This window comes from Cuculus canorus, chromosome 25, assembly GCF_017976375.1.
Source record: "Cuculus canorus isolate bCucCan1 chromosome 25, bCucCan1.pri, whole genome shotgun sequence".
In the NCBI taxonomy this organism is placed as follows: domain Eukaryota; kingdom Metazoa; phylum Chordata; class Aves; order Cuculiformes; family Cuculidae; genus Cuculus; species Cuculus canorus.
This window is the reverse complement of record NC_071425.1, coordinates 836,592-950,794: the sequence shown is the minus strand read 5'-3', so window position 1 is coordinate 950,794 and position 114,203 is coordinate 836,592. Positions and strand designations below refer to the sequence as shown.

The 114,203-nt window shown below is 48.6% G+C and overlaps 9 protein-coding genes and 2 long non-coding RNA genes across 27 annotated transcripts; 2 read left to right on the top strand and 9 right to left on the bottom strand.

Annotated features, from left to right (window-relative positions):
• Positions 1-11,969: 11,969 nt before the first annotated feature.
• Positions 11,970-13,630, bottom strand: HOXB1 (homeobox B1). Its single transcript, XM_054088503.1, has 2 exons — positions 13,027-13,630; positions 11,970-12,295 (listed from the first exon to the last, which is right to left on the bottom strand). The coding sequence occupies exons 1-2, from the start codon at positions 13,628-13,630 to the stop codon at positions 11,970-11,972; spliced, it is 930 nt and encodes a 309-aa protein (XP_053944478.1).
• Positions 13,631-22,308: 8,678 nt separating this feature from the next.
• Positions 22,309-25,580, bottom strand: HOXB2 (homeobox B2). Its single transcript, XM_009571140.2, has 2 exons — positions 24,866-25,580; positions 22,309-23,750 (listed from the first exon to the last, which is right to left on the bottom strand). Exons 1-2 carry the CDS (start codon positions 25,248-25,250, stop codon positions 23,119-23,121), a joined length of 1,017 nt encoding a protein of 338 aa, XP_009569435.2. The 5' UTR covers positions 25,251-25,580; the 3' UTR covers positions 22,309-23,118.
• Positions 25,581-28,644: 3,064 nt separating this feature from the next.
• HOXB3 (homeobox B3) lies at positions 28,645-54,733 on the bottom strand. 13 transcript variants are annotated; one of them, XM_054088202.1, is made up of 5 exons: positions 54,139-54,733; positions 52,739-52,986; positions 38,338-38,397; positions 32,258-32,811; positions 28,647-31,213 (listed from the first exon to the last, which is right to left on the bottom strand). In XM_054088202.1, exons 4-5 carry the CDS (start codon positions 32,691-32,693, stop codon positions 30,447-30,449), a joined length of 1,203 nt encoding a protein of 400 aa, XP_053944177.1. In that variant the 5' UTR covers positions 32,694-32,811; positions 38,338-38,397; positions 52,739-52,986; positions 54,139-54,733; the 3' UTR covers positions 28,647-30,446. The 13 variants fall into 13 exon arrangements, with proteins under 13 accessions (XP_053944181.1, XP_053944177.1, XP_053944173.1 ...); XM_054088198.1 differs by having other exon boundaries at positions 52,739-54,733; XM_054088203.1 differs by lacking the exons at positions 52,739-52,986; positions 54,139-54,733 and adding an exon at positions 49,019-49,037.
• Positions 54,734-54,888: 155 nt separating this feature from the next.
• Positions 54,889-69,348, bottom strand: HOXB4 (homeobox B4). Of its 2 annotated transcripts, none has more exons than XM_009571111.2 (3): positions 69,178-69,348; positions 56,715-57,141; positions 54,889-55,944 (listed from the first exon to the last, which is right to left on the bottom strand). In XM_009571111.2, the coding sequence occupies exons 2-3, from the start codon at positions 57,133-57,135 to the stop codon at positions 55,628-55,630; spliced, it is 738 nt and encodes a 245-aa protein (XP_009569406.1). In that variant the 5' UTR covers positions 57,136-57,141; positions 69,178-69,348; the 3' UTR covers positions 54,889-55,627. The 2 variants fall into 2 exon arrangements, with proteins under 2 accessions (XP_009569406.1, XP_009569405.2); XM_009571110.2 differs by lacking the exon at positions 69,178-69,348 and adding an exon at positions 57,247-58,384.
• A 913-nt stretch (positions 69,349-70,261) lies between these two features.
• Positions 70,262-85,123, bottom strand: HOXB5 (homeobox B5). The gene is made up of 3 exons (XM_009571112.2): positions 84,985-85,123; positions 72,536-73,828; positions 70,262-71,631 (listed from the first exon to the last, which is right to left on the bottom strand). The coding sequence occupies exons 2-3, from the start codon at positions 73,083-73,085 to the stop codon at positions 71,384-71,386; spliced, it is 798 nt and encodes a 265-aa protein (XP_009569407.1). The 5' UTR covers positions 73,086-73,828; positions 84,985-85,123; the 3' UTR covers positions 70,262-71,383.
• Positions 75,432-85,113, bottom strand: HOXB6 (homeobox B6). Of its 2 annotated transcripts, XM_054088209.1 has the most exons (3): positions 84,985-85,113; positions 77,664-77,830; positions 75,432-76,349 (listed from the first exon to the last, which is right to left on the bottom strand). In XM_054088209.1, exons 1-3 carry the CDS (start codon positions 84,996-84,998, stop codon positions 76,090-76,092), a joined length of 441 nt encoding a protein of 146 aa, XP_053944184.1. In that variant the 5' UTR covers positions 84,999-85,113; the 3' UTR covers positions 75,432-76,089. The 2 variants fall into 2 exon arrangements, with proteins under 2 accessions (XP_053944184.1, XP_009569408.1); XM_009571113.2 differs by lacking the exon at positions 84,985-85,113 and having other exon boundaries at positions 75,439-76,349; positions 77,664-78,085.
• Positions 78,245-87,771, top strand: LOC128854505 (uncharacterized). The gene is made up of 3 exons (XR_008453561.1): positions 78,245-80,269; positions 84,210-84,494; positions 87,643-87,771. It is a non-coding gene; the product is annotated as an uncharacterized LOC128854505 (long non-coding RNA).
• On the bottom strand, positions 87,479-92,942 carry HOXB7 (homeobox B7). Of its 2 annotated transcripts, none has more exons than XM_054088210.1 (4): positions 92,840-92,942; positions 92,489-92,649; positions 91,176-91,976; positions 87,479-88,420 (listed from the first exon to the last, which is right to left on the bottom strand). In XM_054088210.1, the coding sequence occupies exons 3-4, from the start codon at positions 91,573-91,575 to the stop codon at positions 88,167-88,169; spliced, it is 654 nt and encodes a 217-aa protein (XP_053944185.1). In that variant the 5' UTR covers positions 91,576-91,976; positions 92,489-92,649; positions 92,840-92,942; the 3' UTR covers positions 87,479-88,166. The 2 variants fall into 2 exon arrangements, with proteins under 2 accessions (XP_053944185.1, XP_053944186.1); XM_054088211.1 differs by having other exon boundaries at positions 91,176-91,973.
• A 79-nt stretch (positions 92,943-93,021) lies between these two features.
• Positions 93,022-96,696, bottom strand: HOXB8 (homeobox B8). 2 transcript variants are annotated; one of them, XM_009571116.2, is made up of 2 exons: positions 95,075-96,696; positions 93,022-94,313 (listed from the first exon to the last, which is right to left on the bottom strand). In XM_009571116.2, exons 1-2 carry the CDS (start codon positions 95,493-95,495, stop codon positions 94,006-94,008), a joined length of 729 nt encoding a protein of 242 aa, XP_009569411.1. In that variant the 5' UTR covers positions 95,496-96,696; the 3' UTR covers positions 93,022-94,005. The 2 variants fall into 2 exon arrangements, with proteins under 2 accessions (XP_009569411.1, XP_009569412.1); XM_009571117.2 differs by having other exon boundaries at positions 93,023-94,310; positions 95,075-96,695.
• Positions 94,093-98,116, top strand: LOC128854506 (uncharacterized). Its single transcript, XR_008453562.1, has 3 exons — positions 94,093-94,227; positions 96,721-96,830; positions 97,278-98,116. It is a non-coding gene; the product is annotated as an uncharacterized LOC128854506 (long non-coding RNA).
• A 4,589-nt stretch (positions 98,117-102,705) lies between these two features.
• On the bottom strand, positions 102,706-109,337 carry HOXB9 (homeobox B9). Its single transcript, XM_009571118.2, has 2 exons — positions 107,829-109,337; positions 102,706-104,464 (listed from the first exon to the last, which is right to left on the bottom strand). Exons 1-2 carry the CDS (start codon positions 108,334-108,336, stop codon positions 104,229-104,231), a joined length of 744 nt encoding a protein of 247 aa, XP_009569413.1. The 5' UTR covers positions 108,337-109,337; the 3' UTR covers positions 102,706-104,228.
• Positions 109,338-114,203: the final 4,866 nt, after the last annotated feature.

Genomic DNA, 114,203 nt, shown 5'->3' with positions numbered 1-114,203 from the left:
ACAGAAAGTTAAAGGGCAAGGGTGATAATGCACTGATGGCCAAAGGTGGCTGGGGGAACGTAGCCATTACTCAGCACTGGTTCGTTTGACCTGGCAGGAGAACATCTGATATCTAAACAGTCCCACTCATCCTGAAGCACTCAGAGACCTCTACACTAAATATTTGATGCCCTTGTTTGATAATGTTTATTTTGCTTTCTCCCCACCTGCGTGACGCTAATATGCTCTGAGTGGGGAAAACATGGGGTAGCACATACCAGAGATAAACCGCTAATGCATGATCTTTCTTAAACAGAGATTTATGAGACAGACTAGAAAGCTGACTGGGCAAAAGGTAGGGAATTTACTATAGGGACCAGCTCTGTGTTGGTCTAAATGCTATTGGCAGCATGTGATCTCCTAGATCTGCCCATTCTAAGAAACTCATGCAAATCATGACACACTCAGTTGACTCATGATTTAGCACCAGGATTTTGATACCTCATCTAGGTATCAGTTTCTCCACTTCTGCAAGGTTGGGACGGTAAGGGGAAAAGGTGAATTTCAGTCAGTCAGTCTCATTTCCCTGTGTCTGGGATAGTTCTATACCATCTTACCAACTCACTAGCAGTTAAAACAGTTGTGATACAGTCATGGTTCCTGAGTAGTCCTCTGAAGACTCTGCTCTTTCCTTCTGTGAGTTTGTAGTTGACCAGGTGATGCTAACTTACACCAAGGATCAGAGCATCTCAGTCTCCAAGGGGGCACCACTCCCTAGGTTGAAGCCGTCTTTATCTAAGCTGGTTGCCTAGAAACTCTTTGGCCAGCAGAGATGTGGTCAATGCAGTCAGTGAAATCCAGAGGGTGATGCACCTGAAAGAGATGGATGGTGCCCGAGGCTCCACTCTCTCTCCACACTACAGCACCAGTGATCAGAAAGGGAAGCCAGCCCAGACACAGGGGATGTTGTTGTGAACACCCACACTTAATAAAGTGAGTCCTGCCCTTGCTGTCTGAGGCTGCTAGAGACAACAGCTAGTGGGTTTGCCACTGGGTTTGTGAGTTGATTAGTTCTCAATTCAAGATGCCCTTATGGACCAGTTCCCAGAGGCTCTTTCACCCTGACAGCTCAAGGACAAGTTTAGAACAGTTTGAAAAAAGGCCTCCGGTCTCCTAAGGTTCTCCAAAATGCCACAAGGCCTGCTCAACATCTAAAGGAGAGGCACAGCATTCTCTTTTGTGTTATTTACAAACCAAGGCCCTCCCTTGCAGTTTTTAATATCAAGGCATTTTCCATGCATAAGGAGAAAACACTGTGTGAGCTGGATTCCTTCTCTACCTCATTTGAAAACATACTTGGCCATTTTTAGCTGTCATTTACCTGTTTTGACAGGAAGTCTTGGTCTCTGAGCCAATGAGTTTCCTTTCCAGATAGAAAGAACTATGATCTTCTAAGAACTAACATTGTCTAGTGGTTACATCAGAGAATGAGAAATCTTGGATTTTTTTTCCAGTTTTGCCTAAGTGCAGAAAAAAGAAAGCCACATTTGTGCCTTTTGCCTCAAATTCTTCTTTGGTCCCAGGTACAGTAAACCCCCTTTTGCACAGTTGCCCTGTTTCCTGTTTCACATTCTCAGATGTAGGTTTAAAAACTCTTTATTAAAAGAAAGAGCTGGCTGTCGCTTTATAACAAAAAGCAAATAACAGAGGTGATCCCGGTGATGTTTCTAATGCTCTTGATCTGAGATAAACCGTTTTTTATCTGCTGAGTTATTAGTAGCCCACCTTTACTTGTGAAAGTTCAGGTGAAATTGGGATAAAAGCTGGAAAGGATTCGAACTATAAGTATGTTTAAAATGTTATCTGTTCTTTCTCAAACATGTCTTTCCAGCTCAGGTATTTACATGCTGATAACCTTTTGGTCCCAACGGTGCTAGAGACTTCGTGGCTTGTATTTCAAAACTGATAAGAAATTGTGCCTCCAAGAAACATTATGAAAAACAATCCTCCTTTTCCCCGAGATCCTCAGGTTATTGTGCTACTTAAACACTGAATTTCTGGAAATTATTTGTTGTAGGAATTCTTTACCCCAAAGAACCGAGAAGGAGATACAAGTGTGAGGGCTGATGGAGAAGAGGAGACATCACTGCTTTGGTTATTCAGAGATTTGGCCTTTGTTCTCCCTTTGATCTGCCATTCTCATTGACTCCTTCCTATCAGCAGATCAAGGAGAATTTTTATCTTGCTGGGAGCCTTTGCGTGTGTGTAGTTATTTTTCATTAAAATCCTTCTGCAGTAACATCAGGAGAAGTTTTGCAACCAGCTCTGCCTGTTTTGTCTTGTAGGAACTGAACAGACCTCCATGTTTTTGATGTTTTAAATAAGCTAGTGAGTAAATGTCCTTGGAATGCAGCTCCCACCCCCCTTTTATTCAGAAATGTGGCCATACCATAGAAGAAGATTTAGCCAAAAAGTAGAAATTCAGCAATGTTGGACACATCTGAGAGCAGGAAAGCAGGGGAAGCTCATGCTGCTGCTGGACTTTCACCAAGCCAGTAGATACTGAGAATAAATTTGTTCTGATGTTTATGTAAAAAGAGCTCAGCAAATCTAAGGCCAAGCAGAAGCCTGAGTTTGCTGTAAAAAAATAAACAAACAAGCAAAACTCATTGCAGATGATATTGTCCAGCACAGACTGGAGCTCAAGTGAGTTACTGGCACTGGATTCCCATTCCTTGAGGTCAAGAAGGGAAGGCAACTTGGCAGGGTGAAACTTCCCCTGCCATTCCCCTCCTTATGGTTAAACACAGAGGCACATTCTCCCAGATGCTCCCTGGCACCTTGAACAGGCTCTCTAGTTAGTGACAACGAGAAACTCTGGGAAGATATGCAGCTCTGAATTCACCAGCAGTTTTGGCTTGATGCTGTTAACCTCTGATCACTGCATTAAGGTTTTATGTTCAAGTAGCTGGGACAAGGCCAATTTTATGAACTGAATTTTAAACTTGTGCAAAAGTCTTCAGAAAGAAGACAATTCAGCCTGTTAAGCTGTTGAAAACAGTGCTGTTTCTGGCCTGAAATGCTCTGATCTTGCAGGGAAAGAGACCAAAATAGTGAGATGCTTTGCATGTATCAAATCCATTCACTTAGTGACATGTATCCTCTTCCTGTGCTTCCCTGAGTGTTTCTGCTCACTGTAAGGTGATGACCACCAAAGTCAGTTAATACTGTGTGCTGCATCTGGAGTACAATCCAGCCCAGCAGGGTGCTGAGGCCTTGGCACAGAGACAGTTAAGCAAGCCAGATGAGGTTCCAGTCATACCTTTCATAGCCAAGACTGTGCAATTGATTTATGTCCAGTGCTGCTGATGATAGAAAAGTACAGGCTGGTTAAAACAGGGCTCTCAGTGTGTTTCACGTATGACTGGACAAAGCTTAACACAGCAGGTCAGAGACATTGCAAAAATTCAGGTCATTAATAGATACTTTTATTTGCATCTTGTTGCAAGGCTGCAGAGGCCATCATCTTATGGAGCTTGGCACTCGTCTGGCCCTCCAGGAGTGCTCAGAGCGCCCTTCCCTCAGACAAAGCTCACTCCCAGCAACAGCTGGACATCAATTCAACTGCCCTGCGCTCAGAAACAGCTTATGGGCTTGGTTCAAGACACCTGAGAAATGTCTTTGCCCTCCCAGACACAGGAGTAACAGCACAGGGCAAAAGCCACTTCAACTGTGGCATCTGGGATATCTGGCTGCAAGGTGCATGAAGCAGAAAGCATCTCCCCTTCACAGCAGAGTGAGAGCTTCACCCTCCTGGGAAATAGCGTGCACAGTACAGAATCCTATCTCAGCCTTTCCCTGCCTTCTTCCCCGTATTATCTTGAGAGAAAATAAAGATTTTGTGTTGGGATTGTATTATTTGTGGTTGGGGGGCAGCGGGGCGGGGGGGGAGGTGTGACGGAGCAGCAGAAATAATATTAAACACACAAAGAATGCCTGCTGATGTTCATGGCACTATCAATTTCCTCTCCCGTGTGGAGGAGAGGCAGGGTACGGGTCAAGGGAAAAAAGATTTACTTTTCCTTGATATGCACAGCCTTGGCAACACAGTTGTGAATGCACTGAATTCGTAATAAGCCATTCAAAAAAAGCTCCCCTGCAAGACTTCATAACTTTGCAGGCAGCCCCCATAATCAAGTCTTACAGCATAGCTCGCTACTTCATAAATTTGAAATAAATCATAAAAGGGGCATATTAAAATAATTTGTATCAGTAGGGACTGATTTAAAGCCCAGCTCCTCATCCATCACTGAGATGCTTTCATTTGCTAGTGTACTCCTCCAAACTACAGGAAAAGCTTCACCAAATCCATTAATAAAGAGAAGAGAAGCCTTCACAGAGCAAATGGACAGAGGGAAAGTGGAGAATGATTCTCAGAAACTTCTTTTTCTTTACAAGACTCCCTCCAAATATAATTGTGGTAGAGAAACGCTGCCACAACTTTTTTGATCTTTTATTGGAGAATAATTTAGGACAATTCCTAAGGCACGAAAATAACATTTCTTTGCTGTTCAGCTCAGAGGAGATAAAACCGAAAAGGGGAAAGAGATTGAGGAGAGAATTCTGGGAGGTAATAAACCTGTTTGACTGGGAGGAGTCCAGTGAGGAAAGGGTTTATCCTTTGGTAACTGCTAGAGACATGGGTAGCAGTGATGCAGGGGCAACTTCCACTTCCTTGAATCGTTTCGGTTGAGCCGCAGCAGCGATTTGCGGTGAGCGGGGAAGAGCCCGCACCTGCGGGGGGAACAGGGGGAGCGGGGGGAGCCGGGGCCGCCCCGGGCCCAAGAAAAGCCCGGCTTCCCCGGCTCCTCCGCCGGGATTCCCGCAAGCTGCGGCCCGGCCGACAGCGGCTCTGCCCCGTCCTCCTGGGGAGCCCCATCTTTAGAAGCATCGCTCCAAATACATTGTGTTTGCCCCCAAACCATGTTGTTTGCCCACGCGGGAGGGGTTTATCTCCAAAGGCATCGGCTTTGAAATACGAGAGCCCTCAAACTCCCGGCTGCCAGGAGCAGCTCTATTTTCACTCCTCTGCCAATCGGAGTTTAAATGTGAACTATCTCCAATCCTTCCGTCGGAAACACAATTAAAGTGTCATTAAGAAAGCGTTTTTCTCCTATCCTTTTCTGTATACGCTGCACTCGTGCCCATCTCACACGGCAGTGGAAGTAAAAGGGACCCAAGCCGAGGGCGGGGTTTCACCTCCTGCTCCTTTTCATCCCAGAAATGCCAATATTTTCAGGTGTGTCATGTTCGGAGTAACTCACACAGATAAATATTTTGTAGTAGGAACTAAAAAAAAAAAAAAAAATCCTTCCTCCGAGCCGTATCGATAGTATAGATGGAGGGAAAAATATTCTCACCTAAGTTACGGAAATTCTGTGGGAAAAGCTTTTTGTTGGTGGTTTTCATCTTTTAGCTTGACAAGGACAACTTAAACTCTTAATAAAAGTTAAAGACACGCTGGTTTTAAACGAGAAATGGTTTGTTTTGCCGCTTTTCCAGTGCCAGCTCTCTATCTGGAATAAGCAGTCCTTTGGTTTGGTTTTGCTAACATCGTTTCCCTGCTCTCTTCCCACGTGTAGCTCCGTGCTTTGCTGTCTCCAGCGAAAAGACAGGGAAGACGTGGACCAAAAAACTAAAAAAAAACCACAGGAGACTCCAAGCACCCCTGCTGAGCCGGGAAAGGTAAGGAAAATTATTCGGGCAGTGTTGATGAACGAAAGAAGCTAAATGAAGACAGAGCGAGGTAAAATCTCCACAGGGGAATATTCGCACAGAACTCACTCCTGAGGGAAAGACCAGGAGTTTCTCCACACTCCTCTTTTGTATTTCCTGTGCCCAAAGCGTTTGTGGTTTGCTACACCCCCCCCCCCCTCCCCCAGGTTCTTTAGGGACCATGCTAACCTGCCGAATTTTATAGCCGTTGACTAACCCGTGAAATCTCATCGGATTAGCGTTATGGCCACTAAACGGGAGCTCACCCTCCTCGTGCCTGATTTTAAGAGCTGCCTTAGGCACGATCGTTCGGCAATGCTGTGCGAAAGCGCTGTAGACTCACAATACGAACCGCAAGTGCCCCTGGTTCTCAGGGGTACTCTGCCAAGGTGTTACAAGGGTGCAAATGTTCCAGGCTGTAGATCCTCCAACAGCGGTTATTTCTTCTAGCTCTGGGGACAAACCCTACCCTCCCCGAGATCCATCAGCTCTCAGGTTGGAGCTCCCACCCAAGGCTCTGATCTCAAACCCTCTGGAAACTCCTACGGGCTTTTAGCCAAGCCCCAGACAGACGGCAAGTCCACAAAATAAAGCTCTTCCTGCCTTTACCAGAGACCCAGCTCCCAGGACAGGGGCAAATTCGGCACGCAACGTATCGCTGAGACACCCTAGGTCTCAGGGACCATTCCCAATTCCCTCAGACACCTCCCAGGTTTGGCCAGGGAGCTGCCCTGTGTATCAACCCAGCTCTTATTTCCTTTGGATTTGCCTTGTGGTTCTGTCTTCTCTCTTTTTATTGAGAACACATACGGGTTTTACAATAATCCCCTTTGCAGTATTTCTGTTCTGCATCTAATTTTGGTTTGCTCTTCTGCTGGAAGACTTTCAGAGAAGTCTTTATCGTTGCTGATGCAGATTTCAGTTTGCTGTTACCTACAGCCATCTCCCCTGGCATGGCTTTAGATAGAAATAAATTAGCCTTAATTATGCTCATTTTAGGTTTTAATCCTTTGTTGTTGGATATACTTTTGCATATTAAAATATAGATTTCGATAGTATCTGATATTATAATACACATGTGTGCATTTTATGCTTTATATAAATACATGTACGTGTATATATATATATATATATATACACACATTTTTCTGGTTGCACTGAGCTTGCAGGGTTGCTCCTTGTCACACAGCCCCCCGGGCAGAGTAAACCTCCATGAACTATCCACCCTCCCGGAAGGGCTGACCTGCACTCTCCCCACTGAAAAGCAGCTCCTGCCTTTCTTGGTGTGTCCTCCCTGGCCCAGAGCTTTTTCTTTTTTAACCCCAAATAATTTTTCAAAGCAGCCTCCTGGCCTGGAGTGCTGAGTGCTGGCCTTGCTGAGGGCTGGCTGGGATGTAGAGACCCGGGTTTGACCCCACCTCTGGTCCTCAGGCCAAGCTGGGCCCATCTTTGGGTGAATTTATTTCAGGCTGAACTCTGTGTGAACCGGGGCCCGAGGGGAAGGGAACCCGACAGAGCAAGGCTGACGGAGGCAAGTTCTGAGCAAACCCATCAGCCTGAGTAAATATTGAACAAGTCCATGTGAAGGTTGGGGTTGAAATGGAGCTGTCAGACCAGTGTAAACTGAAAGGATAGGTGAGGCCTCTGAAAAGCAAGGAAACATTTTGTACACTCACTTCTGCAATTGTTCCTCCCACCCAAGCCCTTTGCCCCAGACCTGATTTCACCTGCCTGAGAGGCTAAAACAACCCTGGGGCTGATCGATGCTGAAATATCTGTGTTGGTGGAAGTGAATGGCTGAGGGGCAGAGGGGTGAGCGAGGGGACAGCACCAAGAGGTGGCCCTTTCAGTGTAAGCAGGAGGCATTACAGCTGGAATCGGGCATGACACAGCAGATTGGAGGTCTCTCATCTTAAATCCAGGTGATCTATGAGCAGCAATCCTGGAAAATAAATATACTGTAAATTTGGTACAAATACAAGTGAAATACACTATCTATAAATACATGTAATCCAAATAAACACATATATGACCAGGTCCAAGAGCCCAGACTGACTGTGCTGAGGATGGGAAAGGGCCACTGGGTATGCAAGCTCTCCTGCCTGGTCTGGGTCTGAGGGCAGCTGCACTCACCCAGCGCTTCCCATGGCTGCAGGTCTTTTGCCCACCCCTCCAGGGATTTGAGTGACACCCAGAAATATGTTCATATCAAAATGTTGAGAAAAGATAGCAGGCATGAAAATCCCTCCTGATTTACCTGATTTGGGGCGCATCGACTCCCTTGGGAATGTTAGTGTGTAAGCAGGTGCGTGGGCACCTTGCTGCCTTGGAGCCATTGACAGATGAAACTCTGAGATCTGACTCATTCACTGTGTGATGAAAACATTTTGCTCTCATCCCACCCTGGTTTTGCCAGGAGCTGGGGAAGGGGTGGTCTCTGACTAATTTTTCTGTGTGAAACGAGTTTGGAGAAACCCAGGAGGCTTCCTGCCCTCTTCTTCTCCACTTCAAGGCATCAAAGGGCTTTAGGGGCTGGCAATAGCCCAACCTGGCCACAGTGTGGTCACTCGGGGGAAGGTTTTGTCCCCAGACTGAGACCCCCAGGAATATTTCACACCTTCAGAGCGATGAGGCTCTGGGAGCAGAGTTAATAGCAGCCAGCAAGGTGGAGTTGAAAGTAAGGAAGTCTTTGGGGTAGTATTATTATTATTATTTTTCAATAGAATGTGCTCTTCCAAGATCAAAAGGGCTTCATGTTGTGAGAACAAATGCTTTGAGGAAAGGAGAAACATTTCACACCAAGGGGTAAGGAACAGATGGCCCTGGAGGAGCAGCCATGCCAGGCCAGAGCGCCGGGTGCTCTCCTGGGGTCTCTGCTCTGGGAGCAGAACCAGAGACCAGGGACTCTGGGCATCCCTTCCCCGACCCCTACTCCCGCAGAGGGACGGCGGCTCCAGCACGGTGACTGCCATTAATAATTTACATGGTTCCATTTCTCTAACTGGGAATTTCCCCTTCCTTTGGGATATTAAAAGAATAAATCTCCATTAAGATGTGGCTTTGTGTGTGAGAGTACAGGGAGACTTGGCTAATTTTCCTGCTCATGAAAAATGCAATTCCAGGAACCCACAGACAGACACATAGGGAGTTATGGGAATATATCAGGTTACAAATAGCCCTGTCGTTGTGTATCTTTTATATAAAACAAAGGAGTATGTGTAGACCTCGTATTTGTCATAAAATCCTACTGTGATGGGGTGAAGTCGCGTATGCCTCTTGCTCTGCACCCTGTGCCAATGCAGTGTGGAAGGAGCACACGTCCACGTCCCGTATGGACTCATAGGTGCCTGTGTGGGTACTGAAGGGCCCATGCCTGCTCCTTCTCGGGGTGTGGGGCGGACATGAGTGTCCCTCACCACCTCACAGGAGCATCCGTGACCGGCCGCTGGTGTCCTGGCGTGGCCTTTCCAGAGGCTCTTGCTGCGCAGCAGTGGGTTTCGGGCTCTTGAGACAAAAGGGAGCGTGAGAAACTTGGAGGGAGAGCAGGGTGAGAAGAGATTAGCTGTGTGCGGTGGTCGTTGTTAGAGAAACACGACTTGGCAGCGAGGGGGCAACGGGAATGGGGCGGGGTGAGCCCCTTACATATGTAAGGACGCATCGGCACCCTCTCTGGACTCTTCCGGAGGCTCCCTTTGAGTTTTAAATGGGAGCGGGAGCCTTTGTTGTGCCCGACACACTGACACATCGGTGCCCTCCTGTTTGTCCCGGCCTTTCCTCTCTTCCCAGTTCTGAGGGCGCTGCCTGGCTCAAGCGAGGGGGGCTGGCGGCCCGGAGACAGAACCGGAGGTGAATCCTACCCGTGGAAACCCACGGGCTTTCTGAAATACAACGCCCTGTTGCGATGAGATAGCTTAAATCACACAGATCCTTCGATGGTGTTGGTTCAACGAACAGGTTAGCCAAGCTGACTCACACCCAACAGGTTATGAAGTCGATCTGGCTACCTGGGCTTTCTTTTCCCTCTCCTGATGTTTTGCAGGCTGCTGATGTAAAGAAATCCTCGTTTTACCTCTTCCTCTTCTTTTTAGCCTTCCCCCCCCCTCTTTTTTTTTTCTTTTTTTTTTTTTTTTCTCCTTGTCTCTGAGCCAATTGGATACTCTAAACTCTTTTCTTCCGAGTAAGAGAGGGGCATTAGAAGCGGGAAGGTGGTACCGAGGGGGCAGAAGGATGCTCTGCCGCCCAGGCGCGCCGGGCCGTGTACCGGCCTCGGCCGCAGCTGCAGCAGCTCCTATGCTCATCCCTCACCCCAAGCCCTCCTCACCCAAAAGGTTTGCAGATCTGACGAAGCTAGAACAATAGTTTCTTCTGGCAGCCCCTATGTTTACTTGTTTAGAAACCCCAGAGGCGTTCCGAGGTAAAAAGGTCAGAGCTGCACCCGGGCCGCTGCCTCCCCCTCCCCGCCCGCCCCGGGGCGGCTCTGCCGGTACCGGCCCGTGGGCTCCGACCCCAGGAACTGCTGCCTGATACTGATGCTGTGTATCCCGCCTGGTACCGATCCTGTAGGGAACAGCCTTCGGGGATCGCCTTGGGAAGCGGAAGGGAGGAAACCGAATTGATGCTTCGTTTTGGTTTTGAGTCGGATCAGCCTCACAGAACTGTTCCGTACAAACGCGAAACCCGCTGTCCCCCCATCCCGGACCCCGGGTCCGTTCCCGTTAAGGTTGCTGCTTCAGTGATGCGGGATTCTCTTCCATGCCGGGGTGGTCATGCTGAGGACGACGATGATTTTCTGTTCTCATCAGGCCCCGTCGCGCTATACAATAATTCCACTCGGGGAATAATTCTACCCTGTCCTCTCCGAGCCAGCCCGATCCTGCCGGTGCCGAGGGGGTGTCGTAGGGTACCAGCCCGCAGGAAGCAGGACCGGGCGGTTTTCTGGGAGCTTTGGCAGCAGCTGGAGACCTTTTCCTTCCTCCTCCTCCCTCCGAGCCCAGGCTCCCCCCGCCCCGTGTCGCGCATTTCCCTGGATGCCAGAGATTTCCATTTGGCTCAAAGTCGAGAGGACTTACATGTGGAAAAAGTAAACTTTATTAGATTGAGGTAGTTTTAATTTCAAGATACAGAGCACGGGGAAGGGAGTGGAGGGGAAACAGGAGATTCCGATTAAGAAACTGCTAGTTTTTCTTGATGACGTTTTTCCCTTTAAAACAATCTTTAACAAAAGCTGCCGTGGTTTTCAGTCCGTCCTACCCTAAAGCTCCTCGTGGGGAAGGGAAACAATTTAGCCATGGTTAAATAACGTTTTTATGGGACTCCGATAAGCCTGAGAGGGTGGGGATATAAGGAACCGTGCTACTTCACTCCAAGACCTCAGGCTATCGAGACGTACAATAAATAGCAGCCAGTGCATCAGTGGCGGGGGTAGCCAAGCCCCGCGGCCCCCCCAGCCTTGTTCCTATCCACATTCACACCTCCTGCGACAGTGACCAAAGCACCCTGAGGTCAACCTTCTCTTAGTTCTCCGACAGCACAACCCTTCCTCCCCCAGGATTAGTCACAGCCACAGTCGCAGAGCGTGTAGAAAACCCTGTAAAAAAGCAGTAATAGTGCAAAATGGGAACAGAGGAGTTACTTCTTCTGCTTGGTATTGGCTTCGGTCTTTGTAGAGGCCTCGAGCATCTTGGGCACCTCAGATTTCATTCGAAGATATACATACAGTAAATAAAAAAGAAGCAAGCAAAAATACCCAAATTTTTTTTTTACAATCTCGCGGGGAGGAAAAATACATCAAACGAAGGATTCTTGCAGGCAAAAGCCATTGTGCACATTTTAAAAACGGGAGAAAACTAATTTCGTTTTAAAGTTCCTGTAGTTGAAAGTGCAGTTCCTATAGGGAAGGGAGAAGGGAGAGGGAGAGACTTCCCTGAGACCAACGCCTACTGCTAAGGGTGTACGAGGACACGGCTGCTCCTTTGGAGTCCGGTGTTGTACAGAGGGTCTATAAATTAAGAGAGAAAAATGCGGGTGGGAGGGTTGGTGTCGCACGTGTGGAGGCGGCCGGAGAGGGAAGAGGGCCTTGCTCCCGCGCCCGTGCGGGGCCGGGGCTGTGCGAGGGAGATGCGTGTTCGTGCGAGAGGGGCTGCAGGGGCTGCAGGGACCAGCTGCCCCTCGAGGAAAGCCCCGGGTCCATCTCTGTGCCCCGACCAGGCCGCCTCTCAGGAGGACCCCGAGCTGGGAGAGGCCTCAGGTGAGGTGCAGTTGGACTGATCCGAGGCTTCACTCGCTTCCTTGGCAGACCTGGAGGCAGCAGCCGGGGCGAGACCTTCCTTTTCCCTCTTCTTCTGCTTCATTCGCCTGTTCTGGAACCAGATCTTGACCTGGGTTTCGTTGAGCTCCAGGGTGGCAGCGATCTCCACCCGCCGGGCCCGGGTGAGGTACTTGTTGAAGTGAAACTCCTTCTCCAGCTCCGTCAGCTGCTTGGTAGTGAAGTTAGTGCGGATGGGGTTGGGCTGGCCCAGCAGTCCGTACTCCGACACTTTGGCTGTTGATAAGCAAACACCAACAGGGCAGGAGCAGACAGAGCAATTTCCTCTCTGGAACTGGGGGCTCTTCCCGCTCCCCTCTTCTCCTGGACATTTCTCCCCCACCTCCCTCTCCACCTCAACCGCTCTCCTCCACCACCCGGAGTTTCATGCTCCCTCCTGGGTTCTCAGCTATCCCTGGCTTCCCATCCCAGGGGTACAACCTGGATGGACAGACCTCTCCGGACCCTGCAGAGCTGCCCCCCTCCCTTTCAACTCTCCCCCGGATCCCTGCAAACTGCCATGATCCTTGAATGTGAGTGGGAAGGAGTGGAGGGGGAGGGCGAGGGTGATCGTGTGGGGAGAAGGGAAGGTTGTGGTTCAAGGAAGATTGTGGAGAAGGAAGTTGAACATTAGGGGAGATGGAAGCCACGACTTTGGAAGAAGCAGGAAGCCCGGAGGGTTTCCTATTCTGAGCTGGGCTGAAATCGCACTGGGCCTGCGTGAAACTGAGCTCAGAGACTCTTCCATCAGTCTGGAAATCTCTATTTCCTTAGCGATGAGGTGGTGTTTAAAACCAAAAACTCAAAGCAAAGCCAACCCGTGCTCCCCTGGAAGATGAGCCCGGTTACCTTGGGTGCAGACCCCGGGAAAGAAGCAACTTTTCCTTGCCGGACTGAGGTCTGCCCCTCTCTCCCTCCTCTCGAGGGTGGGAACCGTCCTGGCCCAGCTCCGCGCTCCCCAAACTCACCTGTCTTGGGCGGGTTCCTCTTCACCCTCATCCAGTCGAAGGTCTGCGCGGTGCCGGCGCCGGGGCACGGCTCGGAGGGGCAGGCAGGGTCTTTGTCCTCATTTGGAGAAGGCGAGAGGTTACCATAAACGCCGGGCAAGTAGCTGGGCTGATCCTGCCCGTAAAGGTGCTGCTGCGGGTACTGCCCAGCCGCCCCGGCCCCGCAGAAGCTTTCTGCCAGGGAGCCGAGGTTGGATCCCGCGCTGGAGGAGTACCCGGCCGCCTGGAAGTACACCCCATCCGCGTCCTGCTGGCCGAGGTAGAGCTGGTGGTGCTCGTAGCCGGGGCTGCAGGTCTGGGCCGGGTACCCGGCGGCTGGGGCAGCGCCCGCGAAGGGGATGGGGCGCCCGGAGGAGGGCGGGTGGAAGCCGGGGCTCTGCTGGGGCAGCGGGGCGGCCGCGCTGCCTCCCACGCCGAAGCGCCCGTCCCCGTTAAAACTGTCACTGGCGGGGCTACCTGAGCAGGAGGGGAAGGAAGGGGAGCTCTGCTCTAAATGGTGGTAGGCGCCCGTCCCACGGTTACAAATTGCATACTCTAAGAAGGAGTTCATCCTAGTATTGTCCATCTGCCACTGATGGAGGAGGGTCAGCCTGTTTTGGGGGGGATTCCGCCTGCCCTACAACCTTTAGATAGTATGTCAAAGCTGTAAAACTTCCTTCCATGCATCGCTGGCCCTCGAACCCCGCAGCCTTCGGCGGGGCCGGGGGGAGCAGGGGGGGCGGCCACGTGGTCCACCCCCAGCCCAATGGGCGAGGGGCTCCTGAAGTTTGTCCCATCTCCCAGCTCATCCATCACAGCCCTGGCATTTGCATGACAAAGAGGTTTCAATCAAACCCTGCCCATCAATCTGATAACAACACGAATACGTCAAAATCTTTCCTCAAAGACTTTAAAAGAGAGGAGGGAGGCGGGGTGCGGGGAGGGGAGGTGGAGGGGGGGGAAGAGGGGTTGGAGGAAGAATTAGAATTATCCAAGGCTGTTTTAAGTGCTAAAAAGGCCCCCAAGTTATGCCAATTTCAACAGAACTTGCCCCAACTTAAAAAGGAGCTTTTTCCCACGTTAGGTCCATGTGAGAAAAAAAGAAAGACAGAGGGAAAAGAGATAGGGAGATCTGACTCCTCTTCCCCCCAGCACAAAAGGATGCTCTTCTCTTCATTTCGAACATTTCCCTAGAAAGTGGCGTGAACGTTTGGCGTTTTCTGGGCTGAGGAGTCAATAAAACTCCAAAGAAAGATACGCTCCATGTGTTTCAGTTTTTCCACACTGGCTTTGTGTCTAGGACCAGGGTGGGTAAAAGCGATGTAATCAAATCAATATTCTAATGAGGCAACGAAATAAAGTTAGGAAGACAGAATGTCTTTTGTTGGAGAAATACCATGCCCAGCTTAGCTGTTAGAGGAATGGAACACAAAATGATCCATGTGTCTGTCTGTGTAGCTCCATCCATGCCCTCACCCATGCACCTATACATTCATTGCTGAAAACAGGAGATGGTTTACAAGCTTTAACCAATGCTGGAACTCAAAGCTCTGCTTTTCCATGGCAAACCCGGTTTGATCTTTCCCCGAATCCGTTGTCAGACTGGAGTTTTCCCTGGCAGAGTCCAGCTGATGAGTAGGTGGAAAGGCTCTGACTTCAGGCCGGCCACTCCACTACTCAGAGAATGGAAACATAGGTAGGCAACATTTATTTACTTGTTAGCAGAGGGAAGACAAGAGCACCCAACAATATGACGCCCACAGTCATTTGTTACTTGTCAGGATATTTACTGGTTATTCAGCCTCTAAGAAGAACCAGGAGGGCTCTTTTCTTTTTTTTTTTCTTTCCTCCAGGCCAAAAGTTCACTTTGAAAGACATAAACACGTCCTTTGGTTGGTGGGTTTGGCTGATGCAACACGTTAGGGTAACATTTGTTAAGAAACTACAACACAGGCAGCCACAGCATCCACCTTCCTCCCTTCTTTAACCCCCCTAGAGAAAACGTGTGGCTTAGCCCATGACAACTCTCGTCCTTCAGCGAAAAGAATAAGGAGAAAACAATTTCCAGAGCTGCGTTCCTATTTATTCATCTATTTTGCTGACTTTGCTGATGCTGAGATATTCAAGAAGAAAATATTTTACGTTACAAATATTCTCCGAAACTCGCTAGCTCTTTTTTTTTTGCATAAAACAACAGAAAGTGATTAGAAAGATTCAAAGCAACTCTCTTGTCATTCCCCTTGCAAGAGAAATAAGCTTCTAATTTGATTCCAGGAGTGCTTTTTATATTATGTTGCACTCGCGTTTAAATGGAATGTATTATATTTAAGCGATGCTTACAATAGATGATTTATGGTTGTAAAATGAAAAAAGAAAAGGATAGATGTTTATTTCGTCTTTGAATCAATTCTTTCGTATTGTCTGATAATTTTCCACCACGGTCTCACTCCGCTGTTGCATTAAGGGGATGGTTTATGTCATTAAAACCCAGCTGTCTCCTGGAGTTTCGGAATTAGCTCCGAGAGCTCTCGCTGCTGCGTAGTCTGGAGGGAAATGTTTTGCTTACGACTCCTTTTCGCGAAGGCTGAACCAAAGTTCAGACCTGAGGAGCTCTGAGGTGAAGCAGTTTCCTTGGCAGATGGAAAAGTCGGATAGGACGGGCTCACCCGTTTAGCCATGAAGTGCAGCGAATATCCCAACCAGAGCGGAGCCGCTTCAACCCCGGCTTTAGGGAAAGTGAAGATACAGATGAGCTGGGCTGTGAAAGTGAAGGTAGAGCCGAGGAGGGGATGTGCGAAGCTGAATCGCTTTGGCAAAGGTCGGGTTTGCCCCTTTATTGAGGTAGCTGGTGGATCATGGAAGATCGGGTGTTGGAGGCAAACGGGGCCGCTGCCCCCGGCTCCTCTCCGCCCCCGGGCGCTGCGGGGCCGCTCGCCACTCGCCATCTGCTCCTCCCTGGGCCCGCTCAGGCCCCTCACCTCCTACCCCTCACCTCTTACCTGCCGTGGCAGCCCAGGCAGCAAAAGAGTGGGCAGATTTCGGGGTGCGGCATGAGGGAAGGTGCTGGGATCCCCCTGCCCGGGGCCAGCACCCCGAGGCTCCCCTGGGCCCCCCTTCCCGGAGGAGCCACGCTGACGGCTCCAGGCAGGACGAGCTGCGCCTCAGCCCACGTTGCCCTCTGGCTCCGCTTACTCCTCCAAACTGTTTGGCTTGTGGCAACTGCGCGGTATTTTCGTAAGCCACAGAGCCAGCACGTACAGACACACTGGGAATCATCTACAAATTGCTTTCCCGAATTTCCTGCTTAGCCTCTTGCCCCGGATCCGTTGTCAACTCGTTGCTGTTACTATTATTGGTTTTAACTGTCCTTGTGGAGAAGGTGTGAGACCCAGTTTCGGTGCAGACCTTCGTAACCTGCGGGAGAAAGAGGTATCAGATTTTTGTTAACAAACAATGACAGGGTGAGCCTAACTCTCTCCCTTGCACATTTATTTATTTAAAACATCCTTTACGGGGAGTTGAGGGAGGGAGAATGGTCAAGGCCATCAAAGAAGAGGTCTAAATAGAGATTCTCAGATTATCAGAACTCTGTCCTCCCTCTCTCCTCCTCCCCCGAATATAGTTCATTAGCCTTTTATTGTATTTATTGCTTGTTTTTCATTCACGTATTGAGGAACACAGTAATTATTCCTACCCCCTACACAATACAACACATCGTTTGCAGTTGCTGCTGTCTTTAACTCAACAGGATTCAAACAAAATATCTGGAGATGGATGAAGATGGAGGGGGAGTGGGGAAATTTTAGCTCTTTGATTCCTGGAAAAAGAAACTGCCGCCCACGAGCGGGGTCGAATGGTCCATGGGAGGCGGAGGGGATCACTTCCTTGGTGGTGCAGATCCCTCGTGCAGAGCTCCGCACGGAGATGCTTTCCCCCTGCCTCCAGCTGATGCGGGCCGAAGCACTTCAGGAGGGACCGCCCCTGACCCCCAGGCATCAAGTGATGAGCAGATCAGAAACGAGGAGACCATCAGCAGGATAGCCTCGTTGTTTCGGGGAGCTCTTGGTGGCGGGGGACCTCTCATGCCCACCAAAGCCATACCGTGCCTTTGGCCCCTCCATCCGTCTCGGAGAGAGGGACTTGGTGGGACGAATTCCAGGACTCGCTGTCCCGGGTGGAAACGCACCCAAACCCCCTCGCTCCTGGATTAGCGAGATGTGGGGTTTATTCCCTGGGGAAAACCTCGCCTTTTGTTCCAACTCGATGAAGACACCTTGTTAAAATAAACCTTTTCTTGAGAGTAGTTTCTTCTTTTAGGGGCACAAAGCTGCTCCACGGACCTCGGGGCTGCAGCAGCCCGGGGAGGAGAGCAAGGGAACACCTCGCCTTTCCCTAGGAGCTGGGTTGTTTGCTTTGAAACAACTCCTGGCATGGGGATAGGGCCCTTCCAAGGCGGCTTGTGGGAAGAAATCTTCACTCGAGACAGACCGGCGAGGTTTCTGTGCGGGCGACACAGAAGGAATGAAGCATTTCTAAAGGCTCGAGAGCTCTCAGAGCCTTCAGATGCTTCGTTTTGGAGTTAAATATAACTCTCTGCGGAGAAAGTTTGTGTCGTGCGTAAGAAATGTCACTCCTGGCTCCGCGCGGGTTGATTTATAAGCGGCTCTGCTGGCGCAGGGGGTGCGTGCTTGGCTGCGGACTTCGTTATCGCCAAAAAGAACTTGTCCCTAGAAGTTGTCAGATAAATTTATAGCCCCGACGTGTGCCTTGGTTAGAGCATAGCCTGCTAAGCTATATTTGGGGGTAAAAACTAAAGAGGGGAAGATAAAATAGTATATGGAAAAATGCCTCAGAGTTTGGTGATACGAGAAGAAGCTACTATTGCAAAAAGTGGAATATTTTGATTTAAGCTAAAGTATTTTCGATATCATTGGGAGTCCAACTAAGTGCAGAAGGAATCCTTTTAATGAGTTACAAGCACAAGGCTATCTCCGAGCTGAAGACTAAATACGAGACAATTAAGATAAGATGTAATGACCGTTATCTGCCTCTTCGGAGCAGGGTGGGTGCGGCGGCTAGACCGGCCGATCAGTGTCCTCTCCGCCCAGGACGGGTCGGGTGGGACTTGGGACCAGGACCAGCTCCAGCACCGTGTCCTGCGGCTCCCTGTACCGGAATGGCCCACAGGCGGCTAGCATCTCCCGGAGGGAGGGATGGAGCCAGGGGGAGGGACGGGTTTAAAGTTCTCAGTCTCCTGTCCAACACTTTGTGAGGAAGATCTTGTGCGGAAGATGCTTCTTTTGGTATTTTTTCCTCTTCAGAGTGGAGCAAACCCCTCAAATCCCACTTTAGCCTGTGCCGAAAGATCACATTCCTCCGCCGATGGCTCTGGGGAACCTGTGCTGTTCCCTTGTGAATTACAACGGCTGTTTCTATGTGGTCTCCAGGGCAGAGGTGTGTCCGTAAGCTGGGTCGTGTCACTGACGAGGCTCGTTTAAGCCTTTCTACGGGGTGAGAGGGGAGGGGGAAGGGCTGTACCTGCTACTCCTGTGCTCTTGTTAGTAGCGGACAGACCCTGTGGGCTCTTCAGCCCCGCTCCCAGCGGTCCCTGTCTTCCCCCAGGACAGCTCGGCCGCCCCGAGGGACCCTCGCCAGGGCTCGGGCAGCTCCAGGAGGGCCGAGACTGAACCCGAGGGGTCCCAAAGTCTTCAGGTCTCATTCAGATCCAGCACTTGGCAGGCCCGACGGGCCTCCGCCTAAACCTGCCCTTTAAGTGCATTAATTTATTAACGTCTTCATCAATGTTGCTAATATAAGCATTATTAACAACCAGCGTTAGCTTAAACCGTATTCCACCGGGACTGAGGACTAGATTCCCCTAGACGAACTGCAGCGACTCTTTACTTAGTCTCTCCGCACCCTGCACTCTGTGTTTTCCCCTTCGATGTATATAAAGAGGGAAAAAATAAGCGTCAAGGCTGAGATAGATGCTGGAGGTGCCAGGATGGCGAGCAGAAGGTTCCCTCTGCCAGTTCCTTCCTTCGGTATTCCTCAAGCTCCAGCCGTTGAGGACTGGGATGCGTTGCAGTGCTGGGAAAGGATGCCACAGCTCAGCCGAGAAAGCGGTCACTGGAGAGATATTCCCGGAAAACCGAAGCCTGGCACCGGCAGCTCAGTACGAAGGTCGAGGTGATTCCCCAGGAGTTAACTCTTCCCATCTCGCACCAAAGACTCAACTCCTGCCTCGCTGTCTCTCCCGCGTTTCCTTCACAGCAGGCTTCCTCCCTGGAGCCTTCCCATGGCCCTGATGGGTTGGTTCAATATCTTCAGGCCTTCGAGTAGCTCTTTAGCAAACACATCCCCAGACTAGATCAGCACAAGATAAATATTACTTTAGCATCCCTACAACACGTGCAAGCCTATCTCATTTGCATATTTCTAGGTTAATAATCGTGAGGCAATTGCAGTGTTTTGACAACGATCAAGAGCTGAATACGCTTAATATGCTTAATATATGCCCTCCAGTTGCACAGAACAGAAGGGCAGGGTTGCAAATATACGTTCCTCATTTGTTTGACATTTTGAAGAAGGTAAAGAATGGCTGAACTAATGGCGAAATCTTACAGTCATTCAATAATTTAGATTTTATTGAATATTCTCCTTCTTTCCTCCGACATTTCAGTCTTGCTAATTAGGACAAATAAGAAGGGCCCTGCTGTTAGCAAGGATAATAACTGGCGAGGTTCCATTTATTAAGTCACTTTCCGTGGGTGTAGAATTGATCTGTGGCTGTGACTGGCATGCTTTCTAGACCTGCAGCAACTTTGAGGAGTCATTGTGATGTGCAGAAGGGCCCTCGTTAGAGATCCGTATTGATAAGGTGTCGAGGGGGGGGGTCGTGGAAATTCCTTCACCGCCCCCTTCCAGCCCCGAACGAGGGGGGAACCTGCAGAGGCCGGTGTCCCTCTTGTCCCCTCCCCTCCGCCTCTCCCTTCCCCTCCTCTCTTCCCCATGGAAAGGACGGGTGTGCTTGTGGAAATCCGCTGCGAGACCGATTTGCGGAAATGCATCCATGTGCACGTATTTTCAAGTTGTATAAGAAACTGCTTCCTTATTCAAATGGGATGGACAGATCCATGATCCAGAGCAGCAAGGAGCGGCCCCGGGAACCGGGCAGGGCTGAGAGACCCCGAGCAGGGCTGAGCATCCCTGGGGGGACCGGGCAGGGCTGAGCATCCCTGGGGGGACCGGGCAGGGCTGAGCATCCCTGAGGGACCGGACAGGACTGAGAGACCCCAGTGCAAGACTGAGCGGCCCTAGGCTGCCCATCGGCACTCGGGGTTCTTGGCGTGGGCCAGCCCGACCATCCTATTCCCTGCTCCTGCCGTCCCCCAACAAGCCTGTATTCAGCATTGCGAGGGGGGAGGAGGCGAGAGGAGAAATCTGTAAAGCACTGGAACAAATGGCGCTTTGATAGACAACGTCTGGCAGTGCCAACGCTGCCGCTGAGTGCGTTCCAGAAGCTGGAGATATTAAATAAACTTAAAGATAATGAATAGCCTTCTGTGGTACTTGGGCTGTGCCTGGGCTTTCTTTCCCCCCGCGTAGCTCTGGGACTTCCAGAGCGGAGAGGAGTCGGTGAGAGAGGGCAGAGCGATGGGGGAGGGATGTGATGACTCCCAGGCCAGGATGGGAAGGCGACTCGTTTGCAGGCGGTGCAAGCCATGCACTAAGCGCCTCCTTTTATTTATGAGAAGGTGTTAAGTAATGTTCTCTTCCATAATTGCAAGCTACTTCGATTTTCAGTATAAACCTACTCCTTTCCGAAGCGAGATGCCAGCAGTTTTGAAATGACTGCTCGTTTGGTAGTGAAGGAGGCTGGTAATATTATTAGGAATAAAAAGGTAGCCGTAAAATCACACACCCCCCCCCCTTTGTTGCAGCAGGAAGAGATAATCCAGATCTTCCAACAGCAATCTCGAAAACATCTGACGAGGGTTTTCTTTATTTCGTTTTATCTCTTTTTACATCCCGAAGTAGAAAGCGAGCCTGGGTCTGATGCTCTTAATTAGAAATAAAATACCAGACGATCACGCGGCGGTTTCCCGGGCCCCGCACTTTCTCTGGAGACTCCAGAGGGAATTTCACACCGTTCAGGCAAGCACCAGGCTCCCGTCACACCCGGCAGAGGCTCCGATTTCCCGGGCGGGGACAAGGGAAACCCGGGGGAGCCCCCATAGGCCGGGACCCCGAGGCAGCCCGGGCTGCGCCTTCCTCTCTCCAAACCCTGGAGAACAAGGCTGGTGGCAACGCCGCTCGCAGGGCTGCTCCGCTCCTCTCCGCGGCTCCCTGCGCCATTCTAAAGCCACCTCCGAGGGTCCGTGTGTCCCCCCTCCCCGAGCTCGCCTTTCCACTTTACTTTCGCACAAACCGCGCTTGAACGCCTCCCAAATTTCTCCCCGTGTCTGAGGAAACACCCGTGACTTAGCAAAGACGTAACATAATTTATTTTGGGTGTCACCGCGATTGATTCCTGAGCTGACCCCTTTCCATTCACCAGCCTCCCCACCCCCGCCGCCTCCCCCTCCTTCCCTGAGATATGAGTTTTGGATTTAAAATCACACGTTGCGGAGAAGCTTTCCGAAAGGGATCCGCCAGCCGGGACCGAGCAGCGCAAAGCGCCCTGGAAGATCCCTGATTTACGAAGGAGATTCCGGATTAATGGAGGAGATCCCACATTTGCGAAAGAGATTCCATATTTATAAGGCCGAGGGAGTTCTGGTTTGTGCTGCTGAAAAAAAGAGGAGAGGAAAAAAGAAAGCCCTCTTTCAGGCTCATCTTTCTCCCTTCTGTAGGATTTATTTGTTGGCGACAATGCCAGCACGCACCAACCTCCCTGGATGGATTTTTTTTGCACTTACTCAAAATCCTCCCTTTCTCCTTTTTTTTTTTTTTTTTTGTTTGTTTCCATTCCGGGACGTTTCAAATACCAATAATCGCGACATGGCACGTTTGTGTTTGCTGCTGCAAGAGATGAGAGGCGGAAGAGGAGGGGGCTGAAGGCCGGGCTGGGGAGAGGGGGTCGCTGCGGGGAAGGGGCCGTGGAATGTGCGGGGGCTCCGCGCAGCGGCCCCAGCGCCGCCTTTGTGTCGCTTCCCATCCCTTTATTCAGATATTTCCTTGGGGGGGGGGGTTTAGTTGCAAAAAAAAAAAAAGGCAAATGTTAAAATTATAAATAAGTTTTCCGCTTTGATTTAGTACAAAATAAAATAAATGAAACCCAAACTGAAAGAAAATGCAGGCAGAACTGAATAGAGCAGAGATTTCTGACTCGCGAAGCCTCTGGAATTGTTAGTTGGGAGCAAATCCCTTTGTCTCCTCTCTCAATGCGCAAGAGGAGATTATTAGGACATCATTTCTGCAAAGCAGGACAGAAGAAGGCGAATGATTCAGGGGGAAAATAGGACGTTCTCGAGCGAAATATGCTGCAACACACGTTTCTTGGTTTTATAAAGACATTTATTTACTCTATGAAAATAATGTACAATAAATAATTTGCCATTTACTATTAAAGGATTTGAATAAATAATCTACATCTAAAACGTAAAAAGAGGAAGGAAAATTCCTCTGATTTTTAATTTATTTTATTTTATTAAGAAATCTAAAAGTCTCGTTCTGATTCCTGAGAAAGTCCTTGGAAGGATTTACAAAGGTTTTCTCTTGGGGATGACATCTCTGCTGTGTATAAGAACCACCGGCTGCTTTCTTCAAAATAAATTAGGGAGGGAAATAAAACTATCCTTAAATACCTGCATTTAAGCAAAACTCGGGCCGATCTTTCATGTGAGCCTTCTAGAATAAATATTGGAAGGGGGAATTCTGGTCCCGCAGTGTGAGGAGCTTTAAAAGAAATGGGAGGAGGGCGCTTGAGTGGGAGATGGTTCGTTGTGGGTTTATTTCGGGGGTGCTCCCTCCTATTGCAGGGAGCTGGCAGTGGCTCGGAATGGGGCTGGTGAGCCTGGAAGGGGCAGAAACGGCGAAGGAAGGGGGGCTGGAGGGGGAAAGAAGGGGTCGCTACTGGAAATTTAAATGTTGCAAATCTATCGTACAAAGTGCGCTTGTAAAAAAGTCCAGGTCTTCCTCGGAGAAGTGGACGGGGCTCTCCAAGCCCTGGAGAGCGGGGGAAAGCCCCTCCGCCAGCTGCAGGCAGGACTCGGCCGAGAAGATGCTCAGCTCGGGCAACAAAGGCGAATCCTGGCCCCCGGGGTAGGCAGGGGCCGGAGGGGCGGCGGGGCCGGGTTCCCCCCCGGGTCCCCGTTCCCCCTCAGCCGCCAGCCGGCTCCCGGGCTCCTCATTCCCTGTTTTTTTCCTTTGGAAAGAGGCGCCGGGCGCCGGAGCCGGGCCGAGAGCTGGGCTCTCCTCTGCCTCCTCCGCTGGGTCGCTGCCCTCATCCAGGCTCGGGTAGGCGAGGTCACCGTCGGGGGGTTCTTTGTGCTGCGTTTGCCTCTTGTGCTTCATCCGGCGGTTCTGGAACCAGACCTTCACTTGCCGCTCGGTGAGGTCGAGCAGAGCCGCGATCTCCACCCGCCGGGGCCTGCAGAGGTATTTGTTGAAGTGAAATTCCTTCTCCAGCTCCAGCAGCTGCGTGTTGGTGTACGCTGTCCGGAGCCTCCTGGAGCCGCTGCTGTCTGCCAGCCCCTGGATGTCTTAAACACATGGAAAACCGCACGTTGCAAAGAGGGAGAGAGGGCAAGCGCGGGGTGCGGATCCATCCCCTCCCTGTTGCGGGCAGGACAGAGCCGAGCCCCGCACGAACGAGCACGAGGTGGGGGGGAGCCGCTAAGGGAGAAAATAAATGTTTAATTAAATTTTTCCCACTATGGAAGACGGGTGGAAATCACTCTCCTGTCCCCTTGCCCCAAGGAGGAGAAAGGATTATGCTCCCTGGCCTCTTCCTTTAGAGACCTTCCTTTTCCACCACAGTCGAGAACAACGGGAATTTCGACCCTTTCCTTCCTTGTTTTGTTAGGTTTTTTCCTCCCCTTTTGCCAGTAATTTGGGGATGGGCGCTGCGGGGCTTGAATTTAATTATTCCTGTATTATCTTCGGGGTCCGCCTTGCTCCTGCCTTTATCCATTAAAATACTGAAACAGTGAATCGTCCCGCGGGAAGTAGGGTTCCTGCCAGGGCTGCTGATCTCCCCAGCCCAGGGGCGCCTCGGGGCGAGGCTGATGCTTTATTGGGGGAATTTGGGGTGTATTTATTTCATTTTGCCATGGGGAGCCTGCTCTCCCCACCGTGCTGGGTGCCGGGAGTCCATCTCTCTTTCCACCTCCCCATCCTGCTGGGGAGCAGCCTCCGAGTTACCCACCCTTCTCCCCCTTCCCCCCGCCCTCCCAGCTCTTCTTTCATGTGTTTTATTTTCCCCTGTAAGCTGTAAAAAAACCTCCAAAATATATAAAAATCAGGGAGAGAAAGTCAAGGGAATGGAGCTGGGCTGAGCTGCCAGGTCCCCCCGCTGGAGCTAATAAAGAGCCCGGCTCCCTCGGCCCCCTCTGCCTCTTCGATGTCTCAGAAGTTACAGCAATTTGCTCTTTTCTTTGCGGGAGGAGGAGGCAGGGGACAAACCCTCCTCTCCCCCAGCTGCGTGCAGAGCTGCGGTGGATTTTATTGCGTGAACAGAGCATTGGGGGAGGTGGGGGCAAAGCCTGGTTGGGGGGGTAGGGTAGGGCTTCTCTGGGGCGGGGGTGGGGGGGTTGTTTGTTATTCGGATCCTCTCCGATTTCAGCAAACACCCCGTCACCCCCCTCGTTATACGAACCTGCAGGAGATCCTGCGGCAGGGACCGGCATCGAGGAAGATGATGGGGGGGAAGAAGAGGATGTAGCCTGGGTAGATTTCTTGGACGATTTCTTCTCCTTCATCCAGGGGAATTCCGCTGCCAAGGGGCCGGGCTGTGCCGGAGGCTGGGGCTGGAGCTGGAGCAGGCCATGAGATGCTCTTTTTTGGCTCCTTGGTCTTGCTTGGCTGCTGGAACAAGGATTCAGGCTGAGGACGGTTTGCTCAAAAGGAGGAGGAATTAATGTCGAGTCCTTGATTGATGAAGTTTGAAATGTCTCCAGGACAGCGGGAAGAGACGTCAGGCACTCTGCGAGCGAAGGCTGGCTATTTATAAACCCTATCTCCCTCTCAAATTCAAAATTCATGGCTTTTCCAGGGCCCAGGGTTTAAAAAGCGGGAGGGGGGAGAGGGAGGAGGAGGGGAAGGGGGAAAGAAATCTGAGGGCCTCAGTTTTTATGGCAATGATGATGATGGTTCTCGGGCTTTTTATAATTGTTATATTGCTGATAATACAGGCGTATGGGGACCTTGCTCTATTAAACTCGAGACTGGGGCGAAATTGCAGCCAATTCCTGGTCACGTGGGCAGCCCCGGCCAATGGCAGGCGGGGCCTGGTGGCAAACAGAAAGCATTATTTTCTTTAATTGATTAAAAAAAAAAAAGGGCGAGAGTAGATCCCCAGAAAAGCAGACACTCACACCCGTCCTGCCGCCATCCCTCCTTGGCCGGGGCTGCCGCGCTGAGGGCAGGGGCTACCTGCCGTGCCTGCCTTGCCCTCTCTGCCTTTCCTGCCTGCTCTGCCTGCCCTGCTTTCCCTCCCTTCCCTGCCTGCCATGCCCTTTCTGCCTTCCCTGCCTGCCCTGCCTGCCCTGCTTTCCCTGCCCTCCCTGCCTGTCCTGCCTTCTCTTCTTGTCCTGCCTTCTCTTCTTTCCCTGCCTGCCCTTCTTGCCCTTCTTTCCCTGCCTGCCTCCCCTGTGTGCCTTGCCTTCCCTTCCCTTTCCCTTCCTGCCCTGCCTGCCCTTCTTTCTCTTCTTTCCCTGCCTGTCCTGCCTGTGCCCGGAGGCTCCAACGCGCTCCCAGGTCTCCCCAGAGGAGAACCCACCAGGCGTGGGAAAGGGGGCTTTCCCCCCCGAGGTGCCCGCCTGCAGCCGGGCCCGGGGTGTTTGCCTGTCCTATCAAAATCGCAGGGCTTGGGAAGCTCAGGCCGGCAGGAGGGTCTTGTCCGGAGGTTTTACGTTTGAGTCTGGATGTGATCACTTAGGAAATCAAGTGAGCTTTCAAGCCAAGACGGCCTGATTTACCCTGTTACATTACTTTTAAAGCAACAGTGCAATCTTTCTGCTTCTAAAGCCGGTCTTAATGCACCCTTCACACTTTCCTCGAAGGCCAAACATGTTTTAAGGCCACGGATATCTCTGAAATCACATTTCGTCCTTCCCGGCCCTTTCTCTCCTTTCCCCCCCCCAGCCTATAAACAGCTCCACTTCCAGAGTTTACAAAATAAATAAATAAAATGAAAAGTCATTTCCCAGGAAGATGCCCCACCCATACCCTTTTAATGTGCCCGGGTTCACACAAACCGAAAAGAAGAGAGAAACGATCAATCTTTTTCTGGAAAGACTTTTGACAGGTCGGCCTGTCTCAGCGAAGATATCTGACTTTTGGTAAAGAGTTACTTAAGCCAAGAATGATTTTAAAAGTTTGATCCAAGGGCCTGGATTCGGGAAGAAAGTAAAAATTTCGAGTGGAGAAAAAACAAAACTAAACTGCCGGCTGCAGAGTGGGAACGGGGCCCGTTTGGAGTTTGTTTGTTTAAGCTCCATTTCTCCCATTTTGCAGCAGAAGGACCGGGCTGCATTCAGGCAGGGAGAAGCCTGGAAACTTTTGTCAGCTCAAGCATCCGTGTGGGTGGTGAGGGGTCCCAAGGAACAGAATAAATCTACAGCTGCAGCCGAAGAGCGATTTAGCGAAGGAGTGAAGAAAATAGATTAAAAAAATTACAGGGAAAAAAAAAAAAAGCTCGATTGAAGGGAGAACTTCCCTAAATAGTTCGTTTCTGTGAATGCGCTTATCGAAATTGTCTTAAATCCACCCAGTCTCGGCCGATCACGACTGATGTACAAATGAGTAGTTGAGTTGATGATTTCTTGCTTGTTTGGTTTACAGCGGAGTTTTGGGGGTGTCGGGCTTTGTCTTGAGGCTGTCTGTTCCTTACAGCTGCTGGAGGGATGGAGCCGTTCACTGGGGGGCTGGGATACAGCGAAAGAGTTTGGGATGCGAAAGGAAATTCTTCCCAGCAGCTCCCAACAGTCCTGGGTGCTTTCACTGACACTGAAGTTACAACGGGGGGAGGAAAAAAAGAAAAAAAAAAAAAAAAGAAGAATGAAAAAAGAACCTCTTGGGGAAAGAGGGATTTTTCCCACGCACCAGGCGGAGGCACAAGGAAAGAAATCTCCCCGCTCCAGGGGAGAAGCATCTCTTTGTGCCAATAAATGCACAGCGTTAGGGAACGATTGAGAAATTCGATAACTGTAAGACAAACCCGGGCCTGCCTCTTTGATGGAGTCAAACCGTGGATATGAGGAGCTATAGAAGAAAGGGAGAGGAGCCACGCTCCGAGCCTCGGAATTGCCTTCTCCTTCCCGATTTTAGCCAAATCTTGGGAATCCCTGACACAAACCCCAGCAACATGGCGACCGGGATGCGAAGCTGGGAAAAATGTATGCGGGGGGGGGGAGACCCCCTGGCAGAGCCCAAGCCAAGCCAGGCTCTTGTTTTTCGAGCCGACCCCAGCCTGCACGCTTTTATGCTTTTCAGTTCCAGCATCCCCGAACGGCAGCCCGCTCTCTGCACGGATGGGCATCGCCCGGCCCCATCCAGGGAGAAAAACAAGCCCTGTCTCTGCTGCACCGTTATTTATTGTTGCGCGAAGGTTATAATTATTAACCTGGAACTTCATTTATTATGAGACATCAAGAATGGAAAGAAGCACAAGACCATTTCTCATGTAAGCCTTTCTCCTCTCGGCCTGTGTCTTCCAGGCTCCTGTGGGTGTCCGTGGCTGAGCAGGGATGTTCCTGGCTGAGAACACCTGGGTGTGTAAACCCGGACACACGCACACACCCCTTGTTCCTGCTACCCAGCTCTTGTTTTCGGTGCTTTTTCTCCCTTTTCTCTGGCCAGAAATCGAAATCCCCTCTCCTGTCCCCTTTCCATCACCCACCGGCGTCCTCCGAGCCTGGCAGGCAGTTCACCTCCTTTCCTGAACCTTTTTATCGTTTTATCAAGACTTTAAACCCTGGCTGCTTGACGTTTTCTTAGGGGTTTGGAGCATAAAAGGTGAATTATTAACGATGTTATCCCATTTGCTTTTGCTGCTGGTGTTCTCCCTTCTGCTACCGCTCACAACGTAACGTTTGGCCGCGGTTTTTTTCCCCTTTTAATAAATACTAAATAACGATTTAAGATGCGTGTGTGGGTCCGAGGGGGTGCAGGGGTTTGCACACGTGTGTGTGAGGGGTGTGCACATGTGTGTGTAGGCATGTGTGCCTGTATTGGGGTGCACATATCCGTGTACTCTAATAATAATTACAGTAAGGAATTTAATTTCTCTTCGGGTTTAAGGTCCCTGCATGGAAACTCTGGACCCTTTTTCTTTTTTCTTTTTTTTTTTTTTTCTGGTGATTAATCTTTTTCCTTTGTTTTCATACCATGCCCAATGGCAGCTCGGCTCCGGCGCCACGTGACGCCTTTGTGGCCGCGGGCGCGGGCCGGGACCGCGCAAAGGCCGCGCAGGGGCCGCGCAGGGGGTGGCGGGACCGCTTCGCGCCCGAACCCCCGCGGTTTCACCCCAAACTGAGCGCGCAGACGGGAACCCCGCTGCCTGGACTCATCGAGGGGTCCCTTCCCTGCCTCCCTTCCGTCGTTTTCATCCACTAATTATCTATTTTTGGCTCTAAATCCGACTGATCGGACAAGATAAAATTGATAACAGAAAGTTTATTCAAGAATTGTTCAACAGACAACTCTTAAGCGAGGAAATAAAATAACTACTGTAAGAACAAAGAAATCTCCCCAAAGAGGAGGAGTGTGGTGAGAGGGAGGGATTCGCTATAGTTCTAATTCAGGACTATACAATTACTGTCTGGTTCTGCTCTCATGCCTCCAGTAGAACTAATTACATTATTCATAAGTACGAAGGTAACATAAAACTACTGGTCTTCCTAAATTACAATAACTAAAATAAGCTTGTTGTACAATGACAAGGAAACACAATGTCCTTTATAACAAGTAAATACTAAAAAAGTACATTTTGATTCTTTTTTTTCCTCATATAAATACATAATATTGGGGATAAATAATACAAAAAAAAAGGAAAATATTTTAAACTGGCTATAACCAATAAATATATATGAATGTTCACCAGAACACACACCTATTGAAGGGCGTCTCGACTGAGTTGGACGAACACCCTTCAAAGTTGTTTTTATACCCATTATATGTAAACTCTAAGTGCAACAAAGATGTCCAGACAAGAAAGCATTAGCAAATACTAGAGATCCATTCACTTCTGCTTCGATTGAAGGACATTCCATTTGTTCAAATATACCCTGTTTTCACGTAAGGTCAAGAGAAGAAGAGGAAAGAAGCGTAGGACTTCTAAGTCTTAAGATTGCTTTTCTGTTAACAAACCCTAAGAAAAATACTCCCAAAACAAAAAAACCTGGCATCATCGAATGGAGACTCACGTCATCAGAGGCGAAAGTGGGAAAATATTCAGACCTGTCAACTCTTTCTTCCTCTCTTTGGGCTGTTGTTGTTCGGGGGGGGCAGCTTAAGTATTTGAAAATCTCAGTTCCCAAACCTTTTGCGATTCTTAGACCTCTCTTCTTATAATTTTTTAAATTATTATTTTTGAAAAGGGAGGTGGGGCCGGAGAGGAAGAATGTGAATCCACCGTGTTGGCAGGTTTGTATATTTGCAGTTTATGTGGGAACTGGTGGGAAGTTCCTTGTCAAAAAAGGCTGCCCTTCCTCTGCAGGCTGAAAGAAAAGCACGAGGTTCCTCTTGAGAAGGGCTTGGAGAGGAGGGTAGTTTCCTTGCGAATCTCTTTCGATTGCATATGCACACACGGGTGCGTGGTTACATAGATGCAGAAACACCAACTGCAAGACTTGGCTGGCTGACTATTCTCGGTTCCAGTGTCCAAGATTTATTTGTGATGATCCATACTTGGCTTATAAAGGAAGGATGATGCTGATAAAAATCTACCAGATTCTCACAAAACTACCCCAAACCCATTTCAGAAGCATTTGTGTTGAAACACTCTTCAGAGAGAGAGCTGCTCTTGGCAGTAAATACTGAAGTGGTTGGAAATTGTGCCCAGTAAAACCCAGAAATAATGAGAGCCAGCACAGCAGCCTGGTAGAAATTGCCCTGTCAAAGAAAAAAAGAAAACAGCTCAACACAAATGTTCCTGAAGGAAATCCTGCCCTTTTCCCCTCTCCCATGCCCCATGGTGAGGTCCCATCTGCTTCACTTGAGCCTGTCCCTGCTTCCTATCACAGGTGGGTCAGCTTGGGCGCCTCTTGGATTCTGCCCTGAGAAGAAGCGTGGTGCGTGGTAAGGTCTGTGTAGGTGGGGTGGGTCTCGCATGGTCCATGGTGCTGGCTCGGGGGCATCTGCGGAGGCCCATTGTAGTCCATGTTGGCAGCCTGGTGATGTGGCAGATGGTTGAGGCCATAAAGGGATGGGCCAGAGGTGGGCATAGAATCCACATAGTTACCTCCAACATAGACGGGGCTTCCCTGCATACTGGGAGTCCCATAGGCTACCCCGTTCCCTTGTAAGACGTGGGGGTCATACTCAGGGGCCGTGTTGGCGTATTTCTGTTGGGAGGGGCAGCCTTTGATGGGATTTTGGTAGTTAGTTGACATGGCATAGGCGTTTTGGTGGGGCTTATTGAAAGAAGGCGGTGAGGGGGCATCATAGTTACTGCTCATGGTGTGCAAGGCATTCATAAATCCAGCAGAGGATTGCATGGGCTGGGGTGGGCTGCCAGTTGGGGAAGGCCCTCCAGAGGAGGACCCCATGCCTTTTGACTTCTGATCTTTCTTATACTTCATCCTCCTGTTCTGGAACCAGATCTTGATCTGCCTCTCGCTGAGGTTCAGCAGGTTGGCCATCTCCACACGCCGGGGCCTGCACAGGTAGCGGTTGAAGTGGAATTCCTTCTCCAGCTCCACCAGCTGAGCGCTGGTGTAGGCTGTGCGGGCTCTCTTGGAGGCCGAGGAGCCTGGAGGGCTTTTCTCGCCACTGCAGGTTTCTGCTGTCCATGAAATGAAATAAAAGATAATTACTTACATGCAGAAATTGAATGCATCGTTTCTTAATAAATCCTGGAACAGGCACAAGAGTTCGACCCCCCTCTTTCCCTCACCCCTTTACATTAGCCTGCACTCCATAATCATGTCATTTATTAAGAGTTCTGTTCTCCAAAGCTGCCCCTGGTTTATGAAAATTTGATCATGTCATGTAGGAAAGGATTCCAGGGCCATTTATTCAGGAGTCGATTATTTCCAACAGATAATTTTGAGAAAATAATATTTGGCAGGGGGACAGTCACTGCAAAGCCAATTAACACTAACACAGCTCGGTGTTGGGAGGTAGTTTGCTTGCCGAGGTACGATTGCACACACAAACGCATGCCTCGTGTGTCCTGTATTTGTTTAACACAAATACTTTCATTTACACTGCTAAACACTGAATCACATTTGTGCCTTCCTTTTTGTGAGATAAATGTGTATTTAACAAATAAATTATATTAACATAAAGTGAAGGGTGTACAGCAAAGTTTGTATGAATATATTTGTCAGAACAGTAATATTTCTGCACTGATTTTTTTTCTTGATCACATTAGTAATGCGCATGTACACATGCAAAGCATCCTTGTGTTCATGCATATGCTCTATATATGCACACATATACTCAGAGAGGACCGTATTTACTGCTGTGCCTGGAGGCAGGGAGGTGGAAAGATAACGAGCACTCTGCTTTAGCATTGCGAGGTTGAGCAGTGGGTGTACATTTTTGTGTATCTGCATCCCCACAGTCAGATGTCGGCTGTGTACAACCACCTGGTTATGTTTCCCTGTGGTGCTCCGGATACATTTAAAATAAACCAAGTGTGCCCAGTCAGTGCTGCAGAATGGGCCAAGGCTCACGCAGCCTGGACGGGGCATGTGGCTCACAGTCTTGGGATCTTGCCCAGCACCGGGATCCTCACTGGATCCACTCCCCACCCTCCAAAAAAGACCACTCTGGCCGGTGGCCATTTAGGAAAGCGGAGAGTTACAAAAGCAGAGCCGGGTACCTGTGCTAGGGGAGCTGTTTTTCTGTTTGGAGTTTTGCCTTGATTCTTTCATCCAGGGGAAAATCTGCTTGGTGAGACTGGTGTTTGCACTGAGGTTGGCTTTGCTGGGGGCACTTTTACCGCTCCCCGACTGGTTATTGCTGTTGCTACTGGTGCTGTTGGTGGCAGGGTTTGGGGGCGGCGAAACAGGGGGAGGCGGATGGTGCTCCTGCGGCAAACTTGGACGCATGCAGCTCCCGTTCAGGTCTTTACTTTTTGTGTGTGGGGTTGTGTTGCCAAGAGACTGGAGGGAGCAGGCGGACCGCTGGTAGTCGTTCTCCACATGAGAGGCTGGTTGGAAGGGCTGCTGGGGACCCTCGTAGCCGAACCCATTGGCACTCCCATAGGAGTAACCCCCAAAGAGCGTGGAGCTGTCGTAGTACGTTGTCTTCTGCATCTCTGGGACTCCTCAAAATGATTTTTCTGGCTACCAGGGTCTTGACACCCCTATGGCAGAACATTGGCACCCCAAGGCCACGTGACAGGCCGTTTCCAGCTGTCTGTTGGAAGCTGACCTGAAAGGTTAGGAGAAAACACACAATAATAGTACCCAGCCTATGAATCCATCTTGGGGCCTGAAAGGCCCATGACATGAATAGGGTCCCGCAGAACAGGGCGAACAGATGCTTTGAGCAGATTTTGTCCTGCGTGCAGCCAAAGGAGGCTCAACAAATGTTACAGTGCAAAAGTGCTGAGCAGATTTTGGGGGGTAGTTTTCCTCGTTAGTTGGTTGTTTGCACCTTTTTTTTCCTTGGAAGATAGCACCCAGGTTGTGTAACTACATTGCGCTCTGCAAGTACACGTGGTATCATTTGCACACGTCTATTTACTTCTATATTTATCTGTGTACATATATACACCCGCACACGCATGCGCCTCCACATAAATGTGTGTGTATTTGTAGATATGGGCATCATGTCCACGTATTCATGTCCAGATAACACACACATTAATGTAAATATTAGAACACAGAGTGGATAATTGCTAGCTACAAGTATGAAAGGAATGAAAGCTTGCTTTCTTACCCCTGACCTATTCAAAACAGGCATTCACACGCATAAACACCAACGAGACCTTATACCATCGGAAATTAAATGTATGCTAAGTTTACTGTAGGGCATCTGCCCAGTATATTTGGTTTTAAACTGAAAATAACAACCAGTTAATATCCAGGTAACGGTGTCCTGACACAGTTGGCTGCGTTTGCTGTTTGCACAGGGAGTCACAATGTCTTTGGAATTCAGTGCAAATATTTTAAGCAGATTTAAGCAGGGGCATGGATTCAAGAATGTGCTTCCTTTGGCCTGTTTGTTAGTTTCTTGCTTTGGCAGCACAGGTTGTATTTAGAAAACACTCCCTTTCCTTGCTGCACTGCTTTGTACTCTGGTCCTGTATCTAAAACTGCCATTGGCAAGATGGGATCCCGAAACCAGTTTAATTGCTGTTGGTTTTTTTTTCTTGGAAAACAAATGCGTCACCAGGCCATTTGCTCTTAACTTTCTACCCCTTTGATTTTTCATCGTTCCTCCCTCTCTCAATCCAACCTCAAAAAGTCTGAAAACCTAGCCCAAAGCTTCAAACTACAGAACGAATCATTCCTTTTTTTTTACTTCCTCTGTCTGGCCTTTTAATTTTCCTTTATCTCTTTCTTTCCATTTCTTTTCTCAAAGCATAAACTTTCTCTACTATAAAGACAGAGTGAAAATACCCTTAGAAATATGAAAACTATCTCGACCTGAAAACACTGTGATGTGTGAGGATCAATCAGGCAGCACACGTATTTTAAAAGGCAGAGACTTCTCCCTGCAGCTCAGAGTTTGCAAGGAGCCACTGTGTATTTTGTTTGGAAATTGATATCCATTGTATATTTAATTGTATCTCTTGTATATTTAATTTTATCTGGGCTCTTTCATTCTCTAAAATAAAATAAAATAAACTCTGTGGAGATAAAGTCTAATGCGATATTTCTAAGTACCGAGGTTTAACAGAAGCCACAGCTCGACAATAAATAACATCTTTTTTCCCCGTCTCTGACTGCTGTGTTCTTATGTCATGTCATTCGAAACCACCGTACGCTCTTAACACAGCCTCAGCCAACGAGCCCGCGAAGGGACTGCTTTGCTTTTTTACACTGATTAAATCCTTTATGCATTCCCAAATCTGTACGGTATCTTCCACGGAGATATATTATTGTCTGCAGAGAGGATGATATCCTTGCTGGGAGTGATCCTCATTTGCTTGCCTCGCCATGATAAATATGTCTTATTAAAAAGTCCACTCCGCTACCCAAGCCGAGAAGCTGTGAATTAATTAACAAACAGCAGCGCCGTTATTATGAATAGGTTTGCTGAAAATATCTGCGAGGGCAGAGGTGGGAATTTCTCCAAGGCCTTCCTGTCTGGCATAGGTTTCTTAAAAAAAAAAAAACAATTCACAAACCAAACCCAACCAGAACCGAGGGCAGAGGCTCAGCTCAAAATAACAGCGACGATTTTTTTTTTTCGTTGTTTAAATGTCCATAAAATAAATTTACAACCCCCTTCGCCCAGAAGCTCGCTCGCTTGTGGCTTCCACAGCAGATTTGCTTTGTACCTCATCTCTCAGCGCCTCACAAATGCCGCTCATTTATCTTCGCCGGGGACGGCCGCAATCCTAATTATTTACTCCAAGGAATTGTTGGGTTTTTTTTTTTAAAGAATCTCAGGCAGAATAATAAATATTCGATTATCTCCCGTTCCAATTAAACCCGGGCGGGATCCGCGCGGGGTGGTTCATCACGCTCCAAGTTTCACTTTGCGAGCGGTAACATTTAACCACCAACTCTTTGCTGCAACTTTTGAGTGCGAGGATTTAGAGACATTTGGAGGAAACAAAAAAAAAAATCCAAAACAGAATGTGGGGAGGGGGCAAGAGGACAGGGGCTACGGGGAGGGGGCTGCTCGGGCAAAATCAGGCGGCCGAGGGAAAAAGATAAAAGCAACGGAAGGCAGAGGTGTCCTCCTGCAAAGCCATCCCCTCCATGTTGGAAATCCTAAATTCACAACCTGTGTTATGAAGAAGAGCAGCGCCTTTCCCCTCCCCCTGCCCCCCAGGTACATTTTCCACAACCGGCGAAAACGGGGAGAGCCCCGCTTTTAATTTAAATTATTATTAATAATAAATATTCTAAACGTGCCCTTAACAATAGGTCGGCTGCTCGGAAAGAGCTCAAATCCCAGCGACTGCCTTGCGGTGGATACGCCTGGAAAATAGAGACACATTCCTAAAATTTCCCTCTTCCCTCCCCCCACAACCGAGCTTCACCCCAACCAGAACTCCCCAGTTGTAAAGCACGGGAGGGGGGGAGAAAGGGCCCTGGATGAGGGCTGCAAAAGAGTCTCTGCGTGGAAGGAAGCTTAAAGCTTGTGAACTCTTCTTGAACCGAGATTGGAGTCATATGGTCATAAATCATTGGGACATATACTCCGCCATTCACAAAGTGATAGCCTATTTGAGTCCGGCTTACCTTAGTCTCTGACGAGCAAAGCACAGGCAGACATAATATATTTTCACATCCAGCATCCACGCAATCAATAAGCAAGGAATGACCCCCCTTCCTTTAAAAACGTTAAAGGAATATACGAAAGAGAGGAAAAAAATCCAGCATATGCTTGTGTATATGTATAAAAAACCAGCCAAAACAGAGGGGGAGGGGGCTGAGCCAGTGGAGCTTTCGGTTACGGCCGCTCAAATTGTCTCTCTGTCTCCGTTTGGGAAGAGAAAAAAAAATCAAGATGCTTTCCAGCTTCCAAGATGTGCAGAAAAGCTGAGGGCTTTGAATGGACAAACCCTGAGGTTGTGGTTGCCCTATAGACTGGTACGCGCTGCTCACTGATAACAATGGCCTCTGCTTTAGCACGGCAAAGGGGAAGAAGGGAAAGGAGAAGGGAAAAAAAAAAGAAAGAAAGAAAAGCTGAACACAACAACCACACCACCACCACCACCCCCCCCCCTTTTAACTATGCAATGCTTGGCTGGGATTAAAATAATAACGAAAAGAATCCAGGCTACGGGGGGTGGGCGAGGGGGGATAAAGCGGAGGGGGTATTTAAAAATAAAGATTTGGTCGGGATTGCCGGGCGAAGCCACCGAACAGCGTCACTAGTGAAAAATTATGCTAATTGCAGACGTGGTGGACAGAGGCCTAGGCGGAAAGATAGCAAAGCTTGCCTTTGATTCACGTGTTTAACAATTAGGTGTCAATTTATGCTAATAAACCGTTTCAACATAGTCATAGTGTGTATGTCCCCCCCTCCCTCTCAGCGGCGGCGACCGCGGCGCTTTCAACAGCCGGTGCCTCCCTCCCCCGGCCCTGCGGCCGCCGCGGGCTCCCGGCAGAGCCCCCCCCCGCGGGACCCCCCGTTTCTGGGGACGGGGGGGGGGACGGGAGCCGCCGGCCCCCGTGTTTGCCAGGGGAAAAGAGCGGAGGAGTGGCGGGGTTGGGGGGATCTCTTGTGTTGATGCAACTGCGCAGCCCCGCGTAACTTCGGCGTTAAAGTTTATGCGTCCCAGAGTCTGGGGGGCTCCTCTGGGCGGGGAGGCGGTGTGCGGTCTGCGGGAGGGGGTTCAGGGCGCAAAGCACCCCCAGGGGAGGCCGAGGCAGCGCGGGACTGAACAATAAATCTGATTATTATTGCTATTATTAATAACGCAGTTATTGCTATGCAAGGCGCTGCTGCTGTCGCCACGGGAGATTTATGCCTCTCCGCGCTCCCACACGGCTGCCGAAGGCAGAAACTCGCCAAGATGCGTGTTGGGGAAAGTCTGTGACGAGGAGGGGCTGAAGAGTGGGAGGAAGGAATTGAGGTGTCTGCACTTTTTTTTTTTTTCCTTTTTTTTTTAAGTGCTACTTTTGTTTCGCATCGCAATTATCTCCCCTCCTTTAATTCTGGCGCTCGCTCTTCTGGGTTAAAGTGCTGACGGGGGGGAATTTGCGTTGAGCAAAGCAAGAAAAAGAGGGAGTACAAAGGCTCTGGGACTTCGCTGGGAAGGTACGAGCCGTGCGAGAGTTGGCAGAGCCCTTTTTGTGTGTGTGCGGGCAGCTTCGGGCTGGTAACTCTGGCAAGAAAAGGAAGGGTATCCAAGTCACCATTTGACTTTTGAGAGGACTTACTCTGGGTTGGACAGCCAAGGTTTTCTAGGTGATGGATAAACTCTTATCCCAAGGACTCGGTGTTTCCAGCTATTGTTCTGGCTGCAGCGCTCAGGTCCCAGACGTGAGGGTTTCGACCAGGGGACATCACTATTGCCATTTCTTTTTTTGTTGTTTTTTATCCCCCATCTGACTTTTTATGAACTACTCTGCCATAAATCTTCTGCTACGGGATAGTTCCTATTTTTGGAGCCCCGGCGTTGAAATCCCAGGGAAGGAAAGAGGAAAAACTGTCGTGGAGTACATTTCAAAGACTTCTCTGTAGGTGAAATACTCTCTAGGTTTCTGAACATGACTGGTTTGGAGTACCTAGGCAATAGAAACACCTCGAATTCTGCAAGGAACTCCTCTGAAGTGCTAAATTTTGTTTTAACCTTAACTGGCAGGCGAAAAAAATCCCTATTAAGAAGCTCGTTGCACGCTTATATACAGAGCTCCTGTAAGTAGATTTTTTTAGGCTCCCTGTGATGTTGCCGTCTTTGCTCTGGTTGCAGCTTATTTTTCTTGAAAATGTAACTACCTCGCACTCGTCATGAAATCAGCATCAAATGTTGCAGTCTGGCTGGGTTCCCCTTCAAAGGCAGGACAGGAAATATCTTCCATTTAAAACATTCCCTCAAAGTTACGGCCATAAATCACAAAGTTTAAAGACAAGGCAGTAGCAAAATGAAAATACTGAGCTGAAATCCAGGGCAGCCGTGCTTGTTCTGGGGTTGGAGGAGGGGAGGGAGAAAGAGAAAAGTCGCGTTGGGTGACTTTAGAGGAGGAATGGCTTCCAAGCCGGAGTCAGAGGGAGACAGGGGAGACACAGACAGACAGGGGACCAGGTAAGATACCCAGCAAAACTCACCAGTTCTCGGGTGGATGATCCAGCAAACACGAGGCAGCGGCGGACTTTGAGAAAGGAGAACTGGGGAGGGGGGAAAGGGGAAAAAAAAAGTATGAAACTTCGGTCAGAAAAGCTTGGACAAGGGGATTCATCACAGAGAGAAACCTTTGGGTGGAAATGGTGAGGAGATGGGCTCTAATGAACAAAAGCCCTCGCATTTCCTCTGAGATTCTCTTCCATCCAAGCAACTACAGTATTTCTAGGGATCGCACTGGGTCTCCGTCCATTGGGAACCCAATATTCTCATCGCGGGGGGTGAGGACACCAGGTTAATTTCGGTAAATCTGATACAACCTCTGGCTCCCCGGCGCTTCCTTCCACCTCACCCCGTGGAAACCCCCCGGCAAGGGAAACCCTTGGCCCATTCTGGAGTTCGTGATGGAAATGGTTTGGCGTCAACCATGGGCTATTCGTCCACGGCTGGTGGAGAACTCTGAACGTAATTTAAGTATATACATATTCGGAAGGGTTTGGGTTAATTTCTGGTAGTAATTTCAGAATTAAACGCGTTTAAGACACTAAATATATGCAGTTAATTAGCTCGGGGTTCAACAATGGGATAACAGTAGGGAAAATAGGAGGCCGTTTTCCTGAACGGCAAGAAAGCCTTAAGGATACGGAATGTTTTTTCGTATTTCTCCAATGTGGTCGGCCACGAAGGAGGGAGAGGACAGAGATGCTTTATAGTGTTCGAGGACACCATTTACACAGCAGTGATTTGGTATCAGAATTAACGGTATCGAGCCGTAAACATTTTTAAAGTCACGCCGAAATTTATCACCACAGCTTTGGCACGAAGGGCTCGGAAGGGAGAAAGAAGAGGAGAAAGAAAAAGCAATCTCATTTAAAAATATTTTCGTTGTGGGAAACATTCAATCGCTTTAATAATCCTGTTTCCGTTCTGTATGTTGATGTTATTAATCTCAAATAAAAATGTTCCCCTCGCACCCCTACTCTGCTTGTGACAACATCTCCGAGTCCATAAATCACCCGCGGATGCTTCCTGACCTTCTCCAGTCGGCGGCCTATGGCTGGATTTTTTATTAGTATTATTATTACATGCCCGCACGCTTTAATACACACTTTTGGCAATATTCCACTTACATCACAGCCTTGCCCGCTTAACTGGGGCTTTTCAGTTCCCTCTGTAGAGCACACACAGAGATTTGTAGAGAGGAGGGGAAAAAAATAGAAGAAGAAAATACACCCACCCCACCCCCTACCCCGCTTTCTGCGCCGTGAGCTCAGCAAACGCGGGCTGAGCCTCGGCAAGTTCCTCCCACGCAGAGCCCGGGGAGGAAGAGGAGAAGTGGGCAGCCCGAGAGGAGGTGGAGAAAAGAGGGAAAATTTATTTGGAGTGGATGTGGGAGGGAGGAGGGGAAAAAAGAGAAACAAACAAACAACCGAAAAGAAGCTGGCATAAATAACGGCTCCAGCAAGGGGGGGGGTGTCTTTGTTTTTCTTTGTTTCTCATTTATTCCCTCGCAGTACGGACAGAACTGAGCGAGTCATTCTCCCCCACACCCCTTCCCTTGGGTGTTCTTTGTTTTGATTTGCCTTTTTTTTTTGCTCTATTTTGGGTTATCATTTTTTGCGTGTCCTGCCCGGCCTCTGCTCGCCATGCACCCCCCGGAGCGGGGGGGGAGCCCCGCAGCACCTATAGCGCAGCCCTCCCGCGGGCTGCTCACCCACAGCCACCCGGCCCAGTTTCTGTCTAAAGAGAAGGAGTTTGCCTTGACTCCACGGAGAGCCCGAGGGAGGGTAGCACTCGGAGGAGGAGGGGAGAGTTATGGAGGGTCCAGGACCTCCTGAAACGCCAAACAGAAGCCAGCTCGGATAAGAAATCAAAATGAAACTGAGTGAGCAGTGGGTTTGCCTTGACGGATTAGACCTTTTTCTTCCCCTGACCTTTGCTTAGAAGAGCAATAACTCACCAGGTTAATGATCAATCAGCGGAAGTGCTTTGGAATTGCCTCCAAAAATACGAAACACAAATAACAACCGGGCGGGCACAGAACTCCCAGAGTCCTGGCGGGGCTGGGCGCTCCCGACCCCCTCACCACCCGCTCCCCCGGGTCCGCCCGCCTCCAAAAGCATCTCCTGGCCCCAGAGGTGGGGGTGAGGTGCGGCTAGGAGGGACGGGGAGGGCATGTGGGGGTGCGCGGGGTGAGAGCAGACGGCATTTGCGATATCAGCGGGCTACAAAGAGCTATTTTGGGAGCAGCCACCAGAGACGGGCTGGGAATCACCATCTCTACTTTTTTTCTCACACACATCCCCCCCCCCCGCCCCAAATGCCAAAATAATAGCTTGAATTATGCGCTCACGTGACTGGGACACGTCAACCTTTTGCCCATTTTATACAGAATCGGTAAATGTCCGGATCCCCGCTCCAGTCTCACTAATTCCCCCCATCAGCAAATTCCCCAAACTTGGTGGGCAGTCGGGCAGGAGATACCCCTCGCTCCCTCCCTCCCGCCGCAGTTGGGGCTGCCCTGGCCTTTGCGGAGCTCGGGGTTGGTTTTTTTTCTTCTTTTTTTTTTTTCCTTGTTAGTTTTCCTTTCATTTTTTATATTTTAACCTGAAGGCGGAAGAGGCGAACAAACACCAACGAGGAAAGCGACCGCAGCAGCCACCGCTCCCAAAGCCTCAGCGTCCAGACAGGTGGCAAAGACGATGGAAACGAAGGCAAAAAAATAACGGGTTTGGGGAGTAGGAAAAAAAAAAGAGAGGGGGGTCCCTGCTTGCCCGCCGACGGGGCAGCGCCCAGAGGCCCTGGGGACGGGGTCTTCACCCCCCGGAGCCGCCACCCGGCACGGCACAGGCTCGTCTGCTTCCTACGCTCACGTCCAGGCTCCCCATTTCTTCCCATTTTAACCCCAATCCTCCTCCTTCTCACAAGGAAAAAAAACCAAAAACACAAAAACAAAATCAGAAAAGAGAGAGAGGGAAGGAGAAAATGAAGATTCAAAGCTTTTCTCCCACTGCCCTTCTACTCCCGGGAGGACCAGGCACCCACGCTACCGCCGTGGCCGTTTCTGTGACAAAAGGAAGGAATTCAGTTATTTTTTGCAATGATACTCGCCTGAATCCAGGACCCGGCCGGCGCTGAAGAACGAGCTGGGCATGGGGGAGAAGGGACCTGGGAGGAGAAATCAGTTCCATTTTACCTGCTTCCTTCTGATCATTTATGAAAACTAACAATTCCTGAGGATGGAGTCTCAGGAAAGGGACAAGCAAGTGGTCCGTGGCATGATACTTCTCTGTTTTGGGATGTTTACACCGAATATTTCTCGTCTGTAGGGACCCGCACGGCTCCCAGCGAGCCCCGCACCCTCCCCGAGCCCGGGCACCCAGCACCGCGGCCTCGCTAAAAGGCGCTCTCGCCGCAAGGATGTGCGGTCCTCACTCTCATCACCATATCAAAGGGCTCCCACCCATCCCATCTCTTAGTTAATTTTTAATTAGGCGGGAAAGCTTTGTGAACGGTAAAGTTTAACGCAGCAGAAGGCTTGGAGATGGAAGCGGGGATTTTAAATCCTATTTTTAAGAGGGAGGCGAGCAAAGAGATGCTCGCTCTCGCCGAGACAGCAACACGCGTGTTTTTCAGAACGATGCCATTCCTACACCCATCACAGCCCTGGGAAGAGGGAATAACCTGCCTAGGGAGATAACTCGAAGTAACCCAGCTGTTGAGAGCTAGTCCACCCCAAAAAGCCTTATCTCAGTGCCCCTGGATTTACCCGTTGCTGTTGCGCCACAAAGAGGAGCTGAGCTCTCAGATCCTCCCTCCACAGCAGAGATCACATCCCTCACGCTGGAAATAAACTCGATTTTCAGGGAGGACGGGAGAAACGAAAACTAGAAGGGTAGGAAAAAATCTTCCTGCCCTGAAGTTTCCTGTCCCAAAAAAAAAGAGCAGAAGCGGGAGCACCACCAACGTATAGATCTGTAGGGTTACATGGCAGAAAGTGTCCATTAATATCAATTTACTTCAATGAAAACTTTGGTGCTTCATGAAGTTGATGATTTATGATAAAATCAATTAAATTACGGCCACTTAGGCCCTGCGCTTTCTTCTCAGATTTCATTCGCCAACAGATCAAGCGCTTGGTAAAAAATTTCGAGTTTAGCTGGAGGCGAGTAAAGATAATTCTGAAGCTGAGGAAATTTAATGCAAAGCAATTTTCAGCAAAAAAAAAAAAAGAGGCGGTTGTGTATCCGAGCTCCTGCTCTCTGCCAATATCCTAGTTCGCCCCGGGAAATATTAGACACTGAGTCAAAACTTTTCCACTTTCGTAATGTATGAGGACATTTTTAGAACTGGCAGCTTGTCCTGGGGACTGAGTTATTTTCTCCCTCCGAGAGAAAGGAACCCAAGGAGAACAGAGACGACAAATATATATATATTTAGAAAAACTTTCCAGGTTTAATTCGATTTCTTGGTGGTTTTCTTTTCCTCCCTACAAAGGATTTTCCTGTCTCGCTCTTAAAATACACATCGGGCGTTCACGGGGGAGGGGTCGGATGGATTTTTTTTTTGAGCCAGAAATTAATAACACAAATCCGTAGAAAATAACACAACCGATATTCCCACGCTAAGTCTCGCCCTCCCGGCCATTTCCCTTGCAATCTCAGAAACTGCGATTGAGAGAAATGACCCATTTTCTAGGACTTCCCTTCTGCAAACCCAAACAAATCTTGAACCTTTTAAAAAGTCTGATATTTCCAGGCTCGAACTCCCCCGACTGGCAACGCTCTTTATGCCAAATGTAGAAGAGTTTCAGCCTTACCCATTTCGGTCAGATGCATTGGCCGGCTAAAAGGAAAAGCAGCTCAGCTAACCAGATGTTTGTTGGTCACATCTGGCCACTACACGCAGACCTGGGGAGGGAAAACCCTCTCTGGACAGACACAGAGCTTGGGAAATCTTTCTTTTTTTCAGAAGCTCTCGTAATTAGGGTCTGCTTCACGTAAACAAAAAACTTTGTAGGGCCATAAATCACCATCACATACATTCTTCAGTTTAACACCCCGCTTTTCGAATGGGCTTTTGTAGTTCCTTTTTCAAACGAGAGAGAGGTGCTAAACCTTTAACAAATGTGTCCCAGACAAACTTTGGGGATAAACACGCCCTTGGAAAGAAACGGTTTAGCGGCCGGTCTTGGTTATGGACCCTGCGACATCGGTTTTGCTCATCTTCAGCTTCCCCGATCCTGCTCCCTCTTATTTTGTTATCAGGAAAAAGCCAGCTACAGTTCGCGGTGAGCCGGGGAGAAGCCTGTCAGAGCTTTCGGAGCAATTAATTACATCTCCCAACTCCCAGCGCCAGAGCTGAGAAGACAGGAAAGGCAGAGCTGCATCACTCTTTTATTTATTTAACTTCTTACCTGTGATACCGTCCAACCCGGGACTGCAAGAAGAAGGAGCGAAGCCGGATCGGGGCGGTGCGAATTCTCAACTGGAGCAGGCAAATTAAGGAGGAGAAACTACTCTATTGCAACCCGGTGGATCTTGCTGACGGCTTTCGCGGACGGTTCGGATCTTTTTTTTTCCCCCCCTCAAAGATGCTTTGATTTTTTTGGATTCGCTCGATTCACACGGAAAGGACTTCACATGGAGAAAAAGAGGAACTCTTCCAAAACAGCTTTAAGTATTGCAGGGATGCGGCCCCCTTTGCAGAGAGATATCGTGGGGAGGGGGTGAGGTGGGGGTGTTGGGGGGCGCACACGTTCCCCTTTAAAAAAAAAAAAAGCGCCCCTCAAGTCCTCCCCCTCTCCTGAATCCTTGGTTTCTCTCTGGAAAGCTGTTTCTCTTTATAAAGACTTAAAAATGTTGCAAGACGGTTCTAATACTGAGTGACAAGGGGTGCTGGAGAGAAGGGAACCAAATGGATTCTGGTTTTTAGAGCCAGTAGGAATTGGCCAGCCTTCAGTGTCAGGATTCAAAATCGATTCCATATGTCTGGGGAAAGGGGAAAAAACTAAGAAACGAAAGAATGAAGGAAAGAGAGAGAGAGAACGGGGTGGGGGGGTAAAAGTTATGCAAAATCCACCGGGTTTGTTACTTTCTTTCGCCCCCCCCAACTTCTCAGTAGCCTTGGGTAAATACCCTGTCAGAAAATCCTGCCCTTTTTCAGGGAACATTTTGGACTCTGGCTTTTGCAGCACAGGACGGGAGCGATACCGGTAGCAACAACCCAGATCCTGGAGGTTATTTTTAGACTCGGCTTTGCCGGAGCTGACCTCAGTGCGGGGAGAGGAAACAGGGATCTGGATGCTGGCGAAAGGGCGAAGCGTGCCTTGGCGCGGCGACGGCTCCCAAAAACCGGGAGGGAAAGGGGAAAGGAGGGAACAACCCCTCCCCACCGAAACAAACGCCCTCCAACACCCACACCGAGCTGGGCAGGGGGAGCGGCCGGAGCGCCGGATCCCGAGCAGGTGATGGGTTGGTTCGCAGGCGGTGGGACCGGGGATCGGGGCGGGTGGCCGGTCCCTCTCCGCACTTCCCCCCCCGCCCCAGAGCCTGCGGATTGCCATTCCCTATTGATTTTACCGGGATATCCTCGGAGAGAATTTGACCTGAAGTTTTTCAGGCTTCTCTCCTGACCTCTAGATACCGCTGCCAATAAAGCACTGATATATTTCGCTTTGAGTCGGACATCAAAAGGAGACGAAGCAGCAACGAGTGGGGATTTCTCCTTAACCCCTCCCCTCGTATCTGCTCTAAAAAAAAAAAAAAATAAAGGAGTCAAATCTCCACCACCGCCTCTGATTTATAGCCTTCCTTTTCAACCGGGATGGTTATGCGCAGGGAAGTGTTGAAATGTGGGGTTTGCCTTTTATTTCTTTCGTCTCCCCCCTCTCCACGAGTAAAAAAAAAAAAAGGAGAAAACTTCAAAGAAAACCGTCACTGTTTCCAAACTTTTGCCTGTTTAACTAGAAAGGGACCGAGCTCTTCCCTTTTGTCCATCCTGCCTGTGACTCTTGTTCGCCTCTCCTTTTAACTATGAAAATGAAGCAGCAACCCCAGCCCTGGGTCCTCCTCTCGCTCCCCGGATTTGGGGTGATGCTGGCTTCGCTCCGGGTCTCAGGAGAGGTGCCAGGGGGTTCTGTCGGGAACGGGGCACGGCAACCGCTGCCAGAATACCCTTCTAGGGGGAGAAAAAAATGGGGGAGAAGCCGTTGCCACGTCCTGCCCGCCCTGCCGCCGCGTAGCTCCGCGCCTAAGCCACGGGTTTCCGCGTTCTCCTCCTTTATGGCTCCGCTCCCTGCTCTCTGCTCCGCGCAGCTCTCGCCCTCCGAGGTGCTTTGATCTTAAACAACTACTGCCTGCAATAAATTATGAATTAAGGTGCTGTTGACTCATATTTACAACGTTAATAGCTTCCTCTTTGGGAAAAGATTGGGACTGTCTGGCCAAGAGGGGAAGGGAGAGAGATTTCTTTGAGTATGAGCTGGGATAAACACAGATTCTCGGCTCAGGAACTTCTGACGAGATGATGGGCAAGGAGAAAGGTTTTTTGGCACAGAAATTAATGAAATACGACTTGCTCGAGCTACCTGAAATAGTTTGTTCTCTCGTCCCGCCTCTTGAATACGCGTTCTGCCGTTTGTAACGCTAAGGCATAATGGCTGGTTTCTCGAAAAAAAAAACACTTTCAGAGAGTTCTTAAAGAAATACAGCTTAAACCTGGTAAGGAACTATTATTTTTAACGCTTGTGGGAGAGCAGCGAAGCTGTTGGGCGGCTGAGCTGGGAGAGGCGGTGGGGAGCTGCGCGGGGGCTGCGCGGAGGATGCGCGCGGCAAAGGCTTCTGCTCCGGACTTCCCTGCCCAGCTCTGGCCGAAAAGAAGCCCTTTCTCTGGGTCACCGCTAACAGCAGAGGGGAGAAACTTGGATTTTGGTGAGGATGGAGCTGATACGGGTTGGGGGAGCAGAGCCCTGAGGATCTGAGGCAGGAACAGACACCGAGGCAGTGCTCCACCGGTAACGGTGCCTTCCCTGCCCGGATTTGCACCACCAAAGCCCCTCTCTGTCCCGACCCCCACGCACAGCCCCCGGACAGGGACACAGCAGGACTGGGAGTCCTTGCCTTCCCCCGCCCGGCCCGGCTCCCAGCCTGGGTCTGGTGTCCCCTCTTCGTTCTGGAGTCCCCTCCAAGGTTTGAGGCTCTTCTCATGAGTATTGGGGTCCTTCCTCTGTTAAGGGGTGCCTTTCTGGATCTGGGTCTTCTAATGGAAGTGTGAAGTTGTTATCCTGGAGCCGAGCCTCTATTCTGACTCTAAAGCTCTTAATCAGGGTCTGGGGGTCCTATCCAGGGTCACATTCCGTGCCCGGAGCCCCTCCTCAGGCTCGGGCTCCCCTCCCTGGCCGCGAAGGCTGTGTCCTGGGGTGGGGGCAGTGTCCCCAGCACCAAGGCTCGACCGGGGCGACCCGGCAGCCCTCGGACACCCCGTCTCCTCCTGACATCTGATTATTAAAGGACGACACTCTCACAAAGGCGTCTGGATCGGAGATAAATAAAGCCCTGGTATTGATTTAAAGGGGACTGCCGCCCGGGGCGGGGACTGCGGGCTGGGTCTCCCGCACCCGACCCCGCAGCCGCCCCCCACCGAGTGCCGATTTCTCACGTTCAGCATCCGAAGCCAACAGGAAAAAAAAAAAAAAAACCAGAAAAAAAACCCCACAGTACAACAAAACAAAACACCACAGAATAAAATAAAGGGTGGGGAGAAAAGGAAGAGAGAGTCTGCATCCGTTTGAAGCCGACAACTTAAATTAATACGGGGCTTGACAGAGAATGATGCTGTATTTCTGGCACAGTCACCGTCCCTGGATCTCCCTTAATATTTAATGAAAGTCGCTGAGTTGCTCTAATTTTGCTACATAAAGGTTTACACTGGCAGACGGGGTTAAATATCCCCGCTTGGGCGGTGTGAGGCTTGGCTGGCGAGCAGAAGGGAGGAAAGGAAAGGAAAGAGGGGAAAAGCGGTGAATTTTCATCCGAGAATCCGGTGTGAACATTTAATCTTTGCTCCTGTTGTCAGTTTTATTGACTCCTCGCATGTTGGAGCTTGTAAAATATTTAAAAACGCGATCTTCCACTTCCTCCTGTCCTTTCAACACTCCCGGTTAGGACCAATTTGGTCCAGTTTGGAGCCGGGAGGGGAGGGCAGTGCCTGACTCCTCACCTCCAGCTTTCCGCGGAGGATGCGCTCCCTGCGCTGCCATTTAAGCAGGTAGCGGTGCCCCCGTTTGGGACACACGTCTCTTCCCCCAGTCTTCATCTCCTTCGCCCTCTCTCAGCGGCTAGAAAGAGATTTCCCTGTTCCAACTCAGCTATATTTTCCATAGGGACCACCAAAAAAGGAACAGCCGCCGGCCAGGTTCTGCTATATATTAAGCCTAATTTCAGAGCTGTTTCTCCTCGGAGCTCTGCTTTTTCAGAGGTAAATAACAGGCCCGGGTTCCTAAATAGAAAGACATTCCTTAGAGCACCTTCTCCAACTTTCATCACTACATGGTTATCCTCTCTCTCTCCATCCAACCCAGCGAGACCAGGGCGCTAGGAAGTCACGCAAAGTTATCCTCCTGCTAGAGAAGCACAAACGATTGACCGGCGATGGGTTTATTCCCCTTTCTGTGGCTGTCAGTGGTGACGGGGACAACCGGCCTCTGCCGGGGTCCCTGGGCAGCTCCCCAATTCCCGCAGATCCCCATTGTTCTGGATTTGATGGGCAAACCCCCCTTCCTGCCTGGGACCAGAGCCGAGCCTCTCTCAGAGGCAGCGACCTACCAGCCTTCCTGCCTCAATCTCTTTATCTTCTTTTCTTTCTTTTTTTTTTTTTTTTTTTTCATTATAAGTCCGATTTCTGTATCTGGTTTAAAATCGAGCATCTCCAGACATTGCCTTCCTTCCCTAAAGCAACCTGTCCTGTTCTCCAGCGAGCAGTCCTGCCCGTGGATGGGGAGAGGGAGCTGGGGACAAAATGAGTTATTGGTGAGAAAGGGATGCTGCAACGCAGGACTCCGAGCTGTAATTTTTGTATTAAGGTCGTGCTCTTTCCCTAGGTTTATACGCCAGTGAGGCGTTCCCGGTTTACCAAATTTATACAAATCTCTCCTTAATTGGTAATCACAGATGCTGTAATTTAAGACCCCCAGCTACAGAGCTTTCATATTAGCTGCTGATCTATTACTGTAAATCGTCTGAAATAATCAACTCCAGGGAGTGGGGTAGAGAGAGATCCTCGCTCTAAAATATCATCGCTTGCACATCATTTTCACTCTCGGAATGATTTATCTTGGACACCGCTATAAACAACACAACTCTCTCACAAACACACACACAATGGCAGCCGCGCTGCTGCTGACATGTTTATTGTAATAAATCAAGAAAGGGGGGAAGAAAAAAAAAGGAGGTTGCGAGGAGAGAGAGGGAGAGGGGGAGAGAGGAATATTCCTAAAAATATCAATGAAATGCCTCGATGGGTATAAACACACACAGCACCACGAGAAGAGGAATGGGAGGAAATGAAGACGGCTATTTGTCACATTTTACGACAATAACATTAATAACAAACAATAAATTTACATGGACATATAGACACGCTAGGAATTGGGAAGCCCCTGCTACTTACAATAATCCAGCCCTCGGCGTGGCTTCGTGGTTCCTGAGAATTGTTTTATTGCAGACTCCTCTCCTCCTCTCCCCCTCTTTCTCTCTCTCCCTCTCGCTCTTTCTCTCTTTTTTTTTTTTTCCCCAGCTAAGGCTTGTTTTTTAAAGGACAGTTGAATTTCACGTCAGACACAAGGAGACCATGTCTGCGATTTTCCTGACGAATACATATCTATTCTGCAACCTCTGCATTAATTATTTAATGAATCACGTGATGGGGAAGGGGGAAGGGGGTCTCTCCGTTCCATACTCAAAGGACCACTGTGACCTTCCACCGGAACAGGATTTTTTTAAAGAAGTTTCGAACTGCACGAAGCTTTCCCAGGCGGGCAGGACACCCCTCCCCGGGGATGCTCGCCCGGCTGTCTGGCATGGCTGTGCCAGTCTGGGATGGGGACGTGCAGGGGGTACCCACTTCCAACCCCTTTCTCCACGGAAGTGCACGATTTTGGGTGTATTTTCCCATTCTCTCTCCTGCCTGGAGCGGAGAACGTTCAAACCTTTTCCTAAATCTTCCCCGGAGGATGGCTTTGCTGGACCTTGGTTCAGCTAAACCACATCGTGTTTTTTTGCTGCTTCTTTTTTCCTTTTCCCCTTTCCTTTTTTTTTTTCTTTTTCCTTTTTCCTCTCCACACTGAGATTTTCATTACAACCTCCTACTGAATAGCACAACTGTTTTAGAGTCCAACCTAGCTGATATTTATATTCCATGTTTCAAAGAGCTCAGCCCTCCCTTCGCCAAAGTTCCAGGCCTTTTCTCCCCGCTGCTGTTATTGTTTGGCAAGCATTTATCGCGTTAAAAAAAAAAAATCAAATTTGGGCTCTGAGGAGCTGCCAAGTACAGGGATCCCGAAAAAAAAAAAAAAAAGCCTTGGCAACAAAGGGAGGCGCCGGGAAAGGCCGGGAGCAGCCGCCGAGCAGCAGCCAGGCGCGCTGCCCTGGCACAGCGGTGCCCGCACCCTGCCCAGGGCACGGGGGAGAAACTGTCACCCGGGAAATACTGTCACCCGGGAAAACCCAGCCAGGGGAATCTGAACGCCTCAGAGTGGTGCCCCAACGCTCATGGGTCTCCCCGAGCCCTGGCAGAGCTTCACCCCAGCCCTCAGCACCCTTGACCCCCCATCTCGGCTACACTGAGACTGAAATCCACCCCCTTCCACGGGCAAAGCCTGGAGGGAGCTCGTATTAAACGTAAAAATCAAATGTAAAAATCCTAAAAACGAGTTTTTTTCCTTTTAATCTGAACCCACCGGGCTGACGGCAGGGGGAGAGTTTGCCCTCCGCCCCCCCCGGCCAGGAAGGAGCGAGCGGGGAAGCTTCATTTTCAAAAGCCCTCGATTATTTCTGAATCGATTTTATCGAGTGAGAGCCGTTGTGGGGAGAGAGGCGTTTGGTCAAGAGGTGGGAGGAAGAAGCGGGGGGAAAGAAGGTGAATAAAAGGGGCCTCCGTGGCTGGGGGGGGGGGGCACGAGGGAGAAAACTTCGGGTGGGGGCTTTTATGGCAACTTAGGTCAATTCAGAAGCCGCAACTTTCGCTTCACACAACCACTTCTTTCTTTTTGTCATAAACCGAAGTGTCCCTGGGAATGGAGCTGGGTAAATAAATATAAAAAAAAAAGGGGGGGGGGAGGATCAGAGCTATTCCAGGCAGCAAACGGGCAGATACTCCCCTCCTTCACCTCCGCTGGTGTTTTTGGGTTTGTTTCATGCAAAAAGAAACACCGATGTCGGGTTTTTTTTTGTTTTAAAGCCCCCAGTTCAAAGGGTCGGAAACGCGGCCGTAAACAGCGGCTTCGCCTCCGAGGTGCCGTGATCAAAGCCGTTTTCTTTCTAAAGATAAAATGAACGTTTATATAGTGAGAAAGCGAGATTGATTTACGGATTTAAACACGCCGTTCTTATTGCGGATCATAAATCTGTCACCGGGGCTGAGAAACTCCCAACCCGCTCGCCCAGCTGAGCCGCCTTTAAAGCGACCCAGCGCTACATGGGGGCGGCACGACTCCCCCCCTCGGGCCCTAGACCGGGCAGACACCCCCCTCCTGATGTCCATGCATTTATAGGCATATATATATTTATTTTTCTTTCCTCTGTGCCCTTTTCTCTAGTAACTACACCTCAGAGGGGTTGTTCCACGCGATTTTTCTCACTCAATAACCCTATTTTTGACCAATTTGGGGACCAAAAGGAAACAAAGGGGTTCAGCATCCCGGCCGGGACGGGTGCCTGGCGGTCCCGGGATGGGGATCCCGGCTCGGGGGTCCCGAGGAGAGGTCACCCTCTGCCCGCTGGGATCCCCCGCGCCCCTCCGCGCCTCTCCGCGCAGCTCCGCGCCGGCAGCTGGGCACAGAGAGGCTTTTGAGAGAGCCGTGGGCAGGGGCGAAGTGGGAGGAGGTGCGGGGGGAGAGTGGGAGGGGGGAGAGGATGGAGAGGGTCTCTCGGAAACAAAGGAATTTCTGAAAATAAGAGGCGAGATGAGATGCCGGACTAGGGAAGCGGCGGGCCGTGGGCTTTGTCCTTCGGGCCAGGGTTGCGGTCGTTTTCCCCTGAATTATTTTTGTAAAGCAAAGAGCAAACAGCCTGCTCTGCAAACCAAACGGCTGCCGAGACTCCTCTCTTCTCTCTTTCTTTCTTACAAAGCAGCCAACAAACAAGCAAACACCAAAGGGCAAAGAGTGAGCCGGGCCCGGACTCAGAATGATTAAACCTAAAGAAGGCAGAAAAAACTCCATTCCTAAGCCCCTTCTCCACTCCTTTCTTCCCTCACCTTTCTCTCTCTGAGCCGGTTCCCCGTTTCCATGGCCCGAGACCGCGGTGAGGGCCGCGGGCCCCGCACACGCGGAGTTTTGCTGAGCTGCGGACCAGGCTGTTGCCCAGCACAATGTCCAGCCCTGGAGAGGTCAAGGGGTTTGCGAGGTCAGTCCCGGCCGCAATACACAGCTAATCGCCTAGAAAATGTGTCCCCTGCGTGAACTCTACCCCCCGATCCAGGCTTGCCAGCCGCTGGTTGACTCCCCAGTTTTGATTCTTTTCCTTCCCCACCGCATCCCCGCACGCTCCCGAGACGGGGCAGGAACCCCGGGAGCACCCGCACAGCCGGACAAGCAGCATCCTGGGACAAAGGCATCCTCAGGACACCCATTTCTCTGAGACACCCGCGTCCCGGGACACCCGCACCGCCAGGACACCCGCGTCCCGCAATATCCTCACCCTGGGACACCCGCACCCCCGCGCTCTGTCTCCTTTGGGCACTGCCAAGCGCTCCCCAAACCGGGCAGGGAGACCTTTTTGCTCGGAAACAAACAAACAAACAAACAAATAATTAAACGGAAAAGAAAGATTTTTCAGAAGGCCCCGGGGAGGGTAACCTCCCATCCCCCCGAGGCTCCTCGCACCAAAGCTCCGCAGGGCCAAGCTCCAAACACTCACAACCCCACACCGAGGAGGAATAAAACCCCTCTCGCGAGTCATCCGTCCGCAAACTTTCTCTGCCCTCTCCCCTCGCTCACATCGGTCCAAATGAAACGAGAAAACAGAAGGAAAACCTCGCACAGAATTCACGTGTTGTTTTTCTTTCTGCCTATTTTTTTTAGCTCCTTTTTCCCTTTGCTTTCCCCAGCTTTATCGTAAAAGGAGGCAATAAAACGATCAGAAATGCATGCCAAGAGAGCAGCTCTGTTACCTGGTTCGCTCCCACATCCTTTTTCCAACGCCCCAGAGACGGCCCTCATGGTTTGGGTGGTTTCTTCCAAAGTGAGAGGTCTGGGGGGAGGGGGTGGCTTGGGGGGAGTTTTGGTTTTGTTTCTCTCCCCCAAAAATAAAGCTTTCACCTTTACGATCCAGATTTTATTATTAATATTATTATTTCCCCTGCAGATTCCTGAAGGACTCCGGGTGCTTTTTTCCCAACAGACGGTCTGCGGAGATTTGCTGTTGAATAACAATGGGAAAAGGATAAGTATTTAAAGAAAAGAAGTGATTAATGATTTTCTGTATAATTCTCGCATTTTTCTTGGCTTCTGTCTGCTTATAATGGCTGTGAACTTTTAGGTCCTATAGAAATCTTCTTTTCTGCCCCTTCTATTCTATTCATACTTTCCAGCTTTGATTTGCCTCTATAGACCCCACATTCCTGGAAGCATATGTTTTGGGTTTTTTTAAAGAACGATTTTTTTGCCATTCTTAGAAGCACTATCTTGAAACTCACACCCTTTTTACAACCCCAGCAGATCAAAGAGAGAAACAGTAAAATAAAATGCAACAACAACAACAAAACACCCCAACCTCAGGCACTGCAATAAAATACAGCCCTTGCCACCCTCACTGGGGGGAAAAAAAAGAGAAACTTTAAAGGTTTCCAGTTGCTCCCTCTAAAAATGCGATAGTTAACCAAAAATACAGCCATAAATCCATTTTTTCCCTACACCAGAGCGTGTAACAGATCTGTACCATGTGACGACATTAATATAATTTTAAAGTATTAAAATGGCAATCGCAAGCAAACTCCACGGGCCTTTGTTTGAGCGGGGAGACTTTGGGGGACACTTTATTTGCAAGGTGGCCGTGCGGTGACTTCCTCCAAGCGAAGCAATAGCACATCCACACACTCTGCCTTTAAATATTTCAAGCCCTGCCTTTGTTTGTGAGCATTTCGGCCCTGCTGGGGGGTCTCGGAGAATTCCGTGCACATTGAACAAATAAGCAAAAGCTACATTTTTTTTCCTTTTAGAGGCAAGTATAAGAAAATGATTATTTTCTTCAGCTGGTGCGGAGGCTTCCTCCCCCCGCCGATCCCTTGCTAACAATAATCCTTTTTTTTATATATATATTTGTGACTTAGAACTGGAATGTTATTTCGTCCTGAACAGTATTTTTCGATAGTTTCTATGAGAAAGAAAATGAAAATTAATACAAGAGCTGCGGCTCACAAAAGAAGCCATTTGTCTTCTTGATTATCTATTTGCTTGTCAGGCTATGAGCTATCGCAGGAGTCAGCTCCTTTGTAATATAAAAATACACAGAAAACCTGCAAACACCGAGAAACATCTGTGCAAAAATTAGACTCATTAATGCATTAACTACCTTGGAGAAGGAGATTTGCTCTTATTTTTAAATCGAGAAGTCTCTCTAGAGAAATACAACGCTGCGTCCATTCCTCACAGCAAAGCGAAGCGCTAATGACTACCTCTGTTTTGTCTGAGACCGGTTTGGGAAGAGCATATTAATATATGCTTAGAACAAATAAATCATAATATGTAAGGCTTAGCAGTACTTAAGGCTGATGCACCCTATAGTCAAACATCTTTTGTTTTCATTAGGGACTTGAGGCTGTGCCATTGACAACAGAAATCCCTGAAAAAAAAAGAAACGAGCTGTTTAATTACTTTCTTTAAAATAGATTTTTTTTTTCCTCACCAAAACAAAAAGACAGAATCCCTTCCCTTAAAAAAAAAAAAAAAAACCAAACAAACACAACAACCACACCGTGTCAGATTCACAATGAAAAAATTTATTTCCAATTGCGGTTTTTTTTTCGCTTTTGTTCCTTTTCTTGGCTATTTACAGGTAATCCTGGACACCACGAAGGACAAAGGGAGGGGATGGAGGCGGCCGGGGAGTCGGGGGGAGCCTCGCCAAACCCCTGCCTCACCCCCTGCTCACTTCTCCCTCCGTAATTCACATTTTCAGTACAAAACTAGGCCAGACAGAGGGAAAGGAGTTTCTCCCCCGACCCTCACCCTGGGCTGCGTAGGTGGATCCAGATGCCTCTTTTACACCCCCGTTTCTAACCTACCCCCTCGCTTTCCCCTCTCCCCTCCCACCCCCCTTTCCCAGACTCACAATTAACCTGCTGGACTCAAAAAGAAATGGCAGGAGGGGTCCTACATCCCTCTCCATCTCTTGTTTTCTTTGTCCACCACCCACTTGACCTAATTTTCCTTGTTTTTCCAGGGGGTCCCCCTACCCCCACGCACGACCAGCGCCGTGTCTGAGCCCCACCCCGCTCCGTGCCCGGCGCGGATTTGGGTTGGGTTTGTTGGGTTTTATTCATCTATCGCGGGACTGAGCTGGAACCGCCGCGTCTTTGGGACAGAAACTTTCCGTTTGTGACTGGTAGACGAGAAAAGAAAAAGAGGAGGAAAAAAAAAATAAAAGGGGGGAGAGGGGGGCCGTGAGGGGAGAAAATCCAGTTCGTCTTGAAGAAACGGAGCCTCATTTATTAAAGTGAGCGCTGGTTGTCGAGGTAATAGCAGACATAAGGTCCATCCTTTGTACGGGAGAGTAAACATGACAAATGGGGCAGAGCTTGGCGTGATTAAAGATGAAACAAGGATCCATCTTAGCCAAATCTGAAAACTACTATCTACAGCCTCCTTTTAATGGAAGAGAGGCACAACAGCACAGCCTTGCTTTGTTGCAGCTGAGCCTCCCTCTGTTCCCCCATAAATAAAGAGCACCCCTCCTTTCCTCGCTTCCTGGAGCAGTGAAACAAAAAAACTCATCATGTGTTCCTTCCACACACACCACTTCACACCCACAAACACGCACACTCCATCCATCCAAGGAATAGTTATAGGCTGGTGGCTGGTCCATGGGATCGGTTTTGAGATCCTCCTTGTGGGATCTGCAGGCTGGCAGAGGAGCTGGAAGAGTTAGACCTGATCTTGGTATTGGGCAACTTGTGATCTTTTTTCCATTTCATCCTCCTGTTCTGGAACCAGATTTTGATCTGGCGCTCGGAAAGGCAGAGGGAGTGGGCGATCTCGACCCTGCGCCTCCGGGTGAGATAGCGGTTATAGTGAAATTCCTTCTCCAGCTCCAGGACTTGCTGCCTGGTGTAGGCTGTGCGGGAGCGTTTCGGTTCCCCTCCTGAGTAATTGGGGTTTACTGAGCAAACACAAAGGAGGAAAAAGAAAAAGGGGGAGGAAAAAAAAAGAGGAGAAGAAAAAAAAGAGCAGAAGAATTACTGAGCTGTTCCTTTAATGGGTCCTTTCCCCCAAAAAAAAAGCATCACACATTCTTTAGGTGGGGGGTTACACTCAAAAAAAAAAAATACACCGCAAACCTTCTAAAAATACACACAGAATCTCCAAATCTCCACCTCCATCCTCACCGCTTGACGTGTATTCCTGTCTAAACGTTTTTATAACGTCCCCCAGACACATTTTCCATGCCCTCTGCGCGTGTATTTCCACATTTATACACACACCTCTGCCTGAACATGACTCTATTATCCCCAAATCTTTAAAGTTACCCCCTACACACATGCAAGCAGGCAAGCACAGGCACTCCTTCTTATTAAATATCTCGCTAAAAAAAAAAAAAAAAAAAAAGGGGGGGGAGGGTGTGGAAATAGTAAAAGTTTACTCAACCCGCCACTTAAATACAAATTACAAAAACATAAAACTTAACTTATGAAGATTCAACAGCCATAAAAAAAGTAGCCTGCAAGAAATTGGAGGAGGATGGTAACAGAGACTTCAAAGGCACATGGCCAAGCAGAGCAATAAAAATTTATGGAGGATGTAATTATACCGCTCTGCAAACAGGCGATCGTAAATCTCCACGAATGGTTATTTTACAACTGGTGCAATAAGATTTCTACAAGACTTTGAGGTGCTACTTAGTATAAAGCAAAGCCACTTTAGTTCACTTACCCGTGCTTACATGGACTTTTTTCATCCAGGGGTAAACTACCGGCTCTTTGCAAGAGGAACTGGAAGGGCTTTGGTTGACAGAGTTTTGGCTGCAGGAGGGCGGTGGGCTGGGGGTGACCGGCTCGCAGGGATGGTTTGGCTCAGAGAGGTGGCTCTGCAGTCCGGCCGGAGGATGGACATGACCCCGGGGGGATAACACCGCTGCTTGGTGGCCGGAGCTCTGACAGGACGCGTAGAGCTGCTCCTTGCAGGCTGACCGCGGCTGGTACATCGCTTCATGTTGGAAAGTGCTCTCTCGCCTCTGGCTGCTGTAATATTCCGGCGAGTGATTGGGAAGGTAATCGCTGTGGGAATACTCTTCACAGGGTGGGAACTTGGGGTCCACATAGTTGGAGTTGATCAAAAACGAGCTCATGGCCATTAATTTCTTAGAATTGCACACACGGAAAAAAAAATATATATATCTCTCCTAAAATTTATTCCTGTCCCCCCCTTTGCTGGTTTTCCTGTTTCGTGGAACCCTCCTACTTACTGTCAAGTGAACAAAGTTGGAGTCCATGTGACAGCGCGGGCCAATGGCGAGGTGCCCTGCGATCCCCGGATAAGGAAATCTGCCCAGCCCGGGATCTCCCGGGGCCCCGAGCATCCCTGGGGAGGCGGCCAGGGGCTCCCGCTCCCCTACGGCCGCCCCGGCCCCGGCCCCGCCGGGCCCCGCCGGCCCCGGGCTGCGCAGCGCCCCGCGGGCGAGAACCGGCCCCCCCCGGCCCTCCCCCCTCGGGGGTGTGTCCGGAGGAGGGGGGGGAGACGGAGGAGAGGGTGGGAAAAAACCAAAAATCCCCCTAAATAGGCAACAAAAATCGGAAAGGATAATCAAAAAAGAGGCTAAAAATGCGTTTTCCGGGTGTTTGGGGCCGCGTGATCCATGGCGGTGCCTCCGGGTGGCGGCTGCGTCTCATTCCCTGCTAAGGTGATACGGGAAGGGACATCGCGCCCCGAGCCTGGCAGAGATGAATAGGGCTCGTTGGGGATCGATAAGAAATTCATCAGCTAATTCGGGGTACCCGGTCTCCTAAATCACATTTGGCCGCGCTCTCAGATTGACTCTTTTCCCACGCACCGGTGGAAAAGGGGGCCCGTCCTCCAAGCAAGAAATCAAGGACATGATGAGCAATTACAAAAGCAAATTAGCCCGAGTCCTAATACATCTTCGCCTCGCCCTTCTTGTAATAAAGACGCTTTAAAAGCCAGAGCAAACCAGCAGCCTTTCAAAAGCCACCCCCGGTTCCTCAAATCCGCGTTTCAACCCGAAAGGCGCGGTGAGCTCCTCGCAAGAGAGAAAGCGATTTTTTGTTCGGTGTCAGAGCCGAGATTACACAAACGAAAGCAATAGCGGGATCCCGGCTCTCGAAGCGCGGTGATAACGCCCCCGAGCCCCCGCCTGCCTTTGCAGCTCAGATTTTATCTGGAAGTGATGATAAAGTTTATCGCGGGAGCGCTGGAGTTGAGCTAAGGTCAAAACCAAAGGATTTCTTTTCAGTTATAAAACGTTTTTCTGGTTAAGACCTTGTTTTCATCCTTTTATGTATAGGGTTCTGGGGGGTGAGTGGCTTTTTTTTTTTTAATGCCTTCTGGGATTGTGATCTGTAGTGTTTGTGTCAACTACATATTCCCCTAGATACGAATTTGTGACCCAACTTCCTTTACACAAATTCGGATCTACAGGGTACATATAGAAGACAGATGTATCCTCCTCGGTCAGAGATCTTCGCCAGAATTCTCTTCTGGGAAGGGGCAGGGCGGGAAAGTTTTGTGACTCGGGAGATCAAGAATTAATCTAGAGGTAGAGATGGTTAAAAGATTCTCTCTTCAGAGGAAAGACGATTGATTCGAGCACCAGTTCTGTATCCGAATAGTTGTTGCTGATTAGAAAAACTGGAACTTTCCTACCTTCTCTCCCCTACTTTGAGCATTAGGGTGCTAAAAAAAACAGCTCCTGGATGAATATTTAAGTGTAGGCGCACAACGAGACTCGAATCCAAATAATCGCCGTTCAAAAGCAAAATGTCTTATTCCCGTCCCCCTCCATCCTGAAACCCTCGTAATTACTCTCGACTACGCAGCGCAAAGATTTCATCCATTTTTCGTTCTTAGAGGTCAAACAAGGGTTGCGTTGATACGTGCGCGTGCGGGTAAATGATAAAAAAAAAAGGGGGGGAAAGAAGCAGACGAAAAGAAATACAGAATGTAAAGGCAGATGGGACGACAGGTTTTTTTTTTAATGACAGGCAATTCTTTTTACAACCCGAGAAAAAGATCAAAGGCGTTTCATTTCCGAAAAAAGGGATATAAAGCAATAAAATATTCATACTGTCTAGGTAATGAACCTTCATTCGGAACTAATGAGGGTAGCATCATGTTGAGATTTCGTTTAAAATTACAGTTGCCCAAGAGATTAAAAGTATAGAGCACAGTCCCCCTTCATTTCCTTTTTTATTCTGTATTTCAAAAGGCGGGACTTCTTTTGGTCAAGTATCTCCGCAATTAATTGCATTTAAATGCCACAGAAGAGAGGCAAGGAGAGAAAACTTGCGTTTTTCCTCCATTATAACTCCTGAAAACTATCCTTAATATTTTACTCAACCCCCTGGGATTTTTTTTTTCTACCAAACGCGGTGACGCCGAGCACGAATGTCCCGCATTTCCCGGACCCCCTTGCATTTTTCACGTGAAGAGTTGGTTTTCCTGATAAAACGTAGTATTCCCAAGGTAAACAGAGAAACAACGCCGTATTTTAAGAAACAAACACCAACGCACTTAGGACTCTCCCCAAACCATTGCACCCCCCCCTCAACCACCAGGGCTTCCAGACACAGAGCGAAGCTCAGACACTTTTTGCACGGAGCGGAGTTTCCCACCGCCCCGACCCGGCGCCTCCGCTTTGCTGGGGAGCAGAAAGAGACTCTAAAATTTACCTTCCCCTCTAAAACCTGCCATAAAAGCACGAAGCCAAATCAAATCTGCTTGTACAACGCGTAGATGGATGACATATAATAATTCTACAGAAACAATCCCATTAGAGCTCTTTTTCCCCCCTTCCTCTTAAATTTTATTCCTCCTTTCCAATCCCCTCTCTGATTTATTTCATTGTATTCCCTCGAAGCCGGTACCGTAGCGATCTCCTAACCGAGGAGAGGAACTCGAATAGGAAGAACCAGGCCTATTCCGGATTTTTACCCCCCTCCCACATCCTTTTTTTTAAAAAAATAAAAAAAATCGCGTTTAATTTCCCTTCCCGGTGACAAAGGGGGTTTGGTGCCAGCAAACCAGCACCCCTAGCGTTTACCAGAAATCTTCCCCCCACCACACCTCCAAGGAATCTCCCCCTCGCCTCCTCTGATCCCAAATTAAAGGCAGCCCCTCGTTACACCCCCCCTTCGCACACCTTTTCCCCCTTTCCTTGGGAAACCGCCCCACGCCGCGCTAGTTTCCCACAGCAAATTCCTCCGGCTCTTTTCCATTTCAAAGCAATCAGGGAAGAGAGCGGAGCCTCTCCGGCCTGTTCCCCCCCCACCCCTCCCCCCAAGGTGGTCCAGGGGAGCACCCACACCTCCCCAGGAGCCCCCAAAAAGCACCTGCCAGCGGGGGAAAGGGGGGGGCGGCTCTTAGACCTCTGCTGGTGCTGAGCGCCTCTTGGGTCTCCCCAAAAGCGGTGTCCCTGAGTGGGGGTGCCCCTCCCCAGGTGTAACGCCAACAGCGGTACCTACCTTGGCGAATCCTGGCTCCTTTCCTGGGAGCAATCCCGAGGGGGGTCAGGACGCTCCCTCAAAAGCTGGGAAGGTTTTGCAGGCAGAATCCTATCGGAACCCCCTCAAGACCCCTACCCCCTCCCCACCCCGGGCTGCTCTGCTCTCTCTCCCTCGTGTTGCTTTTTCCACGAGGTTATTTCTCCATAAGAACACAAATTTCTCTCTCTCTCTCTCCCTCTTCTCCCTCGTTTTCGGTGGGGTGGCGGTGCCCCCTCCCCCTCGCCCCCAGTATAAAACCCCATTGTCCTGACTGGCGAGCGGAACCGCTCCTGGCAGCGCCAGGAGGCCCTCTGAGCATTTTGGGGTGGGAAACCCGCAAGTTTTGGTATTAATCTCATAGTTTGTCAGTCTTTGTTAAACAGCGAGGCGTGTCCGCGGCCGCCAAGAGCCGCGCTGACCCGCGCTTCACCCCGCGCTCCCTCCGCGCCGCTCCGCGCCTTCATTCCTAGGGGAAAGAATATTCCCTCTCCTCCCCCCGGGTGTATTTCCCACCCCTCCCTCCCGGAGACTTCTCTCCAGCAATGAAGATGGGGGTATTTTCATGTAGTTTTCATTGCTTTCCTGTTTTTCCTTTCGGGTTTGGGCACTAAACTGGGATTTCCCTCCTGAGCGATGGGGGTCTGAGAAGCTTCCCTACGGTAGAACTTCAAAGAGGGAATAACCAGCTCCCTGGCTGCATCTGAACTGGGGAAATTGGGTAGGAATCGGCCCACACCTGTTTTCCAACAGGGAAAGGCAGATATAAGCCTTGCGCGGTTTCCCAGCCAGCCCTGGGGATCCTTTCCATTTCCTAATGGCAAGAAATAAACCAGATTCCCACCCAAACCCCAGGAAGCAGCGAGCAAAGAGCTGCGGGATTCACCCCTTCCCTCCGCGATAGAGAGGTCATTTGGAAAGTAAATCGGGATTAAAAAGCGCATTTACTTGATGGTCCAGCAAGGAATAAAAAGAAATACCAGGAAAACCCACCCTGAATGGTGTTTACACGGTTTGTCGCTGCAGTTGGGGACCCCGGGCCGCGCCGAGCGAGAGAGATAAATTAGAAATAACCTCGAAAACGATACCTTTAATTTCCTCCCCTCCCTCCCTCCTCACATCTCTCCAAATGAACCCACTCCAAACAGCTCCGCGTCCCTAAATTGAAAGTTAAACGTTGTGATGTAGGAATGAGGATTAGAAGGAAAGTTGGGGGGTAGCGGTGGTTTGTATTTTTTTCTTTTTATTGCCGTGAAATTATACCTGCTTGTTTTAATATCCCGAGAACAAATGGCCTTTATTATCCATTACCTGTTCTATAAACCTGGAGTAGAAATGACTGTTCTGGAGAGATAAGTGTAGTAATTACAAGGGCGAAGAGATGGATCACCCAGGTTACAACTAAACGGTAGCCCTTATATAGTGATATTTTATAAATACCAAGCAAATTCACGGCAATTAATTAAACTCGAGCCTTATCACGCGAAACAAAACGCTTTACGTTCTCTTGAATTTCACCTACTCCATGAATATATCCGCATCGGGAAAGCAAATGGATTTTCCAGAATGCCTTTCCCAGGGCTCTAATATTCGCTCTTTCTCTTCCAAGAAAAATGACCCTTGTTATAAGTATTTAGGCACTGAAAATATTTAAAAGCCAAGGGGGAGGGGGGGAAAGGCAAATTTGTAGGGCTTTTTTTTTTTTTTTTTAATTGTTTCTTTTCCAGAAGAGTTTGCCTCGCTACGACTGTTTGCTTAAGGAGCCACTGAAAAGATCTTCCCCGGTCCCAGTGCAAATAATATTTAGAGTTTGGAGGGTTCAGAGTCTGGCAGTGTAGAAATAACTTTGAAATGCCAAGGGAAATATTTATTACATCAGTTCATTAAACTGTTGCAAAGACCAGAGTGGAGTCACATTTCAAGCAAGACATAGAAAACATTTCACCCAAATTCCGACGGGAAGCGCGCTGCAAAAGAGAATTGGCTGCTTTAACCGGAGCGAGCGACGGCGCGGGCGCTTGGAAGCACCTTTAAACACGCACATTGATTTTTTTAAAGCCATCAACCCCTTGATTTTGCCTATCAGTCATTATTCTGGATTCCCTGCGATTGAGGTAGAAATGCAGGCAGTAAATCACGGCCGTGGGTTCGTGTAAGCCTTTTATTTTTTGTGCAAAATCATGTAATTTATTTTTTTGGAGGAGTTTCTGCGCTCGTACCGAGCACGCGTTAGAGAAGGTTTGGCGCTGGGGCTGCGGGAGGCAGGCACCTCTCCAAGGCTTTGGGAAGAGTTTCCAAGGAAAGATGTTGGAACACATTTTCACCAACCGTGTCAGGCTTTTTTTTTTTTTCCCCCAGTATAATTTAAACCCCATCCAAATAGAATTGACGCTGGAATGAAAATTATTTTTTAACTGCTCGCGTTAATATCCTAGAGGGACCCGCACGTAATTGGATTTAATAAATGCATTTCCCCCTTATTCTGTTAATTCGACTCCAAATAGCGTTTCAGGGGTTATCTTAGAAAAATACTAAATCGTCGCTCGGCGTTTCCTCACGGGAGACCCGAATCAATCTGCTTTATTTTCTACCGACATCCCATCCCAAATCGTGCATCCCTCTTTTTTTCCCCCCCTCCCCGCCCCCGGCTGAAGGGCGCTCCCACCCCGCTATCGCCCTCTCCCATCTCTGCCCATCGGCGCAGACCCTTCCTCCCACCTCGCCCCCCTCTTTCTCCTTCTCTCCCTTTTTCCCACCCTGGCTTCCCTCTCGCAGGGTTATACACAGGACTGAGTCACGCACAGCGTAAACTTTTGACCCTCAACTTTTTGACCCCTCGAGCTATAATGCTGTACTAACAAGCCCCCCAAGACCAGAGTTACGGTCTACGCCTCTAGAAACTAACGCGGCTCCGATTTCCCCATTTCATTTATTTTGCCTTTTAAAAGACAAACAAAAAATATTTCTTCCCGATTTCTTTTTTTAACCGAGGAGGGACAAAAAAAAAAATCAGTGGTAAACATTAGATATTTGCCTCTAACACAGCTATTTTTGTCTTAGAACGCGTTTTTTTTAAATCACTTTTGCTCCCCCCACTTTTATATTTAAAAGCACAGGAGGGGGACTCCTTAAACCGCAGCTGCGCTGCATTAATTCTCTTTTTTCTGGGATTTCACCTGGGTGAGTTGTTGACTGCGGTAATTAGCTGGCTCTGATTTTTTCACCTCTTTTTTGGGGGGACAAGGAGGGAGGCGGGGAGGATTTTTGGAGCAGCGGAGGGATGGGCTCCGCGGAGCCGGGGGGAGCCGGAGCTCGGCCCGGGGGCTGCGGGGCTGCCGGTCCCGCTCCATCCCGGCCCGGCTCGGCCCGTCCCGGCCCTGCTGGCAGTGAACTTGGTCTGAAGCGGGCTCTGCTGGCTGCTCGGGGACGTTACAGCCCAGGCGGCCGCGCCGAATCCCCCTGCCCCGGGTCGCCTTTCCCCCCCGCTCCATCCCTCCCCCACCCCCTCGGGTTTTGCCGAGTCTCTCTGCATAAACACAGCCCCGATTTGCCACCAAACAAACGTCTTTTACGAAAATCCCAGCGCTGTAATTTGTTTTGACTTGAAGGGTATATATATACGTGCGGATATATACATACACATACGTACACATGTTAAAAAGAGATAAATCAAAGTGGGGGAAAAAAAAACCCACCTCGTACTAGTCTTGTTCTTTCAACGCTCGCTGTCAAAATAGTTTCTTTTTAAAGCTATTTAGGGTAACAGAACACGGAAAACCTTCGCGGGGTGGACACCTCTCGAGTTAAGTTATCAGCCCCCTTCCAGATATCATTTATTTAACATTGGGAGAGCAAAGGATGGGAAAAAAAACAGCTCAGACACCGAAATAGCCACGCTCTGAAAGAAAAGTTCATTCTTAAATCCATTCTAGGACTGGAAAGAGACTCCCGGAGGAGGAGCTAAACCCCATATCAGTCCTTTTCGGGTTCCTCAATTGAGGAGAGACTTTTATCGAGAGGATTTTAAATAATCCCATGAGCTCCTTCCCTTCAGTTCGCACATGTAATGTTAAAAAAAATAATAATTAAAAAAAAAAAAAGTAAGGATGGGGACTGGGGGAGAGAAAGAGCAATTCCTCAGCCTGAAATTCAGCAGTGGGGGAGGGAAAGGGGCTTGGGGAGCGGAGCTGGAGGGAAGGGGCTGGTTTCCTTCCAAAGCTTTCCCTTCTTAGCGAGGTCACGGTGTGTGCAATTCACAGCACTATTGCAAATAAATACATGAATAATCGGATTCTTCCCTTGAATAGAATGAAATACAAGAATTACAGCCCGAGCAGAGCGATTTCTCGCCCCTGCCGCCAGCCCATCCCCGCCAAGGCAGATAAGGACCCGAAGCCTCTCAACCTTCAGTTTCGTGGCCAAGAAAGGGGAAAAAAAAAAGAAAAGGAGATCTCTTTGGCTTCTCAAAAGCAGAATTAGCACATTGTGGTGTGTGTCTGTATTAGAGCAATATGAACCCCATCCAGCCCTTCTCCAGCCCTCCCCCTCTCGCTGCCAACACATTCGGCAGTGGGACTTGGTAAATTACAAAAAAAAAAAAAAGAGAGAGAGAAAGAAAGAAAGAAAACCCTGAAGCTGATGTTTTCCTTAAAAAGGTGACCCGGCAGCCCCGGGGTCCGTGTTGTGTTGTGATAGGATGCTCACCCTCTCCTCCGAGAGAGGAGCCGGGGCTGTACAAGTCTGCTGACCTCGGAATGATCCCTCTTGCCTATGAATTATTGATGAGATATGAGCTCTGATTTCTCTTTTCAGTATGCAAACCCCATTATACTGTTAAAATGGCGATTTAATCGTTTAGAATAGCTTCGCTTTTTTTCCAACTCATTTGTGCCCCTTCCTTTTCATTTAATTCTCTTAATTAAATCCTTTAACAGATTTTAATCACTTTTTGTTGAATAAAATAAGACATCATCCACATCTGTAACTAGGTTACCTTGGCGAAGTTTGGTTTTGGTGGGGTTTCTTTGTTTTGGGTTTGTTTTTAGTTGGCTCTGCTCTCTTTCTGGGTTGAGTTTTTAAAACCTGGCTGAAAGGAAATTTCATTTTGTGTTTCGCTATACTCAGGGAGAAAAAAAGGTTTGAAATACTCAAATTAAAAAAAAAAAAAGCCTTTAAAAAAAAAAAAAGAGGATAAATAAAGCCATGACACGATGACGAGGCAACGGCATCACAACACCGGGCTGCCTTTTGCTCCACAAACCTCTCTGTGCTGCTCACAGATGCAGTTTCTCTCCCTTTTATTATTGAACGAACCTGGGAACCAAAACAGGTGTTTTATGGGTGAAATTTCATCTTTTTCGCCCTATAAGTACAGCCTAGGAGTGGGCGTCCAGCACCCACCCTGGCACGGGGCCTTGGGGAGATGCCCCAAGAGGCAGCTTGAAGGGGCTCTTCCAGTTTGTGGAGTCTGGGATGCGTCCTGGGTGAGAAATCACTGCTTTGAGGTTTGGGGTTTTCCCCCTCCTAAAGTGCCAGCGAGGTTTAGATTGCATTTACTAAACGAATCAGGAAAACTTTAGGGATGGGGAGAGGAGAAAGAGACAGGGTAGGGGGCAAAAAAAAAAGGTAAAAGTGGATATCGTTGCACCCTTTTTTAACAAGCGAGAGGTGCTGCGAGCCAGGTGAGCTCACGGGGAGGTCCTCTGGGTTTTGCACGTCTGGGGCACACAGCCCCATCCACCCAGGACATCACTTGGCTCTGGAGAGTCCTTAAACCAGAGGTTTTCCTCATCATACCCAGAGTCATGGCTTAAAAGCTCTGCACAAGCTCTGCAACAAGAGATTTTTTTTCCTTCCTGAGCAGTGATGGTATCCTAGAGATTCTCCATATTCTTAGACTCGATATTAAAGCACTTTGAATTTATTCTGTCTTCCACAGCTACGCAAGAACTCTGTCCTGTGCCTAATGTGTGCCATGAAAGTGAGAGAAACGATGAAAAATGCAGAGGAAAATCCCCGCCTACCTGCACGGTCAGAGCTCCGCTTTCCTGTTTACTCTCCTTATACTTCCTTTTCACCAGCTACAGGGAGATGTTTTATTCTTTAAAGGGTGGTGGGGGGAAGCCTGTGCTAAGCCTGTGACCCTTCCCAGGCTGTAAAATGGTAGAGAATTATACCTCCCCATCGTTCAAAGAAAGGTGGAGGTTAACACGGTATAAAGGGGAGTGGGGGAATCCCAAAAAATTCAACTTATAAAAAAAACCCACAATTAAAAGCTACGCTGCAAGTAGAAAGCAGCTCTCATGGGCAGAAAGGTCAGGGTTTCTCGTGAGTGGTGGAAAGGAGAGGGAAGAATGATATTATGCCAGTGACAAAATCCACTCCCTGGTCCTTTGCTATGGCACAGGCCCGGTGCCAGGATGCCCAAATCAAGGGGATGGCACGGGGTTGTTACTTGTTGTCACTCATGGAAGCATCTCCTCCTCGCTGCAAAGTTCTGTAGCTGAACTGCACTGCAAATTCCCCTCACTCTGGGTGTCTTGGTCTGCTTTTTTCCCCTTGGCATAACACATTGTGTACAGTGAACTAGAAATGATGGGACTTAAGGAAAAAAAAACCCTTGTGCTTTCTGTGATGGAAATGGATTTGGAATGAAAGTTTGCCTGAGACTGTGTAAAAAAATAATACCTTTGAGCTGGGATGTAGGGATCGGACAACGATGTAGATGGTGGGTAGAGAAAAGGTGGATGAATGGATGGATCTATTGATACGTGGATGGATGAACATACTTTGAAAAGGTGGTGTTTGTGGGTGCATTGAACATACGGTTACATTTTCAAGCATATATTAAACTGACGAGATGTCACTTTTCCTGTCTAAATCAGTCGTTATCATTGGAATCAGGAGAAATGATTTCTAGTAACCAACACAAATCAGGAGGGTAGAGAACCCATAGGCCATCGCTCGGTCTAACCCCAGCACGATCCCACACCCCCTTTCTCCAAGAGCTTCTAACCTCGTGTAGACAAACCCTCTGCAGCCTGTGGTGTCTGTGCGGCTAAATTCACCTTTAGAGATCATTCCAGGGAAGGATCCCTTCGAACAGCTTTATTACCGCTTGAGAAGCAGGGGTGCAGCTTGCGCAGGAATCAGGGAGAGGCTGCTCAGCCCGCGGAATGGGAAAGGCTCCCTGCACCCCGCTTCCCTTCCTCCAAGTTCCAGCTTTGGCGTTTGTGTTTGCAGGTTTTGGGAGCAGAGGTTTTCCAGGGTAGTGCTGACCACCCCCCGACTGCCCCGGGAGAAGCCACGAGTTCAAATGATGATAGCAAAGATATTAGGCGACACATGGAGCAGGACAGGAAAAACAGCCCAAGGAAGGAAAAGCAATCTCCAAAGTGTGCTAAAGGGGGACATTCTGCTTTGTGTAAAGGAGACGGACATGTGTCCACCAAATGTTGTCTCACCGTAAAAAGGAGGGGGGGGAAAGGAAGAAGCTTGTGATTGCTCTAAATTCTAGAAAGTCCCCCTCCCCCCAGCACCTTCCCTTTCAACTTTTCTTTTGTTGTTGTTGTTTTCTTTAATTTTTGAAGGGGGGAAGGAATAGATATTGAGTCGGTTCAGGTGTGGACGAAGTGTTCCCCCACCTCTGCACAAGATGTGGTATCCTGGCTTTCCAAAACACTAACATTTCCAGGGTCTCTTGTTGCTGTTTTTGCCCTGTTTTGCTCCCTTTGCTCTCTCTGCGCGGCCGCGGAGCCGCAGCCTCTGGCCTCGGCCACCTGCCCCGCTCAGCCCCTCACCCTGACCGGCTCCGCTTCTCCTGCCCTTCCCCGCTAACTTGTTTATTTTCCCAAAGAAAAAGGCTGCTGCCTGACTTTTCCAGCACGGTGCCACCCGGAGAGGGAGAGAAGGGAATTTGTGAGGTATAGGTGGGCTCAGTCAGGTCTGCAGAACCCTTATGCAAACTGCAGCCTCTCTGATTATTTCCCGTAGCACCAGACAGGCTGAATACAACAGCGGCGTTCGGAGTCTCCATAGGGTAGAAACGAACTATGGAAACATAAGGACACTCGGTCGTATTATTGGGAAGAAAAACCCGAAACCCAAGACCAAAAAATAAAAATAAAAAATAGAAGTCCTGAGGGGAAAAAAGCAAACATACAAATAAACCAAAAACCCAACCCCAAACGGTTTCTACACAGGCCGAAAGGGAAAAAAAAAAAAAGGTGCAGACATTTCTTTGGCAAACAGGTGAAAATAATTACAATCCAAAGGTGTTAACAACCTGAAGAGCAGAAAGAACCAAACTCATTGAAATGCAAAGGCTCTTGGCGAGCAGTTCACCCTCGCCGAACCGCCGCGGGGAACGAGCGGGTTCCACGGCGAAGGACAAACCCAAACTTTGCCCCAAGACCTCCGGCAAAGCCAGGATGGAGTTTGTCCCGCAGTGGTAATGAACCCTTACAAGATTTTCTATTCCTCCCACCAAGTTTACTCGCGGGCTTCGAAGCTGTCATGGAAATCTAACGCAATTCCAGCTCTCGGGAGGATAGGAATTAGGACCTTCTGAAAGTGAGAAATTAAGCTCTGAAAGAAAGAGACTCTCTTTCCTCCCAGCTCAGCCTTTCGCCATATCAACCCTTTAAAATAGTTTAAGCAGATAATATTTCAGAGGAACTTACTTTCAGGACTCCAGTCTATTGGCTCCCTGGACTGAAAACTGGACCCGCAAAACATGTTCCCTGCAATTGCAACGTTTATCTCATCTGGAAAAGTGCTCACCCATTGCTGCCCCTTACAAGCCAAACCAAGCAGTTAAAGTGTCACTTAACATTCTAGAGAATGTGAAATATATTGTACATTGTCAACTCCCCAAAACCATAAAACTAACTTTATGGACCTCACGTGACTTTTGAGAGCCAGTGAGGGGTATCTGTCTGAGGTCTGGGCGATTTTTACGATCTAACTTCTAGATAAAACCCTATCCATTTGACATCTAAATGTCATACCGACTTTTGGTATAGTTTGCTATTGGTAAAAAAAAAAAAAAAAAGAGAAAGAAAGAGGAAAAAATATCAAGGGAAGGCGAGCAAATGGTTTGGGATCTGACAGTCCACTTCACATCCCTCTCAAAATCACTTAAGAAGTACCTAAACAGTGGGAGATTAAGTTGGGTAAGTTTTAAGCTCCAACTTTACTTGCTACGGACAAAAAGCCTGAGTTGGGTTGTAGGGATGTCAGTGGCGTTTTGCCAAACCGAGCGACTTTAAAGCGGAGTTTCTGGTGCCTTGTCAGATTCCCTAGGTAGGGAAATGGCAACATTTGCCATCGTTGATGATGTTGGATTCTCTGCAGCCGGGATGAGTCGTTGTAGCGAGTGTCAGTAGGTACAGAGCTGTTGAGTTGGGGTTTTACATGTTGAGCCAGAGATAAAAGCAGAAAAGCACAATCAGGCGGAGGACGAGAGGTGGCGGGGAGAGGAGAGGAGAGCTCAGCGCAGAAATGTGTTCTCTGTGTACCAAATATATCGATACAAACCCACGGGTTCGGGGTTCTGTAGAGCACCGCTTTACGCGCACAGATACGCGGATATAAATACCTCTCGCTTTTAGACCGTGCCTGTGTAGACCCAGATCTGACCGCTCCTGAAACGCACATCGATCCGCCGGGAAGCGTTTATGCCGCGATTATTGCGACTTGGAGCTCTTGGAAGCAGTTTGTCTGGCGGGGTGGGGGGGGGGTGCGGTGGTGTTTTGGGGAGACGGCGTTGGGACAGCGTGGAGGGTGGCGGTTCGTCCCCGCGCTGTGCCAGAGGGGGGGTGATAACGATATTGGGGGTTTCTGAGGCTGCGGCTCTGCTGGGAGCCCCGAGCAGAGGCTCAGCCCCGTGCCAGGCGTCTCTCCGGCTTTAGCCCGGGCTGCGAGCCTCGGAGGTTGTGGATAAAATGCAACTGGGAGCCTTTGTGAATAGGAGAAACGTTTATTTGACTTGGAGTAAAGCTACAAACAGATACAAAAAGCTTATTGGCAAAGTACTACCAGGCAGCTAGACATGACAGAGGCCATTTTTACACATAACATTGCATTCACTCTGCCCACTACGAACCGTCTATTACTCACATCAGAAATATTCCTAGTATTTACAAACATCAGAGCACTCCATTGTTGGTCCGATTTTATACATTTTTTTTGTTTTTAATAGTGAAGTTTACCCACGTCTAAGAGTACGGCTCGGACTTAGCCTGGGACTAGAAATCCTGGCCTGAAGTTTGAGCTAAAACACAGACTGGACAATTTTTAAGACAGAAAGATACAAGAGCATTTTCTTTTTTTTTTTTTTTCCTTTTATCTTTTTTTTACATTTTTGTTTGTTTTTTTCAGATGATTTTTTTTTTTTCTGCGACTGTAGTGCAGGAACCCCCTATTTTAGCTCAGGCAGAGAAGAACTCACCCCAAAGCAGTCAACTCAGGAAAGGGGGGGGAAAAAACCCAAATAAACAAACAACCGTATCTGTTCTCAATTTATAAATAAGTTAGAACATTTAAAGGGCTCACATAAAACATGCTAGCTTTCCAGAAAGCATCAAGAGAGCACGGACACGTACATTTATAAGAACAACAAGAGCATGAGGAGCATCTGTAAATAAAATTTAATTAAAAAAATAATAATTAAAAGAAAGAAAACAAACAACCCAAAGCAGAACACGACATGAAATCAGTCCTGGGATAACGGTACCATACGCGTTGTTTTAGAATATCAACAACATGCCGAAAAGAAGGTGCCTCACTGTACAGTACTCCGAAACTAAGATCTGCGGCGCTTTATTTATTTATTTACGTATTTCTTTCTCGTCTCCTCTTCTTTCCTCGAGATTCCTCCTCTAGAATTTATGGCTGAAAGGCGCTGCCCGCCGAAGCTAAGCTCATGCTTTTCAGTTTATTATCCTTCTTCCATTTCATCCTCCTGTTCTGGAACCAGATTTTGATCTGGCGCTCGGAGAGGCAGAGAGCGTGAGCGATCTCTATTCTCCTCCTGCGGGTGAGATATCTATTGAAGTGGAATTCCTTTTCCAACTCCAGGGTCTGGTAGCGAGTGTACGCTGTCCTCGCCCTCTTACCGTCTGGTCCAGTCATGTCTGAATAACACGGACAACAGCGGGGTTGGGGTTTTTGCTTTCTGCTAGGATTTTTGTTATCCTCAAGGCTATATATTTTTCTAAATATTCGCCTTTTTCGGCCAGCCAGGAAAGCTGCTTATTCCCCAAATAACAGCACCCCCCCCCCCCTTCTCCCACACTCTCAGACACGTGTAAAACCCCCCCACCCTTGGCCCCTCCAGAACCGACCCTCGCAACTCAATATTCCTAATTTAACTGGGGAAGAGAGATGCTGAAATCTCCCCTTTTTTTTTTCGCCTCTGCCTGGGTGTTTCTGGGTCGATTTGCAGGGGCATCTGCTTTAATGCTGCTTTCTTTTCTCCAGGAGAAAACTGAGGGGGGGGGGGCACCACACGGACTCGCTATTCCCCGTGTCTCTCCTTGCAATTTTGGTTTTGTCAGGAGCAGATTGTCAAGAATAAACCCAGCAAAATAAGAGTAGGAAAGGACCGAGAGACCCATCTGTGCATATAATGCCATTTTAATGGTCAATTCTCTCCTTTTCCCGGCCCCCCCCCCCCCCCCCCCGGAACACCCCCTTCCCTCAATTTTTAAATTACTTTCTCCCACCACCCACATAGAGCTACGAGCCTGAAATAAGCGCATATTTCGAGGCAAGAATAGCGAAACTAAAATAAAATCGCGCCCCCCCACCCCCTTCCGGGCGCCAGAGGCAGCTTTAAAGCAGCGATCAGAGCAAGAAATACAAAAGCAATAAATAGCTGCGTTTCTGATCAAAGCGTCTGCACCGAATAAAGAGAAGAGGAGAAAAAAAGAGGGGGGGGGGAGGGAAAAGGGAGAAATAAAACACAGGAGAAAACAGAGAGGGGTGTGCGAAAATAAACAACAACAACGACAACGACGGAAAAAGAAGTAGCTGTACCATGGCTAATGTGAAGTTTCCTCATCCAAGGGAATATCTGAGGTGCCTGCCCTTCTGTTGCTGCGGTGGAGGTTGCGATGGGCTCTGCCTGCGCTCGGGGGATGCTGCTGCTTATTGGAGTGCCCTCGTCGGCTCCCGAGGACGCGCTGGTCTCGTCTAGTTCTGTGAAATTTGTGTTGGTGGTGCTGGCAGAAGTAGCTTGGTCGGAGGGGGACGGGGCGGGTTTGCCTCCATGGCTCTCGCTGTTGGAGCAGGGAAGGGAGTCGGGAGAAGATAAGGAGCAGCTAGACGCCTGTCTAAACCTGCTCTCCTGAGCTGGAGAAGGGAAACCGCGGGAGCTCTCCCCCACAGCCCCAAAGTGACTAGAGGAGGCTGAGCGGTTGATGCTAAGGTCCATCCCATTGTAGTTGTAGCCATAAGAGCTGGAATGCATGGTGCTTGAATCTCTGTAAGAACCGTTCATGGAACTGCTGGTCCCATAATTTAGTAACTGATAGTCGGGGCCATTTGGGTAGCGCCCTGAGAACGAGTTTACAAAGTAAGAGCTCATTTGGGTTATTTTGGAGGGCTTGATTTGTGGCTCGTGGTCGTTATAACCCTGTGCTTGACGATTTATGATGTATTAATGAATTATAGCAATGCACTGTACTTCGTTTTTGCTATGTATGCGGCCAAATATGGGGGGAGGGTGGGGGGTGCGTTTGGGAATCACGTGCTTTTGTTGACCAGTCGTAAATTCTCACTGATGACCTCAAGAGGTAATTCATGCTCTATGGTTACAAATAATGACGAGCGCGGAGCCGGTTTCGGGCCGGGCGCCCCGAGCCCCCCGTGCGCGCCGCCAGCGCCCCCCGCCTGGGCGGAGCGCGCCACCTGCCGGCCGCGAGGGGCCTGGCAGGGCGGGGGGGGCCAAGCCCGAGCCCCCCGCCCCGCACACACCGCATCCTCCTTCCCCAAAAACCAGCGCCGTCTGAATGACGAGTGAATCCTCCTGCGCCCCGCGCATCGTCCCCCCAACCCCCAGCCTCTTCCCGCGTGGGTCTTCTCTCCTTTTCTTAATTAAACTTAATTTCTTTCCTTTGGAAGGTGAAGTTTGGGGTGAGGGAGCGGGGTCGCTGTCTTCTCCAGTCGGGTGTCTCCTCTTTTTTAAGGTTTGGGGTAAAGTGATGCTGCCGGGGGGGGGTGTGGGGGGAGCGTGGCCGCTTGGGGTTTATTTCGCCTGGGTTTGGTCAGAAAAGTCGAGGTTTCCTGCACGGTTGAGCGTGGAGGCAGCGATGCGGTCGCACCTTAATTCTGGAGGAGGGGGAAAAAAAAAAGAGGAAAAAATGGTGGGGGAGAAATAAAGGAAAAGGAGGACAAGTCCAGCCGGTGGAACTGGTTGACCACGTTGCTTTTAGGATATACTTGTTCCTGAGAGTTCCAGGTCCTCTTTGAACACAGCATCACGCTACGTAGGTTTTTCCTTTCCGTTTGCTAACCTGCAAGGAATATTGGGGAGCAAAAGCATTCTGAAATTGGTAAAAACGTTGAGACGTTGTGGAACAGCTGAGATTTGTTACGCAGTATTTTTCCTTTTTCCCTCTTCTTCTCTTTTTTTTTTTTTCCTCTCTCTCTCTTTTATTTTATTTTTTTTTTTCAAGGCAGTTTAGGAATTTCATGTGCTTGTCTGCAACTCATTGGAAATTATGCGCCATATTGAAAGTGACATATAATTATAATAATTACGGGCAATGAAAAGCGTGGCAATAATAGTAAATGTCCTACAGCTGTGAAGCTTCTGCATGAATTGATTTTAAAAGTGACTGACACTAAACCAGCTTGTGGCACGGGGGAATGCATTCATACATAGGTATTCCTTGTGGGCAGCGGGGAAAGGGAATGGGAGGCAGGAGATACGGTTATAGCGCGTTTTCCTCCTGCGAAGCTGCAGAAAACGGTATCCGAAATAGGCTGGGCTGGTCTCTCTCTTCCAGTCCCAAATCCCCAGCAGAAGCACCACTTCCTTTCGTTTAATTCCCCAAACCCAGGAAAAGTTTGGTGTTTGCATGCGCGAGGCTCCTCGGTGGCACGGAACAGACCCGTCCTCATCCCACCCCGAGCCAAAGCTCCCCAGAGGAGCCACTGGAAACGCTTTCGGCTGAAAATAAAATTCTACGCTTTTAAAAAAGCTCGTTCGTCTTAGTTTAGATTTTTTTTTTTCTTTCCACCTTTTTCCCCCCTTGGAATGGAGGCTGCATTCCTGGAGCTGGGAAGGTCCTCCTTTCCCAGGGCAAATTCCCTTGAAATCTGGACTTTTTTGCAGTACACTTCACTTTGATTTGGGTCTATGAAGTAAGGGAGCAGATGTTTGAAAGATGCTAGGCAAATGTTAGGTATCTTTGGTAGATAAATGAGAGCATATTTTTTGCCTGTTTCCTTGATTTATTATGTATATGGAGAGCGTTTCGTCATAACTCTTTGTACTGTAACTATAAAAAAGAGCGATACTAAAGCAGAATGTCAGCGAGGAAATACTATTGGTGAAAGGTCTTCCATTCCAGATTAGACAAAATGGGGGAAAACCAGATTTATCTCTGCACTGTAACTTCCGTGCGCTCGGAGCTGCTCGTCCCTGCAGCTCAGGAGCAGAGAGAGGCGAGGCTGCCTGCACAGCTCCCCGCTCCTCCAGGAGGGCAGATTCCCCTGGAAAAGGGAAAGATCATCGTAATAATGACAGGGTGGTGTACATGATATCGAAGACTTTGTTTTTATTAGAGAATTCCATGTTCATACCTAAGACAAACTTCAAACACAACACGTACAAAAATTAATAAAATATAACTTTTGTTGCTGTTGTTGCTTTTGCATCCTTTTAGGTAGTTCTCGTTCTTTCAGTAGATTTTCCTTTAAAAAACAAAACAAAAATAAAACAAAACAAAACCACAAACCCTAATTACAAAGACCTCAGGGCTTGATTAATTTACCAAAGGAGGGGGAAAAAAAAAAAGTAAAAATGAAAAAAAAAATAAACCCTATGTCAACCGTGCATGAAACATTTTTACAAAATTAAGACAATAAACACCCCAAATGACATATATTGCAGCACTTCCATTAAATACAAGAGTTAGCAGATTACTAACAGTGACACCAAGGGTAGAAACACGGGTAGGAGTCCTTTTTTTTTTTGTGTGTGTGTCTTTTCTCTATCCCTTTCTTTCCTCCCTTCTCTCTCTCTCTCTATCTCATTCCTTTTTCATTATTATTATTTTCTCTCTGGGGGGAGGAGGGGAGGGAGGACTGGGAAGGAGGAAAAATAATTAAAAAACGCAACTAGAAGCCTGATTATTTTTTTTTTTCCTGGTCACGACAGATCACTGCGAACACGAGTCCATGGCATTGGTGGCCCAAACTTTCTGGCTGTTGCCCCTGCTGCAGAGGGCTTGTCCCACCAATGTGCAAGTTCTCCCTGTCCTCGCAGCCAGCCCACTCCCCCCTCATCCTCTCGGCTCTCACACACTCACTCACTCCCTTTTTTTTTGTTGTTGCTGTTGTTGTGTGTGTTTTAAATAATACGTTCACTCCGCCGTTTTCTCCTCCTCCTCCTCCGCGCTCAGCTGCGAGGAGTTAAGCAATTTATTCTCTTTTTTCCACTTCATCCTGCGGTTCTGGAACCAGATTTTGATCTGCCGCTCCGTCAGGCAGAGGGAGTGGGCGATCTCGATCCGCCGGCGCCGGGTCAGGTAGCGGTTGAAGTGGAATTCCTTCTCCAGCTCCAGCGTCTGGTAGCGGGTGTAGGTCTGGCGGCCTCTGCGGCCGCTGGGCCCGAAGGAGGAACCTGTGACACCCGCAAAAAATAGGGGAAAAATAGGAAAATATAGGAAAATATAAGGAAAAAAGTAAAGGGGAAAATAGGGGGGAAATAGGAAGACGGGGGAAAAAAAAGATAGGAAAGGAAAAAGACGGGAAATCCCTAAGGTTTAGTGGATGCGCGGAGCTGCTGGGTGCTCCGCGGGGATGCTTTGCCCCGCACCGCGGCTGTGTGCGGAGGGGTGCGCCCCCGCTCCCCTGCCCTCCCCAGGCTTTGGCCACCCCCAAACTAAACCCCGCGGCTCTGAACCCCTCTGTGCTCGCAGGGAGGGGCCCCGGCCGGGCCGCACCCGCGGAGGATCCGCGGCCGCGCTGCAGGCAGCCGGGCAGAAGGGTTACTGCTGGGCTGGGGAGACAGGGCGAGATCTATCTTATTCCGGGATGAAAAATCGCAAGGTGTTCTCCCCCCCCCCCGCCCGCCCTCGCTGTTTTCCACCCTACCGGCAACTGTAATCGAGCCGAGCATTTAAGCAATAATGAAGTGAATCGATCTGCCCAAACTCTGCATTAAAGAGGACACAACACTTTATGTCCCTGCGCTAATGGACATCAATTTGGAACTTAAAAGGCAACAAATGCATCTAAACATGGGAAGGAGGGTGCTGAGCCTCTATTATTTTTCTACACCCCCCCTTTTTTTTTTTTTCCCCTGATTGAGGAAACAGCACTTAAAGAAGTCATATATCACCGGGCGGGGGGGGTGGGGGGAATCCTCCCCAGGCAGACTTTTCATTATGTGCGAGTTTCATTAAAAATGTAACCCTCTCCTTTCAAGTATTTAAAGAGTTTTCTATTAATTCACTCCGGAGAGAGTGGCCAGCGAGAGAGGGAGCTGCGTGGGGGGGGGGGGGGGGGTTCGTGCGTGTGTAAAGTCATCCAGAGCTGATTTAGAAAAGATATCTCCCTCTGCGTGTGGGGGAAGGACAGAGACAAATCGTTGTAGCGGAGTGACACGCAAACTGGAATGTGCAAAGAAAAAAAAAAAGGGGGAGAAAAACCGGGGAACCGGGGAAATATTGTGTGTTGGGATGAAATATCGGGGAAAGTTTTAGCTGGGAGGGGTTGTTAGGAGAAAATACTTCAGCGGCGTGAAGTTTTGGTGCGTGTCAGGAGCAAGTTGGAGCCTTCCGTGCCGCCTAACTTCCCCGCTGGAAGTTTGGGCTCTAAAGTGAACCTTATTCCTGCTTCCCTCGCTCGCTCGCTCTCTCTCTCTCTGGCGGTAACAAATAAGAAAGGGGGGGAGGAGATTGATGTATTTATTTCTGTAAAAGAGTAAACTCACTATTGCAAGAGTTCATCCGCTGCATCCAGGGGTAAACCGGGGCGGAACACTTTTGCTCCTCGCTCTCTCCGAACACAGTTTTGCTCTGAGCGCAGTCCGACTTGCGCGGCTCGGGGGCGAAGGGGACCTCGTCGAGGGCGGGGGGGCCGCAGGCAGGGTCCTTCTCCCTGAAAAACCCGCCGGCCCCATAGTCACAGGCGGAGCTGCGGCTGTAGGCTCCGTTGCTTTGCTGGTAGTAAGGAGAGGAGGTATAGCCCTTCTCCTGGACGCCCGTGGCTCCATAGGTGGTGGGGTAGTGCCTCAAAGGATCCGCATAGCCCGAGGGATATAGCGGGATCTGTCCCAGGAAGGGCTCCTGCCCCGCAGCCAGACTCACCGGGAAGGTCGAGTTGACAAAATAAGAACTCATTGGAAGGAGCCTTGCCGTCCTTTCCCGGCTTTATGATTTGTTGTGTTTTATAGTCCAAGTGGTTTAGCTATTAGTAGTATATCGGAGATTGGGTTTTAGCTGAAGGGAGATGGCGTGGTGCCAGCGAGGGACACAAGGAAATACAACCATCTGATCATGGGCTGACCAATAGCAGGCGCCTGAGGTTGCAAAATAGCACCCATGAGGAGCTGAGATTGCACCAGGGACCCCAAGAACAAACCATCCACCCCCTTTTCCCTCCCTTTTAAACAACAGAAATGCACCCCCTTAACCAAATATATAATATCTGCCGAAAGAAACATTCCCGGCGCGCTCGGAGCTTCATAAATAAATAAACGCGTCCCCCCCCTCCCCGTCCCCCGGAGCTCAGCGCGGGGGTGTGCGGAGCCCGTCTGCGCTGCTGGCGCTCTGCGCGCCTCTGAGGATGCACACACGGAACGGGCTGAGAAACCCGCTGCAAGGGAGGCAGAAAAGTTAATTAGTCGCATTCGGAAAACTTTAACCCCTCGGCTTTGCAAACCGTCCTGAAATGTCTGAGTACTTTGCTACAGTTAAAGAAAACAACACCACAAAAAAAAAAAGGCAAAAAAAAACTTTTTTTTTTTTTTCCTGCGTGTGTGAACTTTGCAGAGAGGCGATCCCGGCGGGTTGATTAACTTAGTTTGCTATAAGAGAAGAAATCGGGTTTGACAACTTGTTTCTGTTCATGTTTGTCTAATTACCATAGATTAGTATTCCCTCTTCAGAAAAGCCGCGCTCGCTTGAACCAAACCTTCGCTTTTCATGTAGTGCACCTTTTTCTTTTCTTTTTTTTCCCCTTGCAAATACTCCGTATTTGGGACATAAATGGAAAATCGAAATATTTCCTTTATCTCTTGCTTTAAATCCCGATCTCCTCCCGAGTCCGGTACCGCATTGTGCCCTCTTGCGTTTTTTTGTTAATACCGAATCTATGCACGACCTTTTCTCGCTAAAAAGAAGCCTTGGGTTACGGTCAAAAGCCGAGTTTATTGATTGTTACCGATCGAGACTGTTTTTTTTAAGGACAGGGAAGCTGGCGGTGTGATGGGGCTGCTGCCTTGGAGGCGCGCAGAGCCTCCGCGGGTTTGCATCCCCCCCTTTAAGCCCGTTCCCTCTACAAAATCCCTATTTTTGCAAAGTTAAAAGGCTGGAAGGGAAAACTCGAAAGTTTTGAGCAATTCCCCGTCTCTCTAAAAGCTGCCCTTTACCCTGGGCTTTGCCTCTCGGGTTTGCCCGGGTGTCCTCGCAGAGATGGGCTCTGCTCTACCTGGCGCATCCCCCCCGCGCCCCACATCCCTCTTTGCTCAAGGTAGAGTGGGATCTCTGACCGCCGCCTTCCCGGCTTCCAAGTGGGAAAATCAGAGACAACTCATAGGTTAAAAAAAAAAAATAAAGCAAACCATCCACAACCAAACGACTAAATTGGCTGAGCCCCATCGTTCGTGTTTTATCAAGGATTTGTTTCCTGTCCGAATTTGTAGCCATCTGTCTGTCGAGCCTTACATGCAATGAAATGACACGCCTTATAATACACACTCCTCTCTACTTGCATCTGTGAATGTGTGTGCTACAAATCTAGAATTACACACATTACATGGTGTCTGTGGAGCTGCCAATGCGGCGCTCTCTGACGGAGCTTTAAGTATTTACGAAACTGGTATCTTATTACGAGCTAATTTATTTTAAACATCGTGTTTACAGCAGCAAAGCCAAGATTGTTTCATGCCACGGCTGCAATGAACATTTCGACTGAAACGTAATCCTTATAATTCAAGGAAATAACATGCAAAGGAAGTAGTTTTCCATCCTCCACCCCCTCTCTGACTGATATCTCTTATATTTGTTCTTGCAGAGTTTCCCTTTGTGTATGGAGTGGACCCAAACTTACGTAGATCTCCTTTATTGGTATGCAAGGGGGAAATAATAATAATAATAAAAAAAAAAGTCATATTGAAAGAGAACGATGACTAGAGAAGAAAAATAAGTCTCGGATGCGAGCCTGAAGTTAACAGCTTCACAGGAGCCGAACAGCTCACACATTGGATTGCAGAGTTACGCAATATTTGTAGCTCTGCAAACCCAGCGATTATCTGGCATGAGCAGCTCCGCATGCAAATTCTGAGCTAAGAAATGGGATGTCCTGATAATCCAATGCGTGAGTACATCTGCTGAAAATGTTTGCTCTGATATTTTCTCTCACTTCTTGTAATTGCTCTGCAAATAAATCTGTAGGAATAGTTTGGGAAAAAATAATCCTCCGCCCCTCAAGTTTTACCGTGTTTCAATATTGCTCAGCCTTTGTGGCTAAAGCGGTTTTTTTTAACGTAGTTTGACATTTAAAAGAAAATAAAAATGCACTAATTGAAGGTGACCGCTTGCTAATTGTTTATTGCTGACACCTTAGAGGCGCTGTAGATAAAACTAAATACTTCTTGCCCCTTGGAAGAAGGAGGACCCTGCAGACGGTTATTTGGTGGAGAAAAAAATAAGAGAACCTGGTTCCCACTTCGAGGGGGGAAAAAATGTCAACGTGGAAAAAAAAAAAACCAAACAAAAAAAACCCACTGCCTGTCATAGTTTTTATCTTATGGAGGGTCAGGCCCGCTGTCTAATTGATTTGCTAGCTAGAATACGTGTAAATACGAGCAGGGGTCTTAAGTCTCACTAAATTTCGGAGAGTTGGGTGTTTAGCACAGAGGTGGGCTCTGTTCCCAGCTTAAAAAAAAAAAAAAAAAAAAGGAATTAAACTGTTATTAACATGGCTGTGTCACAGAGCCTCCTTGCTCTCCCCGCTCAAGTCCGAGGGTAAAATCTGAGACGGATTTTGCCAATCTATTTTCTTTGGCCGCCTCCAGCGCCAGCGCAGCCGGGAGGGACCCGGACCCAGAGCCACAGCGGCTGCGGGAGGGAGTTCACACAGCAGCCCTCGAGTCAGCCCCGTCTGGGAGGGCACTCCTGGCACACCTTTATCCACTCTTTGGCCTCAAATCCAGGCGCAGGGGTTACTGAGAAGGAGCAGTAAAGCGAGGAAGTTGCGAGAGGCACCAGAAGGTGGTAGAACAGATTTCCCTGCGCTGGGAAGGCGGCTTTGCCCTCCTGACAGGCATCACTCAACTGCCAGGGCGTAAATAAAGATAAAGAGAAGTATTTACAGTATGTGCGATCCCAGCTTCCTGCCCAGGAAGGTCCCGCTTTTTGTCACTTTGCTTTTCTGGCCAGCAAACGCCATCCCCGCCGAGCAGAGGCAGGCAGATAGATGAGGGGATTAAAACAACACCCAAATATTTCGAAACGCAAACAGAACAGAGCATTGCTTGTGCGAAACCTAAACCCGCTAAGAACTTGGTAGAAAGTTCAGTGCAGTTGGTTCCAATAAAAAATGAAACTCTCTTTTTTTCATGTGGAGCTGGAATTCCCGATCCTTCTGAAGTGAGAACACAGCGGGAGTTTCCCTACCGGGGGACTTATTGCAGCCATAAAGTCAAGCCAACACCACGAAAACACTTGAAAACCCCCCTTGTTCCTGGAGTCAGACATAGAGAGCCGCTGGCGGCAGAGAAACCTCCCCTGAAATGCTCATGCAGACCCAAAATCACATCGGAAAAAAAGACCCGACAGACCCATGTAGAGCGCCAGGGTTGGAGTATTTAAAACAATGACCCCTGAAGGTGTAAAAATGCCCCCCCTCTCCCCGCACATAACGGCCTGAAAGTTAATTTCCAGCAATTTAAGTTTAATTTACCTGACTTCCCGTGCAGTGCATAATAACCTTGTTAATAGGATCTTTGAAAAGAAGCAATAATAATCTACCATTGTTCCATCATTAAAGAGTGCAGCTAATTATTAACAAAAAAAAAAAAAAAAAGGAAAAAAAAAAGAAAGAGAGAGGAGGGGGGAAGAGAGAAGGAGGGAGAGGGGCATTGAGGGAGTCAAAATGCGTCCAGAACGAAGTATTTCCGCAAAAAGCAGCCCTGGGAAGGGGAAAGGGGGGCTGCTCGTCAAAGAATATTGGGAAAGGAGGGAGAAGGAGAGGAAAAGGCGAGACGGATCGTGTAATGCAAGGCGAATGCTGGGGGGTGTTGGGAATTACAGCATGGAACAAGTTAATCATGGCTGGTCAAAAGAGAGAAACTTTTTCCCCCTCCTTTTAATTTTTTTTTAACATAGTCCCTAGGCATCTCACTTTCTCTGAGAAAACGTCCCCAGCCCAGACGTAAACAGTTGCCAGGAAACTGCATGGTAGAAGGAGAAAACGAGAGGGAGAAAGCGAGAGGGAGGGAGAGAGAAACCTTTTAAAATAACAGACCCGCATTGTCCCTTCAAAGCCTACAGTAACTTAAAAGTGATTCGTCGCCTGCCTCTCCCCAGCAACCACCTCCATTCTCTGCACACGACTTATCTTTTCCAGACCCCACCGAAATGACCACTCCAAGCAATAAATAAATACGAGCTCCTCTGCCTTTTATGATCAGCCCGAGTCCCTTTCGCCTCGTACGTCATTACCATCGCGGTTTACAAGCTCTCCGCTTCTGTTCGCGCCCGGCGACACCCCCCCCCCCCCCCAGCTCCCTTTCATCTCCTGCGTGGGTGCATATGGACAGACGCGAGCCTTTACAGCCCTGTGCACGTATGGATTGGCACACGCGTGGCACGGACATACATGCAGAGCTTGGGGGGGGTGCATAGACCAACGCACACCTATGGGGTGCCCACAGCTCACATGTGACTGCCCAGAGCGCACATATATGTGCGAGTGAACCCTATATGCGCATCTCCAGCCTCTCCGGGGCCGGGAACAGCACAGAGCGTTCGCAGCAGAGCACCAGGCCTGAAGGCTGGAGGGGCTGCAGCCCCTGCCCCGCCGGGGAGAGGGGAGAGCAGGAGGGGCAGGGCCCCCCCCGTCGGGGCAGGGGCTGCGGGAGCCCCCCGGGAGCCGCCGGGAGCCGCCGCCGACGGTAGATGGCAGCAGACGGCGGGGAATGGCAGAGCCCCGCGACACGGCGGCGGCTCCGGGGGGACGGGGCGGCCCCGAAGTGCCTCTGGGTTTTATCGTCCTTAATAAACAAGCAGGGGAGGGGGGTGTCAGGATGGGGACCCCGGCCCGGGGCAGCACGGACCCCCAGTACCCCTCACACCGGGCTCAAAGGCCGCCGGACCGGGCTGAAATGATTAAACAGACCTCTCCGCCCCAAGGTGCGGGGCTTCCACAAGTGGTTGCCCACGCAGAATGTGGAAGAATCGGCATTAAAGCTCTTTGGAATAAGGTTTCTAATTTTTTTTTTAATTTTATTTTATTTTTCCTTGCAACTAGCAAAAAAAATCCGAGCGCGGAGCCTCCGGGAAAGGCAGAGCAGGGCCTTTGAACCGGCGTTAATTTTTTTTCCCCTCCGTGATTTATGAAAAATGTAACAGGTTCGGGAAGAAATCGCTTTTTAAAGTGACTTTCTGTTTATTATTTCCACAGCTTGCGATCATTTACTCTTGTCCGCACAATATTCAGGCACAGTCAGTTTCGATGAGATAAATCGTCACGTCATAAAATGGTTTATGCTTAAGTAATGAATCTCTTCTTGCTCAACCTCGCTTCACATCCTCGGCTCTTACATTGTCTTATTTGAAAATCACCTCATAACAGTAGCAATTAGTATTATATTTCAAACACACATATACACATACTTGAAATATTGGGTAAAAAAAAGAAAAAACATTTAAAATGACGGGCAATTGCGGACAAATATTTTCCCAAACCCGAAGCGAACGTCAAAGCATCCGAGAGGCAGAGGAGAGGGAGATGCGCTCAGAACCGGGTGTGGAAAAGCACCGACCCGCCGTGGGGCTGAACCCCAGCGTGATTCCGGCCGGGGAAGCCGCGCAGCCCCGTCCGCGCTGCGGAACGCAATTAAATACGCGAGGTTTATTGCATCGCAACGTCAGCTTCATTGGGGAGTTTCACGAGGGGAAAAAAAAAAACACAATGAGAGCGCTGCGCTCGGGGTTGGCTTGGTTCTTAATATCTTTTTTTTTTCCTCTCTCTTTTCTTTTCTTGTTTCCCCCCCCCCGCCCCCCCCCTTTTTTTTTTTTTAACTAATTTCCAGCCCGTGTTCCCGAGGACCGCCGCGCTCTGCCCTCTCCGCAGAAACCACCCACATCATAATGACCCTGGAGAGCAACGCGAAACCCGACTGGCTTCCGCACCAACTTCGCCAAATTCCGGGGCTCGCCTGAAGACAGGCGAACTGGCAAGAGATTCGGCGATGAGAAATCAAAATAAAACACCACAACTGCCCACAAAGGGTTTGGTAATTTTTTAAAGGCAATATCTAAAACCCTTCGTCACCGAACTACTGCAAAACCCTTCATTCCAAGGCTACTGTCTCCAGGTGACCTCACAGGCTTTATTTTTCCTTCTTATTCCGTTATTTTAATTTTCTTTCTATTTCTTTTTCTTTTCCCTTCCTTTTTTTTCTCCCCATCCTTCTCCTTTTATTTCTTTCTTTCTTTCTTTCTCCTTTTCATTCTTTCTCCTTCTCTTTCTTTCTTATATTTTTTTTCTATTTTCTTTCTCTAATTCCCTCTTCCTTTCTCTCAATTTCTTTCTTCACCTTTTTTCCCCATTCTTCTTTCTCTCCCCCTTCTCACTTTGCGCTACACTTTTTTTTTTTTTTTTTTGGAAAAATTGTCGCTTAAACAGATTTCCAGCATCCCTGATTTCTTCCACTTTTTTTCATCACTCTACCCTTTTCTTTCTATTTCCACCCTCCCGGGTAGAGGGGAGAGGGAGATGGGGAAGGGAATAGAAAAAGCAGCTTGACAAACGCATTTCATCAAAGAAAATAATTAAACGAAGAGAAACAGATATTATTCCCTTACCTTTTGACGTCCATTTCTGTGGTGGAAGTAAGATACAGTGAGAGAGAGATAGCGTTTGCTTATCTGTTAGCTGCAAATATTGTCCCAACCTGAGAGCCGTCGATTGCCTCTCTGACTTGTGAGAGCGTCTTGCTTTTCTGTCATTTGCATAGAAAATAGAGCAACTTCCCTCTTTGAAAAATGATAGCCTCCACTCCGTCCAGAATCTCCTCTGCCCCTCCATTACTACCGAGATTCCAAAGCAGCAGGCAAATTAACAGAGGAATTGGAAAAAAAAAAAAAAAGAAAATAATAATTAAAAAAAAAAAAAAAGGGGGGGGATAGAAGTGCTTCCCTCCGCGTGGGTGCGGAGGTGGGTGCTGCGTGTGCGTGCGGATGGGGGTTCAGCAGTCCCCCCCCTCCCCTCTCCCCTGTTTTAGCCCTATCGAGCTTATACACAAAAGTAAAAAAATGTAAAGAGGCGAGAGCCCTATAGAGGACACTGATCCGACCCAAGGTGCAGCGGACAGAAGAATGGTGCAATATAACCACATGGGAAATAATAAAAAGTTCATGTTCACGGTTAGCAGTCCACATGACCGGCTCTGGCCAATCCCAGAACCCAGCCACTCATAAAGTTCTATCACAAAGTTGTAAATTTTCATAAAACAACAAGGAATTTATTGCATTTCTTCATGACCGGTTTAACAGCAGCCTTTTTCTTAGCCGCCATCTTTTTTTTTTAAAACAAAAATAAAAGAATAGGAAAGCAGGTTCGGGGATTTCCTCCCCCCCCCCTCTTTGATTGCAGTGGGGGGGTTGGAGAGAAATAATCCAATAATGCCCCACGCGTTGGGCTGTGAACAATACCAGCCCCCCCCCCCAGAATAAAGAGCTCGGGGTTGGCTTTTAAATGGGGAAAGGGACAGTAAAACAGTGGGGTTCGGGTGGGATTTTTGATGTCTCTTTTTGTGAGCGACTGGGATCCTTTCTGCTGAAAGGGGCAATTAGCGGATTGGGGGGGGTGTGGAAAAAGAAGCAAATAAAGGCAATAAAAGCGTGGTCGGGGTGCCCATGCCCTGGGCAGAGCCGAGCCGGCGGGGTTCAATCCTGCCGGGCTCCCTACAGCCAAAATTCCCCCCCGAACCCCTCTGCCCCCACCTGCAGCCCCCGCTTTAGCGCAGGGACGGGGGGGGATGCTCCGGCAAGGCGGGTCACCCCGCCGGTAACCCCGGCTGTAGCGCATGAAAGCGTCTTTGGGACTCGCTTTGCCTTTTTTTCCAGGGTATTCTCCCCAAGTCCTGCTTGTTCCCCCCCCGTGCCAGCGGGGAGCCAACCGGGCCACTGCGGTTCAGGAGTAGGGAAGAGGGGATTTCTGGAACCTCTGCTCTTTCTCCTGTAAAGATGTTGCACCAAGGGGATTTCACCAAGGAAAAAGGCAATTTTCCCTCTATTTTCCTTTCCCTTCAAGTGGCGATTTCCGTGCGCAAAAGCCATCTTAGGTGCTGCCTTTAATAATGGGCTTCCCGCAATTAGCACATGCAGCAGAGGCTGCCATTCCGTGTTATAGATGTGGGAGCGCAGATGCTTTGACGTGGCACCTTCTCCCGGCTCAGAGCTGCCGCGGGATGCCCTGCGCACCTCCGCTGCGGACACCGAGCCCTCCGGGAGGGGGTGGCGAAAGGGAGACGGAGAGGGAAGGAAGGAAGGCGAGAAGGTGGGAAGCTGCCATCGCCAACTCCTTCCAGAGCTGCCTGCATGATTTTTTTTTTTCCTCTCTCTTCTGCATCTTGCGCGACGCATTTGCAGAGTAAATTACGTGGAGCCTCCGCAGGAGGAATCCGCGTCTTTACCGCGCAGCCTGGCAGTGTAAATAAACAGGCAGGGGCGGGAGGGGGAGAGGCCGGCGGAGGATGCTCCCCCTCGCAAGTGCTTAAATTTACTCGCCCTGTGTTTTGCGTTGTTGATTTTTCCTGCCTTTAATTGCTTTAATTTATTTTATGCATGCTCTGATGCTAAACATTATTTGGTGCTAATGAAAGAGTTCCAGTCCGCAGTAATTGAAGGGCGTAGAGAGAACCTTAAAAATATACGTACTAAAGGCTCGGCGAAATAGATCGGTTTTCTGCAAATTAGTTACAAGTAGAAGAAAATTAAAACAAGAGGCGTAAAGGCTATTCGAGCTGATTCTGGCTTCTTTACATTCCTCCTTTATGTTTTTACCTTCGGTAATAGCCCCAATGCGATCACCGAAGAGCGAGAAAGGAGCGCTGCCCGCATTTCGAGAGCCCCGGGTATCAATTCTGAGTACATTCCTCAAATCTATTGAAAAGGTACCAAAATTTGGAAAGGAACGGCTGTCCTAAAATAAGAGAGAAGTCCAGGACGATAGGTCGGGGCGTGTATCAATCTAAAAGGATTTTTTTAGTGTATTTATTTAACAAGGAAAAACGTAATTCCAAAGGCCCTTCTGTTGTTTTTCAGTAAGAAAAGGGGAAGGAACTCAACGCGATGGGAGATTATTGTCGATTTCCATTTTATTTTGAAGAATTATAATAATCACAGACGGGGGGGGGGAGAAAGCAACGCGTCGCCATTAAATAATTTGCTACTTTGATATACAACATTTTACGTAGCACAATATTAATTCTTCATCTTTATTTTTTTTTTTTTCCGTAGACTTGAACTCCGGGTAAAAATATTCACAGACAAAGGAGCATAGCAAGGAGAAGAGAACCACAGAGGTTACAGGGAGAAGGCATCATAATCATTCATGTTATGTACAGGGCTCTATACGCTAAGTATAATTTGCATTCAGACTTCCAGGTCACATTTTCTAAATTAAAGGTGCTAAACACGACCACGTTACTTCATACCAAAAAGTACACAGCGAAGTACAAACGGAGATTTACAAATTACTTGTACTATAGGAAGACCCACATAGAAAAATGTGTCTATTCCGACTCTAAAGCCACATTTAATAGGTAGATAGTCATTCTATTGTACAAAAAAAAAAAAAAAGACTTTAATATAGGTAGTATTTTTCTCAGTGTCAGGAAACACAATGTATCATTCCTAGGGTTTTTAATTATTTATGCACTTATCATTCATCTATTTTAATATATAGTCTTTTTCTGTGTGTTTTGCCCCCCTTTCCTTCTCGCGTGGGTTTCCACGTTTCCTGCATCCACCTCTGGCCCCTTTCATTCCTCCTCATCGTCCTCCGCGTCTGGTTTTTCCTGGCCGTTGGAGCCGGAGCAGGCAGTTTTATTTTCCTTTTTCCACTTCATGCGCCGGTTCTGGAACCAGATTTTGATCTGTCTCTCCGTGAGACACAGGGCGTGGGCGATCTCGATGCGTCTCCTCCTCGTCAGGTAGCGGTTGTAGTGGAACTCCTTCTCCAGCTCCAGGGTTTGGTACCTGGTGTAGGTCTGGCGGCCGCGTTTTCTGTCCGTGCCTGGGAAACAAACGCAGACTGAGATCAGATTGGGGGTTAAGGGAGATGTTTTTTGGGGGGGGCGCTGGCTCGGTTTACTCTCTCACTTTTGTCTTTGGGTGCAGCCACCGCCTGCGGTTCCACGAGGGGACAAAATCCTCGGGGGCTCTGTACAACCCGGAGCAGCTCTTCTTTTTATTTGCAAGATCAGCTCCTTCTGGTCGAGGCTTTCTCCACCTCACCTTCCCTGTCCTCAGCCCCCCAGAGCACCCCAACTTTCATTTCCCTTCCTCTACGAAAAGCGAGCAGAGCTTTTCGTGCGGGTGCGCCTGTGGCTGTCCCCGAGGGATTCACAAAGTTCAGAAAGTTTCCTGCCCTCGTAGCAGCGCTCGGGCTCTGAGCCCGCTTTGAGTTCCCTTTAGACAACAGAAACTTCGGGTGGCTGAGATATAAACACAGAAATCGAGGGAGAGAGACTTCTGCTACCGACACTAATCCGACCATTAGCCCTCTCTTAAAACTGTCATCAGGGCGCCTTCTTGGAAGGTGTGTGATGGTCTTAATTATTTCAGGGGGTGGTTTGGGCACAGCGGTGGCTTCTGGGGCTGATAAGGAACCTGCACAGAGGAGACCCTCGACGCTTCCCCAGGCTCCCACCACCCTCCAGCTGCCCACAAGCGGTGTTGGGGAAGGCCCCAGATCCCAATTCTCCTTCCACCCGACATTTCCTTGCAGTTTGACTGGAAATAATTCTACAATATGGTGTTCAGTGATTCCCACTCTATTTTCCGTGTAAATACTATGTGTATCTGTAGTAGAACGTGTTCTTCCCCAGAGCGGTGGGGATGGAGAGCAGCAGCCCTCGGCCTCTCCTCCACACATTCCACCGGACTCCTCTTCTTCCCTCCCCCTCCCTCTTTCTTTTTAAAAGAAGAAAAGATCCAGTCATTAAGAGAAGGGGGGGCGAAGCAAAATAGCCAGGCTAGCTGTAAAGTAAAAATGCGCAGGTCGTGGAATGTGGGTTGTAAAATCCGCTGAGGGGAGAGCCATAAACTGCTGCTGAATAGGGATGACAACTCTATCTCTGCTCCCTGATGAAATTCCACAAGCGCGATCTCACAGTGGGCATGAGGCACAGGGGGTGGTGGGGGTACGAGGAGGGGGACCCCGCTTTTACAACCCAGGTCGAGTTTCTCTCAGGTTTAGGCTCAGCAGATCCCAGAGCATCCAGGCTGTTTGGAGTGCGGGACACTGCGCCTTTGCCCTGTTCCCAAAGTCAAATTGTTGATCCTCGCAGCGTCACAGCCTGAAAGGGGGGTGAGGGGGTGGCCTTCTTAAATCTGAAGTCAGATAAAAGCAGAATTGAGGTCTTTACGACCACAAATATTTGGTGTTTGATAAATCAACTGTTAAAGCCAATGAATTATGGATCAGGTAATAGAAAGAACTGACTACCACATAAGTGCGAGGGTAACTCTTGCCTTTATAAGCCGTTATGCCTTGGCTGTTCCTCTGTTTCCTTTTTTCTTCTGCTTGGCAAGAGGCTGCCCCGCTCCCCCTTTGCCCCCAGCGCTGCTAACAAGACCTTTCCCGAATATTTGGCTGCGGAGGGAGGCTCCCTCGCAGGGATGCTCTCAAGTTGCAGTCTGGCACAGCAGAGGCGAAGCCGGGGTGGCTGGAAAAGAAGCTCACGCCTTCCCCCCCGCTCCCAGCCGGGACAGCAGAGCCTTTCTCCCCTCTTCCCAGGAGTGTAAACAGCACCACGCGTGCACACGGAGCCCGGCCGGGCTGCTCCGAGACAGGAGCCGGGATGCGCTGGGACCGCTCCCGTGCGAGGGGGGGTGGATATTTATTAAACGTTAATTGACATTAATACCCTGAGACGATATTGAGCGCGACGGCGACTGAAGGCAGCGCGGCCGCCCGGCATCCAGCGGGCTGAGGGTCGAGATCCATGTGCGGAGGCAGCGCGTCCCGGCGCGGATATTGCGCGGCCTCCCGCGGGGCCCGGGGACCCCAACCCCACAGCAGAGCCTCGTTGAGCACCCTATGGCCCCCAAGAGCCTTCCGCAATGTGCGGAGCACACCGCACCCCTCTGCGGGGATGGTTTTCGGGAGGTGACACAGGCAAGTGTGCTCCCCCCATATCCATCCATCCATCCATCCATCCATCCATCCTTTCATCCTTCCCTCCATCCGGATTCCGGCCGGAGTGTCACCGCTTTGAGAGTGGGGCTTTTAATTGCCCCGGGAATGATGTGTTGTTGTTTCTGATGGCAACACGCTTGGTTTAAGGGCAGTGCCCGGGACATTGTGGTGAGGGGCCGGCAAAGGAAGCTTTTGCAATCTAACAGAAAACAAACCGAGCTTGCAAGCACCTCCCATAAACAGTTTCTTTCAGAATCTATACCTACACGGGGGTAGCACGATCTCCATGCTGTAAATATCGGAGAAGAGGGGCTGGCCATTATTTCCGCAGCTCCGTCTGTCCTCTCTAAGACAAACTGCCCTTCGCATGGCACATACACAGCCCCAGCACCACCAATAAATATTTAAAGCTAAAAGGAATGGCTTTATGGCGGGGGGGCGGGGGGTTTGCTCTCTCCCTCTCTCTTTTGAAGATGCGTTTTCAGTGAAACGTCATGAAAGGAGTTGGGGACAATTCCCCTCTCCCTCCCCTCCCCCTCCGCCGCCCCCCGCGCACGCCATCAAATAATTTACGCTCCCCCAGCCCCCTCCCGCCCCCAGGCTCCTTTCTTTCGGGACTGGCGCTTACCTGTGCTCCTCATCCAGGGGTAGATACGGAAGTTACTGTCGCTTTGCAAATCTGAGTCCCTCTGGTCCGTTTTGCTGCAGTTCTGCTTGGAAGCGTCTCCTGGGCACATCATGGAGAGGTTTTGCTCGAAAGGGGAACAGTGCATGTTGAAGGAGCCGGGCTCCAGGCCGTAACCGGAGGAATACATGCTGGGGGGCTGGGGGTGCACGGCGCTGCCACTGGAGTAGAGCCCGGGCATGGAGGCGGCGAAGGGAGGCGTGGATCCGGCCCCATACCCTGCTCGCTGGGTGTTGGAGGCGAAAGCGCAAGAAGTTTGCTCGGGAAAGACTCCGGATGGGAAAACCGAACTTGCGGCTTGATATTTAGAAAATAAAGCATTCGCATAATACAATGAACTCATAATTTGGCCGGGTGATTTGTAGGTCGGGACGTTTTAGTGTCGGTTTTACGAGGTACCGTGATATATTACGGAATTAGAGTCCAGATTTACACCAAAAAGGAGCCCTTTTTCCTCCCGGCCCGTGTGACGCGCGGGCACGTGGCTCCAGCGGCGCCAATCGCCGCCCGCCCCCTCCTCGGGGGCAAAAACCGGGAGTGCGGCTGGATTTATAAAATATGATAAATAATTGATGCGATATAAAACCCTCCGAGATCTCTGCTGGAAGGGGTGGGATTGTGCTGGAGTCGATAAGCAACCTGTAATCAGTTTTCAGCTCGGACCGAGGGAGAAAGGGAGAAGAGGGGAGGGGGGAGGAAAGCACGTTGCTGATAAACCGGCTGCTCCCTCTCGGTCTCTCTCTGCTGGAGGAAAAGGAAGGGAGCTCTATTTATCCCTTTATTGATCCCGTCTAACATTCCCTCCTTCGCAACATTTCCCCTGCTCCGAGGTACTTTTTCACAGGACTGTACAGAATCCCTTCCCCTCCCCCCTCGTCTCTCTCCTCCTCCCCACTTGCCCCCCCCAAAAAAAAAAAAGACAAATGTCTCATTGATACCTAATAGTTTCAGGGTCCGCCCCCCCCCCCGCAAAATGCCATTCAGCTCTATATCTAATTTATTCCAGTGCCACAGGCTTTGAGCTTCGGGTTGAGCTGGCATTTGCTTTTCTTGTTGCGAAAAATAGGGAGCGCTCAGATCCCTTGTTCAGCGGTTCTGCAGGACTCAATTACAGGCAGAAGGAAAACCTGACCAGCTGGCTGATTTGCTTTCTGCTGGAGAAGCAGAGAGACCTTCCAAAATGGGATCTGCCTCATTATTTTTTTTTTTTGAAGGGGGAGGAGGGGGGGGGTGTTTAGAAAGAAAGAAATCCTTACAGGCAGGAAAAGCAGCCCAGACAATGGTGGCTGTGCATCCCGGGGCTGTGGCGCTTCTCCTTTCCCAAGGTTGTGTTGGAAGGGGTGGGTGTGCATCCCCGCACTCCTCTCGCGGTGGCAGCTCCAGAGGCGAAGGAGCAGAGAGCAGCTCAGCTGCGCGACTGACAATTGGGATTGGATTGTTGGTTTGTTTTGGTTTTTTTTTTTTTTTTTTTTTTGCAGGGAGATGAGTGGGAGGAAAGGAAGGAGGAACCCAGAGCCGAGCTTCGCCTTGCGGGGCCAGCAGGGTGGGCGAGGAGAGAGGGAAGAGAGGAGGAAAGAGAAAGGGAATAAAAACCAGCAACACGGTACCTTCAGGCAGGATTTCCACACAGCCTCCCAACCTGTCACCACCCAGGAGCTGCTGGAAACAACAAGAAGAGCAGAAGCCATGGCAGTGCCCCGTCCCCCTCCCCTTCCCCCGGCCCCAGCCCCTGCCGCCCGGCCCGGCCGCGATCCAGCCCGACAGCATCTCTCCAGGCAAAGAAGGCTTTGATGGCCAGGGCTGCAGCTCCGACACAATTGACTTTTATTTCCTTTCTATCAAAGTGGTCCTGGAGGAAATGGAGCAGGGTAAAAGAATGATGTCACGGAATTCTCGCTTGTAAACTTTATTGTAACTTTCTTCCGCCGCTTCCAGGTTTAGACAATAGAACAAAGTGATGAAAGAACAACAAAATATATCATTAGTTCCCCCAATAAAGTAATTCACGTTTACAGTATACATTCTTTTTCACAGTTAACCTAAAGATCACTTTACAACTTGCTTCACTGTGCGCATGCTAACTAAAGGAGAGAAAAAACGCTTTTTTTCTTGTTATTTTTTTCTTTTTTTTCCCTTTTTTTGGAAGAGACATTTAAAAATTTAAAAAAAAAAATAAAAAAAAAACAAAACCGAACCAAAGCAAAGAACAGAAAGGAAAGCAAAGAGAGAAAGAGAGAGAAAGAGAGAGATAACTATAGCATAAATAGGCAGTTTCATGTTGTTGGGATGTTTGTCTCAATAGCTACCTCCGGTACATACAGAGAAACCACAACGTAAAAGGTGAGAAATCATTAAAAAAAAAAAAGTGCACAAATGTAATTTCACGTAACTCCTATAGCGTTGAAAGCTATGTTAACCAACCCACCCCCCCGGAAAGAAGAGAGAGACAGAGAGAAAGACAGAGAGAGAGAGAATTTCACAGTCATGTTTTACATAAGCTATTGCGTTACACTACCACTAGTTAATAACTGGCAAAAGGCAGGAGAGACCTTCCGCTCCCTTTTGCATACTGTTCATTGTATCAAAGGATAATCAGGAAAGTGGTGCTTACAGCTATATTGTTTTACAGCAATAAAAGGGGTTTTTATTCTTTCTCTTTTCTATGCATTGTTGTTTTTTTTTCCCACCCCCCCCTACATTAACTGCCATTAACGCGGGGCTCAGGGGCTCTGCCACCCCAGCAGCGCTTGCCTTTCAGTCCTTAAAAATCCTTTTATTTCTTGTCCGCCTTCTGTGCTTCCCCTTCCTCGTCCACCTCCTGGGCTCTTTCCATTTTCTGTTTTTCCAGTTCTTCCTGCTCGCATTTGCTGCTGGGAAACTTGTCTTTGTTGTTTTCCTTTTTCCATTTCATCCTCCTGTTCTGGAACCAGATTTTGACCTGCCTTTCTGTCAATCCCAGGGCATGCGAGACCTCGATCCTCCGTTTGCGGGTCAGGTAGGGATTAAATAGAAATTCCTTCTCCAGTTCCAGCGTCTGGTAGCGGCTGTAGGTTTGCCTCCCCCTCCTCCGTCCAGCGGCTGCTGGGGAATTGCAAAGGTTGGGTGGAAGAGGGGAAGAAGAGAAGGAGGTTGAAGGATACATAAACCAGGCTCGGGAATAGCACAGCCAGGCTCACACCCGCTCGCACACACACTCACACACACTCACACACACAGGCACGGGAGGGGGAGGAAGAAAGGGCTCGCAGGAGCAAAGGCAGGAAGCGAACAGGGAGAGGGAAAGGCTCCTGTGGAATATCATAAAAGGGAAGATGGTTATAAAGGAAAGGGGTGATGGTGGCAGGGAAGGGGGGGGTCGTCACCCACCAGCCCAGCTACAGCCGGCGCTTGCACACTTATTATTACCCGAACCACCACCACCACAACAACAGCAACAACAGACTCCGGCTCTTTGGAATCCCGCAAAAAAAAAAAATAGCGAGCTGCAGCCCGGGGAGAGAGAGCAGCACCAGCGAAATCCCAAATCAAACGCAAAACAAAAATGAAGGGGCTTTTTTTTTTTTTTAAGGCTGTAAAAGTGCCATAAACTTTAAGGACGCTTCCTTCCACAGAAAGCCCGGCTCGCTCTGCCCCCAGAAGAAAAGGTCTCCTTCAGGGTAATTAAACTATAAAGCAATTTACAAGTGCAAAAGTTTACCCCCATAAAGCAGTAAAATACAGTCACTGGGGAAGAAAAAGGGAGCGAAAGAAAGAAAGCAAGCAAGAGGAGCAGAAAGAAAGCAAGAGGGCTACTTTATGGGCTCAGGAAATGCCTCCTCGCTGTCCTTTCCATCTCGCCTCACCTTGCGGTCGCATCCAGGGGAAAAGCTGGGTCGGAGAAGGGCTCTGCTCCGAGCTCTCCGCCTCCTCTCCAAGGCCGCTGGCAGCGAGCTTGCAGTCCGTGTACTGCACCAAGTCCGACTCCTGGGCGCTGAAGAGGCTCTGCCTTTGCAAGGGGTCGTAGCCATAGAAGTTGCCGGGGTCCCCATGGCACGCCACGGCGCAGGGATTCTGTTGGTAAGGGGAGCTGGAGAGTGAGGATGCTCCGTGGTAGAACTCCTGGATTTGGGTCGGATGCTGGAAGGTGCCCCCCGTGCTGGGTCCGTACACCACGGTGGGTCTGCCCCCGAGATCCTGAGCGAACCCACAGTCATAATAATTGGGGCGCAAGGAGTCCCCGGTTTTGTATTTGGAGAAGAGTGAGTTGACAAAATAAGAGCTCATTTTAATTTAAATAAGAATATTTGTTTGGAGGAGGAAGAAAAGGAGGCAAAAAAAAAAAAAAGGCAAAAAAAAAAAAAATGCCAACCAGACCAGACCACGGGAATCTATTAGCAAAAAAAGAAAGCGCTAAGATGCTAAGCAACGACAGTTTGTGATTTCCAGGAATATAAAAGGAGGATATAATCAAAACTCTAAGCCTGCATGATATTGAATTCTTTCCTCCCCCCCACCCCTAAAAAAAAAAAAAAAAAAAATCGCCACTTAAAGAGTTCTCGCTTTACATTTCCAAGAAGAGATGCCAGTTCATAAACAGTTTTCAGTGATTTACTTCAGCGCAAATGAGTTGTTTCATATTTTGCAGTGTCTTTTCATGATCATTTGCATCTATTACCAAAACCTCATCCTATTGGCTTCTCCTTACTCCACACGGACTCTGCACCGCATGATTGTGAAAGGAAGAGTGTGAGAGAATAAAGAAGGAAAAGCAAGCGAGGGGGAGCGAGAGAGGGAGAGGGAGCGAGCGAGCGAGAGAGAGAGGGAGCGAGAGGGGAAGGGAGAAGGAGGTGGGGTGAATATACGGATTAAATATGTTTAACTACCTACATTAATGAGGTATCGCTCGCCTCACAACAAATCACATACCTAGACCACCCAAAAGATTGATTTTTGGGGAGTGTTGGAAAATTAAAGAGAAGCGCTCGCAGTCGTTAATTTCAAAATTTTAACGAGGCAGTTTTAGCCTTTTTAAATGTCAGGGTCGCTTTGGAAAACTGTAAAAGAACACGATTTAATTGCTACCAGTTTTAAAAGGTCCTATAAATGTAATTGGTATTTTAATACAAGTTATCAAATCATACAGCTTCTTACCCTAAACATATTTTAAAACAAACGAGGTAGTCATATTTAACATTTTAATGATCAATTTCCTTATTATTGATAAAGGTTTAACTATCACATGAAGGGAATTGCATTTGTAATAGCCCCAAAAAAGGCAGTAAACTGTTTAACAAACTATAAAACGCCATAAAGCCGGGGATGTTGTTGTTGTTTATACCGCACTACATAAAAGCCGTTAGGATTTTACGAGTTCGTTCCTCCACCGCTATAAAGCAGCGGTTTCGATTGGACCCGTCCGCATTACAGCGAGATGTTGAGGTGTCAATATTGAATTAAAATGATCATAGTTTTTCATATATAACATTGACTTTTGGTGTCTCTCCCGCAGCCCCCGCCCGCTCCTCCCCCGCCGAGGACTGCTTCGAATGTGGTTGGGGATGATGGCGAGCGCAAAGTGTGGTGTCCCTTATCGCACCCCGAACACAACCGGTACTCTCGGTAACCGAAGGCTTCTCACCCCCTCCTCCAAAACTTCAATTTTTTCGCCTTTTTTTTTTTTTTGCATGATGCTTCCAATGAAAACCGGGGGGGGGGGGGGGGGGGGCCAAGAGAGTGGGGAGAGGGGAAGAGGAGAGAGGCTTTCTATTTTATTGGCATTTGGTAACAACGGAGCAAACTTACCCCTAAGATGCCAACGCTGCAATTTTCCACCATCTAAACACACAGGGGGTAGATTTTGAAATTCATTTATCGCAGTCAGCAAATATTACTGAGAGGTATTTCAGCTAATAACGACACCATCCCCCCCGGCCCCGGCGCTGCCCAACACCCACCACACCCCTCCAAACCCCTCGCAATGCCAGCTATATTTTCCAATCTTTCAACCTTCAATAGGAGTTAAAGCCACTCTTTTTAACCTCTATTTTTTTCCTTTGCCCTGGGTAGGTTCCTGCCGCTTCCCACCGCACCCGTCCGCGCGGTTTTGACACCAGAAAGGTGAATTAAAGGCGGTTTCACTCGTCCCTGCCTTCCACCGAGGGATGATTTTCAACCTCCACAACGTGGAAAAGAGGAAAAAGTTGGAATGTTTCGGTTTTTTCTGTCTTGTCAAGGCTTGGGTAAAAAAAAATATTAAAAAAATTGCATTAGAATTGGCAGTGGGAATAGGCAGGGAATTAAGGAAGGCAGGAAGGGAAAGAGAGAGGGAAAGAAAGAAAACAAAGATAGTAACGGAATAAAACTTTAAAAACGTCCTTAGAGAAATAATTTAAGTAAATACGTTTCCTTTATTTTGTACAGGGATAATTTCAGCCGAGTCTAAGAGCCTTTTCAAGTAATTATTGTTGTTGGAGTACTTGCAGTGGTATAATTAAGGCTTTCCCCCCCCTAAAAGACAAGTTAACATTTTATTTTTCTCAACACTTTTATTGTCGATTAAGCAGATTTTGGTTTCATCTTTGACCATAAAACCCCAGAAATGGCGCACAGAAGTAAATAGAGCTTTGCAGCCTGGATTGGGGGTGCTCGGCGCTGGAATTTTCAAGAAAGCAACAACAAAAAAATTTAAATAGACTAAAGTGTCTTTAGAAAAGAAGCTTTCGTCTTCTTTGTGTATTTGCAGGCGTGCTCCCATCTATCCAAGCTTTTAAACAGAAAAATAGCAGGAATTCCCGTTCCTACGTGGACCCTAAGAAGGTGAGAGTGAAGTTGTTATTGGAAGTTAACATTTTTATCAAGTGCAGTAGGATTTTATGGTCATGACGTGCTGGTAACTCACCGATGCACCAGGAATCAATGGCTGATCTTAAATCATTCCCTTTACTGTACTTAGATTCCTGATGAAAGGAAAATGTTTCTGTTATAAGAAAAAACAAGTGGGGATGCATTTGTGTGCATGCATGTGGGTCTGTGAGAGAAAGGATAATTTATAAATACCCAGTGGAGGAAAGATTTATTGGGAATTCACAAGAATAAATAAAAGAATAACCCCAAACCCTTTCCTAGGTAAACCTTAACTTTTCTCTCCTCTATATTGTTCTGAATGCAGAGAGGCAGGATTTTCCTTTACTTCCCCCATCTATTTCTGTTTACATTTGTCTTACATTTTACAGCATTGAAACAGAGCCTTGAGATGTTTAAACTTTGCTTCTTAAAACGACCTATTTTACTCTTTGCTGCTGTGTGGATCAGTTCAATTTGTTCCGTTCCTCCCCAGGATGCTGCTTCTCGGGGAACGGTCGCGTTTTCGGGGGTAACTTGGGAGAAACATTTATTCAGAAAATACCCCTGTATAACAACGTGAAAGAAAACCTATAGTGACGTTATTGCCAGCATTGCTTCCTGTGCTATTTGTAGCTGAAGGGCTGGAACGACTGAATAATTTTTGTCTTGTAATTTTGAAGAAGCAAAGGCCAAAATAAAAGTGAACTAACGGAGTTAAAAGTTCACGGGTTTTGCTGCTACAGCATCAGTGGAGTATTTATACGTATTACAAAACGGGGTAAGTTAACAACGTTTTTGACTAATTTACTATTTTATAACGTTTAAAATATTCCCAAACATATTAAGTGAAGACCTCGGGTTCAGAGCGGCATCGCCGAAAGATGGAGGGTTACAACAAAAAATGACCACTTCAACTCCTAAAAAGCTTACACTGGCCTTTTTTGGCGATGTCTATGGAATCTAAAAAAATATAAAATAAAGAGCTGAGAAAACGCAAATCATCTCAACGACTGAGGTGAAGAGCAGGGGGAACTTGTCCTGATTCTGGGTGATTTTTCTCTCCCGAAATCTTGCAGCCGCTCTCTTTTCCAGTCCCGCACAAGTAAATCTACGCTTTGGAGATAATTAAGCTGTCCTCCCACCTCCACCCGAGCTAGCTGAAGACAAAAAACGATGTTTCACCACCACCACGACCTTTAAGTGAACATTTAGAATAGATGTGCGTCCCATCTCTCACCGCATCCCAGCACTGAGACCCTCTAGATTAGCCACCCCCCCTCTCCCAGCCTCGCAGGGAAAAAAATAGATGGAACCTATAAAAATAACGTATAAATCGGCAAAATAGCGATCATTAACCCTCTCTGCGATGCCCGGGGATGATCCGCAGCCCGCGGATGGCATCAAGGTGCTGCGCGGGGATGCGCGGCCGAGCGCGTCAATCGTGGAGCAAGAGCGCCACCTCGCGGCGCCGCGAGGCTCTGCGGCCCGGGGGGGTGCGGCGGGAAGCCGGGATTGGGGAGGGGGAAGAAAAAGAGGGTCCCTCTCGGAACTGAGGAGATAAACCCGGCCCAAAGCGAGAGGAGATGGAGGGGGAAAAAAGGCAGGAGAAAAGGGGGAAATGTGTTCCTCCTCCTCGCCCCTCAGCGCTGAAGTTTTACGCGGGGAAAAGCCACAGCATCCATTCCCTCTGCCCGGCAATAAAAAAGGCAAAATGGGGTTTGCTTTTGAAAACAGCTATTGTTTCAAATTCCGAGACTAAACAATTGGTCATTCTGCTCTGGAGGGGGAAGGCCAGAGCTGTAAACCGATAAAGAGCTACCCAAGCCCAGACGTCTCGCCAGAACTTTGAATGTGCGAGTGTGGGGGGGTTGTGCTGTTCTCTGTGTGTTGTTGTGTGCAGGGCTCAGCATTCGGGCAGCCTGGAATTGCTTAAAAGGGAAAAAGAAAAAAAAAAGAAGGGGGGGGCAAAAAAAGAAAAAAAAAAAAGCAGGGAAAAAAAAAGAAAAAGAACAAAGGGAATCATCCAGAGAGCTGGATTTTCACGGCATCTGCAAGAGAAGAATAAATTAGCAGAAGTCCCTCCCCACCTTTTCTCTCCTTCTCTTCTCTACTCCCCCTATTTTTTAACTACCCCCTCCCTTAAGGGGGCAAAAAAAAAAGAAAAAGGGGGTAACTTTGTGACCGAATCAGAAATAAGAGCATTTACTCTTCGGATTTCCCCACATTCCCAAGTCGTTGTAGTAATTTAGGAGTTCCTGAAAGTTTTCTTGCACTGTTTGCTTTACAGCCGTTTAGTTCCTTAACCTTCAGAAATTTATACCCTATAAAGTTTTATAGCGGTCATATTCTTTTATTGCAGCACACTGCACTGAATTTTCTTTTTTTTTTTTTTTTATGACAAGTTACTTCCCTTTCTCTCTCTTCCTTCAGAAAGCTCCAAATATCTTTCTTCTTTTGTTTTCTTTTCAGAGCTGCCCCAAAGAAAGGATTTTTTAAAGTAGTGAAATATTGCCCTTTAGAGCGCCCATTATGTTAAAATTTAGTGGAAAGAGATTCCCTGTTATATTCCTCACTACCTGCTTCCTGCGGGGCTGAGCAGGTCTCCGCGTTTGTTTGTTGTTTTTTCTTAATATAGAGATAGAAACACTTTCCAAGTGCTTGTATTTCTTCATGAGCAATAAAATGTCAAAGGAATTAAGAGATGGAATTATAGGAGCCGCTCGTTGAGCCCTTGGAAAAAGAAACCGCGTGTCAAATCCGAGGTGATGCCAAGCAGGGAAAGCGGGGTGGGGTTTCCCGCTGTTTGTTTTGGGTTTCGATTTTTTCTTAGCAAAGTTTTCCTTGGTCGGGAGGGGAATAAGGAAAAGAAAAGCAAATCAAGACGGTCCGTTCTGCGCCTTTGCTTCGGGAACGCAAAGCTGAAACCCTCAAATCCAAACAAATAAACAATCAGACAAAGAACCAAACAAGCCACCCCCGGTAAATGCAACCAGAGATTAGCGACCTCCAGGTTAAAAAGAACAAAAAAATAAGAGACGCAGCAGGTTTGGATGGGACCAAGCGAGAGGAATTATTTCCATTTGCCTCTGGGCATTTTTTTTCAAACTAAGCAAAAACATAGATTCTTATAATGCACTTAAGGAGGCACTAAAGAACTCAGGAAAACACAATGAAAATATTTCTGACATTTCATATGAAACAGTATAACACAATGAGATATCGGTGCTGGTGTTCTAAAATCGATTTTTATTCTGGAGCATTAAACAACTCTGGAAAATACATCCCGGCTGATGCTACAGAGGACAGGGTTTTCCAACATTTCTTAAGTAATCATATTTCCTAATAAAATGAACTAACATTTTAAATTCTATTTTCAAAGAACCTTATTTCGTCGTCTTAAAAATATCCGCTCTTTACCACAATTCTAAAGAAAGTGAAAAACTTTTCTAACTCCTAGTGGCCCTTGGGTTGCAAACATCAATTAAGTCACAGAAACGCTTCTGAAAAATATAGCAATGAGGATTTGGGAAAGTCCACCCTCAGTTCGAGATACAAGAAATCTATCAATTCAGCATGAAGCAGATTCTAAACGCATCCATCCTTGAGAAGAGTCTAACAAAGCTGAAAATTCTGACTGCCCAGCCTAAATACAGAGAAATTATCTTTTTCGACCCACTATATATAATTTTTTAATCAATCCAGATCAGATTTAGATAAACAATACTGCTGCCTCCAACTTTTTTGTTTGTGGTTTGTTTTGGGTTTTTTTTTTCACCTTCCAGCTCAAAATGTCTCCGAAACTCTTTTTCTTAATTGGGTTTCAAGGAAGGAGATTAAGGTCTTGGACACGGGGTGAAGTTTGGTTACATTTAACTCCCTCCGGCAACAGAACAGTTAAAACTGGAAGCCCCTAAGGGGCTGCTCCACGATGGAAAGTTTTACAGGGGAAAGTCTGGGCGTAAAAAAAAAAAAACAAAACACTAAAAGGGAAAAAAAACCCAACAAACACACCTTTCCGAGGGATGGTCTCAAACACCAACCTCTGGTTCCTTCTCGAGTGGAGGATATTTATTTTTTTTTTACCCCTTCCAAGAGGAATTTCAGGGGTGGAAATTTCAGTGCACCGAGGCGCAGCCACTTGATTCTTATCTGAGGGTCGGGGATGGGGGTAGGAACACTTTCCAAAACCGCAAACCTGTCTATCGCTGCTCCCAGAGCACCCCTGCTCCGCAGATAACAGCGCTCCCGCGGAACTTGACGCTCCTGAAATCAGATTCGCGCTACTTCGTTCAGATCTGCAGCAGAAATAAAACTCGTTTCTCTATTTCACCCCCACATCATATTAAAACAAGCCACCTTGCACTCGCCTTGCTCCTAGAGAAACTCCTGGCAGCTAAATATACAAATGTACACACGAAAAAAAAAACCCGAGAGAGGTTTATTTCGACATTTTCCAGCCACTATCAACTGCAGAACTCTTCCCGTACTTAAAAAGCCACCGCAGAAACAGAAAACGAGCTTCAACATTCACAGAAACACAACCACAAACACATTTTACAATACCCACCATATAATCAACTGGTACTAAACTCAACCCCCCCTTTATCCCTCCCGCCTCCCCCCCCCTTCCCAAAACAAAGTTAAGTCTTACAGAGATAAAGGGAAACCGGTCCCGCACGGGCGGGATGGAGAAAGCTCCAGCGGATCTGTCACATGAGGAATCGGCTCCATGACAGGAGAGCGGCAAGGTCTAGATTTCTTATTTTAAATGCTTCTTCGGGGTGAGGATGAGGATGGAGCCGCCGCATCCCCAGGTGCCACCCGCGGGACCGGGCTCCTGCCCCGGGAGGCGCTGGGTGGGCCCCGCAGGAGAGCGGGTGGCAGAGGGAAAACATGCCGGGAGCTTGCTTCAGGCGGAAAAAAGAACCCCAAACCAACCCCACCCCAAAAAACCCCACCGACATTCAAGTATTAAAAGCATCTCAGCGAACAGGAGGGGGAAGAAACACACACAGGGTAGGGTTGGCACTTTATCTCTGCAACAGCCTACTGCTTTAGGAAAAGTCAATTCACAATAAATTATAAATATGCTAGCACTAAGAACACAACCTCCCCGTCCCTTATAGCTCTACTAAGGTAGTTTTTTAACTAGAAAACCCCATTCTTTCTCTCCTCTAAAAGTTAGGAATGAGTTGGCAGGGGTTCTTCCGCCCCTTTTTCTCCTAAATAATTTACAATGCGGCTCTGAGAGTGCCCCACACACACTCTCTCGCCTCCCTCCCCGGCTTTTCTCCTCTTCCAAGTAACCCAGTATAAAACTACCAGATGAGGAGGTTTGCCTGTAAAGATCCTACAAAACTTTCAGGTCAAAGTCACATATCTGCCGTGGCTCGACTCAAATCAAAATCCCGCATAATAAAACAAAATAAAGAAAAAAAATAAAGAGGGATGGGGGAGGGAATAAAGAAACTCAGCGCGGTTGGGAGTTGGGCTGTCATTAACCGGCTACTCCGGTATAAAGTTGGCGAATTGAAAATGATTTGTTGGGTGCAATTAAACGCAAGTCTTACGAATGTGTCTGTCTTGCAGTAGTTTAATTAAATCGTCTGGTTCCTTGGCCACCTCAACGTGTGAGAGTGCGTGTGTGTGTGTTGTGTGTGCGCGCCGGGGTGTTGTGGGTGTTATAGGGAATCATTGTCCTTACGTGGATAAAGAAAGGCAGCGAGGTTTGGTGGGGGCTTGGCCCAGGGCTGTTTGTGGCCGGTTGTGTTTGCCGTCTTGCTTTCTATGGAGAAAATGCAAGCGGAGAAAGCTGCTGCTCAGACGGGAGCTCTGTCTGTGTTCCACTGCGGGGAGAAGAAAAGAGAAGGGGGGAAAAAAAAAAGAGAAGGAAAACAAGAGAACAGAAACAAAACCCAGCATGTGTCCCCAAAAAGGAGCTGCAGTTTGGGCTAAGTTGCCTCCTACGTGGCAATACTAAGCAGATAAAAAAGGGAATAATAAGCAACATCTCTCATGCAGAGGTGGAGATGGGAAAGGGGGGATTCCCCTCGTGTTTGGGAGGGTTTGGCAGCACTGAGTGGGGGTGCGCGGCCTCGGAGGCGGGGAGCTGGGGGGGAGAGAAAGGGGGGGGATGCTGCTTTTCTGTTTGTGTTGGGTTGTTGGGTTTTTTTTTCATTCTTTGCCCTGTTCCTTGTTCATTTTCTTCATTTTCATCCTTCGGTTCTGAAACCAGATTTTGACTTGTCTCTCACTCAGGTTGAGGAGTCTGGCCACTTCGTGTCTACGGTCCCTCGTCAGGTACATATTGAATAAAAACTCCTTCTCTAGTTCCAGGGTCTGGTATTTGGTGTAAGGGCATCGTTTTTTCCGGGAGGAACGGGCGTGCAGCCAGCTGGCAGCTGGGTTGGCTGAAAGAAAAGCAGCGAGATCAATACGATGCAGCTTGAGTGTTTCTCAGAAGGTTTTAATCATGCCATCAAATATTAAGATTATACATACGCGTACGCACGCCCCGGGTGAAAAACGCTCCCTGGCATCCTCGGGAGCAGGAGAGGCCGTATGGAAATCATAGGGGATGGCTGAGATGAGCAGATGGCGGGGGGGGGGGGGGCGATCCCCAAATACTGTGCCCCCCCCCGGAGTGGGAGGGTTTGGGACCCCTGGACCCTCAGGTCTGTGTCCTCTACATGCACAGGCTGGTGTCTGTGCACACACGTGTATCTGCACACACGTGTACCCACACATACGTGTATCAGCACACATGTATCCACCCATGTGTACCCGCACACACATGTTTAGGTGCACACGTGCCACTGGCAGAGCTCCCCCCACCTTTCCCCAGCTCCATCCATGCCCACATCCACTCTTATATTCCCATAACGCCCATCTGCACTCTACGTGTTTTATATACAAAGGCACCAGGGCAAAAATCATATGTGTTACGCTTTTTTCCACGTTTTCTCAAGTGTCTGCAGATCTAGGAGCAGAGCAGGGAGAGGGGGGTCTGGAGAAACCTTTCATAAACCCTTTGCCTATTTTTTTGCTCAGTGGCAAGAAACGGTCTCGATACAATAAACATCCTCTAAGGGCTGGATGGGCTCTGCTGCCGGAGGTCTGGACAGTGTTACCCAGAGACAGGGACGTTTGCAGGGCTGCAAATGCAGCCAGGAATAAATAACAGGCTGCTCGTCACCCCCGCGTGTGGGAGAAACTACGTGGGAATCTTTTGTAAAAGGACATTTCAGGGATTAGGGCTGTTCCAGGGATGAGGGGGGGTGGGGAGCGAGAAAACAACATTTTGGGAGCAGAAACCACCCCTACGGAGACACGAGCGGTGAAGGTCGCACCTAAAGGTGAATTGGGTTTCGGGTAAATAATAGAGCGTTTACTAATCACATGCAAATATTAGCTGACCGTTGGGTAGCTGAGAGGCGGGAAAGAGTGAAATGAAAGGTTATGGGCAGACCACGTATTTCTATTTTATTTCCTTTGCCTCCTCTGAAATTATGACTTGAAGCCATAAACCTTTACACCAATTAAATGGGCCATTATAAATATATACATACACACCCCGCGCCAGCAGAACCTTTCCTCCCCGCACAGTGAAATATATTGAATATTTCTAAAAAATAATCCGGTTAATCTTCCACTGTAAGTACTGCCTCTTACAAATTTGCACGGCTATTTCCTTAATGTAATTGACTTGATCTAATATGCAGAATTAAATATTAAAGAGGAAGAAAGCTGTTAATAATTGATACTGTTAATCCTCCTACCCATCCTTTAGCGGCGATGGAGGGCTCTGCTTCATAGCAGATTTTTATTCGGTTTGGGTTTATTTTTTGGTCATATCTTGGATGGTTAAAATGTAAGATAATTTAAACGCGACCGTTGCTTTATCTATTCACTCTACACAAATCCCTAAACAGGAAAGTGAATGGGGAGAGGTTCTGGCACGTCTTTTCTTTAAAAGCCAGCGAATAAATGAACGGATCCCGGTGCCACAGACAGGGCGGAGATTCGTTATTGCGAAATACTTTCAAAAATTGAAAGAGTCAGGGAAATTGGTGAGAGCTCTTTCTGCAAAACAGCTCCGTCTTCCAGCCCTGGCAGCCTCTCAACATCAGCCCAAATTAAACTATTATTTAAAACAAAATATGCGTTATAACCACATGCCAGGGAAACCACACAGCATCCTCTGAGCGCGGGTCCCTGCTCTTACTTATAACTTAATAACATTTTCTTGGACAAGATTTTTATATATTCAATTTCAGGGACATTGAGCACAGAACCTGGATATTTAATTCTCTCAAGTCATTCACCTCACGGTTGCAGTTTGTTCTGGATCTCTGCCCAGTACAATAGAATAGGAGTTCCTTTTTGTGTGTGTGTGAGTGTGTGTGTGCCCGTGTGTCTGCATGCGGGTTAAAGGATAGGAGGAAAAAAAAGTCACCATAACATCCTGCACACGGAGGGCAGGAAATCATGAGGGGCGAGAATATTCTGTATTTTTAATCCTACGGTTGCAGTGCTCATCGCTCTTGCTGTTCCATGGGGGTTGTGGAGGGAGAATAGAAGTTAATTCAAGGGGAAAAAGGAATGTATGAGTGCGTCCTGCACAGCCCCCGAGGAGCTGCACCTTCAGCGGGGGCTTCTCCTCTGCCAGTTTGCAAAACTTCGGCTTTAACTGCGAAATATCCCCGGCGGGTGAAGCCGGGGTTCTCGTTGCCCTTCACCTCCTGCTCGGCTCTGGCTCCCGGTTCCCTCTCAGATGGAAACCAGGTACCGGCCGCGCCGGCGTGAGGTGGGGGCACCGATTCTTTCTTACTCAAACGCCATTGTTTTATTATTATTATTATAATTATTAGCATAATTGCTATCATTATTATTAATAGTATTATTAATAGCATTATTGATAGTTATTACATATTTTGGAGGCGAAGGATTTCTGTGTATATTTCAGGGTGGAAAAGATAACGCAGCTCGTGGAAAAAGAAGACGCTGTAACTGTTTCCCAGCCTGGCTACATTACAAATAAAAGCTAATTAAGTTGGAAGCACACACAAACAACACCACCCCCCCTCTCCTTTTTTCCTAACTATGAAGAAGCGTGGCAGTGGAATATTCATCCCCCGAACCATTCCATTTAAGAAACGAACAATTAAAAAATAAACGAACAAACACGAAAGGGGAGGGGGGGGGAAAGACGCCACGGCCGCAGCACCCGAAGCCGGGAGGAGGTGCAGAGCGAGCCCGGCCACCGGAGCGCGGGCGCGGAAAAGCCCCCGCTGCTGTTTACTTCCCCCACGTGAACTTTTCCTCCGTAATTTCTCCCCTTTCCGCACTTCTCCTTCTCGCCCCACCGCCACCCTCCGCTTCCCTCTCCCTGCCTTTCTCCCCGGCGTTCCCTGCCTTCCCCCCGTCCCTTCCTTTTTCCCCCACCGCCCGCACCCGCGCAGATTTACTCCCGCTTACTACTGTGGTCTCTGCTGCCGGAGCCAGCGCTCTGGAGAAAAGAGGAGGATTCGCTCCAGCTTTTGTCCGCCCTGGACTCTGTTTAAGCTCAGAGACGACGCTCATTTTTATTTTTATTCCCATTTCCCGGCTGAGACAATGCCACCCCGCTCCCCTCCCCACCTCTCCCCTTAGGTTGGCATCAGCAAGCTGAGACTTTTCTTTAAGCCCTGATTTTAAACTTTACGCAGCATTGTCCCCTTTTATTGCACCTCCTCCAGCTTTTATACTGTTTACTTCCTCACTTTTATAACTTACTTTGATCTGTCCTGTCTTTGTCTTCGCTTCCTTCACAAACTTTATTGTCCTCGAAGCTGGGCCTTTGATTGGAAACGATCCCTTCCCTTGCAGCAGAAGTTTCTAAATTGTACTCCTGTGTTCCCTGTTTATGGACATCCCCGGGACGGCCCAGCAGCGGCTCTGCCTTAACAGACCCCTGCCCGGGGAGGTTCTCTGCTCTGGGCACTGGATCCAGCCAGCTCCGTAGATACCTGCTATCAGATGGGACGCTTTGATGTTGAATATATGGATGGTAGACGGCAGGAAGGGTACCAGAAGAATGTGGATTCAAAGGAGTCCAGGAGGCGCTGAAAACTGGAGGTTTTGGCTGAAAACTACAGGAGGGGAATTCTAGATGCTCATTGTGCCCAGCTTGCCTGGAACTCGTATATTGCCCAGATGAAAATTTAGCTGAAGGCGAGTCTTCACTTTCGTGACTTATAATAGAGTCGACATAATAATTGCTAAGAGTCCCAGAAATGGACATTCTCAGACATCATACAAAGCACGGTTCAATGAAGGGAAAAAAATATATAGGACAGATCTAGATTTGTACTCTACCCCCTTCTCCAACTTCCCAGCCAACAAAGTACAGTTGGGCTGCTGTGTTGTGAGCTCCCAGCAAAATGATTGGTCAAACTTTTTTCGTGTGCCTGATAAAGCGTCAGTCTCGGCGTAAATCAATCGCAGCCGAGGGGGCTGCGCTGCGCTGTCATCCGCCCTTGCATTCCATATCAAGGATGGATTGTTTTATGTTTATGCAATGTTGCAAAACGTCAGGAGTTTCGAAAAAGCCACCAAACGGGCAGAGCTGGGGCTAATATCCCTTCTTAGATTTGCTCCTGAAATATTATTGGGGGAGGGAGGATTATTTGTGGTTTTATTTATTTAATTTTTTTGTTTAAAGAAAGACGCTGGTGTGCTCGCTTTGCCTTTAATAACCACCACGAGGGAATAGAGATAAAAGCTATTCTTTGCCACTCGGACTCCAGAGTGCGATAGCAAAAAAAAACCCCAGAAAATAAGACCAAACCAACCCGCCCCCCCCTCGCCGTGGCTTCATACACACACACACGCGTGCTGGCATTGCAGGGAGACACAGAAATACACACGTATGCGCGTTTTTCATAAAGAAAAAGATGGATCTAGGTAGCAAGAGTAGTGGTGCAGAGGGGGTCCAAATAATTAACCATCTGGGATGGGAATATGGATTATTAACGTGGTAAAAATGATGTGGGTAAATATGAATTTAAAATGGCACTGGCACGGCCATGGCATTGCGACTTTGACCAGCGCGCTCCGAGCCGCAGCCCCTCCGCACACCCCCAGCTCAGGCTTCCTGCTTCCATGAACATCGAACCCTTCAAAATATCTCTGCATGTGGACATACTTTCGCATGTTTCGCGGCATAATCTCAGGGTTGCTTTACTCCGGCTAAAATAGTTTCCCACATTGTTGAAATCAGAAGCCTTCATTTAAGTTTACAAGGCTAGTAAAATACAGTGCTCCACTGATCCGGCTTTGTTACTGAATGCCTCAAACTTGTGATGGTTAAATAGTTTAATAAAACTTACATTAGCTTTCTTTGATTTTTATAGCCTTGAATTTATTGCCTGGGGAAAAAAAGAAAGGGGGGAAAAAAAAAGGAATCTCTTGCATCTGCAGTCACCGTGTCCCTCCCGCCATGTATGAGCCCACGGTGCGTGTCAAGCACACCCCCCACAAACCCCCTTCGCCTTGCGTTTTCCGTGGGTTTTCCTGAAGCCGAAGGTTTCGGGTGTTTTTCCTTCCACCGAAGCGGGTGATTGACACCGGGCTGGAGCTCGGAGCGGTTCCCAGCCCCGGCGATGCGGGGTAACCGGGTCGGGTTTGCTGAGTTAATATGATAAATCCGTTTATTGCGAGATGGTCCGATGGTGCCGTAAATGTTGGTTAAGGAGAAGGTGCGCTCTGTGATCGCGGCTAAAGTGTTTCTCTGGACTTCAGCTGTAACAGTCTGGATCAATTTGCTCCCTTTAATCTATTACCCCCGCCGCCCTTCTCCCTCTCACCCCAACACTGAAGGATATTTAAAGTGAAGGGCAAAGAGATTTCTAGGAATGATCAATCATCACGAATCCTTCCTGAAGTGTGTAGGGATGGAAGTCTATATTAACAGGCTAATAATAACGCTGAGGGGTGGTAATAGCTGCCTGAAATGGAGGAAAAATGTATTTCGCATCTCTCTGTATGAGTGTGTGCGCCTGTGTGTCCAGATGTCCATGCCTACACAAAACCTACGTGGGAAATCGCTATCAGAGGTGTTTTACTGAAAGATGATGAAGGCGCTTTAAAACCTACAGCCAAAGCCTTAGATTTCTGCTTATTCCTATAAGCGGTGCTTTTCCATCAGCATCTGCCCTTCAGCCTGATGGAGGGACTCGTTTCCCCATGTCCAGGACCAGAGCTCCTCTAAATGAGGCGCTGTTAGGAAGCTGTCCATTTTCATTTACAAAAATCGAGAGGTCGGGATGATGGGCAAGCAGAGCCGGAGCCCGGTGCCGGGGGCCAGATTTATTTGTAATTTTTACATCTATCAGGGTAGCAAGAGCCCCCCAACCAACTCAAGATCCTCCCTGTGTTGGAGAAGCAGATCCAGTCCCCAGGCTACAGCCAAGGTGAGGTTTCAGGAGTGGTTGGGGAGCCCTCTCCAGCCTCTGGGCTAGGATTTTGCACAGCCAGCCGTGAGTATAAGTCCCCAGGTGAGTACTTCCCCCCACCTCACCCCACTCCGACCTACGAACTCTCCTCTCCTTCACACGGGGGTTAATCCAAAGTAACTCCGCTTCGCCCCTCTCGCTTTTAAACCAGTGAAGGCAGAGAAATCCGCTACCAGAGAGCAGCGTGGGGCAGGATCGCTGCTCTCTCCAGGGCATCTGGCACGAACGGGGGGCTGTGTGAAACGAGAGAGGGGGGAAATTCCTGTTTTTTCCAACTTTTCACATTTCTGTCTCCTTCTCCTCCTCTTTTTCTAAACTTCCTTACCAGTTGGAGAGGTTTGGAAATGAAAAGACCCTGTGTCACCAGCCATGAAATACGAGCTGGTGGTTCACATTGTCATATTTCTCGGTTTTATTGCCTTTCAGAAATGATTTAAAAAAAATCAGACTATTTCACGAGAGATTCGGAGGGACTCGGCAAATGTTATGAGAGCCTGGGAAAGGAAAGGGCTGATTTAAGTGTGTTGTGGAGATTAAACTCTCTTGGCGCATGGAAATGTGTTTATACAAGTGATGGATAAACAGCCGTGTTGGTAGCAGGGTGTTGAATAAGTATAGATGAAATTATTGAACGTTAATTGAAGCAAAACACCTGTTCTCTGTTCGCCAGATAGATTGGCCATGTCTTACCTGTGATAAATATGTGCTTGGAAAAAATCCTGGTGTGCCTCCTATAAATAACGATGAACTCTGTCAGCGTGTGAGTATATAATTTTCTGTAGTATATAAATTTAAACCAAGAAGACTCTCAGGAGTGTGGCTGTGAGGCAGAAATCAAGGGTTTTCAGATCCCTGGTGAATGGAAACCTCACAAGAAGATCTGCAAAATCCATTTGCTTTTGCTCCTCTGGAGGTTTCCGTTTGTTCAGTAGCTTATTTTTTATACATATCCCCGTAGCTCATCTCTTTGTAGCCTTTTCCGAGAGGGGCTGAGGGCAAATCAGAGCTTCACCCCAGCTCTGCCGCCTTGGAGACACCACGTCGTGCGGTGCTGCCTGCTTCGATTGGTGCTGTATAGGCGTTTATATTTCCTAGCCCCAAATAGAGCCCATCAGAATTTACATGAAAGGCTTTTCTGTGTGCAAGAAAATCTTGGAGAAGGAAAAGTCAAGGAGAAAGTGACCTCGGAGCAGAGCCTGAAAGTCTGAAAGGACAAATCTTTGCGAGAGAAGAGACAGGATGTGCGAGCTTTGCTCGGTTCGCAAAACCGGAGTAATTTTAGATATGTGCTTGTTGGGAGCTGGTGAAGGGAAGTGGAACTGGAAATAGTTATTAAAAAAAAAATAAAAAAGAAAAAAGTCCGAAGTGGAAACTTCTTCCTGCTTTCAGAATCAGCGTCAAGTATTTGGCTGCGAGGAAATATTCGAAGCTTGCGCTGGAAAAGCCAGAGGCTTCTGAACTCAGAGAGTGTTTATAAATAATCTTTATTGTTTGTGGAGAGAAGGAATCATGTCCAAATAGTGCTTTGAAATACACAACTGCCAAATCCATCCTCAACAAACAACTCTTTGGGCTGGCATTTCTGAGCTGAGAGCAACCAAATGTGAAATATTTTCGAAAGATGCAAATTTTAAGCCCGTGCGATTGCCACCTTTGCCCGATTTATCAGTTTTGGGGTAAGAAAGAAAAGGAGCGGATGAGCTATTTCTTACCAGAAACATATTTAACTACTTTTTAAAGCCGGCTCTTATCATTTATTAGAAGTGGCACCTTCTTCCAGCTGATTTTGCCTCTTTATCACTGATGTGGAGAAGGTGGAGGAGATCTGGAGGCGCGGGGCTCTGCTCCCGTCCTGATGCGCGGACAGAGCAGGAGGGGGGCTTCAGCAGGGTCTTTGCTCCAAGAGGCCGTCGAGGTGTAACGGGCACCGCTTTGGGTGTATTTATTTCTTCAGTTTAGGTTTGTAAGGTGTTAAGGATAAGCTAAGAGAGGATAAAAGCTGAGAGTGAACTTCATGGCTATGGAGAGTCTGGAGACCAGATTCTGAGATAACCCAGCCTTTAAAGGGATGAGCCTTTATTTTAGGAGATATAAACCAGTCCGAAATTATAATAAGAATATTAATAACAACAATAACACCGATAATCCCAGCAGCAACAACAGCCGAATAACTTTTTTTTTTTTTTTTTTTTTTAAAGAGCCAGGAAGCAGAACTAAAACCTCATCATAAAGCAAACATAATTTATGAATGATACATTCAGGGAGTTCTGAGAGGTTATGAAAGAAATTTCAGTCACAGACCCCTCCAATTCCTCCCGAATAGGAAAATCTTAAAAGAAGGGCGTGAAAAAAAGTGAAATAAGTTTCTGTAGCCTAAAAGGCAAAGGATCTACCTTTGCCATTTCCTGTGCTAGCTCTGTTTGAATGCTGCCGTCTGTTAAAAATCCGTAAGTGGTGAGGAGGGGAGGGAGAGGGGGAGGAATTCCTTGTCTGAAGAGAAGCAAAAACAAGTTACACATGTGGGCAATTTTCCAAGGACCGAAAGTATACTCTGGCTAAAAAAACCCCGATTCCAGACGAGGTTTATAATCTCAGTAGTTAATAAAGCCTTTGGGTCCCCTGTAAGGCAAAAAGAGTGTGTGTGTTTGAAAAAAAAAAAAAGGAAAAAAAGGAAGCCTGGGAGGAGAGAAAGTTAAAATGAGTTTGGTTGTTGTTCGGGAACCCACATTCTGGCTACTGGACTGATTGCCCCCCCCCGCCTCCCTCCTTGGGATAATATTCCACTCCCATAGAAATGCTGGGCGCCTGCCGCGCTCCGGCTGCTGCGGATTTTACACTCGGGCGCTGCTGGTGCCACTGCTGGAATTCCAGCGGCTCCGTTTGGGGGTTCACCGCGCCAGAACTGCGTTCCTCCTCCCCCCCCAAAAAAATTGTCCAGCTCTCGTTAGTCTGGGAGGAAGGGAAGTAACAGCCCGTGATGGTGAGAAATCTGTCGCTCCCACTCCAGGCAGGAAAGGGGGGGACACCCAAGCACAGGTACAAGGATGAAGTTGTGATAGAATTGTTTCCATGAATCTCGCAGCACGAGCCCCAGGAAAAGGAAAGGGGGAGTTTCTTTCAGGCGAGCTCTTTTCACTTTTGCCCGTAATTAAAGCTCGTCCCGAGTCGGGGGGATATCAGCCAGGCTGGATTTGGGCAGGAGAGAGGGACTTGAGGGGAATTTGTTGCCTGAGCCGCAATTGCTCGTTGCCTCCGAGCGCAGAAACGCACAGAGTGTCCAAACCGGACAATCGCTACGCAGAAGATGATTTAATTTTTTTAGCCATCCCCACAGAGCTGCTTCTCCAGGTAAGGTCGCTCTTATCTTTCTGGTTTGGAAAAGAATAGGAACCAGCGGCTCCAGAGGCAGCCGTGCCCGTGGGACGGGCGGGACGCACTGCCACCGCACACTCCTCTCCCAAAGTCCTTGGGAAATGAATCCCAATTCCGTTTGCACGCTCCATACAGACCCTCCGGGCCTGATTCTGATCTTTCCTGGCTCTGCGTCCCCCTTTCTCCTCCCTGGCCCTTGTTTCCTGTATTTACGTGAGTAGGAGGGAGATCAAAATCAGCAGCCCAGACATTTACAAGGCAGGTTAGTGGTTGCCTATGGGGA

What these genes read in the sequence shown, in the direction of transcription:
- HOXB5 (XM_009571112.2), bottom strand. Translation starts at nt 73,085, where the DNA reads ATGAGCTCTTACTTTGTAAACTCGTTCTCAGGGCGCTACCCAAATGGC. An exon ending in GAAACTTCACATTAGCCATG is followed by an intron (nt 71,632 to 72,535) that starts GTACAGCTACTT and finishes CGTGTTATTCAG; the next exon opens with ACATGACTGGACCAGACGGT.
- HOXB6 (XM_009571113.2), bottom strand. Translation starts at nt 78,072, where the DNA reads ATGAGTTCTTATTTTGTCAACTCGACCTTCCCGGTGAGTCTGGCTGCG. An exon ending in GCGGATGAACTCTTGCAATA is followed by an intron (nt 76,350 to 77,663) that starts GTGAGTTTACTC and finishes CGGGTGTCACAG; the next exon opens with GTTCCTCCTTCGGGCCCAGC.
- HOXB9 (XM_009571118.2), bottom strand. Translation starts at nt 108,336, where the DNA reads ATGTCCATTTCTGGGACTCTTAGCAATTATTATGTCGACTCTATTATA. An exon ending in CAAAGACAGGACAGATCAAA is followed by an intron (nt 104,465 to 107,828) that starts GTAAGTTATAAA and finishes CTTTTCTTTCAG; the next exon opens with CCAACCCAGCTGCCAGCTGG.
- HOXB8 (XM_009571116.2), bottom strand. Translation starts at nt 95,495, where the DNA reads ATGAGCTCTTATTTTGTCAACTCACTCTTCTCCAAATACAAAACCGGG. An exon ending in CCCCTGGATGCGACCGCAAG is followed by an intron (nt 94,314 to 95,074) that starts GTGAGGCGAGAT and finishes GCAATTCCCCAG; the next exon opens with CAGCCGCTGGACGGAGGAGG.
- HOXB7 (XM_054088210.1), bottom strand. Translation starts at nt 91,575, where the DNA reads ATGAGTTCATTGTATTATGCGAATGCTTTATTTTCTAAATATCAAGCC. An exon ending in CCCCTGGATGAGGAGCACAG is followed by an intron (nt 88,421 to 91,175) that starts GTAAGCGCCAGT and finishes TTTGTTTCCCAG; the next exon opens with GCACGGACAGAAAACGCGGC.
- HOXB1 (XM_054088503.1), bottom strand. Translation starts at nt 13,630, where the DNA reads ATGGACAATACTAGGATGAACTCCTTCTTAGAGTATGCAATTTGTAAC. An exon ending in GAGGAACCCGCCCAAGACAG is followed by an intron (nt 12,296 to 13,026) that starts GTGAGTTTGGGG and finishes GCTTATCAACAG; the next exon opens with CCAAAGTGTCGGAGTACGGA.
- HOXB2 (XM_009571140.2), bottom strand. Translation starts at nt 25,250, where the DNA reads ATGAATTTTGAATTTGAGAGGGAGATAGGGTTTATAAATAGCCAGCCT. An exon ending in TGCCGCAGGATCTCCTGCAG is followed by an intron (nt 23,751 to 24,865) that starts GTTCGTATAACG and finishes CATGTGTTTAAG; the next exon opens with ACATCCAGGGGCTGGCAGAC.
- HOXB3 (XM_054088198.1), bottom strand. Translation starts at nt 32,693, where the DNA reads ATGCAGAAGACAACGTACTACGACAGCTCCACGCTCTTTGGGGGTTAC. An exon ending in AAACAGCTCCCCTAGCACAG is followed by an intron (nt 31,214 to 32,257) that starts GTACCCGGCTCT and finishes TTTCATGGACAG; the next exon opens with CAGAAACCTGCAGTGGCGAG.
- HOXB4 (XM_009571110.2), bottom strand. Translation starts at nt 57,360, where the DNA reads ATGCTCGGGGCCCCGGGAGATCCCGGGCTGGGCAGATTTCCTTATCCG. An exon ending in CCAACTTTGTTCACTTGACA is followed by an intron (nt 57,142 to 57,246) that starts GTAAGTAGGAGG and finishes TGCAATTCTAAG; the next exon opens with AAATTAATGGCCATGAGCTC. An exon ending in AAAAGTCCATGTAAGCACGG is followed by an intron (nt 55,945 to 56,714) that starts GTAAGTGAACTA and finishes GTGTTTGCTCAG; the next exon opens with TAAACCCCAATTACTCAGGA.